Below are 128,834 nucleotides of genomic sequence, written 5' to 3'. Positions count from 1 at the left end.
CACGCGCCCGCACGGTGCTCGTTGAATGGCGAGTGGCGAAGATGTGGTAGCGTAGTTGTGGAAGGTGGCGTCGTGTAGTGAAAGGCGTGATCGTTGAGATGTTGGTTGTGGCGAGGTTCGTTGTTGTTTTTGCACCAAATTAACTACAGCAAAAGAAAAAACGGCTAACTGAAGCGTCGCAGCCCGGATGGATCACATATATTTCCTCGAAACAACGGGTTTGGGCTAACTACACATGAACTTACCAATATATCTCACCTGAGGACCCTTTATGGTGTAATGCGAATTTCCACAACCATAACAATATGTTGTTACGAATTCGCGCCCGCCGGCGTGCGGACAGCCGCTTTTAGCCGAATCGCGGCCGTACGCTCACCGGACGGATAATTCAGTCGCGACTTTCCGGAACAACGCCGAAAACCAGTCACGGGTGTGCTCCAAGCAACACCACAACCTTGTCCACACTCCACCCGCGCTATAGGGTTTGATCGACAAATAATCGATTTACCTAATTATTTGTGCGGGTATATTGCCGAGAGATTGTACCTCAGCGAGGTCTGTTTGGACACGAGCCGCTTATGCAGTTCGCTCCTTTTTGGGATAACCGAGCGGGGTATTATCGCGAGAACTCGCTGGACCCAATTCTATTATCGGCTATCAAAAAGCCCGCTATTATTCCGAAATGCAATACGGCAGCTCAATTAAGGGAAAATGACGCGACGAACAGGTTACATTTAAACAAGCACATTTATTCACAATGCACACGTAAACAGGGATGCACATATACAGGTATGCAATCAATACAAAACACACACATGCAATTCAAAGGAGCTAATACCCTCTATCTATTATGTACAGTCACATACAGTTTTACTTGACGGACTCTGCGCCACAACTTTCATACAAAGAAAAGCAAGGAAAAAAAAACCCCCTTAAAGGCAAGGGGATAGACTGGACCTCTCAGGGTCTTTATAACATGGAACTTGGCGGACCGAAGGAGCTCCACGAGACCGCGCAGGTTACCTTCCCCTGGTGGTGATTAGCTGGGGCGTTCCGCGACGTCCCGTCCCCACGGCAGATAGCGTAGCCATGGTTAGGCCCAGGCCTCGCCATGCGGCCGGGTGATTCGGGCCCCAGCCGGCAATGCCTGAGAGGAACGAACGGGTCTTTGCTCTCTTAGAGTTGATGCTCTGTAAGAACCCGTCCGTCCCTCGCGCTGCTCGGACTGTCCCGAAGCCCGATCACCTCGGACCGTCTGGCGCTGGCTGGTGAGCTTTATTGGGGGAGATGCGGTTTGGGAGATGGTGAGGAGATGTCGTTGTTGTGAAGGCGGTTGTGGAGAAGGTGGTTGGTGGTTGGCGTGGTGGAGAAGGTGGTTGGTGGGTGGTGTGGTGGAGAAGGTGGTTGGTGATTGGCGTGGTGGAGAAGGTGGTTGGTGATTGGCGTGGTGGAGAAGGTGGTTGGTGGTTGGCATGGTGGTTGGTCCAAAATAACGATAGGAAAGAAAAACGGCGAACTGAAGATTCACAGCCCGGGTGACACGACGAATAATTCCCATTAAACAACGGTGGGGAAATCTATCTGAACACAAACTTATCGGCATAACTGATCTAAGGACCAATATGGTGCTCTGCGAATTTCCACAGCCGTAACACTACCCCCTCCCCTTTTTACAGACTCGTCCCGAGTCGTCGAATTTTCGTGTGCCATCATGTGTAAGTTTCCCCAAGTACATTTTATCTTCAGATCCCTGAGTGCGACATTTAGTGTATTCGTGTCCCAAAAATAAATAACCTACGGGCTGAGTAACGAACTAAACAAACTCACTCATACAGACGACTTAAATAAATTGCCGGCGCTATGACACACATGCAGGGGGCGCAACTCATGTACAATTTTGCCCTTAATTTAAACCTTAACCTTATAATTTTACACTACACCATGGCCTAGGACTGATGGACTCTGCGGGAAAAGAAAAGCAGGGAGCCAGGCTACTCACACGCAGTCTCTGGCTCATGAAACAAATGCAGGTGACAGGGAATGTGGCTGGCTGCACCAATGCAGTCCTAGGCCTCCCCCTTGAAATGAGCGCAGTGAACACAAACGGTGCACGGGCTGCACAAATGCAGTCTCCGCGTGCGGCTGCCTGCAAGGCAGTCCCTGCAGAACGCTGAATGGGGACTGCCGCAAGTAAACACAAGCAAATTAACTGACTGATGGATGGATGGATGCCGAAAAACACAAATGAGCGGTGCATGGGCTGCTCAACGCAGCCCCGTGGTGTAGATGGATGGATGGACAACACGGTGCACGGGCCGCCAATGCAGTCCCGTGATGCGGCTGCCTACAGGGCAGTCCCTGCAGACCGCGCGATGATCCTGGCACATATGGTGATGGATGAATGGGGCAAATGCAAGGAAGGGCTACCAGGCATGGGGTCAAGGCAAAGGCAGGCAGACAAGGCAAGGCAAGACAAGGCCGTTGTAGCAAAACGGGCAGGTGGTGAAGCTGACCGGCACAGGCCTTGTAGCAAAACAGCCGGCAGATGAACTGACCGGCACAGGCCTTGTAGCAAAACAGCCGGCAGATGAAGCTGGCCGGCCTCTGTTCTTGTACTGGAGGTTCGTGGAGGGAGTGCGGTGGTGCTGGCCACTCAGAAGGCGGGCTCGGACCTACCCTACTGTCTCCCTCCCAACCTATCCCCTTTGCCTGTCTGTCCATACCCACCCCCTTAGTTTGCAAAAAATTCAAATTTAGCCCCAACTTATTTTTTTGTTTTATTTTATTTGTATTTCCCCCTCTATAAATCGTCTCCCTAACCCCCTTTATTGTCTCTGTCCGGCTAACCTATCCTGTCACCTCGCTTACTCCCAACCCCTACGTTCCCTTCCTGGAGGGGAATAAAGGAGAGCTAGTGTCCTGTGTCGAGGCCCAATCCAAGCCTCAGAATGGCCTCCTCAGATCTCAGCGATCGAACTTCACCATGGTGAGTCCAGCGGCCCACAACGAGCAAAGGGATGGATGGTGCGGAGAGGTACATCTCCTAACTATCCGAACATTTATTAACCTTAAACTACCCCGGGGCTTTCCAAAAGCGCCTCTCGCTTAAACTGCTGGTTCTACAAACCAAGATTCCCGTCGCCTGTGTTGGTGTCCTCACAATTTCGGGCCTCGCCCTCGAATTTTCCCTCGTGCCCTCGCACGGTTTTGTGGCTGGGACACATGGCTCCCTTGGCAGTAACTCCCCTCTGCCGATTCTCCAACTATCGCACCCCGGGCCCCGCAACTGCCTCCGAGCCTACCAGCTCCCTTGTCTTCCTTGGATTGCTTGAATTGATAGCTTCCTTGGATCTCCAATCTTTGAAGAGCTTATTATTGCACCAAGCCTTCAAGGCTGGGTACTCCATTGTTTTCTTTATTCCGCCACAGATTTTCAGGGTTTTTTTGCTTTAAAATTCATTTTCTCGGCAACCGTAGATCCGATCGACACAAAATTTTCACCTTCGTATATATCATTTTTAGTTGCATACTTATTTGAAAATCGTGACGTCATAGGTAAAGTGGTACGGGCAATGGGAGTGATTTAAGTGATTATTTTTTGGAAAAAAAAATCTTCTACTCCAGAACGGCTGGACAGATTGAGGCAAAACCTTACACACATTCCCCATGTTATCCTTTTACAAGTTTGTTAATTTCTCATTGATGGGTCACATGGTTTGGTGGCCATATTGAATTTACCCTAAAACCCTCAAACATCTCCAGAACAGCTGGTCAGATCAAGGGGAAACTTCACACACATACTGCATTCTCAAAGGCAGGAGGAGGATATAAGTTTGTTCATGAATAACATGTCACATGGCTTGGCAGCCACATTGGATTGAAGAAATAAATTTAATAATGTCTTCTCTGGAACCACTTAACCTATCGAAGTGAAACTTTGCAACTATCATTGACCACAATTGCTACATTTATGGTAAAACGAAATTGTCACAAGTCACATGGTTTGGCGGCCATCTTGGATAGAAAAACGCACCTCATCTGATTCCACAAAACTTCACAATCGTGATCCACTACCCCCATGAGAGGCAGAATATAAATTTATGATGTCATAGGTCACATGGTTCATCAGCCATATTGGATTGAAAATTAAAAAAAAAATTAAAATCCTCTTCTCCAGAATGGCTAGACAGATTGAGGTGAAACTTCACAAACACTTTCCCCAAGACATCGCTTTACAAATTCGTTAATTTCTAATTGATAGGTCACATTGTTTGGTGGCCATATTGAATTTACCCTGAAACCTTCAGGCATCTTCTTCAGAATGGTTGGTCAGACCAAAGGGAAACTTCACACACATATTCTACAATGCAAAGGGATACAAGTTTGTTCATCAATAATTGACAGGTCACATGGTTTGGCAGCCATGTTGGATTTAAGAAAAATATTAAATAATGTTTTCTCTGGAACCACTTATCCTATCAAAGCGAAACTTTGCATCTTTTGTCATATCTGCATATATTGGAAAAACATTGATGTCAAAAGTCACATGGTTTGGTGGCTATCCTGAATAGAAAAATGCCCATCATCCAATTAACACAAAACTTCACAACCATGATCCGCTACTGAATTGGAGGCAGAATATAAATTTATGATGTCATAGGTCACGTGATTCATCCGCCATATTGGATTGAAAATTAAATTAAAAAAAATCTTCTTCACCGAAACAGCTGAGCAAATTTTGGCTCAACTTTACACATATATTCCGCCAGACATGCTGGAACAAGTTGTTAATTTCTAATTGATAGGTCACATGGTTTGGGGGGCATATTGAATTTACCATAAAACCTTCAAACACCTTCTCCAGAACGGCTGGTCAGATCAAGGGGAAACTTCACGCACGTATTCTATAAGGCAAGAAGATATAAGTTTGTTCATGAATAATTGATAGGTCACATCTTTTGGCAGCCATATTGGATTGAAGGAAAAAAATGAAATAATGTTTACTCTGGAACCGCTGCATCATCCAATATGAAACTTCACAATTATAATCGAGCAAACATGTGGAATGCAAGTTTTAAATTTCAACCCGATTGGCCACAAGGTCTGGCATCTAGAATTATTTAATTATTTGAATCTGAGAACTTTTAGAATTTTTTTTTTTGCATAAGGCTCACTTGGCTGCGCTTGCATGCATTTGAGGGTGCAGGAGTAGCAATTCAATTGATACCGATGATGGCCCCAGGAAAAATGGTCAGCTGTGCACATAATAAATGGATGCAACGAGGCCTGTTCTTCGGTTCATAACTTGTGAATCCCGCATTGTCGAGAAACGTGTGGGGCCTCATTCGACTTAGGGGAATCCTGCTTTACGCTCTGCACCAATGGTGTCCACATTTATTACTTTGTGTTCAGGTTATTTAAACACCAATGCAGTTGATACCAACTATCCATCCATCCGGACCATACTCTGTGCAGAGCATTGGTGCTGACTGAGCAGTCTCCTTGACTATTGGGCACAATCCTGGGCGGGCCACCACTCTGACACAGGATACCAGCATGCTAGCACTTATTTTGCCGACCTCAGAAGGCAGAGTCAACCCCACAGAGGCAGAGTCAATTCAACAGAAAGTGGGATTTTGAACTCAGGATCCTTGGATCCCAAGTCCACCACACTAACCATTAAGCCAACATCAGGCATATACCAACTATGTATTCAGGAAAAAGGGCTAACTGCTGACATAATAAATAGAATGAATGCAGCATGTTACTGGATCCATAACTCATCAATCCCATATAATAGAGAGACATGTGGGGGGGAGGGGGCTTCCTATTGCTCGGTGGAGTTCCAGTTTACCCTGTGAACACATGGTGACATTTCCCGCACATTTATTTATTCGTGTTCAGGTAATGTAAATGCTAATTCAATTCAAACCAACAATGTCCCCAGGAAAAAGGGCCAACTGCTTACGTAAAAAATAAATTGAACACTTCGTGTTACTCGGTCCGTAACTCGTCAGTCCCGCATTGTATCAAAAAAGGGTGGTATCTGCCTGAAAGCCAGACGTCTTGATACCCGGTCATCACTGCCAGCAGTTATAAAGTGGCAGTTCTAGTTAGATTTCAATTAGAAGAACAACAAAATAGTGTGTTCAACATTGGGAATGTTTCATATATTGATCTTCATATACTTAAATCCACTCTGCTGAAGGCTTCTTCTTATTTTGATTTACCTAAGGACATAAAGAATAAAAAGGCAATAATTAATATTAAAAATACTGATGATAGATGCTTTCTCTGAAGAATCATTGCACTTCTTTATCAACAGGAAAGGGACTGTGAAAGAATTTCAAAGTATAAGAGATACGAGAATAAATGAGACAGTGGCAATCTCGGCATCTCTGGAGGAGAACCCAGGAGCTTAAAATATATTACAAAGTTTGAGAATATGAATAACCTATCAATAAATGTTTATGGTTTAACTGATAAAAACAAAGTACAAATTTTTAGTTAGTAATAGAATTCATACCTCTATTTCTTCATAATAATTGTCATTATGATATGCATCTCTTTATCAAAGAACAAAGTAAGACTCCCGGAAAGATAACAACAATTTGTAATACAGATCAAAATTACATCTCATTTGCAAAACAGATTTATACTCGTGAAATGGGTCGAAATACAAATATTAGATTTCTTGACATCAATTTATGGCAACACTCGAAGTTGTTTGGTTTCAAACATCTCTTTTCCTAAACTTTCTAGTCAATTTAGGACTGAAGCTGAATTGGGTAAAGACATTTCTCTTCTTCCTAAAAAGGGCATTTACCCATCTGATTACTTGAATTCCTTTGAAAGATTTAAAGAAACAAGACTTCCTCCTAAAATGTGTTTTTATAACAACTTAGGAAGATGTCATACTATGGGTGAAGAATATGAAAGAGTGAAACAAGTTTGGAAAGGTTTGAGATAAAGAATATGGGTGATTATCATGACCTTTACTTAATAACTGATATTTTATTACTCGCTCGTGTGTTTGAGACTTTTAAAGTTTGTTAGAATAAAGATTCCTATGGACTTGATCCTGTCCATTATTATAATCTCCGGGACCAGCCTGGAGCGCTATGTTAAAAATGACTAAACAACCCCTTGATCTTCTCAGTGATGTAGAAATGCTATTGATGATTGAGAAGGCTAAAAGAGGAGGAATTTCACAAGTTTGTTCAATCAGATATGCTAAAGAAAATAATAAATATCTTCCAGACTTCTCACGTCATAAGCTCACATCTTACTACATGTACTTTGATGCGAATAACTTGTATGGCTGGGCAATGTCTGAATCTCAACCCTGTGGTAATTTTAAATGCGTGAAAGAATACGAGTACAAATCTATGTTGGATGATATAATCTCCACAAGTCAAGAAGATTTAGATAAACGGGATTATGGGTATTATTTTGAAGTCGATTGAAACTATCCCAGAAAACTTCATAACAAACATAAAGACCTTCCTTATGGAATTGAAGAAGAGATCCCCAATCGAGAGCTATTCGGTGGTTAACAACATTTCTTTTGTTCTTCAAATGAGTTTAAATATATTCCTGCAACTAAATTCTGAATATTGTTTGATAAAGAGAAGTATGTTTTGCATCAAAGAAATCTAAAGCAATTTATAGAAGCAGGACTACAAGTTAAAAAGGTACATAGGGCAGTAAAGTTTCGTCAGTCATTGGTTAGGTAAATATATTGATTATAATACAAGGATGAGAACAAAAGCAAAGAATGATTTTGAGAAGGACTTTTACAAGTTGATGAATAATTCTGTATTTGGTACAACAATGGAAAATATAAGGAAGAGACAAAATTTAAGACATGCTGCAACTTGGGAGCAGGCAGAGAAGTTGATAAATAAACCAAGCTTTAAAAGAATAGAAATATTCACAGACAATTTTTGTGCTGTTCATTTGAATAAAGAGAGTATAAAGATGGATAAACCGATTTATGTGGAAACATCTGTTTTAGATCTATCAAAGTATTTAATGTATGATTACTTTTATAATAACCTAAAGAAAAGATATGGTTTGAATATTGTATTGCTTTATATGGATCCAGATAGCTTCATACCAGAGATAACTACAGATGATGTGTATAACGATATGAAATAAGATGAAGATATTTTTGATACAAACAATTTTGATCCTAATAACCCACTCTTTTTGAATAAGAATAAAAAGGTTATTGGTAAATTTAAAGACAAATTAGGTGAAAAGATACTAAGTGAATTTGTAGGTGTTAGATCAAAGGCATATGCTTATAAATACATAACGAGATGGTTAAATGAATTCAAATGTGAAAAGAAACTTAAAGGTCTGAAGAAGAGTGTATTAAAAGAAACCACAAACTTTTAACGTTACCTTGAATGTATGTGGAAGAGAAAAGATGTTTATAGAGAGATGAATCGTATTAGAAATTACAAAACATAATATTCTCAGAGACTGTTAGTAAGAAAACTCTAACAGCATTTGATGATAAAAGATATACATTGAGTGATGGAATAAATACATTACATTATGGGTTTAAAGTATATGTATAAATAAAAATGGGGTTGGGGGTTATAACGGGGGTTTAACGGGCTACCATCGCCTTTTCTTTTTTAAGTTATTTATTTTTCTAATAAATTAACTTCTTCCCGAAAATAAAACACAAACAAATATTTATAGGATCTCTATTTGACTACTCAATTTGGTTAAAGAAATTATTATATGAAAGGAAGGCAAAGCCCCAGCCCTGCAGGAAAAGCAGTCTCGAAAGGGAGATGTTTGACGAAGTAATGTGTTCCAGCTTGAAAAGGAGCAATATGAGTAAGCGTAAGCGAGCAAATATTGCGACTTTGAGAAATGGGGCACATTGCTGCATGAAACCTTCCCTTTCGATACGACTGCCCAGTCCTATTGCCGATCCTCAAAAATGATTGGCTCACTCTGACTCTGGAAAATCCTCTTTATCCAATCCATCCTCTTTCAAAACTTCCAGTTTTCCCTCCTGAGTGTTTCCTTCTGTATCCATCTTGTCTACCTCATTCATCCTCTACTGCCTCTCATTCCTTTGGTCCTGTTGTGTCCAGATCCCATCAGTGTATTCGTATGAGCTCTTTCATGAGCCTCATCTACATTTAAAAACAAAACAAAAAAATATTTCATGAGTTCGCATGATTTAATGAAGGATTTTACACAAATTTTGCATTTGTATGGACATTCGCTTTGTTGGAAATCTTCTTGTTCTCCATTGTAAATTTCCGAAAGCCTTTTCAGGTGGGATGACCTATTGAAATATTCTCCACAAACTGTACATTTGTACGGTCATTCTCGATTGTGTAATGTCATGTATGTTTAAAAGGTGAATGACTGATTCAAGATTTTCTAGAAATTGAGCATTTGTATGGGTGCTCACCATTGTGATTTCTCATGTGTATTTTCAAGCTGGATAAATTAATGAAGGATTCCCTGCAATTTTGCATTTCTATGGGCACTCAATATTATGAATTCTCATGTGCCTTTTAAATGTGGGCGATCAATTATAAGATTTTCCACAAACGGTGAATTTGTATGGCCTTTTTCATTGTGAATCGTCATGTGTGTTTTAAGGGTGGATGACAAATAAAAACATTTTCCACAATCTGCACATTTGTATGGATATTCATCATTGTGAATTCTCATGTGCGTTTTAATGGAGGATGGCCAATTAAAAGATTTTCCACAAACTGTACATTTGTATGGGCGATCTCCATTATGAATTCTCATGTGTGATTTAAGGGTGGATGACTGATTAAAAGACTTTCCACAAACTGTACATTTGTATGGGCGTTCTCCATTGTGAATTCTCACGTGTGATTTTAGGTTGGATGACTGATTAAAAGATCTTCCACAAACTGTACATTTGTATGGGTATTCTCCATTGTGAATTGTCATGTGTGATTTTAGGTGAGATGACTGATTAAAAGATTTTCCACAAGCTGTGCATTTGTATGGGCGTTCACCACTGTGAATTATCATGTGCATTTTAATGGTAGATGGCCAATTAAAAGATTTTTCACAAACTGTGCATTTGTATGGGTGTTCACCGTTGTGAATTTTCATGTGCGTTTTCAGGTGGGATGACTGAATGAAAGATTTTCCACAAACTGTGCATTTGTATGGGCGTTCACCATTGTGAATTAGCATGTGCATTTTAATGGTAGATGGCCATTTAAAAGATTTTCCACAAATTGTACATTTGAATGGCCGTTCACAATTGTGAATTCTCATGTGCGTTTTAAGGGTGGATTGCAAATTAAAAGATTTTCCACAAACTGTGCATTTGCACAGGCATTCACCATTGTGAATTCGCATGTGTGTTTTAAGGGTGGATGAGAAATTAAAAGATTTTCCACAATCTGTGCATTTGTACGGGCGTTCACCATTGTGAATTTTCATGTGCGTTTTAAGGTTGGATGACTGAATGAAAGATTTTCCACAAACTGTGCATTTGTATGGGCGTTCCCCATTGTGAATTCTCATGTGCATTTTAATGTAGGATGGCCAATTAAAAGATTTTTCACAAACTGTGCATTTGTAGGGGCGCTCACCATTGTGAATTGTCAGGTGTGATTTTAGGTTGCATGACTGATTAAAAGATTTCCCACAAACTGTACATTTGTATGGGTGTTCCCCATTGTGAATTGTCAGGTGTGATTTGAGGGTGGATGACTGATTAAAATATTTTCCACAAACTGTGCATCTGTACGGGCGATCATCATTGTGAATTAGCAAATGCGTTTTCATGGTGGATGAACGTTTAAAAGATTTTCCACAACTTGTACATTTGTATGGGCGTTCTTCGTTGTGATTTTTCATGTGCATTTTAAAGCTCGATAAATGAATGAAGGATTTTCCACAATTTATACATTTGTACGGGCATTCACCATTGTGAATTTTAATGTGCGTTTTCAGGTTGTATGACTGAATGAAAGATTTTCCACAAACTGTGCATTTGTATGGGCGTTCACCATTGTGAATTCTCATGTGCATTTTAATGGAGGATGGCCAATTAAAACATTTTTCACAAATTGTGCATTTGTATGGGCGTTCACCGTTGTGAATTAGCATGTGCGCTTTAAGGTTGGATGACTGATTAAAATATTTTCCACAAACTGTGCATTTGTATGGGTGTTCACCATTGTGAATTAGCATGTGCGTTTTAAGGTTGGATGGCCAATTAAAAGATTTTCCACAAATTGTGCATTTGTTTGGGCGTTCACCATTGTGAATTAGCATGTGCGTTTTAAGGTTGGATGACTGATTAAAAGATTTTCCACAAACTATGCATTTGTATGGGCGATCACCACTGTGAATTATCACGTGTTTTTTTAGGGTGGATGACCAATTAAAAGATTTTGCACAACTTGTGCATTTGTATGGGCGTTCTTCATTGTGATTTTTCATGTGTATTTTAAAGCTGGATGAATGAATGAAGGATTCCTGACAAACCATACATTTGTATGGTTGTTCACTGTTGTGAATTCTCATGTGCGTTTTCAGATCAGATGGCCAAATGAAAGATTTCCCACAAACTATACATTTGTATGAGCACTCACCATTGTGAATTCGCACATGTGTTTCAAGGTTGGATGAATGTTTGAAAGATTTTCCACAAACTGTACATTTGTATGGGCGTTCACCGTTGTGAATTTTCATGTGCATTTTAAGGTTGAATGACTGAATGAAAGATTTTCCACAAACTGTGCATTTGTATGGGCGTTCTCCATTGTGAATACTCATGTGTGTTTTGACGTTGGATGACTGATTGAACGATTTTCCACAAATTTTGCATTTGTATGAACGTTCAGCATTCTTTCCTTTGTGAGACTTGTGAAAATGATGATCTGCAACCATTTCATTATTTGGTTTGTCTTCTTTGTAAATGGTCCTCTCGCTCATTTCAGTTGGCGAGTGCTGCGGGCGTGTGTCTGAGCCATTCAAACAAGTAGGTGCAGTCTCCCTTGGAGATTCAATGGATCCTCCTGTAAATACATAATAATTTTTTCAAAATAAGATTCTGTACAATGTTCAGTACTCGTAATATCATTCTGACAAATGTATCCAAATATGCACCATACATGTGTATTTGTTCTATTGTGAAAAAGGAAAAATACTATTCTTGATGTAAAGATGCTGGACAATGTGAAAGTTTGGGTTTTCTCCCATGATATTCATACTTTAGGGTAAATTCATGCAATTATCAGTGATAAGTCAAATGTGTTTGTTACTGTAAATTGACAGCTTTTACAAATGAGGGAAACAAACTGAAGAAGTAAACTTAAGAGTTCATTGAACATGACACCCCAAGCAATGTTCAACTATATACTTCAATTTTAATAAAATAATGATTTTTAAAATCGTTAAAAAAAAATCTGCAAGTTGAGTACGATTGAAGCAGTTTGATGAACCACCCTTACTTAACCTGGTGCTTCCGGGCAACACCGGGTCTCTCCTCCCACCCCTTCGTTTGTTATGCTCACATAATTCTTTTATTGATGCATAACACAAGGAAATACAAGGATACATGCTGAGATTGGGGAAACATTGGCAGGTATAATTTAACCTGAGCAAGTGGAAGGTGTTGGGAATGGGAAAGAACAATGAAAGTAGAGATTACAGGATGCAAGGGGTAATTTTGGAGTGTGTCACACAGGAGAAGGATCTGGGGGTGGTCATAGATATGAGAGTTAAGCAGGCAGCACAGTGCCAGGCAGCTATAGGTAAAGCAAATTGGGTTCGAGGTTGAATTCGGAGGGGGATCATTTATAAATCAAGAGGTGGTGTAAACATTGTACAGGAATTTAGTGAGGGCCACATATACAATATTGCACATCACGACAAACACAATCCGCTCAAGCAAGACTTGAGTTGTGTGAAGAAGTTGCACCAATACCACTTCCACAAAGACACTTCGCTGGACAAATGGATAGCACCTGTTCATGGGGCAAAGCAAAATATTTTCTGAAGGAAGGAACGTCTGAAGGTACATTCACAAAATGCTGTCACGAGGGAAACGTCATCATCAAGAATAGCGAGAATTGCCTTGCAATACATGTCCCCGACTGATGTGATATTTTAATGCCTGGTGTTGGCTTAATGGTTGGGGTGGTGGACTTTGGATCCAAGGATCCTGAGTTCAAATCCAACTCGGCTGTTGAATTAATACCAGGAGGGGTTGGCTCTACCTGTCATCCTTCCGAGGTCGACAAAATGAGTGCCAGCTTACTGGTATCCTGTGTCGGAGTGGTGACCCATCCAGTATTGTACCCAATAGCCAAGGAGACTGCTCAGGCAGCACCAATGCTCTGCAGAGAGTATGGTCCTGCAGATGTAATTTCTCTGAAATTGGCATAATGGTGGTAAAACCAACAATAAAATATTGGTTTTTTTATAACTTGATATTAAAATAAATATGTTGAAATAGAAAATGTACTTAAACATAGTATGATTTTATGTGTTTGAACATAATCATATCTTCCCTTTGTATGGAAAGATCGACCTGACCATTAAAAAAAATGCAATGAGCAGGCAGACTTTTCCAGTCAGCCAGTTTCAGTAAAAAGAATTGCCTGTCATATAAAAGCTGTCTAAGGGATTTTTGTCTATAAAAGGCACCAACAAATTGGAATGTGGGTCGAAGAAAATGCCAGATGGATTCACTAAGCTCTATTCGCTTCAAGATACTATATTTTCCCAGTCTGTGAGAAGCAGACTGACTTTTTATGATATAAATTTATAAATTTAAGCTGGGGCTGTATGAAGGCCGAAGATAAGCTTCACCTGGAGGGTGTCAACACCTGACAAAGTTGGTGCCAACGTCTGAAAAAAAAAATACCAAGACTCACTAAGCACTAGATAAGGAACTAAAATTCTCGATGTATTTCAGAGATCTGGAACGAATCTTATATTCCGGTCCCTCCTATCCATATGCGCATATGAATGTGTTCGTATGTATTTGTTTTTGTTGTTTGTTAAATAAATGTTCAATTGTACAGATGACTTCAAGATTTCTTCAACCGTCCCAATGGAGGGATGGATGTGATATTTTCTCTAAGTTCAAAAAGGGCATATCTCCGAAAAATTGACAAAAGGCCCTGAAACTCCAACTATTTCTGTAACTTATCATAATAAAGCCATGTACCAAGTTTCAGTTGAATATGTTCAAGGATATGGGAAAAAATTCTGAAAAAACACAAATGGGACAGACAGACATCTATCCATCCATCGGGACCATACTCTGTGCAGAGCATTGGTGCTGCCGAAGCAGACTCCTTGGCTATTGGACACAATCCTGGACGGGTCGCCACTTCGACACAGGATACCAGCAAGCTGGCACTCATTTTGTCGACCTCGGAAGGATGACAGGTAGAGCCAACCCCTCCTGGTATTAATTCAACAGCCGAGTGGGATTTGAACTCAGGATCCTCGTATCCCAAGCCAACCACTCTAACCATTAAGCCAACACCAGGCATACAGACGGAAAGCAAACCTATATACCCCACCGGTGAACCTGCTAAAGCAGTGGTTCTTAACCTTTTTAGCACCACGCCCCCTCTAGTAAGTTGGTCCTTGCCTCCACCCCCCCTCACATATTCAACCAAATGATTAAAAATCCCTCCTGAATTAAAAGGAAGAACTGAAAAAAATGCAAGTTTTTCTTCTTTTTATTGAACAAAGAAATCTGTTTAAGTAACACTCACATACACAACATATTTAATGAGATACTTGACATTGCTTCTTAGCTACCAGATCTTGAATGAGTGGTCGAATGCCAGAGAGAGCACAACGCAAGTCCCCTTCAATGTTCAGCTTGTTTCTGGACTTGATCTTGACAGCAACGAGCGTGGAAAAATGCAGCTTCACAAAGATACGTTGATCGAAACATTTTCAGAATCCGAAGAGCTTGATGTGAGATCAAAGGGTAAACGGGAAGCTACGTGACCCAGAACGTCTGTCGATCCAGTTTTTTGAAGTCTTCTTCAGCCGAGAAGTTGAACTTAAACTCAAGAAACTCCTCTTGCACTCCGTCTGAAATATCAGCTATTTCACATTGAAATGGGTTCCTAATGAATTTCCAGGCTTCACGCTTCTCATCTATATCCAGAAAGTATCTGATGAATTCTGCTTTCAATTTTTTTGTATACCTTGTCGAGGCTCGTGTGAGAGCTAACACACAACGCACAGCAAGGGGGCATGAGACAAGAGGGGAGGGAGTGGGATGGACAAAACAGTGGGGAACAGAGACATTAGATCTGTGGAAGGGAGAGGGATGGGACGGGGAACATGCGGAATAGATGGACATTACAGGGACTTTCAGGAAGGAAAGCAGGGAATTTGAAGGAGGTGGGCTTGGGTGGATTATCGGGGGTAGAAAAGATCGAGGATTTGGATGGGGGGGTGATAAGAGGTGGTTGGTGAACAGCTGTTTTGAAAGCCTGGAGGGAAGAATGGGAAAGAATAGAGTGTAGTGTAGTAGATTGTAGAAAAATTGTGCAAATTATGATACAAGCATCAAATTTGGCATTTCTGTTCTGCAGGGCTTTCTGATCAAATCTGCCCGATTGGCCATTTGAAAATCCAAATTTTGAAAAATTCAAAAAAATTTGAAGTTACAGCTGGCTGAAATTCTTGAAGCACAAGTGAACATCCCAGACAGAGAACCAAGGGGAGATGCAGTCACCAATGATAGCTCAGCACTTATCAATGCCCTACCTCCATGCACTTCAAAGATATTTGATGACTATGCCAAAGAAGACATCATCTGGTCCCAAAGGTGGAATCCTATGGTGCCAGGTACGAGAGGGTGGACGTAGTGTTTGATGTGCACAAGAAGTCCAAGTCTGAAGTCCGAGGCAAGGTCGAAAAGGTGGCAAGGAATCAGAAGAGTGACAGGAACCAGTAAGACCCCAAGTAACTGGAGAAGCTTTCTTTGAGATGACAGCAACAAGACTGAGCTGTTTCACTTCCTTGCGGAAAAGATGCCGTTAGCAACACAAGGAAGTCACTGGATGCTGTGTCTCCATGTTGTCATGAAAAAGCTGACACTCGAATATTTGTACATGCCAGGGATGCAACGATGGATGGTAGCAAGTCCATTATCATTAAGGCTAATGACACGGACGTACAAGTCATAGCAATATCTGTACTGCCATCCTTACAGGAACTAGGTCTTGAGAACATGTGGATTGCGTTTGGCCAAGGAGCCAAGGCGCGATGGATTCCAGTCCATGAGGTAGTTTCTGCAATAGGGCCTGAGAAAGCTTGAGGGATCCCAGACTTCCATGCGTTCACTGGATGTGACGTTGTGTCTGCCTTCCGCAGTAAAGGGAAGAAAACTGCATGGCAGACTTGGAACGTCTCTGATGATGTTTCTGAAACATTCACCAATCTCAGCCAGCATCCAACATTGATTCGTGATCTTGACTTTTTTGAAGTTTTTTTTTTTTTCTTCAAATTTTTCAAAATTTGGATTTTCAAATGGCCAATCAGGCAGATTTGATTAGAATCCCCTGGAGAACAAATGTGCCGAATTTGATGCTTGTATCATTTGCATGATTCCTCTCAAAAATTGCTGTTATCTGCCCCACGAGTGAGGGAGTTTATTCTAAAGGCGGGGAAAAAGGAATGAAAGAGTGAAGGTGAGCAGTGATTCGTGATTTTGTTAGTTTTACCAGAAGGGGGTTGTTGGCGGACCTTGAGTGCCCTGCAGAAATGTGGTGAGGACAAATTGTAGAGAGAGCGGGGGGGGGCAAGGTTGGAGAGGAGACGGTAGAAGACAGAAAGACCACCGACCAACCTGCTGGAATGAGTGAGAGGCCCAAAGACTCACCTTCACTCTTTCATTCCTCTTTTTTTCCTCGATCTTTTCTTTTGTCTACCCCCGATCTTTTCTACCCCCGATAATCCACCTAAGCCCACCTCCTTCAAATTCCCTGCTTTCCTTCCTGAAAGTCCCTGTAATGTCCATCTATTCCCCATGTTCCCTGTCCCATCCCTCTCCCTTCCACAGATCTAATGTCTCTGTTCCCCACTGTTTTGTCCATCCCACTCCCTCCCCCTCTTGTCTCATGCCCCCTTGCTGTACGTTGTGTGTTAGCTCTCACACGAGCCTCGACAAGGTATACAAAAAAATTAAAAGCAGAATTCATCAGATACTTTCTGGATATAGATGAGAAGCGTGAAGCCTGGAAATTCATTAGGAACCCATTTAAATGTGAAGTAGCTGATATTTCAGACGGAGTGCAAGAGGAGTTTCTTGAGTTAAAGTTCAACTTCTCGGCTGAAGAAGACTTCAAAAAACTGGATCGACAGACGTTCTGGGTCACGTAGCTTCCTGTTTACCCTTTGATCTCACATCAAGCTCTTCGGATTCTGAAAATGTTTGGATCAACGTATCTTTGTGAAGCTGCATTTTCCACGCTCGTTGCTGTCAAGATCAAGTCCAGAAACAAGCTGAACATTGAAGGGGACTTGCGTTGTGCTCTCTCTGGCATTCGACCACTCATTCAAGATCTGGTAGCTAAGAAGCAATGTCAAGTATCTCATTAAATATGTTGTGTATGTGAGTGTTACTTAAACAGATTTCTTTGTTCAATAAAAAGAAGAAAAACTTGCATTTTTTTCAGTTTTTCCTTTTAATTCAGGAGGGATTTTTAATCATTTGGTTGAATATGTGAGGGGGGGGGGCGGGTGGAGGCAAGGACCAACTTACTAGAGGGGGCGTGGTGGTAAAAAGGTTAAGAACCACTGCTTTACCAGGTTCACCGGTGGGGTATATAGGTTTGCTTTCCGTCTGTATGCCTGGTGTTGGCGGCTTAATGGTTAGAGTGGTTGGCTTGGGATACGAGGATCCTGAGTTCAAATCCCACTCGGCTGTTGAATTAATACCAGGAGGGGTTGGCTCTACCTGTCATCCTTCCGAGGTCGACAAAATGAGTGCCAGCTTGCTGGTATCCTGTGTCGAAGTGGCGACCCATCCAGGATTGTGTCCAATAGCCAAGGAGTCTGCTTCGGCAGCACCAATGCTCTGCACAGAGTATGGTCCCAATGGATGGATGGATAGATGTCTGTCTGTCCCATTTGTGTTTTTTCAGAATTTTTTCCCATATCCTTGAACATATTCAACTGAAACTTGGTACATGGCTTTATTATGATAAGTTACAGAAATAGTTGGAGTTTCAGGGCCTTTTGTCAATTTTTCGGAGATATGCCCTTTTTGAACTTGGAGAAAATATCACATCCATCCTCCATTGGGACTGTTGAAGAAATCTTGAAGTCATCTGTACAATTGAACATTTATTTAACAAACAACAAAAACAAATACATACGAACACATTCATATGCGCATATGGAGGGACCGGAATATAAGATTCGTTCCAGATCTCTGAAATACATCGAGAATTTTAGTTCCTTATCTAGTGCTTAGTGAGTCTTGGTATTTTATTTTTTTCAGACGTTGGCACCAACTTTGTCAGGTGTTGACACCTTCCAGGTGAAGCTTATCTTCGGCCTTCATACAGCCCCAGCTTAAATTTATAAGTTTATAAATTTATATCATTAAAAAGTCAGTCTGCTTCTCCCAGACTGGGAAAATATAGTATCTTGAAGCGAATAGAGCTTAGTGAATCCATCTGGCATTTTCTTAGCGGGAGATGCCGATGATCTGAAATGCCTTGGTTTCTAAAGCGTGAAGCCTAGAAAGGTGGGAGGCAGGAGCACCAGCCCAGAGGGGAGAGCAGTACTCCATCAGGCTATGGACAAAAGCTTTGTAAGTGGTCAGGAGCTCAGGAGGGCCGAGGAAGGACTTTGCACGACGGAGGATTCCTAGTCGGCGACTGGCTTTGGAGGCGAGGTTTAAAATGTGGCTTTCCCAGGAAAGGTCATGGCAGATAGTGAGACGCAGAAGCCTGAAAGAAAGGACTTATTCCAGAGGATTGTTGAGAAAGTGGATGGGGGGGGGGGTTCTAAACGGTCCTTTCGAAGAGACATAGTGAGAGTGTGAGATTTGTCCGGATTGAAAGACATGTTCCACGTGTTGGACCAGTTTGTGATTTTATCCAGATCTGCAGAGAGCGAAGAAGCTGCTGCTTGCCGGTCTGAGGGATGACTGATGGTACGGCAGAGGGTGGAGTCATCAGCAAAGAGATATATAGAGGATTTTCCAGAGAGTCGGAGGGATCATTGATGAAAACCAGAAAAAGAACAGGGCCCAGAACGCGACCTTGAGGAACTCCAGCCTGGACAGGAAGAGGGGATGAAAGAACTCCATTTCGGGCCACACGTTGACTGCGACAGGAGAGGAAGTCTGCGAGGCCTGAGTGGAGATGGCCTTGGATACCATAGGAGATGAGTCAGATGAGTAATTTCGTAATTTAATTTAGTCAGATGAGTAATTATTTTTCTTTAACTCAGAATCGAGTTAACTGTGAATGAGAGCAGAAACCAAGTTAGCAAAACTGGCTGTATTTCCATCCTTAATTCGACATTTCCGGAGGTCGAGTTTGGCCATGAAGGCACGAATGACGTCATGGTGCATGATTATGTTGATGTTTTTTCCCTTGGAGTTTGAGGTTGATGGCATTCAGCGCTTCAAAGATGTCCACCAGGTAAGCTAGAGATAGCAAAAATCCTTCAGACTGGAACTTGTCATGGAGATCTGCTTTCTGCCGCGAATCTAGAAATGTTGCCACTTCTTGTCGTAGTTCATAAAGCCGTCCATGCACGTTTCCTTCCGAAAGCCATTGTACGTTTGTGTGGAAAAGCAAGGTTTGATGTTCAGAATCCATACCCACACACAGCTGTTTGAAGAGACGACTGTTTAAGGCTCCACCTTTGATGAAGTTGACTGCCTCGATAGCCAGGTTCATGACATCCCTCATTTCAGCAGGTAGAGTTCTGGATGCTTCGGCTTCATGATGAAGGATGCAGTGCGTACCTATAGCAGATGGACTTTTTTTTTCTTTCACTCTTCTTATGAAACCAGATTGCAAACCAAGCATGGCCGGAGCCCCATCAATACACACCCCTACCAGTGAGTCCCACGAAAGTTGATTTTCCTGGAAGAAGTTTGATACCACTTGAAAAAATCTGTTGCTGTTGCATAACATTCCATGAGGTGGCAGAAGAGAATGTCCTCTTTTACACTATTGTCTGACATGAAACGAGCATACATTAGTAGCTGACAACACTGAGCAACAACAGTCGTTTCGTTCAACTGGATGGAAAATACAGGAGAAGCTCTTACTTGGTCGAGAACTTGATCTTTGATGTCTTGAGACATTTCATCGATCCTGCCCTTGACGGTATCGTTTGATAGAGAGATTTGGGAAAACTTGTTTTCACTCTCCTTCCCCAGAACGAGCTCTGCTGCACGCAGTACACTTGGTTTTATGAGAGTCGCTCCGATGTTATGGTTCTTTTTGCTCTTTGCAATCAACATGGCGATCTCATAGGAAGCCTCAACAACCTTTGAAGTCTGTTGCCGAAATGCTCCACTGCTGTCCATCTTAGCTTTCTTCAAGGACTGCCTTTTTGTTTCAAAGAATGCCTTGGGTTTGGCAGCTGGAGCAGGATGCATTGTCTTCAAGTGGCGTTCCAAGCGTGTGGGCCGAATGCCATCATTGCTCAGTCTTATAGCATATGATGCACTGGGGTACCTCTGTGTCACCCTTTTGTAGGGACACAAATCCAAATCGAATATATTCATCAAGATACTTCTGCTTTTTTGCACTCATTGTGAATGATTTAGTTTGAAATGGGTACTGCAAGTCTGTGAATTTTTTTTTTTTAATATCCAAATTAAAATAAATGTTAAATTTTAAAATTCATTTTAATACAGAAAATGCTAGGCCTAGTTGCAAATAGAAAACGAAAATTATTAAAGGCGATACTTTTGTTTTTTTTTATGTTCATCACGATATAATGCAAACACTTGTTAAGAGAATTACAAAAATAATTTGAGAAATTCCTACTTTTTTCTTCGGGCTCGCGCCTCCTCTGGAAATTACTCACGCCCCCAGGTTAAGAGCCAATGTGGTGGAGAACTAATAATATTAATCTCCACGATGTCTCAGCATCAGTAGTTGATTTATACACAGGTGAAAGTGATATGTCCAAACATTTCCAGTCTTATGTTCAACATTACAACAATGCATTTGCAGTGGCATCGTGGAATGCCCACATTACAACAGCTCCTGGGTGTGGTCCAAAGGAGGTCACCATACATGGGCACGTCAATCATGCCACCAGTTGGTTGGATCCTAATAAATGACAGCAGAGGAAATAGCTCAACTTTATGCACTTGACTCACAACAAGCACTGCAAGAACTGTTGAAGCTCCCTGCTAATGAAGGGACGAGACATGATGTCATGGAACTTGCACAAAGGGATCTTCAACAAACAAATCCATTTGTGCATCAATTTCGAAGTATGGGTGAAATTTTGCAACAGAAAAGAAATGCTGCAGGACAGCAGGGAATCAACATTCTTCCAGGGATGATGGTGATCTCACATCGGGCTGGCGAATACGAGCGTCGATACAATGATCCAATAGAATCTGAAATTGCTCCAGTTTTTGTAGGAGATCAAGGCTCTGTCCCAGACCCATCATCACGTGATGTCATTACCTATCCAACTGCTAATGAATCAGTCCAACACATGAGCACCTTATTCTCAAATATGGATCCATTGATTTATCCACTTCTGTTTTTATATGGGCAAAGAGGCTGGGGTGATGATTTACGTCAATGAGACCCACAGAGAAGATTGAATGCAAAACGAGTTTTGTTGTGCCAATACTACACATTCCGAATTGCCATCAGAAATGGCTTTTCTACTATTCATTCTGGAAAATTATTATTTCATCAATATCTGCTTGATGCTTCCTGCAAAGTAGATGGAAATGAACTGGATTTCATTCAAAAAACATTGGGGAAATAGCCCTGGGTACTAACCTGGTTGAGGCTGGTTAAGATAACCAGGGAATCTCTGGTAGGCATGGATGACTCACAAAATATGTTTTAAAGAAAAAAAAAAAAAACTGAATTTTTTTTATTTTTAATGCTGTGAACAATCGTTGGTTCATTCCGGTTTATAAAGGTTGTGGTCAAGTTTCACCGAAATTGTGGGTGTGGTTTCAGAGAAGAAAGCAAATACATATTTTGGCAGGCAATTCAGACGTCGAACCTCTTAGACCCCAAGTTTTTATGAATGGCGTCAACAATCTTTGGGACATCACGGGTGATAAAGGTTGTGGGCAAGTTTCATAGAAATTGTTTGTCATTTTAGAGAAGAAAGCAAATACATATTATGGGAGGAGACTCCCCCTCACCCCTCCCCCCCCCTGTAAACCCCCTAAGATTTTTTGAAATGCAATGAAAGAAAGGTCGAATTGAAATCGAGTTTTTGAAGAGGAGTATGGCAGAAAGAGGAAGTCAAAACATTTTTTGAAGATTAGGGTAGAGGGGGGCAGAGTAAAGGAAGCGTTTGAAGAAAAAAAATTCGTGAAGGTGAGTGGTGAATTGGTTAGACATGATTAACCAACATCCCACCTGCAGTTTTGCTTGGTCGTTTGAAATATATCGATAAAGGTAGGAAGTTGAGAGCACAGTCCCCACCTGGGTGCGTGTGTGTGTGTGTGTGTGTGTGTGTGTGTGTGTGTGTGTGTGTGTGTGTGTGTGTGTGTGTGTGTGTTTAAAAAAAGGTGGTCTCATAAGGCCAAAGATGGTTGAATTATACTCTCCCGCCACGGTTTCAAAGATCACCACTATCTCATGCAACCCAATTCCCACCCACAAAATTATCGACACGTGAACCATAACCCATTCAACCCTGCGATTATAACATTACTCTGTCTGTCTGTCTGTCTGTCTGTCTGTCTGTCTGTCTCTCTCTCTCTCTCTCAATCTCGTGAAATTAAAGCTCAATTAGAATTGACTATTGTACAAATTGAAGATAACAGGGTATATAAAAAGGTACATCATTGTTGGTTAACCAATTCACCGAATGATGAAAGGGATAACGGATGTTTGAGAAACTTATCTACCATCGTGGATATTTCTTAAACTTAAAGCAATGATATCAAAACGTAGGGTTACTTTTTTCAACACCAGAGTTCATCATCAAAATGTCTGAATCAAAATGTGTCAGTATTGACAGAAACCTTCATTGGGGTGGCTCTTGAAGAAAGAAGCTTCAGAGTCATTTGGTTCTGGTCGATCGAGGTGGACATCAATGTCGTGTTCGGTTTTCACTTCCACTTTCACAAATAAATCTGGAAAAAGTAACTTTTATTAAATGAAAGTAGTCGTGTGTCACATAAATGTGCAGTATTGTGTCACATTCCATGCAATTAAAATCTATACTCATAAATGTCAGTGTGTGTGTGTGTGTGTGTGTGTGTGTGTGTGTGTGTGTGTGTGTGTGTGTGTGTGTGTGTGTGTGTGTGTGTGTGTGTGTGTGTGTGTGTGTGTGGTGTGTGTGTGTGTGTGGTGTGTTTCATAAAGCATAACATAAATCTCTCTCTCTCTCTGGTGATTATGCCAGAATGGTGGTTATCTCCATACGCATCTGGATGGTTGTTATTTCCAAAAGGTGGTTATCTCCGGATGGACCATCCCCTCACACTGCCTCATCTCCCCCCCTCCTTCCTCGCTCCCCCACCACTCCTCACTCCCTGCCTCCTTCCTCGCTCCCCCTCCCCACCTCAATCTCCCTCTGCTTCCTTCCTTGCGCCGCCATTCTGCCTCAATCTCCCTCTCTCCTTCCTTGCTCCCCCATTCTGCCTCAATCTCCCTCTCTCCTTCCTCGCTCCCCTCCATCCCTCCCTCTTCACTCACTCACCCCTCTTCTCGCATTTCCCCCCTCTCCTTCCTCTCACTATCTTTCCTCGTCTCCGTCCCCTCACCTCCATCCTCTCCAATCCTTTCACCCTACCCTCCTCTCTCTCCCTCACTCCTCTCACCATACCCTCCCTCGTCTCTCCCTACCTTCACCCTACCCTCCCTCTCCTCACCCGACCCTCCCTTATCTCTCTCCCTCCCCTCACTGTAGCCTCCCTCTCTCTCTCCACTCAACCTACCCTCCCTCCTCTCTCCCTCCCCTCACCCTACCCTCCCTCCTCTCTCCCTCCCCTCACCCTACCCTCCCTCCTCTCTCCCTCCCCTCACCCTACGCTCCCTCCTCTCTCCCTCCCCTCACCCTACCCTCCCTCCTCTCTCCCTCCCCTCCCTCCCTCTCTCCTCACCCTCCCCTCCCTCCCCTCACCCTACCCTCCCTCCCCTCACCCTCCCCTCCCTCCTCTCTCCCTCCCCTCACCCTCCCTCCTCTCTCCCTCCCCTCAACCTACCCTCCCTCCTCCCTCCCTCCCCTCTCGCTCCCCTTACACTGCCATCCTCTCCTCTCCTCCCTCCCCTCGCCCTACCCTCCTCTTTCTACCCTTCCTCCTCTCCTCCCTCCCCTCACCCCACCCTCCTCTTTCTACCCTTCCTCCTCTCTTCATCCTCTCACCCTACCCTCCCTCTTCTCACCCAACCCTCCCTCCTCTCTCCCTCCCCTCACACTACCCTCTTCTCACCCAACCCTCCCTCCTCTCTCCCTCCCCTCACACTACCCTCTTCTCACCCAACCCTCTCCTCTCTCCCTCCCCTCAACCTACCCTACCTCCTCCCTCCCTCACCCTACTCTCCCTCCTCTCACCCACCCCTACCCTCCCTCCTCCCTCCCCTCAACCTACCCTCCCTCCGCTCTCCCTCCCCTCCTTCAAACAGCCCCCCCCCTTTAATATACTAGTCAGTGAAGTGATGGGTTGTATTTGCTTGTAGCTTAAGAAATATTGCATTAAAATTGTTGCTTTGAGTTCTTCCTTGAAGAGAGAAAATAAAACATTTCCCCACAGGAAGAGCATCATATCAGAGGATGACAATATCAAAGCGTTAAGTTCTGTACAAACTGCCTCATTGTTACGAGATGCTTCTGACCCGACCACAACTTCAGTGGGAATTTCACCACCACCCAAAATAACAACCAACAAAAAAGAGAAGGCAAAAAAAGAAAATGGCTAGAACCCAAAATGGAGGTTATCTCACCATCCTGCATTGATTGGCAAATTACATACAATTACATCGAACTGATTTTGGTGGGTTTTCCCCCCTTCCTCTTCTTCTTGTGTTTCATTCAACTTGTGTGCAGTTTCTTCACTCCCATGTGTCCATCTACCCTACCCTTCATCTATCTCCCACTTGTAATCTGCTGTTGTTATTTGCCCCTTTCCATTTAATTCTCTTCCATTAACCTCCATCATGCACACAAAAAAATTAAAAACTCAGTGCCAGACAATCACAGATCCCATCAGAAGTGATGAAGATCATACAACTCACCATTTAGCAGGTCGCTTTGCTCCTCTTCCAGACCAAAGGAGTTCACATCCTCTATTTTTATCTCTAGAATCTCAGGAGAGCCATCCGGCTCCTCAACCTTCATTTCACACCCGAGTAGAGTCAGCTGTTCCGATTCAGGCTGCACGTGACAGGAATCCTTCCAACAACCAACTTGAGCAGACATTGTGGGCGAACCTTTAAAGAGGCAGTAAACATACCACTCTTCCTGATCCACCCTGAGTACCTTGATCCCACACTGCACCCGCATGTGAACTACCTCGATGCTTGAGATCTTATCCTCTTCCCAAAACAGTTACAACACATTAACGTTCACCACACACATACAGGCACCCTTTGACATCCCCATAAATAAATTATACATGTTTCCGAGACAACACTGTAATTGTATGACATGTTGATGTAAATTTTGATTTGGCTACATGCAAAACATACCATTTCGATATTGATATAAAATCTGAGCCTGTTCAACAATTTCATAATAAAGACATTCAATTGGAAGAAGACATTACACACAAGCATAGGGGATGTGTATGAAGGAGTATTTATGATCAGATGTAATCCATGCAGCACATATTGCAAATATGGAGACAGTTTCCCCACATAACTAACTTTGAGACAACAAATAAGGAACCCACTTTCACGAAAATCTGATGGAACCACAACATTCACATGGATCATGTCCGTGGTAATTCACTACAAGTTCATATATATATATATATATATATATATTTATATATATATATATATATATATATATATATATATATATATATATATATATATATATATATATATATATATATATATATATATATATATATATATGAGGGTGGTCCAAAAACAGCAAAAAAAAAAAAAAAAAAAATCTGATTTTTGTCAACACAAGCCTTAAATTATTCCACTATGTTTCAATAACGCGCATAAAAAATTTAAGTTGATTGGAGGTGATTTAGAGGTCGCTCCATACGACGACTTTTAGTTTCATGAATTGGTTAAATTAGGGTATGGTCAGGTACGATTACGGGTACTTCTGGATATCCGAGGTGGAAATGAAGTGCATTTTCGAACTCTATGGGGTCGATTTACTCTAAGAAATGACTGCACCGACATTGAATTCACTACCATTTCGAAAATATGACCTAAAACAAGATTTATCATTATTGGAGTTGAGTAACCAATCCTACTCATTTCGATATTTTCGAATCTATAATTAATTCGTTGTCCGTCTAAACATTTCTTAGAGTAAATCGATCCCACAGAGTTCGAAAATGCAGTCCATTTTCACCTCGGAAGTTCAGAAGTGTTCGGATTCGCATCTCACTATACCCTAATTTAATATAATAATAACTAAATAAATAACTAACATATTTTTCGATCTAGTTTCGTTTATTCAATCATGGTTCAGTTGAGTCTGATCCGTTTTGGCCTACAATGAATAGGATATCAGGTTCACTTAAGTGATCCAGCAGTATTGGCAGCGGAGGTTTTGCACTCTACCGAGTGCTCCCCCTCTAGTTCCTCAATATTTCATGCCAGACCTAACATTATTTGAAAGTACTAGATAAAAGAGGGAAAACACAATTTTTGACCTTTCGACCTCCAAATTTGACCTTAAAGGTCAAATGCCATTTTGGCAACCGGGTGATTCTGAATGCCTGTACCATAGTGATACTTTCCAGCACAGTTTGCAGCTTTGAACAAAAAATCCTATCAAAAGTTATTTTCAGCATATTTCCTGGGCTTGGCCTGCCGACTGATATGTCGACCTTTATTGTTTCTCACTTCTTGAACTCGCTTTGGCATAGAATCTATCAAGTTTTCACAGTTTTCCTTGATCTGTTCGTCATGGTACCATAGCTGCGTTATGGCCTCTATTTGCTTGATTTTCGTGGTCCAGTCCATTTTGAGCAGGCGAGATTTAATGATGGACCACAGATTTTCGATCGGATTCAAATCCGGAGACTTTCCCGGCCAGTCCAACACCTTTATCTTGTTTCTTTTGAAGAAATTAGTCACCACCTTTGACGTATGGCAAGGAGCAAAATCCTGCTGGAACACCCCTGAACCATCTTGAAACGCCTTCCGCATGTCTGGAATCGCTTTGTCCTCCATCACTTCAATGTAATGGGCAGAATTCATCATCCCATGGATGGGAAGAGATCCCACGCCAGCATAACTAAAACAACCCCAGAACACTTTCTTTTCAGGGTGTTTTACGCATTGTTCGATGTGACATTCATCCACGGACCTTCTCACCTGGGGAACATCGAACATGTTGACTCCTGTGTCCTTGAATAAAAAAGTGCCTCTCGTCAGAAAACATCACTTTCTGCCAGACCTCCTTCGTCCAGTTCTGATACTTCTTGGCCCACAGCAATCTTTTACTCATCATTTTCTTCATCAGTAGTTGTTTCCTGACTGCTCTCCAGGCTATTAGACCCATATTTAGGAGCCTTCTTCGAACAGTGCTGGAACTCACAGCGACTCTGATCTGGCTAGATCTTTTTGCAGATCATCACTGGTCTTTTGAGGATCAAGTTTGCTTTGACGAATCAAAAACAAATAATTTCTCGGTGTCGTTTTAAATTTTGTTCCACACTTTCCTTTACACTTTGGTGACAGAGATCCAGTTGTGACGCCTTGAGTGATAATTATCCATGAGACGGAGCGCTGACTAACACCTACAATCATTGCGATGTCTCTCTGTGACTTTTCAGAGTGTTCGAATGGCGTAAAAATGTTCGTCTACTTCTGAGGAGTGATGTCCATCGTCTCTCACGAGTGGTGTGTTGAATGCCGAGTGAAACAATGGGGCTGATGTAAGGATCCCTATTGCATCATCCACCCAGCAGTATTGCATCACACACCCAAAGTTCACGCATGTGCAGTACTGCTAGATCCAAACTCCTGAAAAAGCTCTAACAAACGCCAGGTCTATAGATAATAATAAACATGAATTTAATTGTAAAAACGGGTATATTATGGAGGGAAAATACAAAATGTTAGAAAAACATGAAAAAACGTCAGTGAGTCAATTAATTTGCACTCGGGTGTACATATATACAAACATACATACATACACATACTTGGTGAATGCACCCGGCGTTGCACGGGTTCTTTTTGAATGAATTTAATCTTCTCTACAGAGGTCTGATGCGAGCCCAGTATCAGTTCCCTTTAGGGACACGGCAGTTATGGCCTTAGGGGGTTGGTGAGGAGGAACCCCCACCCCCGCCGAGGGGCCTCGCCACCTTGCCTATAACCCCGGGGCCCGTCCTGACAATATTTTCACGAAAAAAATAATTGGTTCACGGAAAAAATAAGTGACCACTATATTCGTTATTGGGTAGTCGATCCAGTCGAAAAAAAAATTAAAAATTTTTTTTTTGAAATTAGTTCTATCCTTATTATCACTTTTTCCGTCGATATGGTGGTCTGTCTGTCGGTCCCCGTTTGGTCCAGTGCTCCGTTAATACAATGGCGATTTCGATGAAACTTGGTTGGTAGGTTCATACCATGACCAAGTTGTGTGCAAATGAAAACCGTTGCTATGGACACCACCGTTGCCTAGCAACGAGACTTTGCAATTTTTGAAAAACCATAAAAATTTTATTTTTTCGAAAATCAAAAATCGGGCCACGAGCGACTGTGGGCAGTACATTCAGCCATATTGTCAAAAATTTCCAGCCGGATCCTATGAAAACTGTCGGAGAAGATAGACTTTGAATGAACCCTGGTCGAAAACAATAAAAAACGAAGTTCGTGACATCTCAGAGACCATGAGTCAGATATACATGAATCTGGTATGGTAGGTTCATGGTATGTCCTAGTTATGTGTGAGAAAGAATCGTTGCTATGAACCCCTCCGTTGCCTATCAACGGCCGAAAAACCTCTAAATGTGGGGGGTATTTTAACGAAAAAACAATCTGCAGCATTAAGCCTTGAAACTGGAATCATGAATTTTCTTGTGCTTAATCCTCAGGTCATTCCCCATAAAACGGGCCCATCGCATCAGGTTCTATTGGGTAGTCGACTACCCATGTCCGCCTACCGGCTTGTTGTTGTGTGTCTGTCTGTCTGTCCTGAGCATAGCTCCGTGGGTTTTGATCCAATCCTGATAAAATTTTGGTGGGAGATTTATGTCATGATCTAGTTGTGTTTTCCTGAAAATGGGCATGGTGCGCCCATTATGGGCGGAACCACGCCCAAAAAACATATGTTTTTAGAGGGTAGCCGAATTCAATTTGCATCTTCTCCGAGGGGGTTTGTCGAATCTGACAGGGGTTTCAGTATTTGGTTAGACCAATGGCACCTGCATAGCCCCACGGAGCTCGATTTTTCATTTTCGTCCCAAGGTCAAGGTCACAAGGTCACGAACTTAGGAAATTGCGAATTTTGACATAAAAAAATTTCTTCTCTGAGGGGTTTGTCGAATCTGGCAGGGATTTTGGGCTTTGGTTAGCCCAATGGCACCTGCATAGCCCAACAGAGCTCGATTTTTCATTTTCGTCCCAAGGTCAAGGCCACAAGGTCACGAACTTAGAAAATTGTGAATTGTGTTTTTAGGGGGTAGCCGATTTCAATTTGCATCTTCTCCTAGGCTGAGGGGGTTTGTCGAATCTGGCAGGAGTTTCGGTATTTGGTTAGCCCAACGGCACCTGCATAGCCCCACGGAGCTCGATTTTTCATTTTTGTCCCAAGGTCAAGGTCACAAGGTCACGAACTTAGAAAATTGCAATTTTGACATAAAAATCCATCTTCTCCGAGGGGTTTGTCGAATCTGGCAGGGGTTTTCGGTATTTGGTTAGCCCAATGGCACCTGCATCGCCCCACGGAGCTCGATTTTTCATTTTCGTCCCAAGGTCAAGGTCACAAGGTCAAGGTCACAAGGTCACGAACTTAGAAAATTTCGAATTTTGACATAAAAATCATACGACCACCCAAACTTTGACAGCTCGAATGACAATATTTTTTATGCATAATCTTGAGGTCATTCCCCACCTAAAGTCTTGAAACCTCTTCTTCTTCTTCTTCTTCTTCTTTCGGCTGCTCCTGTTAGGGGTCGCCACAGCGGATCATCCGTGTGATCCGCATAGTGATTTGGCACATGTTTTACGCCGGATTCCCTTCCTGACGCAACCCTGGTCGCCTCTTACGACACAGGGATATGGTACACCTATTTTAACCGGGGTATACACCGGCCCAGTATACTGGTACTCATTTCGCCGACCTCGGAAGGATGACAGGCTGAGTCAACCCCCTGGTGTATTAATTCAGTGGCCCAACGGGGCTTGAACTCAGGACTTTTTGGATCCCAAGCCGCTGCCATAACCACTGCACCAACACCAGGCTTCCTAAAGACCTGAAGTCTTGAAACCATTTTGCTCTATCTCGAACACCTTGCCCGTGGCGCCCCCTTCAAGTTTGTTTTGACGCTGATTTCATCAAAGTATGGATAATCTGATGAGTGCGAAATGCCATATAGCCTATATGACGTTATATTCAAAGTTGTGGGAATCAAACCGGGTTTTCGACGAACTAACTTCATTAAGCTATAGCACGTATCCTTTTTCCTTATTTTAATGTCCACAACATTGTTTTGTGACCTTTAAAGGTTATGCAAAGGTCAAATTTTTAAAGTTGTTGAACGAAACTGGGTTTTCGACATTTTGCAGCTAATAACCTGTCAATCGTACCACATCATTTTGATCATTTTTATAACTTGGTCAAACATTATCACATTGTCTCATCGTTGACTTCTGAAACAATCTACATCGTCAAATACCGCTCGTGAACCATCGTCGTCTTCAGACTTGTTATATTTCAAAACGTTGTGGACGGGTTACAACAAACCAATGTGGATGAGTTTTGTTGAGAACATGAGAACAAGCTCATGATGTTTTTTTTGTTTTTGTGATGAGAACAAGCCGTCAGTGGGATAGTGGGGCCTATCACAAAACCGTTCTTGTTCAGCCTGGTTGAGATATGTGATCCACTGAGGCTGTCGTTATAGTTTGTTCAGTTTCACCAAACGTCGCTCCATGAATGATTTATAATCGAGTGTGTTTAATTGTTAACATTGTATTTGTATGAATGATGAATCGTCTTGATAACAGCTGTATATTTAATGGTGATACCCAAGGAGGATGTCCGATGGAGGAGTTTCAGTACCCATGATGCAGTGCGCGGACGCCATATTGGTTGGCAAACGAAACAAGACCAAATAATTACCAAAACCTTCCATCGCAGGAAGTCAGAATCACGAGATTGTGGAACAACTGATCCTGTCGTTGCCATGGCAATGGACACAAGAAACATGGCGGCGCGCACAGCATCATGGGATATTTATGAAAACCCTCCATTGTGTTTATCGGTAAACGATGACATTGTTGGGAACGTTTCTCCACACACAGTTATAATGAGCTCGTTTAGCGATAAAGTGTCGAACAATCTCTCCTCAAGAACCAATTCGGAACGTTACACAAGGTCTGACCGGATATTAAATAACGTGTTATGTAGATTTCAGTAGATCTAACAATCATAATAAACTGAACCCTAATGCTGAATACAACAAAGAGGTTACCGTGGAAACATCGTAAAGTGCACTACGTGCACAACACCGCCTTATACCACGAGCTTTAGTGATACTCACGAAGATGTTTCAAAACCATAAATCTCCACACTTCCTCGACTCACAACTCGCTTTGAAAATGTTTCTTTTGCTGTCCGTGTCCCGGGAACACGGATCCACGCAAGCAAGATTCTTCTTCTTCTTCTCTCTATCTTCGTATTTGTTATTTCTCTCGAACGTTATATTTTACTTCTCTCGAATCCCTCTCACCCCGATTCCTGTGTATTAACAGAACATTACTTCCAGTTTAAAAATATTCTCTCCAAAAATATTCTACCCGAAATAAAAACGAGGTGGGGGGGGGGGAAAGAAAGTCTGACATGCCAAGCTAGAATATACACCTTCCTCAAGGGGTCTTCAACACTTGGAGAGAAGATTGACATCGAAGCTCGGCATTCGGTTCAGCACCACCGAAGGTTGTGGACATGTTGTTGTTGAGTGTGCTGCCCCTGAAAGCCGTGGGAAAACTTATTGATAACAGTGGTTTAGATCCTGCTTTTTTGGAGAAGCTTCTGATGCGGCTAATCCTCGACGCTCTTTTGATCTCTCCTGAGTTAAACTTGTAATATACATACATATATGTATATATATATATATGTATATATATATATATATATATATATATATATATATATATATATATATATATATATATATATATATTTATATATATATATATATATATATATATATATATATATATATATATATATATATATATATATATATATATATATATATATATATATATATATATATATATATATATATATATATATATATAGTTACAGCTGTGGAAATTCGCAAACCACCATTCAGGGCCCGTAGGTGAGATATCTGTAAGTGCATGTGTAGTTAGCCCAAACCCGTTGTATCGAGGGAATTTATGTGATTCATTCGGGCTGCGATCCTTTGAGTTAGGCGTTTTTCTGTTCTATCTTTATTTTGAACCAACCACGTCTCAACAGCCATCACACAACAACCACCTTAACCACGACGCCAGCCATCGTCACCAACAACAACCACGCTCCAACCCTCAGACAACAACAACAACAACGCCAACAGCCACGACCTTTACCTTCACAACTCAATCCCGCAAACATCGCATCACCGCCATTCCCAACGGCACCATAACCATCAACCACCACCGAAAACACTCCACCACCTTCACCTCTCTCCTTCTACGGTCATTCCCGCACCATCAGTGAACACTGAACGTCGGGCTGTCTCGGGGCCCGTTCGGCGATTGGTGCCGAGCGCACCGAGCCGCGAGTGCAAATAGCGGCCTTTCCGAGGGAAAATTCTGATCAAGAACGCTACACGCCCACTTCTCCTCCGTCCAATTAGCAAGCGCAAGGCGGCTTGGCCCCGCCTCCCGGCGCGTCTGTGTGAAATCGATATATGCAAATTCTAGGATCAGGGAAGGTTCAAGCCCCCGTTTCCTCCGACCAATGGGCGAGCGTGGCTCCGCCCCCGAGGTCATCCTGATCCGAATATTTGCATATTAGCTGCTCCTGCCAGCCTATAAAACAGCGAGCGCAAGGCGAATCGTGGCAGAGCGAGTCAGTTTTGGTTGGAGAGTGGAAGAGAGCCGGGGGAAGAGAGTGCCATCGAGAGAGTTGGGTTCTGGAGTCAGCTGAGAAGAGTTGCGGGAAGAGGCAAAGGAGCTCGGGTCCGAGGCGAGAAGGACGGCGGTCGGCAACGAGGTCGCGGTGTGGGATCGCTCGGCGCGGGACCCAAGCCAGCCAGCCATTCTCCTCCCCCAGGGCATCAACAATTCCCCCTTTCCCCCGTGCTGAGATAGTGCAAAAAGGGGGCCCCGTTCCCACCCCACTCCAAACGTCGTGCCAACGAAACCCGCCAAGGAGCACGGAGTCGGGGCACAGCCACATCTGCGGCTCGCCCACCAACGCGTCACGAGGACGCGGGTAGGACCCCCCCCCCCCGGTCTCGCGGACCTGGCCGCTCCTCCAGGTCACGCGCACAATTAGCCTACAGGCCTGTCTGCCCCCTTGTCTCTGAGGGTAGCTTTTTTCCTTTGCTTTTGTGTAAATGTGTGTTGGCGTGTCTGTAAAGTCGAACTGTATAAGTGTTGCCGTGTGTGCGCGTAGTTGGTAGTAACTCTGCGTCGTTGTTGCTTTTGTTTTGGTTGCTATATGTGCATTTTGACTGTATGGCTGTATATATGTGCTTTCCGTGTGCCGGGAAATAATTGTGCATTGTGTGAACTGTTTTCCCGTTTCGCTTTGTCTTTTCTTTATTGACCCTCCATCCTGCTTCACGTAAAGGGTTCGTAGTGGGTGCAAAATGCCCGGTAAATAATCTGAACGGTCGAGGTCGACGATAACACCGCTCGGTTATCCCGATAGTACGGAACGGGCCGCCCAAGCGGCTCGTGTCCGGAGTCGACCTGCGGCGAGGTACGATCGCCCGGTTTACCATCCGCGTGGGTCCTTAGGTAGGTCGAGTTTGGCGAACAACCCTATCCTACGCGGGTGACCGATTGGCACGATTGTGCTGAGGTCGAAAGGCCCACCCGCGACTGGCTCCGGGCGATAGTTCCCGGAGGGTCACGACTGAATTGTCCGTCCGGTGGGCGACGCAGTCGCGATTCGAGTGACGTGGCCATCCGCACGCCGGCGGGCGTGAATTTGCAACAGTATATATATATATATATATATATATATATATATATATATATATATATATATATATATATATATATATATATATATATATATATATATTTAGTTGTGGTTGACGAAATTCGCAAACCACCATTCAGGTCCCTTAGGTGAGATATCTCGAAGTATATGTGTAGTTAGGCCCAAACCCGTTGTTTAGAGGGAATAAATGTCATTCATTCGGGCTGCGACCCTTTTAGATAGCCGTTTTTCTTTTACTATCTTTATTTTGGACCAGCCGCCATTACTACCACCACAACCACCACCAACCACGTCTCAACAGCCATCACACAACAACCACCAACCGCAACGCCGCTTCACAACAACAACAACGCCAACAGCCACGACCTTTACCGTCACATCTTGCCCTCGCAACCATCGCATCACCGCCATTCCCGCGCCGCTTGTGGGCACCGATACTAGACTCGTACAGGGCGCGCACCGAGCAGCAGGTGCAAAAACACCAGCCTTTCCGAGAAATCGGATCAAAAACGATTCACGCCCACTTCTGTTCCGTCCTATCAGCGAGCGTGGGGCGATTTGGCCCCGCCTCCAGGTGCGTCGGAGTATAATCGCTATATGCAGATTCGCGGATCAAAAATCATTCACGCCCACTTTTCCTCTGTCCAATGGGGAGCCAGCCAGAGGTGAAGGGTCGAAGGTGAAGGAGCGAAGCCCCAGGGGCTATAAAGGGCCGCGTTCGCTCGCCGAAAAAGAGTAGTTGAGTTGGAAAGAGTTGAGAGTTTCTGAGAAGAGGAAAGCAGTTGGACAGAGTTGAGAAGAGTGGAGAGTTGGAGTTGTGGCGGCGGCGAAGGCAGTCGAGAGGGCGCTCGTGTCAGAGTCGGGGAGCTGCGGAGAGGGGAGGCCGGTAACGCGATCGAGGTCGCGGTGGAGACGCTCGTCGCGGGACCCAAGCCAGCGAGATATCCTCATTCCCCCGAGCATCAACAACCCCCTCCTGTTTCCCCCCCGCGCTGAGATAGTGTGAGAAGGGGGCCCCGTTCCCACCCCATTCCAGGCAGTGCCAGCGAGGCCCGCGGAGTCAGGGCGCCGCCGCCATCTTCCGGCTCATCACCAGACGGGTAGGCTCGACGCGGTCTCGGCCCCAGGCCCGTCTGCCCCCCTCATCGTTGAGGGTGGTCCATTTTTCTTTTGCTTTGAGTATATGTGTTGTCGGCGCCGTCTGTGAAGTAAAACTGTATAAGTGTTGCCGTGTGCTCGGTAGTCGGTAGTAGATCTGCAGTGTGTTTCTCTTTTGTTGCATTTGCTTTTTGTGCAGAATTGTAGTGTTACTTTTACATTTGCTTTTGGTGCATAATTGTATACGTGTGCCTTCCGTTTGCCGCGGAATAAATGTGCTTTATGTTGAACTGTTTTTCCCGTTTCGCTTCGTCTTTTCTTTCATTGAATCTCCATCTTACTTCACGTAAAGGGTTGGTCGTGGGCTAAAAACGCCCGATAATTAATCGAACCGTCGAGGTTGACGATAACACCGCTCGGTTATCCCGATAGTACGGAACGGGTCGCTTAAAGTGGCCCGTGTCCGAAGTCGACCTGCGGCGAGGTGCGATCGCCCGGTCTACCCTCCGTGTGGGTACTTAGGTAGGTCGAATTTGGCGAGCAACCCTATCCCACGCGGGGGGCCGATTGGCACGATCGTGGTGAGGCCGAAAGGCTCACCCGTGACTAGTTCCCGGCGTTAGTCCGAGAGGGTCACGACGGGATTGTCCGTCCGGTGGGCGACGTACCGCGATTCGAGTTACGTGGCCGCTCGCACGCCGGCGGGCGCGAATCCGCAACAATATACATATACACATACACATACGAGGTGTGTTCAAAAAGTATCCAACCTTAATTTTTTGTGCGTAAACAAATGAAGCTCGGGAGGCATGGTTTGGTGCACGTATGTAGGCGATCCTAATCCGTATGCGTGAATATTTTCCCGCCTGCAGAAGCTGTCAGTCACCGACAGACCGCCGATGAGTGAGGAAGTGGAAGTGAGCGCCGTCGGATTTTTGTTTCTGACAAAATGACGGATCACTGTGGTATCATCGCCAATGATCACTGTGTTGAAGAAGTTGTGATCGCTGTTCACAGTCTCCAGCATGTCCTGTGCGATCTCCAAATGGAGTTGCTTCTGCTCGATCGTTAGCAGCTTTGGCACGAACTTCGCTGAGATTCTCCTTAAGCCCAAATCCTCAGTCACAATGGAATGAACAGATCCAATGCTGACGCCCGCCTCGTCTGCAAGTTCTCTGATCGCGATTCGACGATCCTGCATCGGCAGGGTCCTCACTTGGTCAATGACGATCTCATTTTGGGATGTTGAGGGGCTACCAGAACGTGCTTCACTTTCCACTGATGTGCGACCATCTTTGAAGCGGTTGTACCACTCTTATCTGTGTGCTGCCCATTGCTTCATTCCCGAAGGCCTGTTGAATCTTGCGGATCGTTTCCACTTGGGAATCGCCAAGCTTTACACAAAATTTGATGCAGTAGTGTTGTTCAAGTTTTTCCATCATTTTGTCAAAAACGAAAATCTGACGGCGCTCACTTACACTTCCTCACTCAGCGGCGGTCTGTCGGCGACTGACAGCTTCTGCAAGTGGGAAAATATTCACACACACAGAATTAGGATCGTGGTGCACCAAACCACGCCTCCCTAGCTTCATTTGCTGACGCACGAAAAATTAAGGTTGGATACTTTTTGAACACACCTCGTATATTGTGATAAATCACTTAATCTCACCAAGTCATTCGCGTCAGTCAGGCTTGGATAATTTATTCATTTATAAGCATTTTTCATGTTAATATTTTTTGTTATACTATATTTCTGTCATTCAGCCTGTGCATTTGTGTAAAAATTTGATAAATCAATATCCAGTTCTTGGGATACACCAAAGATAGAACCATCTTTACCAACACAAGTCATTTATATTTAATTAGATTAAAAATAATGTCATTAAAAAAATATTTTGGTTGAGTTGAAATAATACATATAGACACAAGCCGGTAGGCGGATATGAGTAGTCGGCTGTTGCTAGGCAACGGAGGGGTCCATAGCAACGTTTTTTTCTCACACATAACTAGGACATACCATGAACCTACCATACCAGTTTCATGTATATCTGACTCATTGTCTCTGAGATATAACGAACTTCGTTTTTTTATTGTTTTCGACCAGGGTTCATTCAAAGTCTATCTTCTCCGACAGTTTTCATAGGATCCGGCTGGAATTTTTTGACAATATGGCTGAATGTACTGCGCACAGTCTCTCGTGGCCCGGTTTTTGATTTTCGAAAAAAACAATTTTTTTATGATTTTTCAAAAATTTCAAAGTCCCGTCACCGCTGAGAGGCGTAATGTTACTTCGTTGGGCCTCGGGACAGGATAGGTCTCTCCCTATTCCCCTCCAAATAAGGATTTTAAGGGTTGGGAGTAGGCTAGATTGACAGGATAGGTTAGCCAGATAAAGACGATAAAGGGGGTTAGGGAGAAACAATTATAAAAAGGAAAAAATAAAAATAAATAAATTAATAAAGAGGGGCTAATTTTTTTTGTTTTGTGTTGCAAACTAGGGGAGTGGGTATGGACAGAGACAGGCAAAGGCGATAGGTTGGGGGGAGACAGTAGGGTAGGTCCGAGCCCGCCTTCAGAGCGGCCGGCACCACCGCACTCCCTCCACAAACCTCACTGAACGAGACCAGAGGCCGGCCAGCTTCACCTGCCGGCCTGTTGTGCTGTATCGCCTATTCCGCGTTTGCCATGCCATAACCCCATGCCTGCTACCCTATTTGCATTTGCCCCTGTGTTCATCATCAATCACCATGTGCGCCAGGACCAACTTCGGTGTTTTGCAAAGACTGCCCTGCAGTCTCTTGCACAAGAGAGCAAGAGACTGCATTGGGCAGCCTGGCAACCCCCTTCAAATGGCCTGTGGGACGGCATATGGCATGATGGGTTAGGGTGAGTTGCCTCCAGCAGCTGAAGACTGAAAAAAAAGAAGGTTCAGTGACAAAAGAGGGACCTTTTGAGCAGGTCTTCAAGACGGCTGACTGTCAGCTGCGGAGCACTCACCCTCACATAACTGTTGACATTATGATGCCTTTTCTTTCCCACAGATGCCAGGTCCTGGGCCATGGTTAGTGTAAATAGATAAGTTAAGGTTGTAAATAAGTTCTTACCCCACCTGCCTGTTTGTCATAGCGCCGGCAATTTTAGTTAAGTCGTCTGAATGAGTCTGTCTGTTAGTTACGCAGCGCATTTGGTTTTTTATTTATTTCTGGGACGTGTATAAAAAAAAATGTCGCACTCAGGGATCCGAAGGTAAAATGTACTAGGGGAGAACTTACACATGCTGGTCACACGCAAATTTGACAACTCGGGACGAGTCCGTAAAAAGGGGAGGGGTGGTGTTGCGAATCTGGAAACCATGAGCACACAGGCATCCAGGTTCCTACAGCTGTCATATTGGTATGTGTTTTATATATAGCTCCCTTTCCCTTGTCTAATGGATAAATAAATGTAAATGCGCTGTGAGTTACTTTTATAGTGTTTTTCTTTTATTTTTACACCTTCCCCTCACTCTGACCGGCGCCATTGTCCTTCATGCGTACAACCACAAACATGGGCGGGGATTCGCATCACCTCGGCTCGAGACTCCGGCCAGAATGAGAGGAGTGGGCCCCTTGGCCAATCAGGGACCTCACCATCTCAGATCGAGGCTCCGCCCAGAATGAGAGGGGTGGGCCCCTTGGCCAATCAGGGACCTCACCATCTCAGATCGAGGCTCCGCCCAGAATGAGAGGGGTGGGCCCCTTGGCCAATCAGGGACCTCACCACCTCAGATCGAGGGTGGGGAGGGCGAAATGTCCCCCCCCCCCCGAAACAGGGTGAATAAAGACGCGGGCGCTGATCTTGGTGAGGTAAATCACATCTAGTTTTGGACATCTCGTCTTGGCTGGTCTTGGAGAGGAACTACTTCTTGTCTTGGTGGTCGCCATCGTGGTCGTCGTCTTGCTGGAGTGCTCGTCATGCTGGTCTTGTCTCGTCTTGGTCTTCGTTCTCCTCCTCCTCCTCCTCCGCGGATCGAGTCCGCTTGAAGACCACACTAGGTGGACAAGTCCAAGATAGACCCTGGTCTTCAGCTCATCGTATCCCTCCAAGCTGAAGTCAGCAATAAAGGCTTTAGCCATCAATTCATTTGGGTGTGTGTGTGCGTGTGTGTCCGTGGGCCCCGTCTGTTAAGTAGTGAACTGTGTAAGTGTTTTTACCTGTATATACGTGCACTATTAATATTCGGTTTAACCCTGCTACTTGCGTGCTTCCTTAGTTCCCCATTATTGGTTAATAAATAACCCCATTGTTCATTGTATCTGCTCGTTCGTGTATTACTTCATTGACTGAGCGTGCTGCGTGTTGCGAAAATAGTCCGGCTGTTGCCGTTGTAACTGGAGATTCGGGACAGACGGATCCCAGCGATTAAACCACTCGGATCGCACACGGGTTGAGCGTGAATATGGCTCGGCTCGTACGGGAGCCGTCGAGGGTGTGAAGACTCGGTCGATCGCCACGTGGTCTCTAGGTATTTTGAGGATTTGGCAAATAACCCTGCACCAGGTGGCCAAAATATTGACACTTCACGGTCCGAAAGGGACCCGTACTCGTCGGACTTTTCCGAAGAAGTACGATATGAATTGCAGGCGATCGGTTAAGCTGACTCCGCAGCTCCATCTAGCGGTCGTGCTCGCGGCCGACGTGCGGCCACACAACAATATTACGTTCTGGATCAAAAACAAAGGTTCTGTATTATTAAGTGACATAAAGAATTGTGGAGAACAAATATTTTGGTCAATTTCAACTTATTTTTCGAGAAAATTGTGAGTTATTGGAAAAAACGTGCAAGGGTGCCAATAGTTTTTGCCACGACTGTAGAACATACAAATATTTGGATATCGAGATAAAATCTGTTCAGCAATTTCAGAATGAAGACATTCAATGGTGAGTAGGCCAGATACACAGGTCAGGTCAGATATGGGAGCATGCGCCAAAGCCACACATTACTGTGTCCACTTTCTGCTGGTATTCCAGGGGCCTCCATCTGGCCATCTCCCAGGCAAATGCTGGCCCATCCTCATATCCTTGAGATGCCGATCAACCTGCTGAAACCATGAGGTATGTGGTCGGCCCATTGGCCTCCTCCACTCACGAGACTCCCTCGTGAAGAGAATCTGGTGAGCAGGATCAGCATTACGAAAATGAGCCACATTTCCATACAGCCGCAGCTGACGCTCACAGACTATGCAAGTAACAAATCTCATTTGAGTCTCTCTCAGAAACCACTCGTTGGACACAAAGTCCGACCAGCAATTGCCAACAATTCTCCAAAGAGACCTGGTACCAAAGGAATCAAGTCTCCATCTCAGATCCCTGGTCAGAGTCCAAGTCTCACATCCGTCGAACAACACTGGAAGCACCAATGACCTGAAGACTCAGACTTTCGTCCTGCACAGGTATGGACAGAGCCACACCCCATGATCCAGCGAATCTATGACTCCCCAGGCTCAACCCAGACATCTATTGACCTCTGGCTCACAGCCAGCAGAGACATGAATATCACTGCCAAGGTAAGTGAATCTCTCCGTGACCTCAACATCCTCACCACAAACAGGTACAGACAAGACAGCAGCATCCAATATGTCAATGAAAGCCTGGATCTTAGTTTTGACCCAGGAAACCCATAATTCCAGCGGCTCCGACTCCTCATTCAGCACCTCGAAGTCCCACAAAAGCATATCCTGAGTCTCGGCAAAGACGACTGCATCATCTGCAAAATCAAGGACAGAGATGTTGACATTCCCAAATGATGCACGGCAGCTTGATCTCTCCGACATCCTCCCCAGAATCCAGTCCATACAAGTGCTGAAAAGTGTGGGGGCCAGTACACATTCATGACAAACTCCAGTAACAAGTGGAAATAAGTCGGAGATGGTATCACCACATCTCACAGCACTCTCAGTACCAGTACAGAGCACAGTTCAGACATCAGATTCATCAGTATTGGTGGCACCCCACAAAGAGCAAGAATCCTCCAGAGGGCATCCAGATTCACTGAATCAAATGCTTTGCAGAGATCAACACAGGCTGCAAGCAGCCCCTGCCGAAACTCTCGTCTGCGTTCGGTAAGGACCCGAAGGGCAAGGACAGTCAATCGTTGAGCTCTTTGGTGCAAAGCCTGACTGCTCTCTGTGCTGGTGCTGGTGCAGATGGTAGCGAACCCTATAAATAATTATCCGTGCAAAAAAACTTGCCCAGAACTGAGAGCAGCCTTCACCCCTCGGTAGTTGTTGCATTCCTGACGATCACCCTTCCCTTTCCAGAGAGGGACAACAAGGCCCCTCTTCCAGTCTGTTGGGATGATGCCTGTGTTCCAGGCAGAGCACAGAACTGCAGGCAACGACATGAGTGCAGCATTTCCACAAGCCTTGAGACGTTCAGCATGGATGCCATAAATCGCAGGATCTTTACACCCATTTCAACCGGTTTCCACAAACGAAGGTGGAGCACAGTTGATTGGAGGGTCAGCCATAGGGAGAGTAACACCCCTGACATCCAACTCAACAGTTGGTGGATCAGCTTGGTACAGCCACTCAAAGTAACCGGCCCAATGGGCCTTCACTTCAGACTCCACTGTCAAGAGCCCACCACCATCCGCTCGAATTGCACGACACCGAGGGACGGGCTTGTAGTACTGCAGCGTAGCAAACCAATTGTTCGACTTTTCATAAAAACACCAAAATTGGTACATATGTTGACTAATGTATTCTGAACAATTCTGGATTTGGAGCCTCTCGAGATTTTGCCTTGGTCAGCTTTTGCGGCCATTTTCCAAAATGGCCGCCATTCTACTTCAACAACATGGGATATCTGTCATTGTTATTCTCTTTGTAGGTTTACAATGATCTACAATGAGTTCAAGGCAGGCCACTTCACAGTGCAAAAGACCAAGAGGGCATTCTCAGCAATTCCTCTTGACCAAGTGCATGAACAAAACAATGCCCGTGTCAAGAGTGACGGAGGTGCCGTTGGCCTGACGGACAATCCCAGTGCTCTGAGGCGCTGGATGGTCGCCGGACCCGAGGTGGCCAGAGTGATCATGGAGTTTGAGGAGGGGAACATGCATCCAAATGCCAATGAGGAGACACATCACCATTAAGAAACACCACGTGCACAGGAAGCATTTGCCAAAGATGTACAATCAATTGTGGCTGTCATTGAAGAGCTGGGGAATCCCTTCGAGGAGGATAGTCCAGATTTGCTGGTCCTAGACACCAAGGAGATTGCCGATCCTGCAGTGATTGAAACAGTTCGCACTGCCAAGCAGATTGGACAAGAACAGTTTCAGGCATATTCAAAGGATTGCCTCATCGACAGAACCAAGACTATTGACGAACCTATAAAGAGGAACAAACTCCCCCTCTTCGGAACAGACAGAAGACCAAAAGCACCCAAACGAAAGGAAGCATCTGTGAAGAATGATATGGCCTTATTTGCAAGGCTCCATAGGCTGCCAGAACCGCAATGGGAACCTGGACGAGTTCTTCTGTCATGAAAATCAAGCATGCCCTCCCGCGTTATCTGATGCAGGTAAACTACACCTGGGTAGCAAAAGCGACTTGCTGGTGTGCCTTGAAGGCGTTGCTGAAGCTCAGTCTGATGCACCTACTGCCACTTCTGTTGTCCTTGATGGCACCATCATCATGCAGATGTTGAAGCCTGGCACTGCCAAGACATTTGAAGAATATGCCAACCAAGTCTTCATCCCATACGTCGCGGGGCAGCTGCGTCGTGCTTCACGTCTCGACCTCATTTGGGATAGCTTCAAAGATGGTGACAAGGGAGAAATGAGGAAAAGGGGTGTGATGGCGCGTGGTGAGCACCGCAGCATACCAGGAAACTGGAAGAGTTTCCTACGTGTCGACGCAAACAAGGTGGAGCTCTTCACCTTCCTATCCAATGTGCTGGTGCAGTCCTTCCATGACGAGGCAAAGGAGCTGGTAGTCACTGATGGTGAAGCAGTCATCTGCCTTCCAAGGCAGGAAGATGAAAGCTCTCTGGCTCCATGCGGTCAAGAAGAGGCGGACACTCACATCATGCTACATGTGGCCCATGCTGCAGAACATGACCACCGTCGGATTCAAGTTCGAACCGTAGACACCGACGTCGTCGTCTTGGCAGTGGCCCAGGCACTACCATGCGTGGATGAACTCTGGATTGCCTTTGGGATGGGCAAGAACGACCGCTACAGCCCTGCCCATGAAATAGCTGCCTCCCTCGGTCCACAGAAGGCACGTGCCCTCCCTGTCTTCCATGCCATGACCGGATGTGACACGGTATCAGCATTCATGGGGCATGGGAAGAAATCTGCCTGGGCCACATGGAACTCGTTTCCAGAACTGACAGATTCTCTTGTGACCCTGACCACCACGCCAGTCAACATCCAGGATGACACAATGCACTGTATTGAAAGGTTTGTGGTGCTCCTCTATGACCGCACCAGTCCATTTACGGACGTCAACGAGGCCAGAAAGAAACTCTTCGCCAAGAGGAACTCCGTCCAGCGCATCCCACCTACCTACGATGCTTTGGAACAGCATGTGAAGAGATCAGTCTTCCAGGGTGGCTATGTCTGGGGGCAGGTCTTGGTCCCTCAACCCGTGCTTCCATCACCAACAAGCTGGGGTTGGTGGCAAACAGAGGATGGGTCCTACAAATCGCTCTGGACCACACTCCCTGAGGCTTTAAAAAGCTGCTTCGAGCTGGTGTCGTGCGGCTGCAAAAAAGGCTGTAGAAACCGCTGCAAATGCAAGAAGGCTAATCTGCAATGCACTGGACTGTGTGCTTGTGAAGGAGAATGCCAGTAGACAGACGCAGTAGACACAGACTGAGATATCGGCCTAGCTTAGAATGTGCAAATGCAAAGTTGCATTGCTTGTAAAAGTGTTGACTTCTTGATCCAGAGCCAGTACACTTGAGCTCAGAAACTCATATTGTACTGGACTGATGTATGTGTGTACCATGTGTCCTGGTAGAATGGTAGTAGACCGTAAACCGTAGCCGCTTCAAAGTGAAGTGTGCAATAATTTGACTACATTTTCTGAGTTTATCATTATCACGATTATCAGTTCCCTTTTCAAAATAGAGTAAAGTATGTAATCTATAATGCAATTTTTGTTGATTCCAAACCCATTGAATGTGATGAATATCATTTGACTCTTGTTCTCCAGGCAATAATGGGTACTTTTCAGTAAAAAGTTTCGGGAGAGCAGCAATTTACAAATCAAATAATGTCAATTTTACCAAAAATACTGGCTCATAATATTTGAATACGCCTTTTCATGGTCAATTTGCTGAATTTTACACTTTCCTTATATCTACCACCAATACAATAAGAAAATAAGAGCATATAGCCAATTTCGCTAAAGTAGAATGGTGGCCATTTTGGAAAATGGTCGCCGAAGCTGACCAAGGCACAATCTCGGGTGGCTCCATATCTAGAATTGTTCGGAATACATTATTCTACATGTGTACCAATTTTGGTGCTTTTATGCAAATTTGAACAATTGATCTGAAATATCAGACTACGCTGCAGGACTATTGGAGGAACGCAATGCACAAATTCCCCTGTAAGCAGGACGAGAATCACACGACCACAGGTGATACTCTACCGCCTCCCAGATTCCTCACACACAAGTCTCCTTATCCACCCTCAGCGCACATACCGTTTTACACCTCAACTCCCTGAACAGCTCAGCTCTGCCATTAAGCCTGGCCCTGCGACTCTGGTCAATGGTATCCAGTGTCCTTTCTTCGCCCTCCGGTGAGTTCCAAGACATCCACTGGCAACATCAAGGATGGTGGTCTTTAAGGCACTCCACAACTCTTCAGGATTCCGCAAGGGACCCAGACCCTCCCCCCCCCCGCCAAATCCCCACTCAGCCTGTTAAAAAAAAAACTCCTCAGCTACCCTCTACATCGATGAGCTTGCCAACATCTAGTCGAGGCCGGGAAGCTGCAACTTCAGTGTTGCCACCACAAGCCTGTGGTCGGTATTGAAGAACTGAGCACTCTGGTAGACGCTGCAGTTCTGGATAATCATCCAGCAACCATCAATGAGCATATGGCCAATCTCCTTTGCCACACCACCAGCATTGGAATACCAAGTCCAGCAATGAGCCTGTGGACAATAAAACCATGAACCAGTCACCCTAAATCCATGACTTCTTGCAAAGTCAAGCAACTTGGTGCTATTCTGGTTTACAGTTCCACACCATTTCGGACCAACACATGTCTCATAACCATCCCCATCAGTTCCAGTTGATGCATTGAAATCCCCCAAGACTCAAAGAGTATCTCGCCTGGGGCACTGACCAACCACAGACTCTAGCGTGGCATAGAATGCGTCCTTAGGCCGAGGTCACATTTGCCACGGCAGCCGTGGGGTCTCCAAAATCTGTGGCTACTAGCAATTTTACGGCGGCCGCAGTATTTCCACGGTCACACAATGTAGCAGTCACATATGTTTTTATTTTTCGGGTAGCCGCACGGCGTTTTTATAAATTGTGGAGACCGAAAACGTGGGGTTGCCGTACGGTCTTTGATTTGATGTCGCACGGTGACCTCAGGGCGTCCCTGCGGCGGCAATATAATTTTCAAGGCAGACGCAAGGAGACCTCAAGGTGTCCGCAAGGCGACCGCAGGGGGGCCTAAGGCGAACGTGCAGCCAGACGGACGGTAACGAGTGAGTACATATCCCAGTCCTTTTTTTTCGAAATAAAAATATACCAATATATATAACTGAATATACTATAACTATAATATACCGTGGTGTCCCCAGAATCCGAACGCCCCATTGTTTCAACAAATTGGAATCAGAACAATTTTTTCGAGAAAGTTTGGCCCAAAAACCCAATACATTTAAAAAAAAAAATCGAACAAAACGTAGCGTTCATGTTTGTTCACGTGTCTTCCCCACCTGTTCGACCAGCATCTTCGCGCTTTGTTCATTCAGTTCGTCGGTGGAAGCAAGTCACATTTGCTCTACGGCAAGGATAAGGCGGCCGTACGCCCTCTGAATTGACAGAAACGTGCGGCGGCCACAGAGAAACTGAGGTGGCCTTAGGGTGGCCCTATGCCGTTTGGCTATATTTTACAGGCCGTAGGGGTGCCGTGGAATTATAACTGCGGAGTTATAACTTTTTTCATTTCTACGCTCGCCGTAGCAATTCGACAAAGCCAAGCTATGACGTAGATGTGTTCCACGTCGACCGTACGGTGGGCTTGCGTTTTCCGTGCGGCTGCCGTAAGCTCTTCTTAATGAAAAATGAATTTTCCCAACCTCCAAAAAATTACGGCACCCCCACGTTTTCGGTCTCCACAATTTATAAACACGCCGTGCGGCTACCCGAAAAATAAAAACATGTGAGACTGCTACATTGTGTGACCGTGGAAATACTGTGGCCGCTTTATAATTGCGAGTGTCCGTACATTTTGTAGACCCTCAGGGCGCCGAGCCAAATGTGACTTAGGCCTTACCTCGTGTTTTCACCTCATTTTTTTTTTAAATCATCTTGTGTTTTAATTATTAACAAAAAAAGCAATCCGATCACGTGGTGTGACGGACTGTCGGGCAAGGATTGAATTTCACAGCAAAACCGGTTGTAATTTTTAATATCCATGATTACGTCAGCCCGATGCCTTTGATGAAAGTGATTGTGGTTCTGGGGGCATCATGTTGATGAGCTGCCCTGGGGGCAGCGCGCTCGCAGAGTGCACGAGCGATCGGAACCCAGGCCGGAGTACGAGCCTGTGTGGACCTTTGGATGTGGTGATTGTACCAGTTTACATACAATACACCACCACCGAAGGTCATTTACTCATCTTATTTTACCTTAAACATGGGGAATTTCAGTTTAAAGTGTCTTGAAAGTGGGTTTTCTTTGGGTCCACGAACGGATTAATTCACTTTCCATTATTTCTTATTGGGAAAATATTTTTTTGAATCCGAACTTTTTGCAATCCGAACAGCCTCCAGGAACGAATTAAATTCGGATTCTGGGGGCACCACTGTGTATAGGCAAACAACTATACTCCAATCTCTAGCGGTAGCGCACGGTGGACGCACGGTCGACGCAGACTGCCACGGAGGCCGTACGTAGGTGCACGGCGGGCGTAGGGGAACCTTGCGTCGACCTTGCGTCGCCCATAGGGAGTCACACAGACCGCAAGGCCACCGCACGGCGACCGTGTAAATAGTGCGGCCGCCGTAATTTTGAGGGGGTTGTGAAAATTCATTTTTCATTGAGAAGAGCTTACGGCAGCTGCACGAATAACGCAAGCCCACCATATGGTCGACGTGGATCACATCTATGTCATAGCTTGGCTTGTCTAATTGCTACGGCGAGCATAGAAATGAAAAAAAAGTTATAACTCCACGATTTCATTCCACGGCGACCCTACGGCCTGTAAAATATAGGCAAATGGCGTAGGGCCACCCTGAGGCCACCTCAGTTTCTCTGCAGCTGCCGCACGTTTCTGTCAATTCAGAGGGCGTACGGCCGCCTTATCCTCGCCGTAGAGCAAATGTGACTGAGGCCTTAACGGTGAGATCACTCGCCTAAGTTGGAGCATATATTGTTGAAGATTTGGCGTCACTTAACAGCACCGCCGTCTCAGGGGTTATAACGCCGGCTAGCTCGGCACAGGTCTCGAGTCACGTGCCTCGGATCGCGATACCAAAGTACACCTGGGCCTTACCAGTTGGGGAAATGGATCCCAGCTACAGACTGGGTTTGTCAGAGACCGAGCGAAGTCTGCCAGTCCGTAGCCCGTTTGGTTTTAAATTCAAATTGAGTGGATTGTTCCTCAGCATGGCACAAATAAACTCAAGGCGGCAACTTTCACATTAATCAGCCAGATTTATTGGGGGAACATCGGGGAATACGACACAAGCAAAACATTCACGACAATGTGATAATTCATCTATCACCCGCTCTTAACTAGGGAGCTACGGATACGGGTTTCGAAGGGAGCCCTAGCGAGATAAACCTTAGGCCTGGACGACATGCAGACAAGATGCAGACAAGACACGGAGTACTTGGTAGTGCCTCATGGACGAGAGGAACATTGTCGAAGGCATGAATGTGGCTCATGACAAGCCGATGTCAACGGATTTGAGCGCCCAAGCTCAAGCATGCCGCGTGCCAAAATGGCGCTCGTACTCCTATTCTCGGCACCGCTTGCGCACCAGCGTGGCAAGATCGCACTCGTTCTCTTATCGGCACCGCTTGCGCACGCAACCTCGGCACGTCCAGCCCCCGTGAGGTCGATGGCACAGGAGCAAAAGATCTATGGTATGTTCCAGCTGGCTCCCCAGAAGGTCCAGTATGCGAATCCAGACCAGGCCAAATCTGGGTGTTGGGCTCCGCAGGCGGATTGACGGGATGAAAGACGATGTGGTCCAGCCGCGTAGGGAGTAAGGACAGTCAGGGTCCCTGTGGCTGGACTCAGGATGAACCTGGGAATGTCCTGCACGCTGGATTCATGGCCAAGGAGGAACAGCTCGTCGAGTCACTCCTCATCAAGCAGATCCCAGATTGACTGAACAGTTCCTTTCTTGCCTTCTTGGGGCGGGCTTTACGGACCGCCTCCAGGGACATGTGATTGGTCCATCGTTCGAGCCCACAGCAGCTCTCCGCCAATGGGTTGTTGGCACGTCTTGCTGACTGACTGTCAGGGCGCTGGTTAGGAGGGGGGAAGGAAGAAGATGGCGCCTCTCGGTACACCACCACCATATGAACACTGGACAGCCTGCTACACCTCCCGACACACATGTAACGTCCAATTACCGAACAACCTGGCTAAACATGCATTCAAGGGGGGACCTGGGATAATCCTATATTTAATAACCCACTAAGGGCCCATTTCCGCAACAATATTGATACCAGGGAAATGACACCCAATGAGTGACAAATCCTTTGTATCATAATATGCTCGTTGACAGGTGTTACCTCGATTTTCATTGGAATCAACAACTCCTTGGTAATGGTAACCATCAGAGCAACCAGACCAATAGTTGGTGTAACCACACGCTATGATCTCGCCACAATCCGGTCTCCGAACCTCAGAGAGTGCTACAATAACGATGTTTAAACGCTTGAGCTCAGATGATGAGACAGGTGATCATGCTCTCTCAGGGATAGGACATTCCAGGAACCCACCCAAAGGGACCGTCTCGATCTGTCCGTGGGGAGCATGGGTTGCAGTGCCGGATTAAGCCTCGGCTGGCCCCAAGGCACATTTTTAAATTTTTAGAGAATGGCCTGAAAAATTTAAATTATATCTCAGGCTCATGGAAATGGACCCCAGACAAAAGATGAACTGATTCAAGAACAAAATATTTAATACAAAAAAAGACAAACATTTAATGTGAAAAGAAAATATTTTATTTAATCCCTCAATACAATTTGCAGTGTATGAATGTATGCATGACAAAACACGTACAGATTTGGCACTTTGCTTTACAGTTTACGAGACCTGAGATTGCAACCTTGTGCGCTTTTACAACTGCAAACTCTTCAATTACGGAACTGAAGTCCAGTTCTCGGAGGAAATCACTTTCAATGCACAAAAGGGCCAACACACCAAGACGCTGTTGATGCATGGTAGAACGCTTCACATCTTTGATTCTCTTTTGCTGCGAAAATGAGCGTTCTCCTGAACAATTGGTGGCCATCAGTGCTAAGTGTATTCGGAGAGCCACTTCAGTGTTTGGAAAGGCTGCATTAACTCCAGTGGTGTGCAGCAGCGCAAACATATGCTGTGCACACCCTGTTGAGGGGGAACTTGAGGGCAGTTTGTTTTTATACCAGCAAATAAACTGACGGAACTCTGATGCAAAATAAGTATTCAGATCCTTGTGATACACACTGACGAGCCCTGTAATAGCAGTGTTGATATCCTCGTCGGTCATAGAGTCAAAATCTGTCAGAACGCCAAACCGCTGCAGCACTACAGAATACGCCTCTGTGCGTTTCTGCAATGCACTTGGCAGTTGGTCAATGATGACATAAAATGTATTAACTTTGAATTGTTGTTGGCCCGTCATCCCTTCTGTGGCATCAGTAACATTTCCATCATTGTCACGCTTCTTACGCTTGGGCATTCGCCGACTTTCGGATTTGTAAGTGCTGTTGCCGCAGCGATCACATGTTTGTTGCTCATAGAAATCAAAATTTTCTCTGCGCGCATGTAAAAACTCATTCAAACTCTTCAGCAGACAAATAGCCGGTGTTAATTCTATGGTGGCACTTTGCAACAACTTGCTGCAGCAGTTGAAGCGCTGCAAAATATCATTCCAAAGTTCACACATCAGGGCAACTTCTATGGTGTCCATCTTTTCTGCTAAAGAATCCGCCTCATTTTGTGTCTCCCCGTTCTGATTTTCATCTGCAGAGATCTCTTCTCAGAGCATTCTGGAACTGGCGGTAACCACGGAACAGAGCTTCAGTGGCATCAGCTCGGGCAGACCACCGGGTATCCGATGGGTGTTTCGAAACAAGGCAGGGAGGTTCCAGGTTGCTGTTCCACATGGGTCTGCAGGACACTACAACGGTGCGTGAATGCCACAAAGAACGCATGCAGGCGCTGCAAAAACCCCCAAAAATGAAACCGCTTCAATGCAACAATCCGCCGCGGCCTGACCAACTAGGTTCAAAGAGTGACCTACACAGGGAATGTAATCAACCAAACTGTTCTTGTTCTTCAAAATTTGCTGCATACCATTGTACTTGCCCGACATATTACTAGCATTGTCATACATCTGACCGCGGCAATTGTCAAAGTCGATGTCATGGTCCTTCAAGTATTGGAGTAGAGTATCAGCAAGATTCTGACCTGTATGACTAGAGATACTAATGAACGTGAGGAAACGCTCGACAGGCTTGTGATCTGTCACGTTGACGTAGCGGAGGATGATAGTGAGCTGGTCTGTATGGGCAATGTCTGGTGTGGAGTCCACTGAAACGGAGAAATACCGCGACTTCGAAATCTCATCCTTGATGCGACCAAGTACTTGCTTGCCCATCATAGCAATTAATTCTTCGCAGATTGCTTTTGACAAATAAGACATGTGACCGCGACCCCGATTGGCATGGTAATGGATGTGCTGGGACAACAACGGATCAAACTGGCCAATCAACTCCAAAATGCCCAAGTAATTACCATTGCTGCTGGAGCCAACAATTTCGTTACTACCTCGAAACGACTGACCGCTCTCGCAAAGAAAAGTAATTGTGGCAACACAACGTGTCAACACATTTTTCCAATAGCTGCGCTGCTCCAGCATGTTTTGATGCAATTGCTTATCAACTCGACAGGCATCAGCACTCCGCTGACAAAATGTTAGAACTGATTCTATGTGCTTTGGGCTGATTTCATGGGCCCTCAAGTACTGAGCCGTATCCTTCCAATCAGTAAATCCTGAGCCAGAAAGCTGTGCACCTCTGTCAAAGGAAAACAGAAAACGCAAGCTTTGGCAGGAGAATAAACCAACCAATCACGATCAGCTCCCTCCTCATTTGGCAAAACCCGTTTGAAGGCACTGGCATTAAGAAGGCTATTCACCCCAGAGTATTCGCGCTTCGTTTCTGGATAACTGTCATCCAAGTTCCGAAAATGGTCAGTGCCCAAGCTGATGCACACATGGCGCAGTTTTGTCTGTGATGTTACCAAACAACCCGACATCGTTGGGAATCAGTGGAGTCGACACTGAAGCACCTTCGCCCCTCGTGTCACCATCGTCGGCCGGCCTGTCTTCGACAGGATCAACTGCGGGGGATGTTGAAGGGGAGTCCTTCGTTGAATCTATATCATCGCCACCACCAACACCAGCATCTTTCTCCACCACATGGAAAAACGATATCAATTTATGAGTCTTCTCGAGTAGTTGATCCTCCTTATGCTTTCTTTTTCTGCGACTCTTGAGCTCGCTCCCAGCCACCTTTGCGTCCTGACATAACGATGGATCGAATGTGTAAATAGAACATCAAATGTACAAGTTTTAAAACCTTTTATTATAAAATACAAACAACATTAAACACGATACAGTGTTTACCTCACCTCTGACCGCGTGGTCTAATGGCGACCGTGTCGAGTCTGAGGCGGGGCAGGGAGGACGCCCGCTCCCTGCCGATTGGCTAAGGAGGGATGCCGCGCCTACGCTAGACTCCGCCCACGCGCGCGCATGCGGGCTGACGTGCGCACGAAGAATGCCGCGAGCGTCATGACGTCAGGATGGACGTGAAGATGGCGTTGTTGTTGCGGAAGATGGGGTATTCCAAAAACAAATCGCAGCGCATTTACACTTATTCACCCATTAGACCAGGGGGAGGAAGCTATCTATAAAACACGTACTTACCGAGATAACTGAGCTGAAGGAACCTGCATGTTGTATGCGATAGATTTCCAAATTCGGAACAATATTACGAGACCAATAACAATTGTATGTTAAAAAAAAACAAAAAAAAAGAAGTTGCCTAAATTTTTGTGGCCCGAATTTTTGGCTGGCCCTAAGGCACATGCCTTGTCTGCCTGATGGTTAATCAGGCTCTGATGGGTTGTGGGCTCGTTCCACCCGCGGGGAGCACGGGTCACTTGATTAATCAAAACAATGAAAAGAATATATTGTTTTTGCCAAAGCACATCTTCACTTGTGTCCCCAAATTTCAGCTTCCTCGCTCCTCGTTCGCCGAGATGTCACGCGGCCAAACAAGAAAGAAAGGAAGCAAGAAAACAAACGGAGTCAAAACCGAGTACTCTTGTCCTTCGATGCCCGGCGATGACGTCATGCATCACCTCGTTATGGAATTTGTAATGAGTGATGGACAATAACTAACAAGGCCAAATAATTAGTCCTTGTAAGATGTTGGACACCTCTCCTTCCCAATTCCATATCCACACGATGCATTCCTGACAAGGCCATGCCAAATAACTAACAAGGCCAAAGAATCTCCACAGACAGTTATAATGACCTTGTTTCACATCTAACAATCATAATAAACTGAACCCTGATGCTGAATATAACAAAAGGTGAACCATGGAAACATCGAAAAGTACACTACGTGCACAACACCGCCTATACCACGAGCTTCAGGAATACTCACGAAGATGTTTAAAAACCAGAAATCTTCACAAAATTTCCTCTCCTCACAACTCGCTTCAGGAAATGTTTCTTTCGCTGTTCGTGTCCCGGGAACTCGGATCCACGTTTGGATCTTCTTCTTCTCTTTTATATTATATATTTGTTACTTCTCTCGAATCCCCCTCATCCCCACGATCGTGTATTACCAGAACATTACTTCCAAATTAAAACGATTCCACACAAAAATATTCATCCCTGAATAAAAACGAGGAGGAAATGCAGGTCCGACTTGCTAAGCTGGAAGATACACCTTCCTACAGGTGTCTTGAAGACCTCGAGAGAACATTGAGACCGTAGCTTGTGGACATGTGGTTGTTGATTGTTGACTTGTGTTTGGTTGTTGTTTCGTCAATGGGTACAGTGCGGTGGAGTCAGACATTCATTCATTTCGAGTGCAGCCTGTGGCTATTTGTTGGCATCATTGCTCGGAACACCGTTGTGCCGGTGATGCAGTGCCCCCCTGCTGGTTTGGGTAGGAATTTACAATTTGTTCAGGGTGCCGGTGACAGCTCGCCGACTCTTCACGAAGTACACAATGGGATATTTAACTTCTGCCAAGTTATTGTGACAGACAGAATGCTCGGTTTTAACGTCCATCCGAGGGACTGCGCACACACTGATGAACCACCATGTTGATGTTGAAACACCAGGATGACGGTTCAAAGCTGGGTCAGGATTCGAACTTTGTTGGGACAAACTGTCAATATATATATATATATATATATATATATATATATATATATATATATATATATATATATATATAAATGTCAGAGTGTGTGTGTGTGTGTGTGTGTGTGTGTGTGTGTGTGTGTGTGTGTGTGTGTGTGTCCTCCATAACTCTAAAACCATAACACCGAGCAAACTGAAACTTTGCATGTACACCAAGTAGCCCAAGAACCCACAAAGGTTTATTTGGGTTTTGTTCGCCAATAGGTCTGAGAGGTGTTTCTGGAGTGAAAATGTCTGTAGAATTCGAATATGCTGGTCTGATAAAAAACAAAACTTGAACAGTTTTCCACAAATTGCGTTTTTATAGGGGTACCCTATAATTTCCCGTGAATGCATTTCGTTTCGTAAACGTTCTGAACGAACTTTATAAGTAATTAATTTCGACTCGAGCCCAATAGCTGCACCCAAAAATGAAAAATCATGCTGAAGCTTATCGCTGGCCGGATTCCATGAACTGTTCTGTTTCTCAATTTGACTTCAAAAAAGTTGGATTAGCCTGACTTCAATGATTAACCCCAATTTTACTTACCGGCGCGTTTTATTGGGTCGCCGAAATAGGTGACCCTTATTGTTGGGTGGCTGAAATAGGTGACCCTTATTGTCAGTAACTCTGTCTGTTTGGATGTTTGTTCGTTTGTCATCAGCATAATTGGTGGTAAACGTGGGTGGATTTTGACCAAACTCGGGTGGTAGGTACATCTTATGACCTCGTGCTTTGGAAATTGTGATGGTTGCTAGGGACGCTTTGGTTCCCCAGCAACAACCGAGAAACCTTCAAAATCGGTACCGTTCACGCGAAATCAATTCCGAAAGCCATTATCCCACGTAGGGTTATGAAATTTGGCACGAATGATCTACAGGTGATGCTCTATCAAATAAATTCCGGTTTTTGTGATATATGGAATACTTTAGCCGCAGCGCCCCCTACAATTAGGGTATGCGTGAAAATTGGCGAAAATTGAAGGCCCCCCAGCGACCAGGTGAGTGCATCGATACGAATGAAACTTTGCAGGTTCAGGGTTCTCGATGAGTACTCCAACTTTGCCTCAGGACATAATGACCGATTTTGCTTAGGTCAGGGGTCAAAGGTCAATTAGTGCAAAAATCGACAAAATGCGAGAGCTGGAGGTGCCTTCGCGCCAAACGCTACTCCTCCTAGGGTTATGGTCGGATGGTCATGAAAATTCACACTAATCGTCTAGAATATATTGTGCACAAACTATCGAGCCGGATTTTCGATTTAGATCTTTGTTCACCCACAGCACCCCCTCGAACTTTGGGGATTTCCGATTTCAAACCACATTTTCGGTACTTTTCATTCAATTGGATACCGAGTAGTTATCAGTAGATGGAACTGGATGAGATTTGATATGCATAATGTTAAGGTGATTCCCTATCCACTAAATGACATCCATTTTGCTCTATATCTTATAGTTTCCATGCTCGGCGACCCATCGCCGCCTCCCGGCTTGTCATCATATTTTTTGTGTATTTTCTCCAATCCTGAAATTTTCAAGAGGATTATTTACAAAACAAATGTACTATTTTGAATAACTATCATTGCCCTTTCCTGTGCAAAAACAATCACGCAAAACGGTTTATATTTTGCAGAGTAATGACTAGAAGAGCAGACATGGGGTGACTTGGACAATATCGCAGTTTTTGAGATTTACACAATTCTCAAGCAATTGACTCACTCAAACTCAAATATAGAAATGGTAGCCAATTTATAATATAAGCTCCAATGTATTTAATAAAACATAAGGCAGCTATTTTTTTATTATGTCAATATCTATCAAATAGATGCCTCATGCTTAATTTTGTGGATATGAACAGTGAAATGATTAAACGTAATCTTAAATAGGGCAAATATGCAGAATGATTATAATCATAATTATAATCTTGCATATAATTATAATTGCATATAATTATACAGGAGCTATTATTTTTCAGAGTAAATCATTGCATAAATATAGCTGCCTTTTGCATAAAATAAAAAACTTGCCATACAATTATGATTGGCTCGTAAACCCCATAGCCAATAATTGATTTCAACCAAATTTTGTATGAGTGGTCGAATTAGGAAGTGGAACAAACTGAGGGTAGGTATAAGTTTAATGCAATTTTTTTTTTAAATTATGGGGCTCCAGAAGCACCCAAATGTGTGTGTGTGCGTCCATCCATGCATGTGTCCGGATTCTACCGATTGGTTGGACAGTTTGCCTGACTGCACCCACAATGTGTACACCACGGCGATCGTGTTGTTGATGCAAAGTCAAAGACATCATATTCACAATCACCATGCTCTTCCTATAAGTTTTCCCTTCAGTGTAAAACAACAAAAACGACAGTAAGAAGGATTCTGAGCTGAGTGGCATCACAGACTTTGTGAAGCTAGGCCTCAGTGATCGATTCAGCACTCTGTTATACACTGCCCAAATAAATATGTGGCATTCTCTCAAGCAGCATTTCAACATGGAGGTGATGCAAGTCCTTGCTCTTACTTTCAACAATTTTCTCTTAAAATTGAGAGTTGACCAGGTGACCGTGACGGGTTTCTGTGAGGTTGGTGACAGCATGATAGAGGAATATGAAAAGCGTTACATGGATGAGGAGGATGAGGAGTGGTGGAGGAGGGGGTGGGGGTTGTGGCACTGGAAAGATGAAACAGATCTGGAAGAGGGGTGATTGGGAACTTTTGCTGGTAAGGGGTTTGAAGTGTTGATGTGGGGAGGGGATTGATGGCTTTCAGCAAGAGAGGGAAGGTGAGGACTTGGTGGAGAGCAAAAATGTGACAGAGTTGGGAGGAAGAGGTTAAAGCTTTGGAGGGTGAGAAATTTTGGAAGGTGGGAAGAGGTAGTATTTTTTAGAGACATTGTTGAGGCTCGTGCAGGAGCCAGTACAGTGAACAAACGGTTCAGGACATAACAGACAAAAACAGGAAGCGAAACACACATACTGATACATATGTTGCACGAAATGGAAACACAAGGAAAGTCTAATGAAGGAAGACTGGAAAATTGGACTGAGGGAATTTGGGGGGGGGGGGGTTAATGAGGGTAGAAAAGATCAAGATTTAGGATTGCGGATGATCTGATATGGTGGACAACAGCTGTCTTTAAGACCTGGAGGGAAGAATGAGATTGAAGTGGATGTGAAAGTTGATTCCAAAGCTGGGAAAAAAACAGAGAACCAAAATGAGTTGAGGTGAGCAGTGATCCTGCATTTAGGTAGTTTCAGCAGGAGGGGGTTGATGTTGGAGCGTGAGCCCTGTAAGACCAGAAAGGAGGAGGAAGAAGACCACTGACCTGTCTGCGATGGGAAAGTGATGGGCCCATCGACTCATCTTCATCGTGAGACATTTCAACGATCTTGACAGCCTTGGTTTCCATGGCGTCAAACTAAGTAAAATGTGAGGCAGGGGAGCCAGCACAGAGGGGAGAGCAGTACTCCAGTATGCTGCAGACGAAGGCCTTGTATGTGGATTGGAGTTCACATGTGCCAAGGAAGGACTTTGTATGACAGAGAAAGGACGGACTTGTACGAAGGAAGGACTTTCTCTCCCAACAATGGATGGAGGTCCTCAATGCCGTACATGAAATCAGAGCCATATCCCGAGATAAATCGCATGCTTTTGACACGGTCTGGCACCCTTCCCTGCTCACCAAACTCTCTTCCTATGGTATCCAAAGCCACCTCCACTCATGGCTCGCAGACTTCGTCTCCTGTCGCAGTCAATGTGTGGCCCTAAATGAAGTTCTTTCATCCCCTCTTCTTGTCCAGGCTGGAGTTCTTCAAGGTAGTGTTCTGGGCCCTGTTCTTTTTCTGCTTTTCATCAATGATCTATCCAACTCTCTGGAAAATCCTCTTTATCGCTTTATGAGATGAGAGGATTCTATTGCCACTCGTTGACTATGAGAGTGGGGGAAGTCAGTAAGCCATGTGTGTAATTGGCCTTGAATGCCATAGGCAGATAGTGGAGAGTAAAGCAGGATGCCAGACCATATCAAAAGCAAGAGATATGTCCAGAGAGACAGCTCTGATCTCTCTGACATTGAGGGCCTCCATCCATTGTTGGAAGAGCAGAACCAGCATGTCCAAGGTGGAGTGACCTGATCTGAAACCAAATTGGTGATCTGAGATGAGGTTTTTGGAGAAAATTAAGAATTTCATTTCAATTGAGATGATGGATTCTACTACCTTGCTCATGATTGGAAGCAAACTGAGAGGTCTGTCGTTGAAGGGATCAATTTTTGTTCCTTTTTGTATGTCATGCAGTGGGGTTGGCAGATTTCCATGCAGATTGAAGATGACGTTCCACAAATGACAGGGTGAAAAGGGCAGAGAGAGGATGTGCAAGAGCAGTAGAGCAGGTTTTTTTTTTGAAGGACACGTGATCTGATGCGTCTGGTTCAGTCGGGAACGGAGTCAGGGTCAAGGAGTGAAAGAACCTTCTCTAACTTCTCAGGTGCAAAATACACAAAGTCCAAGAGGATTTGGGAATGACAGGAAAGGATGGGTTCCAGTGTGAGAAGTTGGGGACACAAATTTGAAAGCAAACACAGAACTGAGACATTCGGCCTCCATAAAAGCAGAGTTGAGTGTGGTGCCATTTGAAGAGAGGAAGGGCAGCATACTCCAGAGACAGACTTAACAAGGCACCACGAGGTTTTAGAGGAGGGAGACATGTTTGAAAGCTAATTCTTGAGGTAAGGCAGATGTTGTTTTCTCACTCTCCTGAGAGTGGACACACAATTGTTGGGAACCTTTCGGAATGCACTGACACGCCTTCCAGGAAGAGAAGGATTCAGTACACCATGGTCAGGAAGAAGGGGAGGTCAATTGAAGATGACATGGGATTAATCTGTGCATGACAGAGAGAGAGGCTTTCTGTGTAAGAATTCCCAGGCTGACTTAGCATCAGTTGAGTTGTTCTCAAAATTGCATGTGTCAGTTTACTCACAGGAAAAATGTCATTGCCCACAGGTATGTATGTATGTGTGTGTGTGTGTGTGTGTGTGTGTGTGTGTGTGTGTGTGTGTGTGTGTGTGTGTGTATGTGTGTCACTGTCTGGAGAGTGTGGGGAGGAGGGCTACTGATGCAATCACCCTATGGGTAATGTGGTGGTGTGTTTCAAGGAGGGATGATTGAGTGAAAGATTTTTTTACAAATTGCACAATGGTGTTGAAATTGTCTCATATGACTTCTCAAATGAATTCTTATGTGCCTTTTCATGTGGGATTACCGATCGTAACATTTCCTACAAATTGTGTTCTGGGCCCAGTCCGATTGCCGATCTTCATAAATGATTGTCTCTCCCTGACTCTGGAAAATCCTCTATATCCAATCCATCCACCTTCCAAACTTTCAGTTTTCCCTCCTGGGATTTTCCTTCTGTATCCATCTTGTCCACCCCTATGCATCCTCTCCTGCCTCTCATTCCTCCACACACCTATTGTTTGTCCAAGTGTGCCGATAGAGGCCGTCAACTCTGCTGTTGGTGTTTCCCCCATCTCTCAGAGTTCTCTGTAAAAAAGTTTAAAAAAATAAAAAAGTGTGCTCACCATTGTGAATTCTGAAGCGTCTCATAAATGTGGATGACAAATTAAAATATTTTCAACAAAATGTGCATTTGTTTGGGTTTTTTCATTGTGAATGGTCAAGTGTGTTTTAAGGGTGGATGACAAGTCAAAAGATTTTCCACAAACTGTGTATTTGTTTGGGCTTTTTCATTGTGAATGGTCAAGTGTGTTTTAAGGGTGGATGACAAGTCAAAAGATTTTCCACAAAGTGTGTATTTGTTTGGGCTTTTTCATTGTGAATGGTCAAGTGTGTTTTAAGGGTGGATGACAAGTCAAAAGATTTTCCACAAAGTGTGTATTTGTTTGGGCTTTTTCATTGTGAATGGTCAAGTGTGTTTTAAGGGTGGATGACAAGTCAAAAGATTTTCCACAAACTGTACATTTGAATGGGTATTCACCATTGTGAATTTTCATGTGCATTTTGAGGTTGGATGACTGAATAAAAGCTTTTCTACAAACTGTGCATTTGTATGGGCGTCCTCCATTGTGAATTCTCATGTGTGATTTAAGATTGGATGACTGATTAAAAGATTTTCCACAAACTGTACATTTGTACGGCGTTCGCCATTGTGAATTCTCAGATGTGATTTCAGGTGACATGACTGATTAAACGATTTTCCACAAACTTTGCATTTGTACGGGCGTTCTCCACTGTGAATTATCATGTGCCTTTTCAGGATGGATGGCAAATGAAAAGATTTTCCACAAACTGTGCATTTGTACGGGCATTCGCGATTGTGAATTCGCATGTGTTTTTTAATGGTGGACGAATGTTTGAAAGATTTTCCACAAATGGTGCATTTGTACGTGCGTTCACCATTGTGAATTATCATGTGCATTTTAATGGTGGATGGCCAAATAAAAGATTTTCCACAAACGGTGCATTTGTATGGGCGTTCACCATTGTGAATTCGCACATGTGTTTTAAGGTTGGATGGCTGATTAAATGATTTTCCACAAACTGTGCATTTGTACGTGCGTTCACCATTGTGAATTAACATGTGCATTTTAAGGTTGGATGGCTGATTAAAATATTTTCCACAAACTGTACATTTGTATGGGTGTTCACCGCTGTGAATTAGCATGTGCGTTTTAAGGGTAGATGGCCAATTAAAAGATTTTCCACAAAATGTGCATTTGTATGGGCGTTCACCAATGTGAATTAGCATGTGTGTTTTAAGGTTGGATGGCCAATTAAAAGATTTTGCACAAAATGTGCATTTGTATTGGCGTTCACCATTGTGAATTAACATGTGCGTTTTAAGGTTGCATGACTGATTAAAAGATTTTCCACAAACTGTGCATTTGTACGGGCGTTCACCGCTGTGAATTAACATGTGTGTTTTCAGGGTGGATGACCAATTAAAAGATTTTCCACAAACCGTGCATTTGTACGGGCGTTCTACATTGTGATTTTTCATGTGAATTTTAAAGCTGAATGAATGAATGAAGGATTCTTCACACTTTAAACATTTGTACGGGTGTTCACCATTGTGAATTCGCATGTGTGTTTTAAGGTTGGATGAATGATTAAAAGATCTTGCACATCTTGAACATTTGTATGGGCGATCTCCATTGTGAATTTTCTCATGTGTTTTAAGTGTGGATGACTGATTAAAAGATTTTCCACAACTTGTGCATTTGTATTGGCGCTCACCATTGTGAATTCTCATGTGTGTTTTAAGATTGGATGACCGATTGAAAGATTTTCCACAAACTGTGCATTTGTGCGGACGTTCTCCATTGTGAATTCTCATGTGTGTTTTAAGATTGGATGACCGATTAAAAGATTTTTCACAAACTGTGCATTGGTATGGGTGCTCACCATTGTGAATCATCATGTGCTTTTTAAGGTTAGATGACTGATTGAACGATTTTCCACAAGTTTTGCATTTGTATGAATGTTCAGCTTTCTTTCCTTTGTGAGACTTTGTCACTGCAACCATTTCATTATTTGGCTTGTCTTGTTTGTAAAAAGTTCTCCTCTTGCTCGTTTCAGTTGGCGAGTGCTGCGTGCGTGTGTCTGAGCCATTCATACAAGTCGGTGCAGTCTCCCTTTGAGATTCCATGGATCCTCCTGCAAATACATCACATGACAGGTAAAAAAAAAAAATCAGATTCTGTGCATTGTTCAGCACTTGATAATTCTGACAAATGTACCCAAACATGCACTGTACATATGTGTTTTTCAATTGAGAAAAGTAAAAAAATTATTCTTGATGTAAATATACAGTAATACGTGAAAGTTTGGGTTTACTCCCATGATATTCATACTGTTACGGTTGTGGGGGTAGATGGAAGAATTTAATGGGGAATATTGTTACAAATTTGGAAGCCTTGTGCACACAGACAGACAGACGTCCCCGTAGCTTAGTTATTTCGACAAGTATGTGTTTATAGTTAGGGCCCCCTACCTCTGTCTAATGGGAATTACATGTGTGCACGACGAATTACTTTTTTTAGTCAGGGGTTTTGCAATAAAAATCGAGCCTCCAGCCAACCGAAACCATCACTCCTTCACTTCACACATCGCGCCATTACACACGGCGTGTCCAGCCACGTACGTGGGCGGAGATTTCCATCGCCTCAGATCGGGACTTCGCCCAGAAAGGCAGGGGCATGCCCCTTGTCCAATCACGCACAGAGGGCAACTTTCCCACGACACCCCGGCCAATGAGGATTGACATTCTTTAAGAGGGCGACTTTCCCACGACACCTCGGCCAATGAGGGTGGAGATTGCCACAGAGGGCGACTTTTCCACGACACCCTGGCCAATGAGGGTGGAGATCGCCTCAGATGGCGATTTTCTTACCCCGAACAAGAAAGATATTGTTGTGGTTGACGAAATTCGCAAACCACCATTCAGGTCCCGTAGGTGAGATATCTCTGTAAGTATATGTGTAGTTAGCCCAAACCCGTTATTTAGAGGGAATAAATGTCATTCATCCGGGCTGCGACCCTTTTAGATAGCCGTTTTTCTTTTACTATCTTTATTTTGGACCAGCTGCCATTACTACCACCACAACCACCACCATCCACCTTCTCCACAACCGTTCACACACCAACCACCAACCGCAACGCTGCTTCACAACAACAGCAACGCCAACAGCCACGACCTTTACCGTCACAACTCGCCCTCGCAACCATCGCATCACCGCCATTCCCGCACCGCTTGTGGGCACCGATACTGGACTCGTACAGGGCGCGCACCGAGCAGCGGGTGCAAAAACACCAGCCTTTCCGAGAAATCGGATCAAGAATGATTCACGCCCACTTCTGTTCCGTCCTATCAGCGAGCGTGGGGCGATTTGGCCCCACCTCCAGGCGCGTCGGAGTATAATCGCTATAGGCAGATTCGCGGATCAAGAATGATTCACGCCCACTTTTCCTCTGTCCAATGGGGAGCGTGGCTCCGCCCCCGAGCGATTCCTGATCCAAAAATCTGCATATGATTTCTCCTGTCGCACTATAAAGCGCCGAGCGCGGAGCGAATCAGGGCAGTTGGACGGAGTTGAGAAGAGTGGAGAGTGGGAGAGTTGGAGAGTTGTGGCGGCAGCGAAGGCAGTTGGGAAGAGTTGAGAGTTGAGAAGAGAAAAGAGTTGGAGAGTTGTGGCGGCGGCGAAATCAGTCGAGAGAGTGTCTGTCGGGGTCCGGAGAGGCTGGAGAAGCCAAGAATCTTTGTGGAGGTCGGCGCTCGTGTCAGAGTCGGGGAGCTGCGGAGAGGGGAGGCCGGTAACGCGATCGAGGTCGCAGTGGAGTCGCTCGTCGCGGGACCCAAGCCATCCAGATATCCTCACCCCCCCGAGCATCAACAACCCCTCCCTGTTTCCCCCCCGCGCTGAGATAGTGTGAGAAGGGGGCCCCGTTCCCACCCCATTCCAGGCAGTGCCAGCGAGGCCCGCGGAGTCGGGGCGCCGCCGCCATTTTGCGGCTCATCACCAGACGGGTAGGCTCGACGCGGTCTCGGCCCCAGGCCCGTCTGCCCCCTTATCGTTGAGGGTGGCCCCTTTTTTCTTTTGCTTTGGAGTATATGTGTTGTCGGCGCCGTCTGTGAAGTAAAACTGTGTAAGTGTTGCCGTGTGCTCGCGTAGTCGGTAGTAGATCTGCATTGTGTTTCTCTTTTGTTGCATTTGCTTTTTGTGCAGAATTGTCGTGTCACTTTTACATTTGCTTTTGGTGCATAATTGTATATGTGTGCTTTCCGTTTGCCGCGGAATAAATGTGCTTTATGTTGAACTGTTTTTCCCGTTTCGCTTCGTCTTTTCTTTAATTGAATCTCCATCTTACTTCACGTAAAGGGTTGGTCATGGGCTAAATACGCCCGATAATTAATCGGAACCGTTGAGGTTGACGATAACACCGCTCGGTTATCCCGATAGTACGGAACGGGTCGCTTAAAGTGGCCCGTGTCCGAAGTCGACCTGCGGCGAGGTGCGATCGCCCGGTCTACCCTCCGTGTGGGTACTTAGGTAGGTTGAATTTGGCGAGCAACCCTATCCCACGCGGGGGGGGCGATTGGCACGATCGTGCTGAGGCCGAAAGGCCCACCCGTGACTAGTTCCCGGCGTTAGTCCGAGAGGGTCACGACGGGATTGTCCGTCCAGTGGGCGACGTGCCGCAATTCGAGTTACGTGGCCGCTCGCACGCCGGCGGGCGCGAATCCACAACACTGTTGTCAGGAGTGGGACACAAACCCATCCCCCTCCTCGCGGCACTGGTGTCGGAGAGCGGGAAAACGGGCTCTCCTGTCTCCAGCTAAATTCACGGGAATCGGTCCAGGGGTGAGAGGAGCGACCCCCGATTCCCTCCAAATTACGAGCGATTCAAATTAACCTTTTACGAGAAATAAGATGGCGTCTCAAGGCGAGCGGGAGCCGGGGGTATTAGAAATGGATTTAGAATGTGTAGAATCCATGGTCCAGGATGAAATCCCCGTGCAGGAAATGTTGGTTGTGCAGGAACACGAACTCGCCCAACTGAACCCAGAGCCCGAAATAGGTGCGGCGGCGGCCGCGGTGTATGACACCTCCCCTCCCCCTCTCCGCCAAAACCCCCCGATCCTTGCCGAATCGGCTCACCCAAGCGCACCCGACATGGCCCAGCTATGCGCCATGCTGGCGGCAATGACAGCGAAGATGGATACAAACACAAATGAAATGATAAACGAAATAAAGGGCATGAACGAAAATATGGATACAAACACAAATGAAATGATAAACGAAATAAAAGGCATGAACGAAAAGATGGATACAAACACAAACGAAATAAAACGCATGAACGAAAAGATGGAAACAAATGCACTCAAAATGAAGGAAGAAATGAAAGGGCTGCGGGGTGAGACGCAGAGCATGGGCCGAAGCCTGCAGGCGGGCATGAAGGCAGTAACCGGGGAGCTTAAAATGGCGACTCCACGTGTGGGAGCGAACGAGCTGGGAGGGAGTGCAACGGCTGTCGAGCCCGCGGTGGAGGCGGGTAAGGAAAAAATAATTCGGGGGACGTGTTGGGCGAGGGTCGTGACGGAAAAAGTGACGGTAACCGAGAGGGAAAAACTAATTGGGGTGACGGAGACGTGCACGAGGGAGATAACAAGGGAAGAGACGGAAATAATAGTTGAGACAAGGGAGGTAAAGGGTGAAGAGGTGACTGAGTTGGCAGAGACACGGGAGATGGGAACGATAGAGGGAAGACTACACGATGAAGACGGGGTAAGTGACGCACACACACACACACACGGAGGTAGTGGAGGATAATGGGGGTGAGCTCGCGGACTGGGTAGAGACCCGGTGCGAGCAGTTGGATGGCCTCCTCCAGGAACGAGGGGAGGGAGTATTCCCCCTTGAAGCGAGTCACGACCAGGTGGGTTCGGTCGTGTCGAGCGAGTTCGGGGGGAGGAGTGCTGCGAACGGGTGCACGGAAAGCTTGGGGGGTATAGAGGCCCCGGAGACCCTTGTGGGGACACTAATCCCCAGTGTGGTTGTCCCGGTGTGTGTGGTGTCGAGGTGTGTGTTCATGAGTGTGGCGAAATGCGTGCTGCAACGCACGCATAGCGTGGGTGCAAGGGCGTGTGTGAGAGCGACCGGGTGGGTGACAAAGACCCCGTGTGTGGAAGCGACCCCGTGTGTGAGTGGTGTGGTGGTAAGTGTGCAGAAGGGCGTGCTTCCCAGCACGCCGTGTGTGAGTGAAACACCGCGGTTGAGTGCCCCCGCGTGTGTGAGTGAGGCACGGTGTATGAGTGAGGCACCGCGGATGAGTGCCCCCGCGTGTGTGAGTAGTATGGTTTGTGTGAGGGAAATGGCACGAGTGAGTGAAAGGCCGCGAGTGAGTGGAGCCACGTGTGCGAGGGTAATGGCATGCGTGAGTGAGCGGCCGAGTGTGAGAGAGACAGCGTGTGCAAGGTCGCTGTTTGTAAGGGAGATGTCGGTCGGCATGTGTGAACATGCAGCCGCGTCTCCCAGTGTGAGTTTAATGGTGAGGTGTGTTAGCGTCGTAACACGCGGGAGTGCGTGTGTGGAATGGAGAGGGAGACTGCGACAGAGGAAAGAAAGCCGAGTAGCGGCTGTAGTTGTTTCGGGGACCGTGCCGGGTTCACCCAGCAGCGAGCGCGAGGTCCGTGCCGTGCAACGCACGAGGCCCCCACGTGCTCGCTTACGAGAGTGAAGTCCCGGTCCGGAAACGAGCGCGGTGAATGTTGCCGATCCCGCGACGGACAAAGTTTAGGCAGGATTATGGATTTGGACCGGACGGGTTCTCCACGCGATCGTGTGTGTTAAGCTCCAATGGGCAAAGCACATGTGTTCGCGTGGGGAACCCCTCGAGACGTGGGGCTTGTGTTTTTTTTTTATGCGCACGGTGACGTCATGGCTGCACGTGGGGTTGGAATCCGGCAGGAGGGGTATCCCTGCCGGATGGTACCGTCCAAGGAGGGACGAGGTACAAGTGCAGCTGCATGACGTCACGGGCAGGTGCAAAGTGCGCGAGCTGTGAGTTGCCGCGCTGGTGCTGCGCATGTAAAAAAAAAAATAAAATAAAATAAAAAGAGCAAGCCTCACTTTCGGGTGCACAGGATTCCCGGGCAAGGGGTGGAAGACCCCCTTACCTGGGCACAGGAGGAAACTAGTTAGGGGGAAGGGTTAGCTTAGCTAGACCGACTTCATGGGGCAGGGGTAAGTCCTCATGGAGTCCGTGGAATGGATGAGTTAGAGGGATTGTAGCGAGATTTAGGTTGGGAAATTGATTAATGGGATTATTTGGAGACAGTGACAGACTTGTGGATGTGTAGCGGGAACGTAGCTTAGCTACGTAGTGTTAAAAGGAACGTGCTTTAGTGTAAGGGACGACGTGGGAGCACGAGTTAGTTAGGGGATGTAGTTAGAAGGATGGCAGAGTTCAGCGGTGAGTGTGTTGAAGAGTTGTTGGTGAGTTATGAGGTGGAGACATGTTGAGTGAGTGAGGCCAGCGGGTCTGTGTGTGTGGAGTGAATGGGGAATGCATGGTGCGATGAGTGATTGGGGGGAGGAGTGACTCCCGCCCAAGGGACTCCGGGGTCAGTGTAGAGTGAGTTAGGGGGTTAGTCAAATTGAAAAATGGAAGTCGTTTTGCTGTTGGTGGGAGAGTAGGCTCGAAACCCGTTTGGAGGGGTGCAGGAGCCCTGTTGACGGGCTGGGAGCGTGGCTGCGAAAGGTGAGTATCGCTGAGTGGGTACCCCGGGCACCAGGCTAGTCGGCCGTGGTAGGCCAAGGGCCCATGGGGGGGCCGGGATAGCGTAGTGGGCACGGGTGCGCCCGCTTGGTGCGGGGGCCCGGGGCGCCGTTAGCCGCGTGGGCAGTGTTGTGGGCACGGGTGACCCTCGGAAAGGGGCCCGGGAAGCCAGCCTGCCACGTGTGCGTTTCAGGGGAGGTGCCATGGGGGGCACTCCCTGGTGTTTAGGGAGCTGGTAGGCTCGGAGGCAGTGTAGTGCCCGGGGGTGCCATAGCTGGAGAATCGGCAGAGGGTAGTGCCTGCCAAGGGGAGCCACGCGTCCCAGCCATGAGACCGTGTGAGAGCACGGAGAGAAAATTGGGGGCAAGGCCTGAAATTGTGAGGACACCAACACAGGCGACGGGAATCTGGGTTGTTAGAACCAATAGTTTAAGCGAGAGGTGCTTGTTGAAAGCCCCGGGGTAGTTTAACAGGTTAATGGTTAGGGTAGATTAGGAAGTGTACCCCTCCGCACCATCCATCCCCTCGCTCTCGTTGTGGGCCGCTGGACCCACTTTGGGTTAGATCGCTGAAGTCTGGGGAGGCCATTCTGAGGCTTCGTTGGGCCTCGACACAGGACGCTAGCTCTCCCTTGTTCCCCTCCGGGAAGGGAACGTAGGGGTTGGGAGTAGGCTAGGTGACAGGATAGGTTAGCCAAACAAGGACAGTACAGGGGGTTAGGGGACGATTTATGGTGGGGAAGTAAAAATAAAAAAATAAGTTGGGGCTAAATTGGGGTTTGACAAATTAAGGGAGTGGGTATAGACAGTGACAGGCAAAGGCGATAGGTTGGGAGGGAGACCGTAGAGTAGGTCCGAGCCCGCCTTCCGAGTGGCCAGCACCACCACACTCCCTCCACCAACCTCCACTGAACGGTGAAGGCTGGCCAGTTTCATCGGCAGCTGTTGTTTTGCTGCAAGGCCTGTGCCGGCTGGATCGGCTGCAGCTGCTGTGCTGCAAGGCCTGTACCGGCCGGATCGTCTGCAACTGTTTTCTGCAAGGCCTGTGCCGGCCAGTTCATCTGCCGGCTGTGTTTGCCTGCAGCGGCCTTGTTCTGCAGGCTGTGTTTGCCTGATCACCTTTGCCATGCCATGCCCACTGCCCCTGTTCACCAGCTCCGTTCAATTTTTGCTTTGCCCCCCCCCCCCCTGTTCATTGCCATGTGCGCCAGGATCAGAAAGCAAAAGTTTGCAAGCTGCGAGAACTGCCCTGTTGGCAGCTGCAACACGGGCCTGCAGTGGCGGCCCGTGCACCGTGTTTGCGTCCATCCATTCATCCATCCATTCGTTGTGTTCATTGCGTGTGCCACTTGAGCTGGCACGGAGACTGCATTTGTGCAGCCCATGCACCGTTGTGGTTCACTGCGTTCAGTTCAAAAGGGAAGGCCTTGGACTGCGTGTGAGCAGCCGGCCACGTTCCCTGTCACCTGCATTGTTTGAGTCAGAGACTGCATGCAAGCAGCCTGGCTCCCTGCTAACTGCTTTCTTTTTGCAGAGTCCATTGATCCTGGGCCATGGTTTAGTGTAAAATTTGTAAGTTAAGGTTAAGATGTACTGTAAATATGAGTGCGCCCCCGGCATGTCTGTCTTAGCGCCGGCAATTTTATTTAAGTCGTCCGTGTGAGTGGGTTTGTTTAGGTAGTTACTCAGCCCTCAGGTTATTTATTTTGGGGACACGAATACCATGAATGTCGCACTCAGGGATCCGTAGGTAAAATGTACTAGGGGAAAACTACACATGATGGCACACGAAAATTTGATGACTCGGGACGAGTCTGTAAAAAGGGGAGGGGGTAGTGTTGTGGTTGACGAAATTCGCAAACCATCATTCAGGTTCCGTAGGTGAGATATCTCTGTAAGTATATGTGTAGTTAGGCCCAAACCCGTTGTTTAGAGGGAATAAATGTCATTCATCCGGGCTGCGACCCTTTTAGATAGCCGTTTTTCTTTTACTATCTTTATTTTGGACCAGCCGCCATTACTACCACCACAACCACCACCATCCACCTTCTCCACAACCGCTTTCACACACCAACCACCAACCGCAACGCCGCTTCACAACAACAGCAACGCCAACAGCCACGACCTTTACCGTCACAACTCGCCCTCGCAACCATCGCATCACCGCCATTCCCGCGCCGCTTGTGGGCACTGATACTGGACTCGTACAGGGCGCGCACCGAGCAGCGGGTGCAAAAACACCAGCCTTTCCGAGAAATCGGATCAAGAATGATTCACGCCCACTTCTGTTCCGTCCTATCAGCGAGCGTGGGGCGATTTGGCCCCGCCTCCAGGCGCGTCGGAGTATAATCGCTATAGGCAGATTCGCGGATCAAGAATGATTCAAGCCCACTTTTTCTCTGTCCAATGGGGAGCGTGGCTCCGCCCCCGAGCGATTCCTGATCCAAAAATCTGCATATGATTTCTCCTGTCGCACTATAAAGCGCCGAGCGCGGAGCGAATCAGGGCAGTTGGACGGAGTTGAGAAGAGTGGAGAGTGGGAGAGTTGGAGAGTTGTGGCGGCAGCGAAGGCAGTTGGGAAGAGTTGAGAGTTGAGAAGAGAAAAGAGTTGGAGAGTTGTGGCGGCGGCGAAATCAGTCGAGAGAGTGTCTATCGGGGTCCGGAGAGGCTGGAGAAGCCAAGAATCTTTGTGGAGGTCGGCGCTCGTGTCAGAGTCGGGGAGGTGCGGAGAGGGGAGGCCGGTAATGCGATCGAGGTCGCAGTGGAGTCGCTCGTCGCGGGACCCAAGCCATCCAGATATCCTCACCCCCCCGAGCATCAACAACCCCTCCCTGTTTCCCCCCGCGCTGAGATAGTGTGAGAAGGGGGCCCCGTTCCCACCCCATTCCATGCAGTGCCAGCGAGGCCCGCGGAGTCGGGGCGCCGCCGCCATTTTGCTGCTCATCACCAGACGGGTAGGCTCGACGCGGTCTCGGCCCCAGGCCCGTCTGCCCCCTTATCGTTGAGGGTGGCCCCTTTTTTCTTTTGCTTTGGAGTATATGTGTTGTCGGCGCCGTCTGTGAAGCAAAACTGTGTAAGTGTTGCCGTGTGCTCGCGTAGTCGGTAGTAGATCTGCATTGTGTTTCTCTTTTGTTGCATTTGCTTTTTGTGCAGAATTGTCGTGTTACTTTTACATTTGCTTTTGGTGCATAATTGTATATGTGTGCTTTCTGTTTGCCGCGGAATAAATGTGCTTTATGTTGAACTGTTTTTCCCGTTTCGCTTCGTCTTTTCTTTAATTGAATCTCCATCTTACTTCACGTAAAGGGTTGGTCGTGGGCTAAATACGCCCGATAATTAATCGGAACCGTCGAGGTTGACGATAACACCGCTCGGTTATCCCGATAGTACGGAACGGGTCGCTTAAAGTGGCCTGTGTCCGAAGTCGACCTGCGGCGAGGTGCGATCGCCCGGTCTACCCTCCGTGTGGGTACTTAGGTAGGTCGAATTTGGCGAGCAACCCTATCCCACGCGGGGGGCCGATTGGCACGATCGTGGTGAGGCCGAAAGGCCCACCCGTGACTAGTTCCCGGCGTTAGTCCGAGAGGGTCACGACGGGATTGTCCTTCCGGTGGGCGACGTGCCGCAATTCGAGTTACGTGGCCGCTCGCACGCCGGCGGGCGCGAATCCGCAACAATATAAAGGAACGCCAGACTGGGGAGGTTGGTCGTCTTGAGGGTCACGGGTTTTGGTGCTGGCTGGTTCGTCTGGTCCTGGATCATCGTCGTCTCTGATCTTCTCCTTGGTCTTGGTTGATTCGTGCATGGCCGGTTGGAGAGCGCGGTACCTGGTGCCTGGAGCGGCATCATGTTGCGGGTTTGAGTCCCGCCGAGCTGGATCGTCAAAGACCACACGAGGTGGACAGGTCCAAGCACAGGCTCTGGTCTCCAGCTCACCTTTCCCCGAGCTGGAAACCTTCAATAAAGACCCGACGGAGTCCATTTCTTTGGGTGTGTGTCTGTGTGTGGGCCAGTCTCCAAGTAGAATTGTGTAAGTGCTTTCTTTGGCTCATTGTACATTATATTCTTTATTCGTGATAACTCTGCTCTGTGTTCACCTCCCCGATTATTGTTAAAAATAAATATCCCTTTTGTTGAATGTACCAGCTCGTTTCTGTGTTTCTTTCATTGGCTGAGCACGCTGTGTATTGAGAGATAGCGAGGGTAAATTGTTCATTTGGTCCGGCACAGCTCTGGTAACTCCGCTCGGTTACGCCGGATCCGAGCCGTGACCTGCGACTCGGATCGGACAGAGTCAGCCGAGAGTGTGGTTCCCCGGTAGTTAGACTGCATGGATATTTAGGTATATTGAAATTGGCACTTGACCCTACCCCACGTGGTTGACCTATTGGCGATGTTCGGTCCGATAAGGGACCCGTGACCTTTCGGATTTATTTGAAAGGTACGACCTAAATTCCGGGTGTTCGGTGGAGCCGACTCCACTGCTCCTCCTAGCGGTCGTGCTCACCACCGAGACCCGGCCCCACAACAATATAGCATTGTGTGGAACAGTTTGGTCCGTGGATGTGTCGTAGGCATCTCGATGTGATTAAGTAGGTAACTTGTGAGCTTAAGAATTATGTGTAACCACACGAGGGGGTGGTGTCATGTTAATTATCTCGAGTTTAAGAATAAACTTCCCCGGTATGTAATTGCCCCTCTGTGACTTTTCCCTTTGTCTTTATAACCAAAACCATGAGGAGGAACAAGCAGGTGTGCCGAGCAGGCAGAAGCCCCACCTTCCCGGGCTTCATGCAAGCAGGCCACGCCCCGGAGGCGGAGGATATAGGCGTGATCAAAAGAAAGGCAGGTTGCGCATTTTAAGAGGAAAACGGAGTTGGTTTGCGCAACGTGTGAAATTAAAGCTCAATTAGAATTGATTCTTGTACAAATTTAGGATAACAGGAAAAAACAAGGCAGATCATTGTTGGTTAAATAATTCACCGAATGATAAAAGGGATAATGGATGTTTGAGAAACTTATCTACCATTGTGGTTTATTTCTTAAAGCAAGGAAATCAAAACGTAGGGTTTTTTTTTTTTTTTGGTAACACAAGAGTTCATCATCAAAATGTCCGAATCAAAATGTTGACACAAACCTTCATTGGGGTGGCTCTTGAAGAAAGAAGCTTCAGAGTCATTTGGTTCTGGTAGATCCAGGAGCACATCAATATTGTGCTCGGTTTTCACTTCCACTTTCACAAATAAATCTGTAAAAAGTAACTTTTATGAGATGAAAGCAGTCCCATATCACATACATTTGCAGTATTGTGTCGCATTCAATGCTATTAAAATTTATACTAATAAATGTCAGAGTGTGTGTGTGTGTGTGTGTGTGTGTGTGTGTGTGTGTGTGTGTGTGTGTGTGTGTGTGTGTGTGTGTGTGTGTGTGTGTGTCAGTGTGTGTCAGTGTCCTCCATAACTCCAAACCTATGAAACATAGCAGCCTGAAACTTTGCATGCATATTAAGGGAACTCCAAGAAAGTGTGTGAGTGAAAATTGGGTGTTTGTGTAAATTAAAACACCCCTTCTTGAAGATAATTAATGGCCTTATTTAGTTATATCCTTTATCAGGCATATCCTCGGCCAACGTGTTCTCTGCGGTCTTCAGGCGTATCCTGGGTTACCTCACTGGTGTCTTAAGTGCCATGATTTTGGCCTGCTCAACCATGCCTTGACATGGACCAAGCCGTAACTATTTCTGAACGATAAATTTTTTTTTTCACTTTCCTCACTCATTACCGAATGCTTGTTCATCATAGCTACGAATCGCTGGGTACATTGTAATGCTTATAAACGCCCATAGACACCATTCATGGCTATATTTCATTTCCACACATACTAAAACCTCGAGAATCTATTAACCCTTTGAACCCTGAGCTCCTTGGAGTTTTGGCTCTCCCACCTTGGGCTCCCGAGAGAAAAATCCGGCGACTCGGGTATATGGAGGCTTGAATAGCTGCCAGTAAACCAGCCATTGGGTATATGTAGTTTTGAATAGCAGCTGTTAAACCGGCCACTCGGCTTTATGGAAGTTTGAATAGCGGTTGGCAAAATGACCGCCAGGGTTCAAATGGTTAAAATAAGCGGGATTACAAAACTTAAGCTCCAGAATTGAACTTAACAACAATTCAGACTGCTATAAAAGTGTTAATTTGTCAAATTCAAACATAGTTTGGACATTCGGACATCGCAATCGCTTGCCAAGCCAGCCAGCCATCCTCAACCATTTAATTGGAGTGCTTGCTTGAGTGCTTAAGCTGCTTGCCAAGCACCCTACAGTCAACGGCGGTGCAGTTTGTGTCCCGATGAGGATGTCCAGTTGGCAGTTGCTACAGGGTAGAGGTACATATATGGGTATATTTGGATCTGTAATTTGGGGACTCTCCGTGTGTGTGTGTGTGTGTGTGTGTGTGTGTGTGTGTGTGTGTGTGTGTGTGTGCGTGCTTGCATGCTTAGTTTCGCGGATGCCATGGTGGCAAAGTTTCATCTCATTTCTTGAAATTTTTAGCTTTTAACCTCAGCAGTGTACGAGCGATCACGTTTTCCTTTGGCCTCGTGACTGCTTCTAAAGCAATTGGTTATTTTATATGACTCGGTGTGCTTTACAAAGGTTATATTGTTTCTCTCTGTGAGTTTCAAAGCAAAATACTGTTGTAGATTCCCGCCCGCCGGCGTGCGAATGACCGCGTTTAGCTAATGGCGGCCGCTTCGCCCACCGACGTGGCAATCCAGTCGCAGCCTTCCGGATCAAATGCTGAAATCCCCCTACGGGTGTGTTTTGGATGCACACCACAGCCTAGTCAACACTCTACCTGCGCTACAGGGTCAATCGCCGAATTGTCGATATACCTAATTAATCGTGCGGGCAGACTACCGAGAGACTGTACCTCAATGGGGCCCGCTTGGAAACGAGCCGCTTAAGCAGCTCGCTTCGTTTTGGGATAACCGAGCGGGGTACTATCGTGAAAGCCCCGTTGGATCCGATTCTATTATCGGCTATTAAAAAGCCAGCTATTATTCCGAACTCAATACGGCAGTTCAATGAAGGAAAAGGACGCGACGAACGGGTTAACATTCACACAAGCACATTTATTACACACACAACACATTTGCAGTCATGCAGTCATGTATGCAATCAGGTGAGGAAAACAAAAGCAATGCAATGTACAAGCACGTATGTAAGCAATGGGGGTAAGGGAACAGGACACGAGCAGAACGAGAACTACAACCGATTGTCTATAGTTATTATCGTACACGTAACCAGGTTTACTTAATGGACACAGGCGCGACAGACTCTCATACAAAAACCCAGAAAGAAAAGGAAAGAAAATCGTGAACGTGAGGTGGATTCTCGGGCTCCGTCCTCCTCGATCCGACCTTGTCACGACCGACCCAGAGAGCGCTGGCGTCTCGGCGCCTTCAATCTCGTTTTCTCCGCTCTCGTCATGACCGTCCCAGGGAGCTCGCCGCCAGAGAGCCAGAGCGCGCGATCCAGCGAACGCGATCCAGCGAGCGCAATCCAGCGAGCACGATCCAGCGAGCGCGCGCGATGCAGAGTCCAGAGAGCGACAAAAACTTCAGCATATACACACACACAGAGCCTGCGCCTCCTCCTTTTATCTCGAGCTCCACCCACCCTCGCCTCGCGCCCCCTTCTTCCAGCACGCGCGGGAAACTTCCAGAAGAAGGGCGTTTTTTCTCCTGGATTGGGGTCTTTCTTTTGCCTTTTCCACAGCTTTTTGTTCCTCTCGCAGGGTTATTCGTTGGGGGAAGGGGGTGAGGCCATCGTCCATTCTCCTTCGATGAATGCCAGGCTTCTGGCAACCGTGTGCTGAGGTGGAAATGCGGTGGTGGTTGTGGTTGAGGCGGTTGTGATGGTGGTTTGGTTGGGTGGTTGTGGTTAAGGTGGTTGTTGTGAAGGCAGTTGTGGAGAAGGTGGCTGTGGTTGTCGAGATGCGGTTGGTGGTGGTTGTGGTGGTAGTAATGGCGGTTGATCCAAAATAACGAGAGCAAAATAATAACACTACCTTAAAGATCACAGCCCGGTTACACGAATAATCCCCAAAGACATCGGTGGGGAAATCTATCTGAACACAGACTTATCGACATAACTGATCTAAGGACCTATATGGTGCTCTGTGAATTTCCACAACAGTAACACTACCCCCTCCCCTTTTTGCAGACTCGTCCCGAGTCGTCAATTTTTCGTGTGCCATCATGTCTAAGTTTTCCCCTAGTAGGATTTACCTTCGGATCCCTGAGTGTGACATTTGGTGTATCCGTGTCCCAAAAGTAAATAACCTATGGGCTGTGTAACTAACTAAACAAACCCACTCATGCAGATGACTTAAATAAATTGCCGGCGTTACGACAAACATGCAGGGGGCGCAAAACTCATGTACAATTTTAACTTAACTTCCAAATTTTACACTAAACCATGGCCCAGGAATGATGGAGTCTGTGGGAAAAAGAAGCAGGGAGCCGGGCTGCTCAAATGCAGTCTCTGGCTCATGAAACAAATGCAGGTTTAAACGGGGAATGTGGCCGGCTGTCCAATGCAGTCTTAGGCCTCCCCACTGAAATGAGTGCAGTGAACACAAACGGTGCACGGGCTGCACCAATGCAGTCCCCGTGTGCGGCTGCCTGCAAGGCAGACCCTGCAGAATACTGGATGGTACTGATGCAAGCAAACACAAATGAGTGGTGCACGGGCTGCTCAATGCAGTCCCGTGGTGCGGCTACCTACAGGGCAGTCCTTGCAACTTGCACAATGATCCTGGGGCACATGGTGATGGATGGAATGGGGCAAATGCAAACAAGGGCGAGCAGGCATGGGGTCAAGGCAAAGGCAGGCAGACAAGGCATGGCAAGGCAGGCACAGGCCATTGTAGCAAAAACAGGCCGGCAAGTGAAGCTGGCCGGCACAGGCCTTGCAGCAAAAACAGGCTGGCAGGTGAAGCTGGCTGGCACAGGCCTTGTAGCAAAAACAGGCCGGCAGGTGAAGCTGGACGGCACAGGCCTTGTAGCAAAAATAGGCCGGCAGGTGAAGCTGGCTGACCTCTTATCCCATTCCGGAGGTTCGTGGAGGGAGTTCGGTGGTACTGGCCACTCGGAAGGCGGGCTCGGACCTACCCTACTGTCTTCCTCCCAACCTATCGCCTTTGCCTGTTTGTCCATACCCACCCCCTTAGTTTGCAAAAATCCAAATTTAGCCCCAACTTATTTTTTTGTTTGTTATATTTTATTCTTATTTCCCCTAAAAATTCGTCTCCCTAACCCCCTTTATCGTCTCTGTCCGGCTAACCTATCCTGTCCTGGCCTACTCCCAACCCCTACGTTCCCTTCCTGGAGGGGAATAAGGGAGAGCTAGCGTCCTGTGTCGAGGCCCAAGAAGCCTCAGAATGGCCTCCTCAGATCTCAGCGATCTCCATACCACGGTGAGTCCAGCGGCCCACAATGAGAGCGAAGGGATGGAAGGTGTGGAGGGGTACATCTCCTAACTACCGTAACATTTATTAGCCTTAAACTACCCCGGGGCTTCCCAAAAGCGCCTCTTGCTTAATCTATAGGTTCTATCAACCAAGATTCCTGTCGCCTGTGTTGGTGTCCTCACAATTTCGGGCCTTGCCCTCCAATTTTCGTCTTGTGCCCTTGCACGGTCTCATGGCTGGGACGCGTGGTTCCCTTGGCAGGAACTACCCTCTGCCGATTCTCAAACTATGGCACCCCTGGGCCCTGCAACTGTCTCCGAGCCTACCAGCTCTCTAAAATCGCGGGGGGTTGCCCTCTCTGGCATTGCCCCCTCCGATGCCCACGTGGCATGTTGGCGCCCCGGGTCCCTTTCCGAGGGTTGCCCGTGCCCGGTACACTGCCCCCGTGGCATTCTGGCGCTACGGGTCACACATCATGCGGGCCCACCCGTGCCCACTACGCTATCCCGGCCCCTCTTCGACCCTTGGCCGACCGCGGCCGACGAGCCCGGTGCCCGGGGTACCCACTAAGCGATACGCAGCATTCGCAGCCACGGTCCCAGCCTGTCAACAGGACTCCTGCACCCCTCCAAACGGGGTTCGAGCCTACGTTCCCACCAACAGCAAAACGACCTCCATTTTGTCAATTTGACTAACCCACTAACTCACTTTACACTGACCCCAGGGTCCCTTGGGTGGGAGTCACTCCTCCCCCCAATCACTCATCGCACCATGCATACCACATTCACTCCATACACACAGGCCCGCTGGCCCTCACTCACTCATCAAGTACATTTTCCATTTCACACCATTTCATCGCTGATCACTGCCATTCCTCTCACTAAATCCCAAAACTACCTCGTGCTGCCTCGTCATCCCTTAAACTCGTAGCACATTCCATTTAACACTACGTAGCCAAGCTACGTCCGCAATACACACTAAAAGTCTGTCGCTGTCCTCAAATCCTCAAAAACCCCTTTCTCATCCTAAATCTAAACTGAATCCCTCTACCTAATCCATTCCCCAGGCTCCATGAGGACTTATCCCTGCCCCATGGAGCCGGTCTAACTAAGCTAACCCTTCCCCCTAACTAGTTCCATCCTGTGCTCCGGGCAAGGGGGTCTTCCACCCCTTGCCTGGGAATCCTGTCTACTCGAAACGGGGAGGCTTGCCTTGCTCTCTTTTTTTTTTAATGCGCGCACCAGCGCGGCAACTCGCAACCTGCGCTCTTTCCCCGTGACGTCATGGCAGCTGTTCGCGCTTCGCGCACCTCGTCCCTTCTCGGACGGTAACATCTGGCAGGGATTCCCTTCCTGCCGGATTCCAACCATGCAGCCACAACGTCACCCTGCACATCCCAAGCAAGCCTCGCGTTTTAAGGGGTTCCCCACGCGAGCACATGTGTTCTGCTCGTAGGAGCTTTACACACACGCTCGCCTGGAGAACTCGTCCCTTCCAAATTCATTTATCCAGCCGAGCTTCCGTCCGTCCGCGGGATCGGCTAACATCCACCGCGTGCATTTCCGGTCCGGATTTCACTCGCATAGGCGCGCACGTGGCGGCCTCGTGCGTAGCACAGCACGGGCCTCGCGCTCGCTGCTGCGCAAATCCGGCGTGGTGCTCAAAGCAGCTACGGCCGCTACTCAGCCTTTGTCTCCCGTCTGGTGCCGTCTCAGTCTCCATTCAACGCACGCACTCGGGCATGCCATGACGCTCACACACCTCACCATGACACTCGGACATGCGGTTGCATGTTCTTGCATGCCGATCGTCATCTCCCTTTCACACCGCGACCTCACACACGCTGTTCTACTCACGCATTTCGAAACCACACATGTTGTTTCCCTCACACACGCTGTTCCTTCCACACTTGGTGTTTCCTTCACACCCGCTGTTCCTTCCACACTTGGTGTTTCCCTCACACACCTTTTCACTCATGCACGCCATTTCACTCACACACGCTGTCTCTTTCACACAATGCCTTTTACACACGCTATGCGTGCGTTTCAGCACACATTTTGCCACACTCGTGAACACACATTTCAAAACCACACACACCGGAACAATCGCAATGGAGATTTGGGCTACCACAAGGGGTCCCGGGGCCTCCATACCCCCAAGCTCTGCGTGTACCAGTCCACAGCACTCGCCCGTTCGACCTCGTTCGGCACGACTGGACACACCTGGTCATGATCCGCTTCAAGGGGGAATACTCCCTCCCCTCGTTCCTGAAGGAGGTTATCCGGCTGCTTGCACCGGGTCACGAGACATTCCCTAAGCTCCCCCTCATTGTCCCTTGCTTACTCCGTGTGTGTGTGTTCGTCTTTAGTTCCTTTTAATTCACCCTCTGTCTCCTCTATCTCCCGTGTCTCTGTTATAATTTCGGTTTTCTCCTTTAATATCTCCCTCGTCTCTACGTGTCTTGTACACATCTCCGTCACCCAAATTTAATTTTTCCCTCTGTGTCACCGTCACTTTCTCTGTCACCTGCACGAGTCTCGTCTTACACTTCTCCCGTGTTATTTTGTCCTCCACCGCAGGGCCGACACAATCCACACTCTCCCTCAGCTTGCTCGTTCCAGCACGTGGCGCCGCCATTTTGCACTCTACCGTCCGCGCTTCGTTGCACGCAATTGCCATTACGCCCACCTGCAGACTTTGCCCTATGCGCTGCATCTCACCCCGCATTTCTTTCATTTTGCCATTCACCTCATCCAAGCTTTCCTGCAAGCCTAACCCCATGCTCTGCATCTCCTCCCGCAGCGTTTGCATATTTTTATCCATGTTGTTTTTCATGCCATTTCCCATTTCTTTCATTTTGTTGCTTGCTTTATGTGCATTTTCTTTTATTGCTTGCAAAATTACCAATAGCTGGCTTGTGTCAGGTGGCCCTGTGGCAGTCGCTTCGCCATTATCAGGCGCGGACCCGCCGGGGACTGGGGAGCAATTTTTACGGAGGAGGGAAGGGGGGGGGGATGTCACACACCGCAGCCTCCGCCGCTGCACCAATTTCGGACTCTGGGTTCGTTTGTGGGGGATGTTCAACCTGCAAAGGAATGTCCTGCATGGGGATTTCATTCTGAGCTACGGATTATATCATTTCTAAATCCATTCCTAATCCCTCCTGTCCCTGTTCACCTTGAACTGCCATCTTGCGTATCGGAATAATTTAAAAAGCTCGTAATTTGGGGGAACACGGAGGGTTGCTTTACACACCCTTGATCCGATTCCCATTAATTTGGTTGGAGGCGGGATGGATTTTAATCCCACTCCTGACACCAGTGCTGTAGATTCCCGCCTGCCGGCGTGCGAGCGACCGCGTTTAGCTAATGGCGGCCGCTTCGCCCACCGACGTGGCAATCCAGTCGCAGCCTTCCGGATCAAACGCCGAAATCCCGCTACGGGTGTGTTTTGGATGCACACCACAGCCGAGTCAACACTCTACCCGCGATACAGGGTCAATCGCCGAATTGTCGATATACCTCATTAATTGCACGGGCAGACTACTGAGAGACTGTACCTCAACAGGGCCCGCTTAGAAACGAGCCGCTTAAGCAGCTCGCTTCGTTTTGGGATAACCGAGCGGGGTACTATCGCGAAAGCCCCATTGGATCCGATTCTATGATCGGCTATTAAAAAGCCAGCTATTATTCTGAACTCAATACGGCAGTTCAATGAAGGAAAAGGACGCGACGAACGGGTTAACATTCACACAAGCACATTTATTACACACACAACACATATGCAGTCATGCAGTCATGTATGCAATCAGGCGAGGCAAACAAAAGCAATGCAATGAAGAAGCACGTATGTAAGCAATGGGGGTAAGGGAACAGGACACGGGCAGAAAGAGAACTACAACTGTTTGTCTATAGTTATTATCGTACACTTAACAAGGTTTACTTAACGGACATGGTGCCACAGACTCTAAGACAAAAACCCAGAAAGAAAAGGAAAGAAAATCGTGACCGTGACGTGGATTCTCAGGCTCCGTCCTCCTCGATCCGACCTTGTCACGACCGACCCAGAGAGCGCTGGTGTCTCGGCGCCTTCAATCTCGTTTTGCCCGCTATCGTCACGACCGTCCCAGGGAGCTCGTCGCCAGAGAGCTAGAGCGCGCGATCCAGCAAGCGCGCGCGATGCAGAGCCCAGAGAGAGACAAAAACTTCAGCGTATGTACACACACACAGAGCCTGTGCCTCCTCCTTTTATCTCGAGCTCCGCCTGCCCTCGCCTCCCGCCCCCTTCTTCCAGCACGCGCGGGAAACTTCCAGAAGAAGGGCGTTTTTTTCTCCTGGATCGGGGCCTTTCTTTTGCCTTTTCCATAGCTTTTTGTTCCTCTCGCAGGGTTATTCGTTGGGGGGAAGGGGTGAGGCCGTCGTCCGTTCTCCCTCGATGAATGCCAGGCTTCTGGCAACCGTGTGCTGAGGTGGAAACGCGGTGGTGGTTGTGGTTGAGGTGGTTGTGATGGTGGTGTGGTTGGGCGGTTGTGGTTAAGGTGGTTGTTGTGAAGGCGGTTGTGGAGAAGGTGGCCGTTGTGAAGGCGGTTCTGGAGAAGGTGGCTGTGGTTGTCGAGATGCAGTTGGTGGTGGTTGTGGTGGTAGTAATGGCGGTTGGTCCAAAATAACGATAGCAAAAGAATAACACTACCTCAAAGATCACAGCCTGGTTACACGAATAAATCCCTTAGACATCGGTGGGGAAATCTGTCTGAACACAGACTTATCGACATAACTGATCTGAGGACCTATATGGTGCTCTGTGAATTTCCACAACCGTAACAATACATTTGATACCACCTGATTTCCGATCCGTATTGTGCTTTCTCAATAACAGAGAAGAATGTTTTCTACCTGTCACATAACGAGTGTGTGTGTGTGTGTGTGTGTGTGTGTGTGTGTGTTCATAAAGCAGAACATATTCTCTGCTAACCCCCCTACCCCCCTCTCCCTCTCTCTTTGTACCATCCTCGCTCCAACCCTCCTAATACAGTGCAGTATCCTCCCACATCTATCTATCTATCTATCTATCAATCTGTATCTCTATCTCTCTTGACGTATCTGGATGGTTATTATGCTCAGATGGTGAATATTTCCACAAATATCTAGATGGTTGTCATATCCGCATGTATCCGAATGGTGGGTATCTCCATACCTGTCTGGACGGTGGTTATTTCCAAATGGTGGTTGTCTCTGGACATGTCCAGACAGTGGTTATACCAGAACAGAACCTCCCCTCATACTGCCTTCTCCTCCCCTCCCACTTCTTTCCCCTCCCTTCACGCTGCCTTCCCTTCCTCCACCCATCCTTATTCCCCCACCCCTTCTCACCCTCCTCTCGCTTCCTCGCTCCCACCTCACTTCCTTGCTCCCCCTCTCGCATCCTTGCTCCTCCACCCCTTCTCGCTCCCCCTCCCCCCCGCTTCCTCGCTCCCCCAACCCTCCTCGGTCTCCCCACATCCTCCACCCCTCTTTTTCTGTCCCCCCCCCTCAGTGTACCCATTGTCCGGACAGTGGTTATGCCTGGACAGACCCTCCCCTCACACTGTCTTACCTTGCCCTTCCCTCATGCTGCCTTCCCTTTTCCTAACCATCCTCACTCCCCCGCCTCTCCTCACTCCCCCTCCTTCCTCGCTCCCCCACCCTCGTCCTTCTCCCCTCCCTCCTCTCCATCATGTACACAAAAAGATCAAAAACTCAGTGCGAGACAATCACAGATCCCATCAGAAGTGATGAAGATCATACAACTCACCATTCAGCAGGTTGCTTTGCTCCTCTTCCAGACCAAAGGAGTTCACATCCTCTATTTTTATCTTCAGAATCTCAGAACATCCTTCCATCTCCTCAACCTTCATTTCACACTGGAGTACAGTCAGCTGTTCCGATTCCGGCTGCACACGACAGGAATCCTTCCAACACCCAACTTGAGCAGACATTGTGGGTGAACCTTGAAAGAGACAGTAAACATACCATTCTTCCTGATGTTTGCTCCACCCTGAGTACCTTTATCCTACACAGTACCTACATGTGAACTACCTCCGTACTTGAGATCTTATTCTCTTCCCAAAATAGTAACAACACCTGAACGTTCACCACACACAGACACGCACCGTTTGACATCCCCATAAATAAATTATACATGTTGCCGAGACAACACTGTAATTGTATAACATGTTGACATAAATTTTGATTTGGCTACATGTAAAACATACCGTTTAGATATTGTTATTAAATCTGAGCCTGTTGAGCAATTTCAGAATAAAGACATTCAATGAAGAGAAGACATTACACACAAGCATCAGGGATGAGTATGAAGGATAATTTATGCTCAGATGTAATCCATGCAGCACATATTGCCAATATGAAGACAGTTTCCCCATATAACTAACTTTCAGGCAATAAATAAGGAACCCACTTTGAAGAAAATCTGATGGAACCACAACATTCACATGGATCATGTCCATGGTAATTCACTTCAAGTTCACTACACTGACAGGTAGTACTGGGTCACTTGCCTTAAATATTAAAGGAAGACCATTTGTATGCATTGCCTGTACACTCAAATATCCGTCAGATCCCAAAACCTTCTTCATACACACACACCGACACCGACACACCCAATGATGGTTCATTGTATGATAACATACATACACAAGGTGACGATGCCACACAAGCATGGCTAGAAGGTGACTCAACATAAATAGACTTTGAGGATTTCACATACCTTGGAAGCAACACATCACAGATGGTGGTTCGTGGGGAAAGGAGTGTTGCACCACATTGATGAAGCTGTAAGAGCCTTTGGATGTTTGAAAAAAGCCCATTTTTCAGGACAGTAATTCGTCCGAAGCAACCAAGCGGGCAGTGTATCCTGTTTTGGTCTTAACTCTTCCGCTTTATGGTGTTGAGACACGGACCATCAAAACAGATCATGCGAGGTACCTGAATCCTTTCCATTCTCGTTGCATTTGGACCATCCTCAGAATGACCAAGGACCGACAGTGGATGGAACAAATCTATGATGGCTTGACCACCTCGGCCGCATGGGGCCACAGCGGATGCCAAGCATGTGTTTGGAGAACTGGAGAAGAAGAGACTCAGCTCGGGCACAAATTATAGGTGGTGAGATGGCATTGCATCTGATTTACAGGTTACTGGGATAAAGGAAAGATGGTGTGAGGTTTCACAGGAAAGTGATACGGCTTCAATCGTGCACTGAAGGAATTATAAATGTGGAACAGCATCATCGCTGAAATGAGTGCACAGCTGACCAGGCAGATGGAAATGTCAACTATCCCTACCCCTGTGCCAGGTCTTTTCGCCGCAAAGGACACCTCACAAGGCAAAGCTGTTTTTGTGGCAGCATCTGCACAGCAACCCAGTCATCCCTATAATTTTCTCCAGGGCATCTGCCCGAGGACCCCGCTGGCATCCCTTCCCAATGGGTGGCTCCGAAGTTCAAGTTTAAACTCGTACTCCAACACCTTCCTGACATACCAAACACCCTCAGACATGTGTGCATCATGGCCTATTGTATGTACAAGTACTTTTTTTTGTCTGTGGGTGCCACTGTGATAAATTACAAACAACAGCTTTTCGAGTACTTGTGATCTGTGAGAGATACTTACAACTTCCCAGTTTGACATCCTCACACTCACAACCCTTTTCGTCCTTTCCCCATGTCAGGTCTTGCTCCATTCAACTACTCTACTGAAGACTCTGCCGGATGCAACCCTTACTAAGAGCCTCTTGTATATGTTGAAGGAAACTCACTCACAGGTTCTTTTAACAATTTATTTTAACAGAGTTGAATCATTATTTACATGGATCCATGGAGAGAGAAAATACACAGTAACAGTGCCAAGATCTCCGATTATGTGCCTGAGCTCGGTCACTTAAATACACTCAAACAAAATGATGCAATGAGACGATTTGAGCAAAACTGCTTGTGGAGGATGAACAGCAAAATTCAAAGCACAAATATCTTTCTCAAGATTCAATGATTAAATACACAGCTCTTCGTGAGTACAGAACGATCACTTCAGCCCTTTTCCCAAGCCATTAACAGAAAAGGATGTGAATAATTTCCTTCACATGTTCTCACATTCACATCGCTTCCAACTTCACCACCAGTCTAAAGTTTTAGAACACCCCCATTTCACAGTTTTTACTGAAATTTAAGCAGTTCAAGTCCAGTGAATAACCTGAAATGGTACAAAGCTAAGAGGTGAACTGCCAGAGGTTAAAAAACAAAAGTTTAGGTTGCCAAAAAACTGAAAAATAATGTAAAATTCAGAGATGTTAAAAAAGGCCCTTTTCAAAGAACAACTAATGCGTAAGCAACTGCAACTGTTCTGCAGCAACGGAAGTAAATTAAGCCTTGAAAGTTGATGCAAACAATTCCTACAGGTGTCCCAACTTTTGTTGATTAGTTACAAACCCTCTGTATCAAAGCAGTGTTGAAACATACTGTGTTGCTACACCCCCTGAAGCATTATATTGCTATCATAATGGCGAGAAAAAGACAATTAACAAAGGAAGACAGAGACCATTATAACCTTTAAAAGTGTAGCTCTTTCCTTTCGAGAAATTGCAAAGAAGCCAAGGTGTCAGCGAGTCCAGTTTCCTACACCATCAAAAGGCACTTGGAAACTGGAGGAAACTCTGACAGGAAGTGGTCTGGCAGACCCAAAGCCACAACACAATCAGAAGACAAGTTTGTGAGAGTCAACAGCTTGCGTGATAGGTGGTTTGCAGGACAGCAGCTTCAAGCACAGCTTTACACTGGTCAAAGTAAGGAAGTCTCAGTTTCAACTGTGAAGAGAAGACTTCGAGCTGCAGGTTTGACAGGTCGAGTGGCAGTAACAAAGCCATTGCTGAGATGGCAAAATAAGAAAAAGAGGCTTGCCTGGGCCATGAAGCACCACCAGTGGACTACTGAAAACTGCAAGAAGGTCTTATGGACCGATGAATCAAAATTTGAAATCTTCGGTTCATCAAGCAGGGTTTTTGTACGACGTCGAGTGAGCGAAAGGATGGTTCCTCAGTGTGTGACACCAACTGTCAAACATGGAGGAGGAAGCGTGATGATCTGGGGGCTCTTTTGCTGGATCCAGAGTCGGCGACTTGCACAGAGTGACTGGCACCCTGTATCAAAACGGTTCAGCATTTTGCAGCGCCATGCAATACCCTCTGGTCTACAACTAGTTGGTCAGGGGTTCATCCTACAGCAAGATAACGACCCAAAACATACCTCCAGGCGACGTCAGAACTACCTAAGAAGAAAAGAACAAGACGGTAGGCTTCAAATCATGGAATGGCCAGCACAGTCTCCAGACTTAAACCCCATCGAGCTGGTTTGGGATTTACTGGACAGAAGGGTGAAAGCAAAGCAACCTTCAAGTGCAACACATTTGTGGGAACTTCTGCAAGTGTTGGGAAGAACTTTCCGAACAATATTTGATTTCCATTGTAGAAAGAATGCCACTAATATGTTCGGCTGTTTTATCTGCAAAAGGTGGCTACTTTGATGAGTCAAAGATTTAGATCAAATTTTGTTCAACAAAACGATTCCATGATTTCTTTTTTTTATCTGCAATTGTTTATTTGTTCTATGCTTTAATTTCAGAGTACATTGAAACATTAAACTGCTTAAATTTCAATACAAACTGGAAAAATGGGGTGTTCTTAAACTTTTGACCGGTAGTGTACACAAACACACGCACGCACACACACACACACACACACACACACACACACACACACACACACACACACACACACACACACACACACACACACGGCTCTGGAAACCGCATCCCTCCAACATCAATAGCAGCCAACATACAGTTGTCCCCAGTCAGTTATTTCATGAATGTACGTTTACATAGTCCCTTCCTTCTTGTCTGGTGGGCCGAACGGGAGAGTGCGTTGTGTAAATCTCATAGCTCGGACTGATTAAATCTCTGAACCTCATTCCTATTCTTTTTACTCTATTCCTGAGGGAAATCCAAGCAAGGGGTCCTCGCAAGGCTTGTAAGCACTCCGCTCGGATGCCCATCTGTGGGAACCACAGCCGCGCCCTTCGCGTAACAATGTGTTCTCACAGAAGACCAAGAGCAGCAGTATAAGCCAACAATAAATGCCAGTGCTGCACGGAGCACGTGCCCCACAGTGACAACCGCCACCCACTGTTCAGGTGATCAGAGGCATAACCAACACACCAAATGCCAACAACATATAGTATGCACGTGGTGCATTCTTCTTCTTCAACTCAACCCTACATACAATAATTTCCCTCAACTCCCTGATACAGATCAGGGCTGGCACCGTGCACGCAACACTGCCTCTGATAACCGCGAACACGATGTTCGATGATGGGCGGACACGCACGCTGACCATGTGTACAATGGCAGATCCGCGCGTATTGTACGGGGCATGCTAGATGACAGGTGAACCCGCGTGCTGACCACGTGTACAATGGCGGACCCGCACGCTGACCACGTGTACAATGGTGGACTCACGCGCAGCCCATGATACTTTATCATCGTACAGAACGGGGCACGAATAACACACATCTTTGGTCGGGTCTGCGCATGGGGTTACAATAACGTCTTACCATCGGTCTTCGCTCACCACGACGGCCACAAATCTCTCCCGCAGATGGCAGACATCTTCCCGCACCTCTGCTTCGATGCAGCTGCTACCAGGCAGAGGCATGTTGTGCGGCCGGATTGCTCGGGCCATGTGGCACACCACGGAGCAGGCACATTGACCAGCACCAAACGCGGGTCACTGGGAAACGGCACGGGGTTCGGTGTAAGGCAATTCATATCACGGAGTTCGGTGCAAGACGATTCATATGACGGAGTTCGGTGCAAGGCGATTCATATCACGGAGTTCGGTGCAAGACGATTCATATCACGGAGTTCGGTGCAAGGCGAGTCATATCACGGAGTTTGTTGCAAGGTGATTCATATCACGGGGTTCGGTGCAAGGCGATTCATATCACGGGGTTCGGTGCAAGGCGATTCACATCACGGAGTTCGGTGCAAGGCGATTCATATCACGGGGTTCGGTGCAAGGCGATTCATATCACGGGGTTCGGTGCAAGGCGATTCATATCACGGAGTTCGGTGCAAGGCGATTCATATCATGGGGTTTGGTGCAAGGCAATTCATATCACGGAGTTCGGTGCAAGGCGATTCATATCACGGAGTTCGGTGCAAGGAGATTCATATCACGGAGTTCGGTGCAAGGCGATTCATATCACGGAGTTCGGTGCAAGGCGATTCATATCACGGAGTTCGGTGCAAAGCGATTCATATCACGGAGTTCGGTGTAAGGTGATTCATAATACGGAGTTCGGTGCAAGGAGATTCATATCACGGGGTTCGGTGCAAGGCAATTCATATCACGGAGTTCGGTGTAAGGTGATTCATAATACGGAGTTCGGTGCAAGGCGATTCATATCATGGAGTTCGGTGCAAGGCGATTCATATCATGCGGTTCGGAGCGAGATGATTCCACAGCTTGGAACCATCTTGGCTCCACTCCACTTTTGGCCATCACGGCCATGCCGCGCAGTGCCAGGGCCCAACCAGAGTGCCCGATTCGGGTGACGACACCGATTCGGGTCTTCGCTCCCGCCCCGCACCACGGGGTCTATAAAAGGACGGGCCGCGGAGCTGCTAGTGTTGTTCCTGCTCATCATTCCTGTCTTCATTCCTTTCAGCTCATTCTGTCTGGCTTGGGATCGACAGTCCGCCCTTCTTTACCAATTTGCCTGCCGACTCCGCTTTCTTCACCACCTCGCCCCCCCTTCTCTGCCCATTTTCTTCAGACTCCACCTCTCTACACCCATTGGTTTCTGACTCCACGCAATTCCCTCCCTTCATGACCCATGGCCGTGTCTCATTCTCTGGACCGAGGCTAGCTGCACGAAGCAAGAGATGATGCGCCAGCTGTCAGGGAGGTATCGCCCAGCGGAACATCCACCCCAAAACGTTGAGAGACCGTTAGCCTCATCTCCTCTCCTTTTTCTCTTCATCAACTCCTCTTCATCAGGGTGTGTGTGTGTGTGTGTGTGTGTGTGTGTGTGTGTGTGTGTGTGTGTGTGTGTGTGTGTGTGTGTGTGTGTGTGTGTTTGTGTGTCCTGGCGCGTGTCCTAACTTAAGATTGTACAATAATTATATCCCGATAACTCTGCTCTGTGTTTGTTTTTGTAAGTTACTTGTATTATTGCCGCACCTCACACTTTACTTCCTCTTCCTGCGAGACAAAAATAAACGTTCACTGTGCCACATATCTTTCCTCGCCTGCCTGTAATAAATCCTTTGTAGAAATATTCCCAGCTTATTTTCGTCCTTTCTTTCATTGATCCAGCATGGTCCGTATCCTAGCGTAGCCAGGACTTTATTCCCAACGATCCGTTCCTTTTAGCCGGTACGTCCTTGGCAGTGTCGCTCGGCTGCATCCGATCGGGTAAAGTGATCCGGTTCGGACAAGGCGTACTGAGGGCATGTTCCCGGAAATTAGGTCACGTGATTAATTAGGTAACCCGGTTAACCCACAGACTGGAGGACTCAAGGTTACGCGGTTGATTTATTGGCGTTCACGGTCGGTTAGTGACCCGCCGCGTCACGGAATTATCCGTGTGTGACGGCCTGCAATTCCGGGGAGTCTGGTGGGAACCGAGATGGCTTTCCCCCTGATGGTCTTCTCACCCGACACCCGGCCTGCAACAACATATATATATATATATATATATATATATATATATATATATATATATATATATATATATATATATATATATATATATATATATACATATATACACACATGAAGCCACACACACACACACACATATATATATATATATATATATATATATATATATATATATATATATATATTCCCAAAATGTGGACGTGGTATGACAAAACAAGGTGGGTGAGATGGTTTAGTGATGAGAACTCACCGATTTGATTTTGGTTCATATGAGGCTGTCGTTATAGTGTGTTCAGTTTCACCAAACGTCGCTCCATGAATGATTTATAATCGAGTGTGTTTAATTGTTAACATTGTATTTGTATGAATGATGAATCGTCTTGATAACAGCTGTATATTTAATGGTGATACCCAAGGAGGATGTCCGATGGAGGAGTTTCAGTACCCATGATGCAGTGCGCGGACGCCATATTGGTTGGCAAACGAAACAAGACCGAACAAGGGAAAATAATTACCGAAACCTTCCATCGCAGGAAGTCAGAATCACGAGATTGTGGAACAACTGATCCTGTCGTTGCCATGGCAATGGACACAAGAAACATGGCGGCGCGCACAGCATCATGGGATATTTGTGAAAACCCTCCATTGTGTTTATCGGTAAACGATGACAATGTTGGGAACGTTTCTCCACACACAGTTATAATGAGCTCGTTTAGCGATTAATTGTCGAACAATCTCTCCTCAAGAACCAATTCGGAACGTTACACAAGGTCTGACCGGATAATAAAGAACGTGTTATGTAGATTCCAGTAGATCTTACAATCATAATAAACTGAAACCCTTGTGCTCCACATAACAAAGAGGTTACCATGGAAACATCGAAAAGTGCACTACGTGCATAACACCGTCTTAGTGCCCCTCACGAAGATGTTTCAAAACCATAAATCTCCACACTTCCTCTACTCACAACTCGCTTTGGAAAATGTTTCGTTCGCTGTTCGTGTCCCGGGAACACGGATCCACGCTTTATGCAGCACGACTTCTTCTTCTTCTTCTCTTTCTGATTTGTCAATTCTCACGAATCCCTCTCGAACGTTATATTTTACTTCTCTCGAATCCCTCTCACCCCCATTCCTGTCTTTTAACAGAACATGACTTCCAGTTTAAAAATATTCAACCCTAAATAAAAACGAGGAGCAAAAAAAAAAGAAAAGAAAAGACGGTCCGACATGCCAAGCTTGAATATACACCTTCCTCAAGGGGTCTTCAACACTTGGAGAGAAGATTGAGATCGAATCTCGGCATTCGGTTCAGCACCACCGAAGGTTGTGGACATGTTGTTGTTGTTGAGTGTGCTGCCCCTGAAAGCCGTGGGAAAACTTATTGATAACAGTGGTTTAGATCCTGCTTTCGTTGAACTTGAAGCGAGGATTTACGACCCAACAACTATGGAACGGATCAAAGGTCATTTGAGGCAGATATGATTCTCCACCAGCTGTTCGTGGATAAGCTGCTTGAATCGAATCCTGTGTGAAATGATCATTGTAATGATTTTACTAACATGTATCTAAACCTAATTTTGTGAGTCAGGTTGTTTCGTGCATATTACCTTTGTGGTTTGAAGTGGACAATATGGACAGAGTTGTGACGATGGAACAACAACGACACAGACGTATAAAAGCACCCAGGTGGGCTGAGTTTCGTCGTCCATGTAGGCCATGTGGTCGATGTGGTCCATGTCACCCATGTGGTCCATGTGGTCCTTGTGGTCCTTGTGGTCCATGACCCATGTCGTCCACGCTTCTGATGCAGCTAATCCTCGACGCTCTTTCGATCTTTCCTGAGTTAAACGTGTGTGTGTGTGTGTGTGTGTGTGTGTGTGTGTGTGTGTGTGTGTGTGTGTGTGTGTGTGTGTGTGTGTGTGTGTGTGTGTGTGTGTGTGTGTGTGTGTGTGTGTGTGTGTGTGTGTGTGTGTGTGTGTGTGTGTGTGTGTGTATAACAACTATTTCTTGTTTTCACCCACCACGGAATCATTGTAAAGTGAATCGTTGTTGTCTCGGTTTGATTATGTTCTAACGGCGGATGATTTTCTTATAATAATGATTGTTATAAAACACATGATTTAACCATTTCATTCCATTACAATTTGTACTATCCAACCGTTGATTTGTTTTTGTTCGATTACCTTTGTGACTTTGCAAGCACATAATGATTTATTTGTGTCTGCAGTTACCGTTGTACTAAATAGAGCAGTCAAGAACCGCCTGTGCCTTTGCCCAGGGGTGTCAAGAGCCAGAATGGCCCCAGAGCAATACTTGTTACGTCTCCTTAATACGGTTTCAGATATATTGTATTAACAGAAAACCTGACCATGTAATATTATGTAATCCTGTACTCCCAGGCCCCAGCAATGATGCAGCCAGCAGCCACAAGATGCATACAAAAGGATAAAAGGAGGATCCTTCCAGTTATTTATTTATTTATATATATATATATATATATATACAGTAGACTAGGTGTAACTCGTCACTTCGCCTAAGTCGGCAGCGTCAAAAAGTCCCGAATTTATCTCATGTTAAATCCCTTTGAATAAAGGGTCATCCCGCTGTAAGTCATCACTTCGTCTAAGTCATCAGATGTTGTCCATTCCACGTAATGGAAACTCAAGTAAATTACCACTCTTAACTCATCACACGGAACTGCTGCCTCGTGAGAAGCTCGATTTCATGGAATCGTGATGCTCGCTCATTGGTGTACACCACCAGTGATAGGCTATTTATAACTGCGTACACACGTTGATCACACTGCAGGCAGGACAATGGCGACTAAGCGTAAGCTTACAACTAAAACCTACCAAGAAAAATACGACATTATCCAGTTTTGCGAGGCAAATCCACTGATGAAGAAAACAGACATAGCTGAGAAGTTGGACATCAAACGGCAGACATTGAACGATATCTTGAAGAATAAGGGCAAGATATTTGGACAAGTGGAGAAGATCGTGAGGCCAGTGGGAAGTGTGAAATGTGTCCTTTGAAGATGTCGATGACGTGCTCATCATCTGGTTTCGGCAAATGTCGGCTCAGCCAAATATTCGGTTTCGGCCGATACTGTCTTTCGGTGGAGGATTGCCCAGCCAACATCATGGAATACAATGACCGGTTTGAATCCTTTCTCATGCACCAGATGCCCAAGAGTTTGAGGCAGTCAAACATTACGGATTACTTCGCGAAGAAGTAAAGGATCGATCGAGCTTCATGTGGAAGTCCGATCATGGTTTTATATTTGCTTGTTTTGTACATTACCGCACTCACTTACACATAGGCATTGAGTGGTAATCATCACCACGATGACTGTGTGTCATGTAATTTTTCACCATACCATCACCGATGGTATACGAGTTGTCTTGCAGAGTTGTTCATTATCTTTACTTTTGATAAACTGATTCATGAATTCCATCTTTGCTTGATCACGTTCCAACTCACCAACTCACCCCCACCTATGCCCCGAGGATTGTGTTTTCCTTTTGGTACAATAGCCGGCTCTCACACATATGTGTCCAGGCCACGCGCGACTTCATCCTTCACCCCACAGTCATCATGAATGTTCGCATATGCGCAAGTCGTCACATTTCTAAGTCGTCACTTTTTTCTCGGTCCTGATGGTGATGGCTTACGCCTAGTCTACTGTATATAATATGTATCTATGGGCAATTCCATGATTCGTAACATGACACTTTTGCTGGCTATTGTATAACGTTTTGACCTGTGAAATGAAATTGAATGAGCATTTAATCTTACTAATGATACCAACAAAGCTTCTTGATTTGACCATCCACCCATGTAAAGTAAAAAACATTTGGACTTGGATTAGAGTAACAGTGAGAACTTTAATTTCGGTTGGTAACGTTACAGAATATGGACAAGGATAAAAATGACAGAGCTTTGGTCGAAAAGTTTCCTCAAACAGGTGACATCTATATCAAGTTGTTTCTCCTTTCATTTCTTCCTTATTAATCTTTGTTTTGGTATTGAACATTTATTGTGTATCCTCCTCGTTTTTGTTTTAGACAAGAAAAACACGGTTAGTAACGTTAGTTTGTCCGTTAGTTTGTCCGCTGTAGGTATAAATGATTATAGATCATTTAAAAATTATTTATATAGTTTTTCAAGGAAATACCAGTATGATTTCTGCCTGGTATCAACATAAGGTCACCAAATGTCCACACAGGTACTAATTCTCATGTAAACTGTCATGCAAATGAGCACACAGGTGTCACATACTACACATTTGACATGCAATGTATAGTCACGCCGTCCACAATACTGTAAGACAGAGCGGCCATTTTAGTCATGACTATCACTGAGATTTTTACATGAAATCATCCCCAATCACGGATCATGTTCAGAGATCTTCCTTCTGATGAAGTGGTTGTGACGTCTATTGTGTTTTCATTGCAATGTACACGTGATGTGTGAGGATTCAGTATCACAGTCTTAACTAATCCATTTGTTTCATTGAAAAAAACTGAAGATAATATTAAGTATAACAAATTGTAAAACTCTGCACTAACAATATCAAAGAAAAGTAAACATTTAAATCGGGCATATCGGAAGTGATTATGACAACAACATATATCATGTAGGTTATTAATGTATCGCATCGAATTGCCATTTACCGGATATCAAGAAAAGTGGTTGGAACTAGGGAACAAGAGAAACTGTCACACTTTACAGAAAATGCAAATATTAGGGAGGCTTAAATGCATGTTAGGATGTCAAGAGATTTATCTGTTGGGAGTCTCCTGGCAAATCAGATAGGTTATGATCAACACCAGTTGTTTTTGTTTATTTTAAGACCGTCCCACCTTACTACATCCAACACTTTATGAATGTACCCGTCCCATAATGTAACAATTGCTGAGACTGACTGTATGAATACTTGAGCACGCACATTGAGTTGTGTTAAGATGGTTCAGTTTGAGTATCTAGTCTCATCTAAATCTCGGTAGAGAATTTGAAATGTCCACGATTATTAGCAATCTCTGGAAAATACAATCTTGAAATCATCTTCTCCCTCATGAAGTTTTTACGTGCATTGTGGGTAATCTATTGTCTCATGCTTCCCTCTTTTGTCTGATTGTTACACTGATGACTGAAAAACTTTCTCCTGCTGGTCTACTGCTATTCATACCAAGTGTATATTGGTTAGTAACGTTACAGATTTGACCTATGTTTTTCTTATGGTACAGTTTTGACGAAATTAATTGGCACTGATAAACTCAGTATGGTATCGTAGAGGAAATTTTAAGATGAGGAGGTTCAACACAATTTCTTTCTTTTCCTGCAAAAACAAATTGATGTTTTGGTTAGTAACGTTACATGACTCTGAAGGGGTTTGTGTTTTTACAAAAAGATGTATAATCCCATCAGAATCATGCATTTTGTTTTTTGGAGTTGGGGTACTTTCACTCCAAGATTAAAATTGCTTTAAATGAAGTGAATTATTGAAATCTTTCTCCTTTACTGATCAAAAACAAGTTTTCATGTTTTTCACAGAAAATTTTGTTCAGAAATGTTATCGAGGCAAACATGGTGTTCACATGCATTACAACGGCAGAAACACTGCAACAAAACTTTTTTTTCAAGAACTTTGGTCGATATAGAATCATATGAAGTGAAAATTCACAATTCTAAAATTTGAGGTCATGTCCGCTTGATCATGGAATTGTTCATATATATATATATATATATATATATATATAAATTTTTTTGGGCGGGGGGGGGGGGGGAAGGAATGATGAGAGACAGCTATATATATTGTTACGGTGGTGGAAATTCACAGAACACCATTCAGGTTCCCCAGAGATCAATTAAGTCGATAAGTGTGTGTTCCAGGTTAGATTTCCCCACCGATGTATAACGGGTCTTGTTCGTGTGGCGGGCTGTGCATCTTTGAGTTAGCCGTTATTCTTTTTCTATCTTTTATTTTAAACAAACAATATCTCCAACAACAACTCTTCAGCCACGCCACCACAACCACCACCACCACTGCAATGCCAACAACTCTACAGCCACGACAACGCCAACAACTCTACAGCCACGACAACGCCAACAACTCTACAGCCACGCCACCACGACAACGCCAACAACTCTACAGCCACGCCACCACTACAACGCCATCAACTCTACAGCCACGCCACCTCCACCACAACACCATCAACATCGCGACACCATTACGCCCGCCTGAGCGACAGCAGCACAATGCCGTGATACGAACTCGCGGCGTGACAGGAAGAACCACATTTCAGCCTCAGCCTTCCAAACGGCTGATTTGCATAAGTGGATCAAAACGGGCTCTGCCGTGGAAAAAGCCAGCCAATCAGAGCTGAAAGGGGCGGAGCCAGCCTGGGGTGAAGGTTCAAAGGTAAAAGGGGGAAGGTGCCGATTTCGGGTGGCGAAACCTACAGCGGCTTCACCCCCAGGGCTATAAAAAGCCGCGTTGGCAACGTGCGCAGTGAGCAGTTGGTGGTGAAGCTGGCGAGCGGAGGTGGTTGTTCGTCATTCACCGGTGGAGCTTGGATTCGTCAGAACTAGCGGCAGCATCGGAGCTTGGAGTCGTCGGAGCTAGCAGCAGCATCAGAGGGTGGGGGTCCAGGCAGACGACCCTGATACGGTCGGGTGATGCTGAGGAGTGAACGGGGTGAAAAAGAGCATCAACTCTGAAAGAGCAAGAGACCCGTTCGCTTCTCCGAAGCGTCCCCGGCCAGGTTCGTCAGAGGGGCCGCGACGAAGCCGGGCCACCGAGGCCGTTCAAGCTGCTCGTCAAGCCACCCAAGCGACTGGCGCGTTTGCGACGTACCAGACTGAACAGAGACACCAAGGGTCGCCGATCCGAATCCCATCAAGTCAACACCGAGGGGCGGCAAGGTAACCTGCCTGGTCTCTTGGAGCCTTTCGGTCATCCCGGCTCTGAGTAACATTAAAGGCTTACGAGCCCGTTTCTTTCCTTGGGTCTTTACGTTAAAGTCTGTGGCACCTTGTCTTATTCAGTAGAAATGGTTGTGCATGATTGTGAACTTGATTGAATAGAACTCAGCTGTAGGCTTTTGCTCGTGTCTTGTCCCCTATCCCCATTCATTGACTGCATGCCTACTGGAAATAAATGCTCCATTGTTTGAATGTCAACCTGCTCGTTGCGTTACTTTCTGCCATTGACCGCCACGCCGGGATATTAACTGGCTATTAAGGCCGACAAACATGATAATCTGGTCCGACGGGATTTGGCGAATTAAAACCGCTCGGCTTCACATAAGGAATGAGCACGCTTGAGCGGCTCGTTTTCGTACAGGTCCCGTCGAAGTATAAACTCTCGGTATTTCTGTCCGCGAATAGTTTGGAATATCGACAATTCGGCGATTGACCCTGTAGCGTGTGGACAGAATAATTGACTAGTTTATGATGCTTTAAGGCATCCGTGGCTGGATTTCGGGGTTGGTCCGGAAAGTCACGACTGGATCTCCCACCAGACTCCCCAGAATTGTAGGCCGTCGCTCCGGATATTTCCGTGAGGCGGCAGGTCACTTAACCGACCGTGGACGCCAATATTTCAACCGCGTAGCGTAGGAACTTTTTGTCGAGAACCAATTTACCTAATTAATTATGCAGTGTCGTCTACCGGGGAACCACGCCCTCAGTACACCTTGCCCGAACTGGACCACTCTACCGACTACCAACTGCCAAATACCTTTCCGGTTCGGACGCAGCGAGCGGTTCTGCCAAGGTCGTACCGGCAAGAATGAACGGATTAACGGGTGTAAAAACTCAGATCCGAACCATGCTGGACCAATGAAAGAAAGAATGGAAACGATCTGGGAACATTTCTACAGTAATTTATTTACAATAAAGAAGACACAGAGCAAGACTTATCATGGAATATTCAAGCAAGAATTTACAATGTTCAAAAACACTTATACAGTTTCTACTTACAAGACAGGCCCACACATTCAGATGATTTATAAAAAGACCCCTGCAGCCAGAGAGGGAGAGACAAGCTGGGGGTCGCAGTTTGCTTGGGTACCTGCACGTTGAGAGGGGGTGCTCCGCGGTGCGGCACCTGCTAATGGTCGTGCGGCTCCGCCCAGAGTCACACGTGTGGGGCTCGTGCCCATGGAGGAACCCGAGTGGAGCAGTCGGAGTCCCAGGGCGGAGATTAGTGTCGCAGACGGGACCCAGGAAAACTCCAACGAACGCCAGCCAAATGCAGAACTCCACTTGAATGCCCCAGACTCCAGCTCAAACCGCACGATGCCACCAATCACCACAACTCCTCCAAAAAGACTTCCACTCTGAGGATTGCATCGTATTTTTATGGACCTCTCCGAATGGGGTGGGGGCTCGAAACAGACGTCACCGTCCGCCCCGATTGGACAGGGAATTCATGGGGTCCGCCCTTTCTGGGCGGGGCCTCGGCCAGGCCTCCCCTCCACACGTGTGGATTCATCAAGGGGAAGATCCAACGTTGAAAAGGAACATTTGTTGAAGCGCAAAGGAACGGCGGACTGGACGTTTTTGCCCCGTATGCTGTGGCCAGCGAGGCGAGGGTTGCAAGCGCTCGAAGGTACTGTGGTTGGTTGTTGGATGGTCGTTAGATGTAATAACCTACCCAAAAGGATATCGCAACACACACCTTTGATTCTCCCACTAGACAAAAGAAAGGGACCTGTCTCACATGTACTTAATGGAATAACTGACTCTTGGGACATCTGTATGTTTGAATGCATATGGTTTCCAGATCCGTAACAATATTATGATTGGTGTAAATCGTGACAACACAGCAAATCTGTGACGTCAATTGCTGCAACGATATATGGAGAGGCAAGTGTAGCGAGCTGATCCGCACGAGTCTATATCTATACAAGTGAATAAAAAATGTTGCTAAATTAAAAAAACAAGCAATGTAGGGATGACAAACTACATTCGAAAAAGGGCTTCAAACAAGATGGGGAATATGTTGGTTTAGAGAGTAGCTAACGGTATTGCCGTCACACAATCCCTAGTTGGGGGACGTATTGGCTGCTGGTCTGTCAAGCTGGACAGGGATGCAATTGCAATGTATTGAAACAACAACTGTGAGGACATCACTTCCTGCAGTTCGCAAGAGGGTAAGCCCAACCAGAACAAAACAAGTGCTTTTGTGTGTGTTTTGCTTATTTTGTCATCGTGATTTGTTTCAGGGGCTGTGGGGCTGAACTTATGAAGCTGTATCTGTGTTCATGACAGTTTTAGTGGGTATTTGTGTTAGTTTATTGAAAGAAGCAGAGGAAGGCCTCGTGTTGAGTTTTGCATTGTCCTTTGGGGCCTCAGGATTTTGGGGATAAAAAAGGGTATCAAGACACCGAAAGAGAAAGGAAGAGGGGTTCATAAAATGTGATAGTTGCTCAATTATTAAATTATTTTACTTGTTTGCTCATCATACTTCCACAAAACTCATTATCGGCACCAAGTGGATAATATTCTTCCTTACGAGACTGATTTAATTCTTTCAGGTCTTGTCGGTTTATTTTAAACGACCAATTATACACTAAACATGTCTGAAGATGACTGATTCACGAGTGGTATTTGACGATGTAGATTGTTTCAGAAGTCAAGGATGAGACAATATGATAATGTTTGACAAAGTCATAAAAATGATCAACATGATGTGGTACGAGTCAGGTTATTAGCTGCAAAATGTTGAAAATCCGGTTTCGTTCAACAACTTTAAAAATTTGACCTGTGCATAACCTTTAAAGATCACAAAACAATGTTGTGGACATTAAAATAGGAAACAGGATATGTGCTATAGCTTAATGGAGTTAGTTCGTCGAAGAAGGTCGAAAACCCGGTTAGATTCCCACAACTTTGAAAATTTGACCTTTGTGAACTTTAAAGGTCAACGGTCAAGGATTATGACCTTTGGTGCAAAACTTCCTCTGGAACATTCCAGGAACAATATAACGTCATATAGGCTATATGGCATTTCGCACTCCTCGGATTATCTATACTTTGATGAAATCAGCGTAAAAACAAACTTGAAGGGGGCGCCACGGGCAAGGTGTTCGAGATAGAGCAAAATGGTTTCAAGACTTTAGGTGGGGAATGACCTCAAGATAATGCATAAAAAATATTGTCATCCTAGCTCTCAAAGTTTGGGCAGTCGTATGATTTTTATGTCAATTTTCGAAGTTCATGACCTTGTGACCTTGACCTTGGGACGAAAATGAAAAATTGAGCTCGGTGGGGCTATGCAGGTGCCATTGGGCTAACCAAATACCAAAACCCCTGCCAGATTCGACAAATCCCCTAAGAGAAGATGCAAATTGAAATTGGCTACCCCCTAAAAACACAATTTGCAATTTTGTAAGTTCATGACCTTGTGGCCTTGACCTTGGGACAAAAATGAAAAATCGAGCTCCGTGGGGCTATGCAGGTGCCGTTGGGCTAACCAAATACCGAAACTCCTGCCAGATTTGATAAAACCCGAGGAGAAGATGCAAATTGAAATCAGCTACCCCCTAAAAACACGTTTTTTTTTGGGTGTGGCTCCACCCATAATGGGCGAACCACGCCCATTTTCAGGAAAACACAACTAGATCATGATATAAACCTCCCACCAAAATTTCATCAGGATTGGATCAAAACCCACGGAGCTATGCTCGGGACATACAGACAGACAGACAGACCCACAACAATAACGAATATAGTGGTCACATTTTTCATGAAAATATTTTTTCGTGAAGCAATTATTCACATCATATCCCCAAGGTTATATTCTCCTTCAAACGATATGCCCTTCTTTAAAATTTTTATTTCAATTGGAACTGTGAATTCTGTACGACCTTGAGATAAAAATCAACATTTCTATAGCTTTTGAATACACAGCCATTTTATTTAAGGATATTATATATTGTGATAAATCACTAAATCTCACCAGTCATTCTCATCAGTTGGGCTTGAATAATTTACTAATATTAAGCATTTTCATGGTAATATTTTTGGTCGTTCAGCCTGTGCCTTTGTATAATAATTTGACAAATCAATATCTAACTCTTGGGTTAGACCAAAGGTAGAACTGTTTTCCAACATGTCATTTATATTAGATTAAAAATCCCAAAATAATTTTTAAAATAATTGTTGAGTTAAAATAACACAAGCAGACAAAATTGACCACAACACTTGGAATTCAATTCTTGGACTTAAAATGTTTGAACATCATTCTGTAAGAATTTCATGTCTTCAACAGGTGTTGGAAGACCATAACTATCAGAATAATATTTAACCTGATTATTATCAATACAAACCCAATGAGAACCATTTCCATTATTATCTTCTAAATTCATAATAATAGTCTTTGTATTTTTAGGCAACTTTTAATTAATCTCTCATACAAATAACCACGTTATCAATTTTTTCAAAAACTTGGCAAGTTCTATATTTGATGATGTATTCTTTCCAAATTCTTTAAACCACTCATCAATGCTCATTTATTTATGAGAAAGATATAAAATCCATTACCCCTTTGAGTTAATTTTACACCAGGTTGTGCGATAGAAGAAAGCACAACTCCAAAGAACAATCTCGCTTTATCAGGGAGGCTATGAAGTTTTTCAGCAAAATCTACAATTACACCACTTCCACTAATTTGTTTCTCCAACTCTTTGTTGTCTTTACAACTCTTTTTATGCCTGTATTTGAGCCTTCCTTTCATTGGCAATTTTCACCGCTGATGAAATACTGCCCGTCAATGCTCCAGCTGTACTTAAACCAGCAAATATAGGAATTATAAATGGGAAAAATCCCCCCACTCATCTCTCTTATTGAATATTTTTTCAACATTGGTTTTGACATTTTAATTTTAAGTGAGCCAGTATCGTTCATGGTTTTCATCTGTTCTCTTGTGAGCAAAACATCACTTATTGCTCCTTTTCTCTGAATTGTATTAATGTTGATCATACAAGATGATAGTTTATTAAGATTGATTTGATTAACATATACCCCAGTTGACACTTTGCTACTCATTTATTTGTCAAAATATTATGTGAGACTAATCATAACACCATTATCTGTATTAATCTGTAATTCTGTTTCTTCCAAAAGCAAACAATATGTATCAACTTCTTCACTCTCTCCTCTTTCAATGTATTGGGAAGTTTCCACTCCATTCAACTTTATAGTTTCCTTTTGAGCACTCAGGTCAATCGCATAGATTGTATATAGGCTTTAAAATGCAACCATATCCAAAATGGGTTCTTTATTGCCATTGCTTTCACACACCTTTTCTTAAGACGTGTATGCTTCGTCATTATCATTTTTCTCCCAATCAATTTCCAATCTGTCTCGTATATAAAATGTTCCATCCAGAGAAACCCGAAGTTGTTACACCTTGGCATTATCACTCAACACATTATTCTTATCAGTAGCAGTATCTCCATCTGGTTTCTTTAAAATGAACCACACGTATCATGGCTTTCCTTCTAGAACGCCGAATGTCCACATGGAAGTGCTTTGATTGAGTTCAATAATACTTGCATCTCTGCTTTTCATACGTTTGCGTTGAGTTTCTTCATGAACATCAAAACCGAATGATATAATCTTAACTCGATTACCACTCAGATGTTTAATAATTTGTCTCACTCCTTCTGGATAAGTTTCTAATAACCCAAGACCACCAGATTTTAGTTTCTTCAACTCACTCTTACAATGTGAATATTTTGTTGCATCAAGAGAGACCTCCTCAAATATTTGACCTTCGTTCCTCAATCGCATATGTTCCTCCATTGATTGTCAAAGGGCGGAGGAGCTCCTTGTGAGCCAACGGCCATCCATATCTAGTGTCCAACTGTGTCTGCGGACGTCCTGCTGCAGTTGGGTTACTTTCATTAGGAGGTTGGTGGCAGGATTTGCACTCCGGCCACCGTAAAACCCATCATTCCGCAAAACGCAAAAACGCAAAAAAAAATCTGAAAACCCGCTCCGTGGGAGTACCTCCTGTGCAGCTTCCCTTCGCAGGGCAGCTCACTGGATGACGAGATTGGGGCAAAGCCTTCGGGACCCCCGATCCTTGATGATAGGAGGGAAACCACGGGGTAACATCCCTGGGTCAGATTGCGGGAGAGTGTCGGAGTGGTGCTGAGGTGTCGTCCACCAGACGGCGGTCTCCTTGGGTTAACCTGAGGCGGTCCTTTCGGGTGGGTGCCTGGAATGTCCTATCCCTAAGAGAGGATGATCACCTGTCTCTGTTATCATCTGAGCTCAAGCGTTTGGACATTGGTATTGCAGCACTCTCTGAGGTTCGGAGACCGGATTGCGGCAAGATAATGGTGGGTGGTTACACCTACTATTGTTCTGGTCGCTCTGATGGTTACCATACCCAAGGAGTTGCTGTAGCTGTGTCCAATAAGCTGACCCCAATGATAATTGAGGTAACACCGGTCAACGAGCGTATTATGAGATTAAGGATTCGTCACTCCTTAGGTGTCATTTCCCTGGTCTCTGTTTATGCTCCGACTGAGGCGAGTGATCTCACCGTGAAGGATGCATTCTACGCCATGCTCGAGTCTGTGGTTGATCAGTGCCCCAGACGAGATACACTTCTAGTCTTGGGGGATTTCAATGCATCGACTGGAACTGATAGGGATGGTTATGAGGTGTGTGTTGGTCCCCATGGGTCAGGAACTATGAACCAGAATAGCACTAAGTTCCTTGACTTTGCAAGAAGTCATGGACTTAGGGTGGCTGGTTCATGGTTTCAGCGCCCACAAGCTCATCGCTGGACTTGGTATTCCAACGCTGGCGGTGTGGCAAAGGAGATTGACCATGTCCTCATTGACGGTCGTTGGAGGATGATCCAGAACTGCAGGGTCTACCGGAGTGCTCAGTTCCTCAATACTGACCAGTCTTGTTGTAGCAACTCTAAAGCTGCACCTTAAATCCTGGAGAATGGTACTATCCCAGCCTGGGCTGGATGTTGGCAAGCTCAGGGATGAGAGAGTAGCTGAGGAGTTTTCGGACAGGCTGAGTCGACACTTGGGGGGTCTGGGTGCTTTGGGGGGTCCTGAAGAGTTGTGGAGTGCCTTCAAGACCACCGTCCTTGATGTTGCCGGTGGATGTCTTGGAGCTCACCGCAGGGCAAAGAAGAATTTTGTCTCTCAAGGGACACTGGATACCATTGACCAGAGTCGCAGGGCCAGGCTGAATGGCAGAGCTGAGCTGTTCAGGGAGCTGAGGCATAAAACTGTACGTGCACTGAGGGTGGACAAGGAGGCCTATGTGCGATGAATCTGTGAGGGGGTACAGCATCACCTGTGGACAGGTGATTCTCGTCCCGCTTACAGGGGAATTCCCGCATTGCGTTCATCCAAGCCCATCCCTTGGAGCACTGCAGTTCGAGCGGAGAGTGGTAGGCTCTTGACAGAGGAGTCTGAAGTGAAGGCCCGCTGGGCCGGTTACTTTGAGCAGTTGTACCAGGCTAATCCCCCAGCTGTCGAGTTGGACGTCAAGGGTGTTACAATCCCTGTTGCTGACCCTCGAATCAACTGTGGTCCACCTTCGCTTGTGGAAACACGGGCTGCGGTGAACCAGTTGAAACGGGGCAAAGCTCCAGGGATCTGTGGCATCCATGCTGAACTTCTCAAGGCTGGTGGAAATGCTGCACTCACGTCGTTGCATGCAGTTTTGTGCTCTGCCTGGAACACAGGCATCATCCCAACTGACTGGAAGAGAGGCCTTGTTGTCCCTCTCTGGAAAGGGAAGGGTGATTGCCAAGACTGCAACAACTACCGAGGGGTGACGCTGCTCTCGGTGCTGGGCAAGGTCTTTGCTTGGATAATTCTTGATAGGGTTCGCCACCATCTGCTTGAGCACCAGCGTCCAGAGCAGTCAGGCTTTACACCAAAGAGGTCAACGATTGACCGTATCCTTGCCCTTCGTGTCCTCACCGAACGCAGACGAGAGTTTCGGCAGGGGCTGCTTGCAGCCTATGTTGATCTCTGTAAAGCGTTCGATTCAGTGAATCGGGATGTCCTCTGGAGGATTCTTGGTCTTCGTGGGGTGCCACCAAAACTGATCGATCTGATGTCTGAACTCTACTCTGGTACTGAGAGTGCTGTGAAGTGTGGTGGTACCATCTCTGACTTATTTCCAGTTGTTATTGGAGTTCGTCAGGGGTGTGTACTGGCCCCCACACTTTTCAGCACTTGTAAGGACTGGATTTTAGGGAGGATGTCGGAGAGATCTAGCTGCGGTGCATCGTTTGGGAATGTCAAGATCTCGGACCTTGACTTTGCAGATGATGCAGTCATCTTTGCGGAGACTTTAGACATCCTTTTGGGGGCCCTCGAAGTGCTGAAAGAGGAGTCGGAGCAGCTGGGATTACGGGTTTCTTGGGTCAAAACTAAGATCCAGGCTTTCGGTGACATCTTGGATGCTGCTGTCCTGTCTGTGTCTGTTTGTGGTGAGGATGTTGAGGTCGTGGAGAGATTCACTTACCTTGGCAGTGATAGTCATGTCTCTGCTGGCTGCGAGTCAGAGGCCAATAGACGTCTGGGTCGGGCCTGGGGAGTCATGGATTCACTGGATCATGGGGTGTGGCGCTGCCGGTACCTGTGCGGGAGGACGAAAGTCCGAGTCTTCAGGTCCTTGGTACTTCCAGTCTTGCTCTATGGATGCGAGACTTGGACTCTGACCAAGGATCTGAGACGGAGACTTAATTCCTTTGGTACCAGGTCTCTTCGGAGAATCCTTGGCTATCGCTGGTCGGATTTTGTGTCCAACGAGCGGTTGCTGAGAGAAACTCGGATGAGATTTGTTACCTGCATAGTCCGTGAGCGTCAGTTGCGGCTGTATGGACATGTGGCTCGTTTTCCAGACGCTGATCCTGCTCACCAGATTCTCTCAGCGAGGGAGTCTCATGAGTGGAGGAGGCCAGTGGGCCGACCACATGCCTCGTGGTTGCAGCAGGTTGACCATCATCTCAAGGAGATGGGGATGGGCCTGGCATCTGCCTGGGGGATGGCCAGACGGAGGCCCCTGGAGTACCGGCGGAAAGTGGACGCAGCGACGCGCTGTTCTGGCACATGCTCCCATACCTGACCTGACACTTTGAAAAATAGTCCGTGTAACTTCTAATTAATGCTCAGACTTGGGCGTTGTTCACATGGAGAACTTTTTACACGTTACAGCAAATATCATTTAGACCAAATTGGGAGTGAAAATAAGTCGCACCCTTTTCACGGAATGAAAGGGAACGTTAGCGGCGGACAGCCCATGGCCTAACAGTAGAGGTGAACAGAAAGTGAAACAAGCAACAATAGAGGTGGAACGAGCAACAAAAGAGGTGGACCAGAAAGCGAAACAAGCAACGATAGAGGCAGAACAGAAAGCGAAACAAGCAACAATGGAAGCTGACTTGCAGATACTCCAAGTACAGCAAATTGGGGCTGTGGAGAAAGCATGCTCCGACACATTTTGGCAGACCGAACAAGAAGAAAGGTCGGGTGTTCTTCGTATATACCCCAACAGTCTGCCAATGATCATACATCACAGTTTTGCCCCATGACCAATGATGTTTCCCAGTCTTCATCATCCTGCCAACTCTGAATCTCAGCCCCACCCTTTGAGCCAATATAAAGCATCAAGCAAGAACCCCGACTTGTATGAATGCTTCACTCAAATACCCTCCTGTTTTCTCATGACATCACCTGACAAGAATCAAATTGAACCAGAGAATTCTCCAGTTGACATAACCAGAGAGATCACTGACACACTTGCCTGCCAGCACCAGCCAACATGAGCCAGACTCTGAGACTGACCCATTGATGTTTCAACCCTGGCACTGTTCCTTCCAGACCATGGTCAACCAAGCTCATAACCCCATGCTGCAGAGGCTCACCTTCCTCACGACATAAACCAAAGGTAAAGTCAGACAGCTTGTTGACCGATTTCGACACCGCTATGCTTCCGATCCCAAGTTTGCTTACCAAGAAGCTTGGAAGGAGCTCGAATGGAGGTTCAGAAATACAAGGATCACCACTCAAGTGATTGAGAAACTCAATAATTTCCCAAAGTTCAAGGCGGAAGAAGACTACAAGCTCCTGCAACTTGCGGATCTCTGTCCGGACATAGTTGCACAAATGGGAGAGTTACCTGGCCTCAACGTCCGCAACTATGCGTACTGTTGTGGGCCGGGTATCGGCGGAGAGCACGACCGCGAGATGGAGCAGTACAGTCGGTTCCACCAAACACCCGGAATCTAGATCGTACTTTTCCGATAACTCCGAAGGTACGGGTCCCTTACAGGACCATGAATCGTGAATAATTCAACCGCGTGGGACAGGGTTATTTGACAAACTTCAAAATACCTGGAGGCCCACATGGCGATCTACCGAGGAATTCACAACCTCGACGGAGCTCGAACGGGATGAGCCATTACCATGCTCGATCTGAGAGTAACCTGAGCGGATGGTTACCGAGGTCCCGTCGGTCCAAATGCACAACTGCGGCAGCAACGGCCTTTTTAATCCCCCAACACGCACCGTGCTAAACCAATGAAGGAAAGGACAAGGATGAGCTGAAACATTCAACCAAATGGATATTTATTTACAATGTGGGGGGGGGGGGGAGGGAACACACAAAGAGTAGAGTTAAACCGACTAAACAATGCAAATAATGTACAGCGAAAGCACTTAACAATCCCTACTTAAAGACGGGGTCCAAGGACACACACATGCACACACAAATACCCAAAAGAAGATGGACCTCAACGGTCTTAATCGGCTCTCCAGCCGAGGAGGATAGTTCGGCTGGGAGTCAGGACGGCCGGCTTCCTGGCCACGAGCGCGCGGCTGGACGTCCACCCCTTCCCGGAGCTCCGGTCGCCAAAGGACGGACCAGGGCAGCCGAATCCAGAGGAGGCGAGACGAGGTGACTTTCCGTGTTGAGTTGGCCGATCGCTTGCTGTACTGCACCGGACGAGACGCCTCGGATGCACGGGGTGCAGCCAGACCGAAGACTCGCTTGAGCACACGGGATCAATCTCCTCTCTCTCGACCCGACAACCACGATGCCACGCCGAGTGCCCGGGACGAAAAATGGAGGGCGGACGCCAACCAGCGCAAGCGCGGACGAAGCGGCGAGCGCCAGCAGACAAGGTCAGGCGATCCGGCAGACCAAAAACCAACTCAACTCCGACGACTGTCGGATCACGCCGAACCATTATTCACCCCTTCTCCAGAGGGGAGGAGCCGCCTGCCATAGACCGGCTCTCGCTCACTGGACGGTTTTTGCGCGCAAATGCACTCGTTGCCCCCGTGATTGGCCAAAAGGGGTGCCAAGTCCGCTGATTGGACCGAGGGGCGTGGCGGCCGCCACGGCGGACCACCCCTCAAACAGGGAGAGTAACATTGTCCTGCGTGGGCTGCCCTCATTGGCCGACCGACGGCAACCTCGCTCTCATCCCCCGGATTGGGCGAGAGAGACGCCAGGTCCTCTTGAACTCCGCCCACCGCGAGCGTTATGGCATCAGGATGGAGCGAAGGAGTTGTTGTTGTTGTTGGTGATGTAAAAATTTAAAAGAAAACCCTGACTATCAAAATAACTCTGCAGCGCACGAACATTTAATTCCCATTAGACTAGGGACGGGTTCTATCTATAAACACACACTTACCGATATAACTGTTCTATAAGGACCTGAATACTGAGTGCAGTAAGCTTCCAAATTCTAAACACTACCCCCTCCCCTTTTTACAGACTCGTCCCGAGTTGTCAAATTTGTGTGTGACCAGCATGTGTAAATTTTCCCCGAGTACGATTTACCTACGGATCCCTGAGTGCGACTTTTTTTTTTTTAATACGTGTCCCAAAAATAAATAACCTAGTGCGCTGCATAACGAACTAACAGACTCACTCGGCCAACTTAAATACATTGCCGGCGCTAAGACAAACAACAGGTGGGTTAAACTTATTTACAATCTTAACTAATATTTCTACTAACCATGGCCCAGGACCTGTGATCTGTGAAGAAAAGGCAAAAGTCATTGCACAGTCAATCATTTTGGCTTGAAAGAAGTATCTGGCACAGTGGGATGGATGGATGCAGAAACACAAAATGCACGGGCTGCACAATGCAGTCCCTGTGATGTGGCTGCCTGAAGGGCAGTCTTGCAAAACACTGGTGATGGTCCTGGCACACATGGATGGATGGTGACACAGGGGCAATGCAAACAGGGTAGCAGGCATGGGGTTAAGGCAATGGCAGGCAACGAGGCATGGCAAGGCAAGTGCGGACCAGCAAATACAGCACAACAGACCGGAATGTGAAGCTGGCCGGCCTCTGGTCTCGTTCCGTGAGGTTTGTGGAGGGAGTGAGGTGGTGCCGGCCGCTCTGGCAACGGGCTCTGACCTAACATGGTCTCCCCCCAACCTACCGCCTTTGTCCATACCCACTCCCTTAATTTGCAATAACAAAACAGCAAAATTTAGCCCTTTTTTTCCTCTATAATTTCGTCTCCCTAACCCCCTTTGCTGTCTTTGTCCGGCTAACCTGTCCTGTCCATCAACCCCCAACCCCTACGTTCCTGTTTGGGAGAGGAATAAGGATGAGACTAGGTCCTGTCTTGAGGCCCAACAAAGCCTCAGAATAACCTCCTACATAATTCAGCCATCTTACCAAGGTGGGTCCAGCGGCCTACAGAGTGAAGGGATGGATGGTGCGAAGGGGTACATTTCCTAACTATCATAGCATTTATTAACTTTAACTACCCCGGCGCTTTTCAAAACACCTGTCACTTTAAACAATTGGTTCTAAAAACCATGATTCCCGTCGCCTGTGTTAGTGTCCATTATAAATTTGGGCCTTGCCCGCAAATTTTCACTCGTGCCCTTGCACAATTTCATGGCTGGGCAGCGTTGTTCCCTTGGCAGGGATTTCCCTCCTGCCAGACTCTCAAACTACGGCACCCCTGGGCCCTGAGGCCGTCTCCGAGCCTACCTGCTCCCTATGAACGCGGGGGGTTGCCCTCCCAGGCATTGCCCCCCTCCGATGCCCACGTGGCATTTTGGCGCTCCGGGTCTCTTTCTGAGGGTCGCCCGTGGCCACTACACTATCCCGGTCGCTTGGACCCTTGGCCTACTCTGGCCGACTGTCCGGTGCCCAGGGTGCCCTCTACTCACCTTTCAACAGCCATGCTCCCAGCCAGTCCATGGACTCCTGCACCCTTCCAAATGGGTTTCGTACCTTCATACACCACCAACAACAGAACGACCTCCTTTTGGTAAATTTGATGAACCCACGAAGGAACATTACACTGACCCAGGGGTCACTTGGCTGGGATTCACTCCTCCCCCCACTCATTCATTCACACCATACATTCCACATTCACTCCACTCACACACACGGGCCCGTTGACCCATACTCACTCATTACACACTTTTCATTTTTCAATTCACTCCACACTCTACCTATGTTCCCCTAACTATCTCGTGCTCCCTCGTCGTCCCTTACACTCACGCACGTTCCATTTAATCTACGTAGCTAAGCTACGTCCCCACTACACATTCCATGTCTGTCCATGTCTCCCAAAATCCATTTCCCATCCTAAATTCCCACTAACTTGTCCATGGGCCCCATGGAGGATGGCTCATGCCCCCATGAGGCCGGTCTATCTAAGCTAAACCCTTCCCACTAACTACTGCTTCCTTTGCCCAAACAAGGATACTTGCCACATCCTTGCCAGGCTGTGTACTTGGAGCGAGGCTTGTTTTTATTTTTATTTTGCACCGCCAAGGCGGTGGTCGACAGCTTGCCCATTCGTCCCTTCCATCGGCGATATGTGCAGCCATGATGTCACCCTGCTAATTGCACTGAGCGCTCACTTCCGAGGGATTCCCCATGCGAGCCAACTTGTGCTGTTCGCCCGTAACTCGCACCGCGAGGTCCGTGCCAATGACGTCACTCGCACACCGAATCCGAGCGTATCGTCCCGGAAACCCGCTCCGCACGTTCCGAGAACAGAACACGCGGCATGCATCACATGGGGCTTCGCACACGCGCTCACATGTGGGCCCCCTGTTTGCCGAATTCAAACAACACTCGCGCCATTTTAGCCGTGCACGAGGCTGGCTTGTGTCCGATGTGGAACGTTTCCGGGCCGGATCACAAAGACGCGCGCGTGCAGGCCGTGCGTGAAACGCGCCATGGACCTCGTACGCGCTGTCACGCGAACCCGGCGCGGTAGCCGAATTAAACCTTTGCGGCCCTCCAGGCTCGTTACTCATGTCTCCCATTTGGATTGGTCCATGTACCAAATCCTCGCATGCACTCACGCATGCCATGACACTCGCACCATACTCACCTTCTGGCACACATTTCAACACACACTCCGGGACAATCACATCGGGGATTCGTGTTTCCAGAAGAAATCCCGAGGTTTCCATACCCCCCCAAGCTCCGCGTGTACCCGTTCACAGCACTCATCTGCTCAACCTCGTTCAGCCCGACCGGACTCACCTCGACGCGATCTTCTTACCATCTCCCTCTGTCCCTGAAGGAGGCTATCCTGCTGCTCGCACCGGATCACGATACATTCCACTAACTCTCCCCCACCCCCATTGTCCCTCACTAGCTTGACGTGTGTGTTCGTTTTTATTTTCATTAAAATCGTCCCCCTCTTTTTCTCCCAGCGTTTCCCTTTATATTTCTGACCCCTCTCGTGTCCACTAATTTTTCCGTCATCCCGTTTGTCTCTGCTAATTTCTCCGTCTCCGTCACCTCTTTTAATTTTACCATCGTCCCCTCGTGTCTCACCCAACACGTTTCCCCCGATTATTGTCGTGGCGTTGCTCGTCCCCTCGACCATATCCATCTCCATCGCGAGCCGAACGCAATTTGCACTCTCTCTGGTCGGTTCAGTCGCTCCACCACGTGGTGCCGCCATTATGCCTTTTATGCTCGCCTGCAGGCTCACTTGCAGATTCAACCCCATGCTCTGCATTTCACCCCTCATTTCGTTTTTCATTTCTTTCATATCCTGCATCAATCGTCCCATCATTTCCATCATCAGAACCATGGGCGAAATTGCACGGAGGAGGCGCTCATTTGCCGCCGCCCCCACAATGCCCATTACGACCTCTGGCTCCGGTTGTGGGGGATGGTCAACCTGCATGGCGGTGTCCTGGACGGTGGTTTCGTCCTGGACCATAGATTCCTCTAAACCTACATGACTACCCACCTGTTTCAGCTCATCTTGGCTTGACATGTTGCATGTTGGGAATAAAATTTGAAAACGCTCGTGATTTGGTGGAACGGGGGAGGGGGGGTTTTGCTCCCAACACCTGGTCCGAATTTCGTGGAGGCAGAGGGGTTCGAAACCCATTCTTGACACCAATTTGTTGTGGGCCGAGTATCGGCGGCGAGCACGACCGCTAGATGGAGCAGTAGAGTCAGCTCCACCGAACACCCGGAATCGAGATCGTACCTTTCTGATAACTCCGAAGGTACAGGTCCCTTACAGGACCGTGAATCGTCAATAATTGAACCGCGTGGGACAGGATTATTTGACAAACTTCAAAATACCTAGAGGCCCACGTGGCGAGCTACCGAGGAATTCACACCCTCGACGGAGCTCGAACGGGACGAGCCATTACAGTGCGGAACCCGAGCGGATGGTTACCGAGGTCCCGTCGGTCCGAATGCACAACTACGGCAGCAACGGCCTTTTTAATCCCCCAACACGCACCGTGCTAAACCAATGAAGGAAAGGACAAGGACGAGCTGAAACATTCAACAAAATGGATATTTATTTACAATAGGGGGGAGGGAACACTCAAACAGCAGAGTTAAACCGACTAAACAATGCAAATAATGTACAGCGAAAGCACTGAACAATTCATACTTACAGACGGGGTCCAAGGACACACACATGCACACACAAATACCCAAAAGAAGATGGACCTCAACGGTCTTAATCGGCTCTCCAGCCGAGGAGGATAGTTCGGCTGGGAGTCAGGACGGCCGGCTACCTGGCCGCGAGCGCGCGGCTGGACGTCCACCCCTTCCCGGAGCTCCGGTCGCCAAAGGATGGACCAGGGCAGCTGAATCCAGAGGAGGCGAGATGAGGTGACTTCCCGTGTTGAGTTGGCCGATCGCTTGTCATACTGCGCCGGACGAGATGCCTCGGATGCGCGGGGTGCAGCCAGACGCAAACCAGACTGAAGACGCCCTCGAGCACACGGGACCCATCTCCTCTCTCTCGACCCGACAACCACGATGCCATGCCGAGTGCCCGGGACGAAAAATGAAGGGCAGACGCCAACCAGCGCAAGCGCGGACGAAGCAGCGAGCGCCAGCAGACAAGGTCAGGCGATCCGGCCGACCAAAAACCAACTCAACTCCGACGACTCTGTTGGATCACGCCGAACCATTATTCGCCCATTCTCCAGAGGGGAGGAGCCGCCTGCCATGGACCGGCTCTCGCTCACTGGACGGTTTTGGCGCGCAAATGCGCTCGTCGCCCCCGTGATTGGCCAAAAGGGGTACCAAGTCCGCTGATTGGACCGAGGGGCGTGGCAGCCGCCACGGCGGACCGCCCCTCAAACAGGGAGAGTAACATTGTCCTGCGTGGGCTGCGCTCATTGGCCGACCGACGCCAACCTCGCTCGCATCCCCCGGATTGGGCGAGAGAGACACCAGGTCCTCTTGAACTCTGCCCACCGCGAGCGTTATGGCGTCAGGATTGAGCGAAGGAGTTGTTGTTGTTGTTGTTGTTGGTGATGTAAAAAATTAAAAGAAAACCCTGACTATCAAAATAACTCTGCAGCGCACGAACATTTAATTCCCATTAGACTTGGGACGGGTTCTATCTATAAACACACACTTACCGATATAACTGTTCTATAAGGACCTGAATGCTGAGTGCAGTAAGCTTCCAAATTCGTAACAATACAACCTTCACCCAATCCTTGAAAAGCTACCTATCCACATCCACAATGGCTGACAGGAGCACACCTCAAAATATAAGATGACATCTGGCAGCTACCCACCATTCATCATACTCACCGATTATTGAGAGAAAAGTCCATACTCCACAACGATCCCGAGTTGTACCCATCTTATCAACAGAATTATCAGACGATAAAAACAGGGAGAACATCCAGAATTTTAAATCATTCTCCCCCTTTCCATTTCTTGGCAACATCTACACCAATGAATCTTTAACCGCGACTATCAGCCACAAGATACTGCTGGTTTCATGACAAGCCGGATCCTCCTCTGTCGGAGTGCATCTCGTTCAGCAGAAAACCCATCCGAGGAAGAAGGGACTTCCTAAAAACCAAAGGTCTCTGCTTCATGTGTGGTGACAACCACATGATTAAGGAATACTACACTGAGGTGCAATGAAAGACGTGCAAAAGCAAATAGCACACCTCCTTTATGCATGAAGTTCCAACATGAAACGACGAAACCCAGAATGAGAAACAGTCCAAAAACTCCAAAACTACGGAGGTGAAGAAGAATTGCACCAGGCATTTAACATGTCCCTGAGCACAATCTTGTTCCAAGACTGTACTATGCAAGATTTATCATCAAGATTGCCCCTCGAACTTCATCTACGGGTATGTGGTACTTGACGACCAATCTAATGCATGTTTGGAAGATCCAGAGGAGAGGAGGAGATTGGAACCATACTCTTGTGCAGAGCGTTGGTGCTGCTTAAGCAGTCTCCTTGGCTATTGGGCACAATCCTGGATGGGTCGCCACTCCAACACAGTATACCAGCATACTGGCACTCATTTTGCCGACCTCGGAAGGATGACAAGCCGAGGTTACCTCACCTGGTATTAAAGCAACAGCTGAGCGGGATTCAAACTCAGGACCCGAGGATCCAAAGCCCACCACTGTAACCATTAAGCCAACACCAGGCAGATCCAGAGCTATTTGACTGTCAATCTCCTTGGTCCGACATACCCTACAAACTCTCCACCTGCAGCGGACAAAGAGTGATGGCACAAGGAAGACGTGCAAGTGGACTGATGGTGGAGGCCAAAGATGGGAAAAGGGAACGACTTCTGACGATCATCGAAAATATACACACCCCTGGTGAGAGGAGCGAGATACCATCTCTCCGTTCCTGTGTTTACAGTTTCCCCACCTCAGGTCTTTGCAGACAAAATTCCGAAGCTGAGAGAGGACATCAACATCATTCTCCTCATTGGGAGAAACTGTCCGGAACTCCTCAAAATCAGAGAATCTTGAAATGGACTGAGAGGAACACCATGGGAAGAATGCATAGACCTTGGATGGACCGTCTCTGGCCAGGTCTGCATCAGCGGGCAGAAGGTAAATCTCACACCCCTGTCAACTGCACCATCCTTTAATTAAAGTCTGATGCAGACCCAACCAAAATATGCGAGAATCACATCAATATGAAAGAGATTCTCTTTGAACCTCGCCAGAACAACGAGATCATAGATTGCATCTACAGAGAGATGCCACAGGATAATTTCAAGGCCATGTCCGTTGATGACTGACACTTCATCCACATCATGACACAAGGTGCCCACACCAACTCAGAAGGAAACTTTGAGTTCCCCTTACCCTTCAAGGAAGGGTGGACTAATCTACCAAACAACTACTCACAGGTCAGAGGGAGGCTCAACAGCCTTCTGAAAACCCTGAGGCGAAAACCAAAAATGATGTCTGACTATATCGCGGTCTTGCGAAAAATGTTCGACAGAAACCATGCCAGCTCGATACCAGAAGACCAGCTGGCCGTCCCACTCGGAACAAAGTGGTACCTACTACCTGAGTCCTACTACCAGTGGAACCAAATCTTCAAATTGATGAGCTGGATTCAAACCTCTTGTCTATTGAGGTAAAATTCTTTTCCTATTTACAGTTTGATTTAAACACATAATAATTTAATAATGAACTCACTTAATTAATATGCTATTATTTTCTCTCACAGGAAATTGTATCAGATCCAAATTGAAAATACTGCTTTTGCCACAACTTGGGGTGAAATTGTTGATTTGATTGAAGACCTTGTGAGTGACCAAGACCCACAGAACGAGCTCCACCTTGATGACCCACCCATCCAAAGAGCTATATATTGGAGACCCACAAAATCCTGAAAAAGAGTTCTACATTGATACTCATTGTGAGTTAACAAGAAAATAACCACCAAACAAGTTCTATCTTGATGAGCCAGAATACAACTTTTCCCTCTGCGGCTCACAAAATTTTGGGAAAACATATCATGAGTTCTGCCTCGATGGTTTCAATACCTATCTTGGAGGCTCAGGAAAAAGGTTCTGCTAAGATGGTTCTAAATATTAAAGCTACCTTGGAGACTTCACAAATTTTGAAAAAAATAAAAAAATAAAAAAAATAAAAATCAGTAAATGAGTTATCCCTTGGAGACTTGAAAAACTGGTTTTATTTTGAACAATTAGAATGTGGATTTTGGTTTGTTAACTCACAATGTGATACCTATCTTGGAGACTCAACAGGAATGTGGTTTTCCTTGGAAACTTTGAAAGTTGGTTTCATTTTGGGGATTTGAAATGTGGTTTCTTCCAAGACTCTCGAGGTTCTAAACCTATCGATGTGGTTCATGGTTGGATGGTGTTTGATGAGACCTAAGTTCAGTTGATTGGAAAAATATTAAATTATGTATTATTGAATTCAATATCAGCGAAGTAATATTTTAATTTTATTTATTTTTCAGCAATATCAAGAAAGTTCTGGGACAAAAGTGCTGGAAAATTCTTCCTCCCCATTTCTACTTCTTCAGATTTGAAAGCCTTGGAAGAAGAGGAAAAACAAAACTTATTAAAAAAAAATTGTTATTGAAATATGTATTTAACAAAAAAACTGCTGGGTTCGGGTTCGGTTGGATTGGGGTTAGGGTTCGGATTTTAAATATTAGGGTTAGGGATGGGTTGGGTTTGGGTTGGGATTTTGAGTGTGAGGGTTGGGTTAGGGATGGGTTGGGGTAGGGATTTTAAATGTGAAGGTTAGGGTTGGGGTAGGGATGGCTTGGGGTTGAGTTAGGGTTGGGATTTTAAATGTGAGGGTTGGGTTTGGGATGGGTAGGCGTTGGGACTTTGAATGTGCGGGTTAGGGTTTTGGATTTATGTACGAATTTAAGTTGATTATGCTCCCTGTTATATTATTACTCTCACACACACCAACAAACAAAAGTTAAGCCTTGATATGACTCTTCAGTTTTGGATTCTGTGTTTGAGGTTCATCGATCTAAGAAAGTCCTCCATTACACACACTATATATAGTATTGTTTATTTATTATTTTTAATACCTCAGCAGATGCCCCCTGCTATACTGCACAAAGGTGTATTAGTCGTGGATTGTGAAGTGTTAAACTATTGCTTTCATGGGTATTATTTGCTTAGTTTTGTCTTTTGTAATTCTTGTGAATATAATGAACCCATATTTCTTCGCTCTTTAAATCATTCAATATATAAGTCCAATGAACTGTATCTATTACATCAACGGTTTTTAAAAAGTTCAATTGGAGTTTTAAAGTTTTTTGAATTGCCAAGCCCTAGTCTCATTTTAGCACTTATCATCTTCTTTACGATAAACCTATCAACTTTTTCTCTCAACGTCGGATTTCATATGAAAGACAAATTATACAACATTTCTCTATGGGCTTAGTGTTTTTCTTTCAACATTGTGCTTTTTCCATAATCAATATCATGCTTCATACACACTTCCTCAACCCGATTTAGAGGTTTCGACCAAGGTCTAAGATTGTTAGTCTCATCTAATCTTTTATCTAAGTTTGTACCCAAACCACAAAAAGAATACCCCACTAGATGTAATTCCCCCGGTATTCCAGTTGTTGGAAATTTGCTCCCCAATAAAAACTTTTGCCTGTCTCCCCCATGTTTTTTTTTGGAGTCGCACACTGAACATATCCCTTTTTGAAAATCCCTTTTATCATGTTTAGTATCAGTGTGATTTTTTACATTTGAGACAAATTATTGTCATTGTATTTATTTATGAGAGAAATTCATACAGAGTGCAAAAACCTTTTTAATTTCCATCACATACATTTGAATCTTAATTTTTAAAACATAAAGAATTCTTAGAAATGCCTTCACTCTCACCTCCAGGCTGCGCCTGCATGCGCTTGAGGGTACAGGAGTAGCAATTCAATTGACGCCACCGATAATGGCCCCAGGAAAAATGGTCAACTGTGTACATAATAAGTGGATGGAACGTGGCCTGTTCCTCGGTCCATAACTTGTGAATCTCACGTCGTTGAGAAACGTGCGGGCCCTCATTAGAATAAGCGAAATCCCGCTTTACCCTTGACAGTCTACACCCTGATGTCTACAATTATTACTTTGTGTTCAGGATATTAAAACAAAAATTAAATTTATACCAACTATGAAATCAGAATAAAGGGACAACTGCTTGCATAATAAATTGATTGAATGCAGTGTGCTACTTGGTCCATAACTTATCAATCCAGCATAGTCGAGAGACTGTGGGGGGCTCCGTATTACTCGGTGGAGTTCCGGTTTACCCTGTGGACCCATGATGACATTCCCCACACATTTATTGCTTCGTGTTCAGGTAATTTAAATGCCAATTCAACTGATACCGACAGTGTCCCCAGGAAAAAGGGCGAACTGCATACGTAATAAATAGATTGAACACTTCGTGTTACTCATCAGTTCCATGTTGTATCAAAGCAGGGTGGTATTTGTATTGAAGCAGAACGTCTTGGTACCCCGTCATCACTGCCAGCAGTAATAAAGTCACAGTTCTAGTTATTATTTTTTGTATTCCGCTGGAGATTTTTGGGGTTTTTTTGCTTTAAATTCATTTTCTTGACAACTGTAAATCCGATCAACACGAAATTTTCACCTTAGTATTTATATTCCTTCCTAGCATACTTAATTGATAATTATTATGTCATAAGTCACGTGGTACGGGGATAATCTTTGAAAAACCGAAAAAATTTGGACCTCTGTATCTCTGAAAACCGTGCAATTGAAAAAATTGAAACTTGGCACATGTTAAGAACTGCCCGTGGGGAACACGTGCGACTGTTCTCCGCCCCCCACCCCCCCATGTTATTTTCTCCTGACAAGGTGGAGAGCCTCAACCTCAACTCAGATTTGAAACGGCATTAGCCCACATGTCCTAAATACCTGCTCTGCTGTTCTTGCTCACCCTCTCATTTGCTCAAGATCATCTGCCATCTGCTTGGAAATCAGCATACATTACCTCTCTGCATAAAAAAGGGACAAAACAGATCACTGCAAGTACAGACCAATCGGCTGTCTCCCAATCATCAGGAAAGTTATGGAATCCATCACCGCTTCAGACATGAAATCCTTCCTCTTCTCCAATGGCTTGATTTCCGATTATCAATTTGGATTCAGACCAAGTCATTCTACCCAGGATATGCTGCTTCTGCTCTCCCAACAATGGCTGGAGATCCTCAATGCCAGAAATGAAATCAGAGCAATCTCCCTCAACATATCGCATGCTTTCTATATGGTCTGGCACTCTACCCTGCTCACCAAACTCTCTTCCTATGGTATCCAAGGACATCTCCACTCATGGCTCACAGACTTCCTCTCCTGTCACAGCTGTGTGGCCCTTAATGGAGTTCTCTCATTACCCTCTTCCTGTCCAGGCTGGAGTTCCTCAAGGCAGTGTTCTGGGCCCTGTTATTTTTCTGGTTTTCATCAATGATCTCTCTGACTCTCTGGAAAATTCTCTTTATCTCCTTGCTGATGACTCCACACTCTGCCATCCCTCAGATTGGCAAGCAGCAGCCTCTTCACACTCTGCATATCAGGACAAATTCATAAGCTGGTCCAACACATGGAACATGTCCTTCAACTCTGATAAATCTCACACTCTCACTATGTCTCTTCAAAAGGACCATCTGGAACCCCCCACCTATCGACCTTCTCAACAATCCTCTTGAAGTCCTTTCATTCAAGCTTCTGGGTCTCACCATCTGCCATGATCTTTGCTGGGAAAGCCATATTTCCGAGCTGGCCTCCAAAGCCAGTCACCAACTGGGCATCCTCCATCGTCCAAAGCCCTTCCTTGGCACACCTAAGCTCCTGGACCACATACAAAGCTTTCATTCACAGCCTGTTGGAGTGTTGCTCTCCCTTCTGGGCTGGTGCTCCCGCCTCTCACCTATCTCGGCTTCATGCTGTGGAAACCAAGGCATTTAGACTCATTGGTATCTCCCACAACGTGGCCGAGTCTTTGGGTCTCTCACTCTCACCACAGGCAGGTCGGTAGTCTGTCTATCTTCCACCATCTCCTCTCTGGCCTCGCCCCCCCCGTGCTCTGTCTGAGATATGACCACCCTCCCCCCCCCCACAATTTCCACAGGGCACTCAAGGTCCGCCAGCAAACCCCTTTTGGTAAAACTACTAAAATCAAGAATCACTGCTCACCTTCACTCTTTCAGTCCTCCATTTTTCCTGCCTTTGGAACAAACTCCCACACTCTCTTCAATCCTGCTCTTCCCAACAGGTCTTTAAAACAGCTGTTCACTACCATCTCTTATCTTCCCCCATCCGAAACCACAATATTTTCTACCCCCACTAATCCGCCCCAAACCTACCTCCTTCAAATTCCCTGCTTTTCTTCCTGAAACTCCCTGTCGTGTCCATCTTGTTTACCCTGTGTACCTCACCCCACCCCATCCTTCTCCCTTCCATCTCCTCATGTCTCTGTTTCACACTGTGTTTTCCTTCCCTCCCCCACCCCCCTTTGTCTTCTGATCCCCTTGTTGTATGTTCTATGTGTTAGCTCTCATACGAGCCTATAGAGTGAATACAACAAAAAAAGGGTAAAAAAAAAATCATTCATTTATATATCTCGAAAATATATTATTTACATTTTCTTAGAAACTATGTTTTATCTTGAGTTCAGGTTGAATTTTAAGATAATCTATTATTTTATGTATTCAACATCCTGTGTTGATATTTCCCTGAAAATGACAATCATGAATAATAAATAACATCAATCCATGAAACATTACCATCATTTGATCAATCTCTTCCGTTGAAAGAAAAGGTGTGTATTATCACCCTCATTCCTGACATTCATTTCTCTTATTAATCTTATAAAGCAATACGTTATTTTGAAACAGTTATGTTCCTTTTTATATTTTTTATTATCATTAATTAGAAGATAATTAAGAAATATACGTTGTCTATGTGAGTGTTATTAATGGCCACATTTGATCCATAGTCAATACTTACAGTATATATAGTTAGATGTCAGGATTCAAACCAATTTTCTTGTATACTTTGAAATGTATTTTAAAGTCTTTATAATTTTAGTTGTACAATTTCCACAAGCTAGCCCATCACATGTCCTTTAGAGGTAGTGCTATACTTTATCTTGGCCAGCCCACGTATTCCATTCCTGTGAACTAAAAGGGCTTTGCTTTTACTTTCAACATATCGCAGTGATAAAAAGCCTAGATTGTGGAGAGGGACTGCCGAGGAGAAGTTGCAGAGCACTAGAATAAGTGCTTTGACTGTTTCAACCTCCCCTGTGGGAGGGAAAGAGAACCCCTTAGCACATTTTTGTAGCGCACGCCCGGGGCTCTTGTCAAACTAACCAGAGATGGATATTAACCAGAGATAGATTGGAACCAGAGATAGATTGTATATAGGAGGATTTATGGAATATAGAATTTCAGTGTGGTTGGGTAGCTCTCCACTGGGTTGGTTGAGCTGCCACATCACCTCCGCATGCGTTGCTCCTTTCAATAAACTGCATATTCGGAAATTCTCTTTGACTCTTCATACTCGGCCGAAGAAAGAGTCTTCACAGTTCACATGCTTTTTTTCCTCTGTGTTTAATCCTATTATATTACACACAGGCCAATTCTCAAATTTATCACATGGAGTATCAGGAAATTCAAGAGGTTCAATTTCTGGTATATTGTTTGGATGAAGCATATTTATATATAGCATTGTTCCACTTAAAATGAAATTCATCTTCACTATAATCAGTGCTTTCATAATCATCATCTTTTAAACTACTTTCTAAACCATTGTTTGAGCACTAGGGTGGAGTGAAAATGAATAATTTTTGTAATGTTCATATTTTTGGTCTGGAATAGTTTTTAAAAGATGAAACACATAATCTTCTTCTTCTTCTTCTTCTTCTTCTTCTTCTTCTTCTTCTTCTTCTTCTTCTTCTTCTTCTTCTTCTTCTTCTTCTTCTTCTTCTTCTTCTTCTTCTTCTTCTTCTTTCGGCTGCTCCCGTTAGGGGTCGCCACAGCGGATCATCCGTTATGATCCGCAAAATGATTTGGCACAGGTTTTACGCCGGATGCCCTTCCTGACGCAACCCTGGTCACCTCTTTCGACACAGGGATATGGTACACCTATTCTAACCGGGGCCGACACCGGGCCCAGTACACTGGTACTCACTTCGCCGACCTCGGAAGGATGACAGGCTGAGTCAACCTCCTGGTGTGCATTAATTCAAGCGGCCAACGGGGCTTGAACTCAGGACCTTTACTCAGGACCTTTTGGATCCCAAGCCGCTACCCGAACCACTACGCCAACACCAGGCTTAAAAGATGTAACACATAATAATAAGTGATATACTAATTTTTTAATTAATTTCTTTAATGACTTCAGGTAGCCCAAGTCTCTCAAATATGACATAAACGGTAAAAAAAATAAACGAATATGGATATTTCAGATAAAACTTGTTGTTGTTCGTCTTCCGGCTGCTCCTGTTAGGGGTCGCCACAGCGGATCATCCATTATGATCCGCATACTGATTTGGCATAGGTTTTACGCCGGATGCCCTTCCTGACGCAACCCTGGTCACCTCTTTCGACACAGGGATATGGTACACCTATTCTAACCGGGGCAGACACCGCGCCCAGTACACTGGTACTCACTTCGCCGACCTCGGAAGGATGACAGGCTGAGTCAACCTCCTGGTGTGCATTAATTCAAGCGTCCAACGGGGCTTGAACTCAGGACCTTTTGGATCCCAAGCCGCTACCCTAACCACTACGCTAACACCAGGCCTAAAAGATGTAACACATAATAATAAGTGATATACTAATTTTTTAATTAATTTCTTTAATGACTTCAGGTAGCCCAAGTCTCTCAAATATGACAAACGGTAAAAAAATAAACGAATATGGATATTTCAGATAAAACTATCTTGATAAAAGTTAATCAAACAGTCATTGCCATTAGGAAATATACAGTCAATGTCAGAAAATCACATTTTATATTCTTTCTTGGTGTTAAACTTTGCCATCTTGTTCCTTGAGTTTTGCCTATTTCTGATCAATCCGTCTCTCGATGACTCGCCGCACACTAACTTTGACGCCTCGGTTACGAGTTTGATTCCGCGCTCTACGGCTTGTATATGGCAAGGGTAACGCTGAAAGTCTACTGATGGGATTTCAGTTTCATTTATTAATGCCCACAGTTCATCATTCGTCATGTTCCGCAATATCGGTGGTTCCGTCACTTTACACGACATCCACTCCACGATTTCCGTGTAATCCTTCGCATCAACATTCAATTTTGGAACAACAAATTGCCGCACCGAACAATCTGTCTCATCTTTCTCTTTCCGTGCCTTCAATATTCTCCTCAGAGCCAACTCGCGTATGGGTGCTCTTTCATCTCTCACCATACACAGCAGAAGATTTTCGGTGTGCGCAAAGTACGCGTTTCTTTGAATTACGGGATCGATAATCTTCTTGTGAGCAGGCGACATGTATCGTGATTTCTGAATAATGTTAAACACATGACGAGCTCCGTCCTTGCATGATGGCTTGCTTTTGATGGCAAACCACATAGGTGCATACACACGCATGATGAACATGGCCAAATGAACCAAGTTTCTCGATGGCTTCTCGGTTGAGACATACAGACGCAAGAGGCGATTCGCCGTTGTTAGCCATCGTGAATGGTTTAAGATTCCGGGTTTACGAAGAGATAGGTCGATTGGGCATTCACCCTTACTCACGGCCTGGCACATCTCATAGAGGTACTTTTGATCTTTGCTTAGATCTTTGGGATCGATTTCCGGTAGTTCTTCATGAATGGCCTTGAACGTCTTTACGGGAAGAGTCGTGCAAGTCTGGAGGGCTTTGCCGATAGGTCCAGAAAAGCTGGTACGTCCAGTGGTAGATCCGTCTAGTTTTTGGAACAGGTGGCGTAGTGGCAGTTCATTCGCATGCAGAAGACACACAAACCATTGTAAAGGTCGATTAATATACTCCTCGATGAGCCGAATAACTCCCCGCGATTTACCTGTATTCACAGCTGTACCATCACAACCAATTACATCGAGTTTATTTAAATCCGCGTTTCTCCTCTTTAAACATTCCACGATTGCGTCTTTTATGGATTGGCTTGATCCTCCATCTGGAGTTACATGGTCATAATACATAGATCCAGGCTCGCTAATTATGCAGATGTGTTCTTCTTGTGGCGAATCTAGGTGATGTTTCATATCTTCCTCGCGTCTGTTGGTCAGAGTCTTGTCTTTTCGTCTGTCGAAATAGAGTCCAAAGATATTCGACTCTGCGCCTTCTTTTGCTAAGTCAGGAGATTTGTTTCTTTCTCTACGTAATTTACTTTTATCAATCACGTTTGTAGTGTCTTCGGAGCTGATGACATTGATGTCTTTCAATCGTGCCGTTGTGAGAGATGCAGCTGCAGCTGCCCGATCGGAAACACCATAATGGTCACATACTTCTGCCAAGGATGGTATCTTGATTCGCATCTGATCGATCTTCATTTTCTTGGCTGGTGTTGGGGTATTTGGGAAAATGTACGGTATATCATCTTTATCGTCTGTCTCACTATGGCTATATTCTGAATCGCTGGCTTCTGTCTGGTCGAGTTGTTGAGTGTTCAGTTGCTTTCGCTTTCGTTTGGACAAGATTGCAGCCTCCTTGCGCTTGTTCTGTTTCTGTAAATGCTTTGTTTCGATAACATCTGTACCGCCAATCATCATTTTACGACATGTGCATTGATCTTCGAGGAAGAGCTTTTCATTCACAGGTACCTTTCGCGCTCTCTCGCATAAACATGTACCGTCACATTTGCAGGTACAGATATCGAAAAGTCTATGTGAATCATTCAGAAATATATCAACCTTGGTTTTTACGCTTTCCTGCTCCTTCCGCTCTCCATATGATTTCATAATACTTCTGTATTTCAAGTAGTATGCCTTGAGAATTTGTTTAGTGCGCTTATGAAGTACAGTCGGTAAAGAGGCCTTATTCCACGAACTTTCAACATCACGACAGACAATATCAATAATATCATTCAATGATGGGTCTTTGTTGTTCTGCATACACTTCAGATCTTGCTTCACTTTCAAATAGTACTTCATCACATCATTATACGTTGGAAGGACATTCAAGGGTAACTTGCTTGGAGCACCGAATATATCACACGCTGTCTTTTCCCTTGTAGGCATTGCCGGCGAATTTGCCGCTCTCTCCTTGGTACGATTCGACATCTGAAATGTAAGGAATGAAGATACTGTTACGATTCTACAATGTAACAAATAACTGCGTAAAATGCATATTAGTCTTCATCACTAATTATCGGTTATAATAGAAGAGGTGGAATATATATTTATTTCTACACTATCATATTACAGCTTACCATAATACTTGCAGAATGCAGATGAATATAGATCAATTCAAAAGCAGCACTGTTACTATGGGAAAACAGCACTACATTGTGAGATGCACGCAACACACAGCATGTTACACTGACACAATGTGTACTCAATGTCTTATCATAAGACAATAAAACACATGCCATGCCCATGTTGCCTGGCAACCACATGAGAGAGGGTCCTATGGGTTGGCAAAGACAAGCTGTCAAACTATGCCAGGAATTTTCCATTGCTTGCAATAATTATAATATAATGGGCTCATCTGCCACATTATTTATATAAATTTCTGGTGTAATATTATGGTACATAATCAAAGTAGTAATTAAATATTTAAACTGTTTAAAACAAAGATATTTTAAATTATTATGCATACTGCATAATATCATTAACACAGGCAATATAAATTGCGAAAGTAGTTTCGGAGTTATCCCCCTTGAAATATTTATTTTCGCGAAAGTTATTAATATTTTGAGTGAGTTGGGCGACCTGAAGTCATTGTTTTAAATGATTATAATTTTGCATTAGTCATTAGTGGGTCATTAGTGGGTCCTAAATCTTTAACAAACTATTCCAAAGGCATCCTGCATATTCTTATATTTCACTCCACCTTATTGAGCAGAAACTCTCAGTATCATAACTGTCTTCTGTTCCAACAGAGATACTATGATAATCCCCAAAATGTTCAGCTGTATAATGACTCATTTATTGAGGAAAGAATCTTGTTCAATCAAAGATATCACAATTTCTTGAAACACCATTTATATCTATATATTTCTATGTGCTAACTGAATCAGCTGTTTTTTTTAAACAGTAAAGGTTATTTTAAAATGAGTTTTGACAATGATTGAACGAAAAACCATTTCTCCTTATATATTAACATTATTCAATTCCCCTATCTCAATTTCATTAAGATTGCCTTTATCTTCTCTTTCCAATGTTTCATTCACCAAATATTTTGATCCTTTCATTTGAATTTGTTTCATTGCCTTCTCCAGTTTTGGATATATTGCGAAAAGGAGAAGAGAACCTTTTGTTAAGATTACTCATAATGAAGGAGAATGATTAAATTATGTTTTTGGAGAAATCAAAGCTTTCCCACAAAAGCAAATTGTTGAGTTAAAATCATAATTCATTATCATTCTTATCCAATAATTATTGCAATTGTCTGTCTTCAATTTTAAAGATTTTTTTTTGGATACACTATAGAGGCTCGTATGAGAGCAAACACACAGAATGTACAACAAGGTGAGCAGGAGATAAGAGGAGCGGGAGAGGGAAGGAAAGGAAAAAAACAGTTAGGAACAGAGACCTGAGATCTGTGGAAGGAAGAGGGATGGGGCAGGGCACACAGGGAAAACAAGATGGACACTACAGGGACTTTCAGGAAGGAAAGCAGAGAATTTGAAGGAGGTGGGTTTGGGGCGGATTAGCGGGGGTAGAAAAGATCGTGGTTTTGGATGGGGGATGATTTGAGACGGTGGTGAACAGCCGTCTTGAAAAGGAACAGAACAGCTGCATTGAAGAGGAACAAAATGAGTGGAGGTGAGCAGTGATCCTGGATTTAGGTAGTTTCACCAGGAGGGGTTGATGTTGGACCGTGTGAGCCCTGTAAGACCAGAAAGGGGGCGGTAGAAGACAGAGAGACCTCTGACCTTTCAGCGATGGTGAAGTGACAGACTCAAAGACTCAGCTTCAGTGTGGGAGATTAAAAAATGATCTTGACAGCCTTGGTTTTCAGGGCAACAAACTGAGTAAAATGTGAGGCAGAGGAGAGCAGTACTCCATCAAGCTGCCGATGAAGGCCTTATAGGTTGATCGGAGTTTACGTGTGCCAAGAAAGGACGACGAAGGATGCCCAGTCAACGGCTGGTTTTGGAGGCCACCTTAGATATGTGATTTTTTCCAAGAAAGATCATGGTTGATGGTGAGACGTTGGAGTTTGAATGACTGAACTTCCTCAAAAAGATTGTTCAGAAAGTAGATTGGAGGGTTTGTCCAAGGTTCTTTCAGAGAGGGAGTTGTGAGAGTATGAGATATGTCAAGAATAAAAGACATATTCCAAGTGTCTGACCAGCTTGTAATGTTTTTTTAAGGTCTGAAGAGTAGTGTTGTGGAATTCTAGAAACTCAATTGTCCACTCGAGGCAATGTACAATCAAACAGAGAATTTTTATTTACGTAATTACGTAACGAAGGAGCATTGATGTACTTGTCATAAAATGGTCTCCGCTAATCGGAGCCGATAGGAATCGTCTATATATTGTACCCAAGGGAAGGTGGGGGAAGTTTATCCGTGGGCCAAGGAGAGGAGCAGAAACGAGACTTGGAGGGGAGTCGGGTCATAATGACCCACATCTGACTTTGTCTGGGCCGATTTAAAGTAATATGGAGACAGGAGATAAAACTCAGAGAGTTCTTATCACCTTGGCCAGAACCAACAAATGCACAGGAAGGCAAGCAAGGGTCGAATAGCGGTACAACTACGAGCAAAGCAATTCTGGACAGATTAATGTATCAGGCTATCAGCATAACATACTTCCTTTACAAAGGCTTGTCAGTATAGATAGCAAGCACATTAATTGGAAATATAAGAACAGAGAGAAAGAGAGAGGAAAAGGAGGGAGGAAAAGAAGGGAGATGGCATTGAGTACATCCCGGAAAGCAGACATCTCGGAAAGCTATGGAGCCAATTGGCTTCAGGCCTTTTGGCTCCAGTACAAAATAAGACCTTTAAGCAAGGGAGGACACATTTGATTGTAAGTTCCAATAAAATGAGTTGCATCAATATAAATCAATTAACATTT

At 45.8% G+C, this 128,834-nt stretch overlaps 3 protein-coding genes, 1 long non-coding RNA gene and 1 pseudogene across 15 annotated transcripts in view; 1 reads left to right on the top strand and 4 right to left on the bottom strand.

Moving 5' to 3' along the window:
• Positions 1 to 9,189: 9,189 nt before the first annotated feature.
• On the bottom strand, positions 9,190 to 84,034 carry LOC147009428 (uncharacterized). The gene is made up of 4 exons (XM_085861726.1): positions 83,979 to 84,034; positions 25,446 to 25,640; positions 23,231 to 23,341; positions 9,190 to 12,053 (listed from the first exon to the last, which is right to left on the bottom strand). Exons 1-4 carry the CDS (start codon positions 84,025 to 84,027, stop codon positions 9,541 to 9,543), a joined length of 2,868 nt encoding a protein of 955 aa, XP_085717852.1. The 5' UTR covers positions 84,028 to 84,034; the 3' UTR covers positions 9,190 to 9,540.
• LOC147009429 (uncharacterized) lies at positions 48,739 to 54,724 on the bottom strand. Of its 2 annotated transcripts, none has more exons than XR_015052855.1 (2): positions 54,003 to 54,724; positions 48,739 to 49,659 (listed from the first exon to the last, which is right to left on the bottom strand). XR_015052855.1 is itself a non-coding variant. In XM_085862140.1 (2 exons), exon 2 carries the CDS (start codon positions 51,233 to 51,235, stop codon positions 50,297 to 50,299), a length of 939 nt encoding a protein of 312 aa, XP_085718266.1. In that variant the 5' UTR covers positions 51,236 to 52,849; positions 54,003 to 54,724; the 3' UTR covers positions 49,679 to 50,296. The 2 variants fall into 2 exon arrangements, 1 of the variants encoding a protein (XP_085718266.1); XM_085862140.1 differs by lacking the exon at positions 48,739 to 49,659 and adding an exon at positions 49,679 to 52,849.
• Positions 54,914 to 84,920, bottom strand: LOC147009427 (uncharacterized; annotated as a pseudogene). The gene is made up of 4 exons (XR_015052826.1): positions 84,288 to 84,920; positions 83,316 to 83,510; positions 73,190 to 73,300; positions 54,914 to 62,431 (listed from the first exon to the last, which is right to left on the bottom strand). The product of XR_015052826.1 is annotated as an uncharacterized LOC147009427 (transcript).
• A 6,566-nt stretch (positions 84,921 to 91,486) lies between these two features.
• LOC147009426 (uncharacterized) lies at positions 91,487 to 118,231 on the top strand. 3 transcript variants are annotated; one of them, XR_015052867.1, is made up of 5 exons: positions 91,487 to 91,620; positions 99,354 to 99,458; positions 116,064 to 116,201; positions 116,295 to 116,486; positions 117,057 to 118,231. It is a non-coding gene; the product is annotated as an uncharacterized LOC147009426 (long non-coding RNA). The 3 variants fall into 3 exon arrangements; XR_015052869.1 differs by having other exon boundaries at positions 91,616 to 91,759; XR_015052868.1 differs by lacking the exon at positions 116,064 to 116,201.
• A 3,957-nt stretch (positions 118,232 to 122,188) lies between these two features.
• LOC147009424 (uncharacterized) overlaps positions 122,189 to 128,834 on the bottom strand; it is a 55,592-nt gene continuing 48,946 nt past the window's right edge. For all 8 annotated transcript variants that reach the window (XM_085861740.1, XM_085861745.1, XM_085861746.1 and 5 more), the window contains one exon: positions 122,189 to 125,866. In XM_085861740.1, coding sequence (XP_085717866.1) covers positions 123,602 to 125,866 — 2,265 coding nt within the window. In that variant the 3' untranslated portion in view covers positions 122,189 to 123,601. The remainder of the gene's footprint in view (positions 125,867 to 128,834) is intronic.

The sequence above is a fragment of the Eptatretus burgeri genome, chromosome 17, assembly GCF_056783735.1.
Source record: "Eptatretus burgeri isolate ZD-2024b chromosome 17, Ebu_testis_v1, whole genome shotgun sequence".
Classification (NCBI taxonomy): domain Eukaryota; kingdom Metazoa; phylum Chordata; class Myxini; order Myxiniformes; family Myxinidae; genus Eptatretus; species Eptatretus burgeri.
This window is presented reverse-complemented; position numbering and strand designations above follow the sequence as displayed.

Bases quoted from the DNA above. Each gene is read 5' to 3' on its own strand.
- LOC147009429 (XM_085862140.1), bottom strand. From the start codon at position 51,235: ATGGACACCATAGAAGTTGCCCTGATGTGTGAACTTTGGAATGATATT.
- LOC147009428 (XM_085861726.1), bottom strand. From the start codon at position 84,027: ATGGACATGATCCATGTGAATGTTGTGGTTCCATCAGATTTTCTTCAA. The intron at 25,641-83,978 runs GTGGGTTCCTTA...GCCTCTTTAAAG, and splicing joins TCCATCAGATTTTCTTCAAA to GTTCGCCCACAATGTCTGCT. The intron at 23,342-25,445 runs GTGAGTTGTATG...TACTTTTTCCAG, and splicing joins GCAAAGCGACCTGCTAAATG to ATTTATTTGTGAAAGTGGAA.